The 110,361-nt window shown below is 55.0% G+C and overlaps 3 protein-coding genes and 1 pseudogene across 4 annotated transcripts; 2 read left to right on the top strand and 2 right to left on the bottom strand.

The window, feature by feature from the left end:
- The first annotated feature begins 5,026 nt into the window (after positions 1 to 5,026).
- Positions 5,027 to 15,025, top strand: LOC106981398 (juxtaposed with another zinc finger protein 1-like; annotated as a pseudogene).
- On the top strand, positions 14,658 to 78,513 carry SLC5A10 (solute carrier family 5 member 10). The gene is made up of 16 exons (XM_027047637.2): positions 14,658 to 14,708; positions 16,486 to 16,618; positions 21,513 to 21,584; positions 21,843 to 21,947; positions 22,271 to 22,330; positions 22,905 to 23,009; positions 27,761 to 27,866; positions 28,160 to 28,240; positions 29,737 to 29,942; positions 33,631 to 33,766; positions 66,770 to 66,877; positions 69,183 to 69,333; positions 73,225 to 73,393; positions 73,583 to 73,798; positions 74,182 to 74,239; positions 74,361 to 78,513. Exons 2-16 carry the CDS (start codon positions 16,505 to 16,507, stop codon positions 74,465 to 74,467), a joined length of 1,794 nt encoding a protein of 597 aa, XP_026903438.1. The 5' UTR covers positions 14,658 to 14,708; positions 16,486 to 16,504; the 3' UTR covers positions 74,468 to 78,513.
- Positions 27,528 to 57,929, bottom strand: FAM83G (family with sequence similarity 83 member G). The gene is made up of 6 exons (XM_015079591.3): positions 57,804 to 57,929; positions 56,679 to 57,341; positions 43,750 to 43,917; positions 36,387 to 36,511; positions 34,381 to 35,638; positions 27,528 to 30,524 (listed from the first exon to the last, which is right to left on the bottom strand). Exons 2-6 carry the CDS (start codon positions 57,198 to 57,200, stop codon positions 30,114 to 30,116), a joined length of 2,484 nt encoding a protein of 827 aa, XP_014935077.2. The 5' UTR covers positions 57,201 to 57,341; positions 57,804 to 57,929; the 3' UTR covers positions 27,528 to 30,113.
- Positions 74,138 to 100,108, bottom strand: GRAP (GRB2 related adaptor protein). Of its 2 annotated transcripts, none has more exons than XM_027047639.2 (6): positions 99,921 to 100,108; positions 90,583 to 90,680; positions 86,479 to 86,601; positions 77,937 to 78,072; positions 75,929 to 76,102; positions 74,138 to 75,241 (listed from the first exon to the last, which is right to left on the bottom strand). In XM_027047639.2, exons 1-6 carry the CDS (start codon positions 99,996 to 99,998, stop codon positions 75,158 to 75,160), a joined length of 693 nt encoding a protein of 230 aa, XP_026903440.1. In that variant the 5' UTR covers positions 99,999 to 100,108; the 3' UTR covers positions 74,138 to 75,157. The 2 variants fall into 2 exon arrangements, with proteins under 2 accessions (XP_026903440.1, XP_026903439.1); XM_027047638.2 differs by having other exon boundaries at positions 74,158 to 75,241; positions 77,904 to 78,072; positions 99,921 to 100,106.
- Between the last annotated feature and the right edge of the window lie 10,253 nt (positions 100,109 to 110,361).

Raw genomic sequence — 110,361 nt, 5'->3', positions numbered from 1 at the left:
TCAGGTCATGATCTTGAAGCTTGAGAGTTCGAGCCCTAGCTCAAGCTCTGTGCTGACAGCTGGGAGACTGGAGCCTGCGTCAGATTCTGTGTCTCCCTCTCTCTCTGCCCCTCCCCGGCTCGCGCTCTATCTCTGTCTCAAAAATTAAACTTAAAAAAAAAAACACTCAGAAAATTAGGAATACTAGAAACTACCGCAACATAATAAAAGCCATGGATGAAAACTCCACAGTGATCATCATACTCAATGGTGAAAGACAGAGAGCTTTTCTTCTAAGATTAACGGCAAGGCAAGGATGCCTGCTTTCACCGCTTCTATTCGATGAAGTGCTGGAAGTTCTAACCAGAGCAAATAAATAAAATAGATTGAAATGAAATGAAATGAAATGAAATGAAATGAAATGAAATGAAATATAAAATAAATAAAATAATAAAAAAATAAAAATAAAATGTAAAGTAAAATAAAATGAATAATAAAATAGAATAATAAAATAAAATAATAAAAATAAAATAAAATAATAAAATATTTAAATAAAATAAAAAAATAAAACAAAAAATAAAATAAAATAAAATAAAATAAAATAAAATATAAAATAAAAGACCTCCAAACTGGAAAGGAAGAAATAAAATTATGTTTGCAGCTGATATGATCTTCTATTTAGAAAACCCTGAAGATTACACACAGACACACACACAGACACACACTCTCTCTCTCTCTCTCTCTCTCTCTCTCTCTCACACACACACAATCTGTTAGAACACATAGGAAAATGGGATACAAAGTGGACATGCGATAATCAGTTGTATTTTTAAAAAGTTTTTTTAAATGTTTATTATTGAGAGACAGAGAGACACAGAGTGTGAGCAGGGGACGGGTAGAGAGAGAGGGAGACACAGAATCCGAAGCAGGCTCCAGGCTCTGAGCTGTCAGCACGGAGCCTGACGCAGGGCTCGAACCCACAAACCGTGAGATCATGACCTGACCTGAAGTTGGATGCTTAAGCAACTGAACCACCCAGGCGCCTCTAATCGGTTGCATTTCTAAGCACCGACAATCAACAACTTGAAAGGGAAATATGGAGAAAATGATTCCAGTAACCATAGCATCAAAAAGAATAAAATACTTAGGAATTAGCTTAACCAAGGAGATGATAGATTTGTGTAATAAAAACTACAAACCATTGCTGAAAGAAATTAGAAAAGACATAAATGGGAACATATCCCTGATTCATGGATTAACTATTGTTAAAGGGTCAATATTGTTCAATGCAAACTACAGATTCAGTGCAATCTCTACCCAAACCCCAATGATGTTTTTTGCAGAAGTAGGACAACCCATCCTAAAATTCATATAGAATATCAAGGGACCCCAAATCGCCAAAACAATCTTGAAAAAGAAGAACTAAGCTAGATGACTCTCATTTCCTGATATCAAAGCTTACTACAAAGCTATGGTAGTCAGTGTCGTACTGGCATAAAGGCAAACATAGGCCAATGGAATAGAGTAGAGCCCGGAGTCACACCCCTGCATATATGGTCAAATGACTTTTGGTAAGGGTGCCAGGATCATTCAATGGGGGAAAGATAGTCTTTTTAACAAATGGTGCTGGGACAACTGGATGTCCACATGCAGAGGAATGAACATGGACCCTTACCTCACAGCATATACAACAGTGAACTCAACATTGATTTAAAAACCTGAACTGAGACTATAAAATTTTAAGAAAACAGTGCAGAAGCTTCACATATTGGGCAATGATTTCTTGCAGGATATATTCATTATATTGTATTATGTCCAAATATATATTAACAAATTTATAGGTCCAAAATATAGAGAGAACTACTAAAACTCAATAATAAAAAAATCGAACAACCTAGTTAAAAATGTGCAGGGGCACCTGGGTGGCTCAGTCGGTTGCATGTCCACCTTGGCTCAGGTCATGATCTCACAGCTTGTGAGTTCAAGCCCCGTACCGGGCTCTGTGCTGACAGCTCATGCCTGGAGCCTGCTTTGGATTCTGTGTCTCCCTCTCTTTCTACCCCTCCCTCACTCATTCTCTCTCTCCCTCCCTCTCTCTCTCTCTCTCTCTCTCTCTCTGTCTCTCAAAATTAAACAAACATTAAAAAAAACTTTAAAACAAATGGGCAAAGGAGGGATGCCCGGCTGGCTTAGTTGGTAGAGCATGCGACTCTTGATCTGGGAGTTGTGAGTTCAAGCCCCGCACTGGGTGTAGAGATTACTTTTTAAAACATGAGCAAAGGAGGTGAATAGGCATTTGTCCAAAGAAGACATACAAATGGCCAATAAGCACATGAAAATGTGTTCAACGTCACCAATCGTTCATTACGATGGCTCCCATAAAAAATCCTCAAATATCAGAAAATAAACTATTGGGGAGAATGTGGAGAAATTGAGACACTTTGGCACTGTTGGTGGGAATATAAAATGGTACAGCTGCTGTGGAAAACAATATGGCAGTCCCTCAGGAAAAAAACTAGAATTACCATATAATGCAGCAATTCCACGTCTGGGCACACACCCCAAAAGAATTGAAAACATCTCAAACGGACGTTTGTATAACTATGCTTATAGCAGCATAACTCACAATAGCTAAAATGTGGTAGCATTCCAAGTGTCCGTTGATGGATAAAAAAAAAAAATGTGGCATGTACATACAGTGGAGTATTATTCAGCCTTTATAAGGATGGAAATTCTGGGGGCGCCTGGGTGGCTCAGTCGGTTGAACGTCTGACTTCGGCTCAGGTTATGATCTCACAGTCTGTGAGTTCGAGCCCCGTGTCAGGCTCTGTGCTGACAGCTCAGAGCCTGGCGCCTGTTTCAGATTCTGTGTCTCCCTTTCTCTCTGACCCTCCCCATTCATACTCTCTCTCTCTGTCTCAAAAATAAATAAACGTTAAAAAAAAATTTAAAAAAGGATGGAAATTCTGACATATGCTACAACATATATGATTCCACATAAATGATGTGAGATTGATCAAAATCATAGACTGAATATAGAATGGTGGTTGTTGGAGGCCGGTGAGAGGGGAACATGGGGAGTTATTGTTTAATGAGTACAGAGTTTCAGTGTCACAAAATGAAGAGAGACAGGGAGATGGATGGTGGTGATGGTTGCACAACACTATGAATATGTTAATGCCACTGTTCTGTGCACTTAAAAATTGTTAAGGTATTAAATTTTATGTATATTGTACCATAATAAAAAATGGAAACAAAAAGAAGAAATATGAACACACCTTAGGAGACCAGTAGAATACCATCAAGTTTATGAACATACACATAATGAGAGTCCCAGAAAAAAAAGGAGAAGGAAGGGGCAGAATGTATATTTCAGTAAATACTGGCTGAAAATTCACCCAGTTTGATGAAAGACATGAATCTACACATTCAAGAAGTTCAACAAACCCCAAATAGAATAAACACAAAGAGATCCACAGTGAGACGCATGATAATCAATCTGCCCAAAGACAAAGGGAGACCCCTAAAGCAGCAAGAGAGAAGCAATTTGTCACGGAGGGCTCGCTGAGATTAACAGTTGATTTCTCATCAGAAACCATGAGGGTCAAAAGGTAGTTGGATGATATATTCAAAACACGGAAAGAAACCCCCAGCCATCTACCATTAAACATGTTACCCAGCAAAACAATTCTTTAAAAAAAATTTTTTTAATGTTTATTTTAGAGAGTGAGAGAGACAGAGGGACAAAATGTGAGTTGGGGAGGGGCAGAGAGAGAGGGAGACACAGAATCCGAAGCAGGCTCCAAGCTCTGAGCTGTCAGCACAGAGCTTGATGTAGGGCTTGAACTCATGAACCTCAAGATCATGACCTGAGCAGAAGTCAGATGCTTAACCGACTGAGCCACCCAGGCGCCGCCCCTCTCCCTGGAGCAAAACAATTCTTAAAAAATGAAGGAGAAATTAAAATATTGCTAGATAAACTAAAGCAGATGGGGTTTATTGCTAGTAGATCGGGCTTACAAGATCTGCTAAAGGGAGTCCTTCAGGCTGAAATGACACTATAAAATAACTCAGGTCCACATGAAGACTAAAGATAACTACATAAGTAAATAAAGAAGTCGATATTGTGCTCATTTCAGCAGCACATATACTAAAAAGTCAATATTAATGTATTGTTAATTTTTCACTATTCTACTGTTCTATCTGATTTTAAAGATTCTTACAAGGACACCTGGGTGGCTCAGTCTGTTAAGCATCCGGCTTCAGCTCAGGTCATGATCTTGCAGTTCGTTGGTTCAAGCCTCGCATCGGGCTCTGTGCTGACAGCTCAGAGCCTGGAGCCTGCTTCGGATTCTGTGTCTCCCTCTCTCTCTGCCCCTCTCCTGCTCACACCCTGTCTCTCTCTCTCTCAAAAATAAATAAACATTAAAAAATAAATTAAAAAAAGTTCCTCAAAAAATTAAAAATAGAATTACCGTATGATCCAGTAAATTCCGCTACTGGGTATTTACACAAAGAAAATGAAAACACTAATTCAAAAAGATATATGTACCTCTATGTTTATTGCAGCATTATTTACAACAGCCAAGATATGGAAGCAACCCAAGTATCCATCCATAGATGAATGGATAAAGAAGATATATATACATATAGGTAGGTGTATACACACACACACACACACACACACACACACACACCCATAATGGGATGTTACTCAGCCGTAAAAAAGAATGAAATCTTGCCATTTGCAACAAGAGGGATGGATCTAGAGAGTATTATGTTAAGCGAAATCAGTCAGTCAGAGAAAGACAAATGCCATAGGATTTCACTGGTATGTGGGATTGAAGAAGCAAAACAAACAAAAGAAACAAACAACCAACCAGACTCTTAAATACAGAGAAGAAACTGGTGATTACCAGAATGGGTGGAATAGGTAAGGGGATTAAGAATACGCTTATGATGAGCCCCGAGTAATGCAGAGAATGGCTGCATGATTATACTGTACACCTGAAACTAATGAAACAAAGTATGTTAATTATACTTAAATTTTAAAAATAAATCAGTAAAAATTGCTTGCGGGGGACACTGCCAGTTGGCCGCCAGTTTCGCCCAATGCAGTCCAGATCCAAGTGTTTTAGAACAACAAGAATTACAGCAGCCAACCTATGTTGTTCTCGGTCACACGAATAGATTCACGACGGACGCCACCCGCCGAGAGCCGGAGTCCCCAAAGAAGAAGATTCGACCGAAGCTCTCGCCGACCTTGTCCAGCTCAGTGTCTTGAAGGAATATGTCCACCCCACCATGCCACTGCAGGGGACGCCTCACTGCCCCCGTGACCCCACCCATCACCCCCTCCTCTTCATTGTGCAGCAGCACTCCCAATGGGTAGAGGGCCGCCAGGAGGAGGTGGATTATGAAGAGCGGGACAGCGATGAGCCCGGACCACGGAAAGCTCCGTCACGATGCTCTGAAGCCATCCTCAGCAACATGTGTGAGGACGGAGGAGAAGAGGAGCCTTTCCCCTTCTTGGTTCCTGGATGTAAAAAGGTGAATGGCATAAAGCAGCACGCTAAGGATGCTCACAGAACCCAGATTCGTGTCCGTAAACATTCAAATGTCCTTGTGGTCGGAGTTCCAAGATGGCGAGGGGCCTGCGGCCCCACACGGGTCAATTTCCATCCCCACCACACGGTCAGTTTCCATCCCCCGGGCACTGGCTGAGATTATGGGGAAGACTTACCGATAAACATGCTGGTCGCATCTGTGCCAATAAATCCTCATCAGCAGTTGCTGATTTCGGAAACAGCCACCCTTTTCTCAGGGAACCATTCAGCAGCCCTTTAAAGAATGAAATGCATGCTTTAAGTTTTTTTTTTTTTTCCTGTAACTTTGGAAAGATGTATCTTTGTAGAGTTAATGATTTTGTACATGTGTGCATGTAATCACCATACTAATTTTCATTACTTTGATACAAGGTGCTAAACAGAAAAAGCTCTAGGCTCTTCTGCATGGTTCCCCAAAAACAAAATAAAATTGAGGGCATGTTGCGTGTGGTTTAGCTGTATTGCAATGGTAGCAACTGGGCCGAGGTGGGGTTGGTGCCGAGATTTTTTCCCCCCTAAGGTTGTAATGTGAGTGAAGTTTTTCAACACATCAACTCACATGTGCGAAACCAAAATAACACCTTCGTTATCAAAGTGGTTACCATGCCGTGCACAATGGCATTAGTGTTTGTGAACAGTAAGACTTTAGGTGACAGAAATACAAATAAGAATGTTTAACATAATACGTTGAAAATGTTTTCATTTTTAGGGGCGCCTGGGTGGCTCAGTCAGTTAAGTGTCCTACTTTGGTTCAGGTCATGATGTCCCGGGTTCATGATTTTGAGCCCTACATTGGACTCTGCACTGCAGAGCCTGCTTGGGACTCTCTCTCTCTCCCTCTCTCTCTACCACATGTTCTGTCTCTCTCTCAAAATAAAGAAATAAACTTGAAAAATAAAATTTTATTTTTTGGCCTCTGGCCCCCAATAAATATTATTTATAAATAAGCGTTTTAAAAATATATTACCATAGGGGCGCCTGGTGGCTCAGTCGGTTGAGCGTCCGACTTTGGCTCAGGTCATGATCTCACAGTTTGTGGGTTCGAGCCCCGCATCGGGCCCTGTGCTGACAGCTCAAAGCCAGGAGCCTGCTTTGGATTCTGTGTCCCTCTCTCTCTGCTGCTCCCCCACTCGTGCTCACTCTCTCTCACACAAAAATAAATAAGTGTTAAAAAAAAACAAAAAAACTTCACAACATTTAAATTGGTTTGACCAAAAACTGGGTAAGCAGCCAGGTTGACTCAACATTAACCATCACATTAAGATATTAATTGTAATCCCCAGGGCAACGACTAAGAAAATAGGTTAAAAAAAATAAATAAAAGGAAGGAGAAGGGGATCAAAGTGGTGGACTAGAAAATACCTATGTAACACAAAAGAAGGGAGAAGTGGAGAAATTGTGGTTCAAAAAGGATACGTACGATGTGGAAAACAAATAGTACATTGGCAGAAGTTCTTATCAGTAATTCTATTAATGCAAATGGATTAAACTATCCAATCAAAAGACATAGCTTGGCAGCCTGGATTTTAAAAACCATGATCCAGGGGCGCCTGGGTGGCTCAGTCGATTGAGTGTCCAACTTTGGCTCAGGTCATGATCTCGCGGCCAGTGAGCTTGAGCCACATGTTGAGCTCTGTGCTGACAGCCCAGCGCCTGGAGCCTGCTTTGGATTCTGTGTCTCTGTCTCTCTCTGTCCCTCCCCCACTCGCACGCGCACTCTCTCTCTCTTTCTCTCTCAAAACGAAATAAAGAAACGTAAAAAAACAAAAAAGAAGAAGAAAAGGTCAACAAAATTGACAAACTTCTAGCTGGTTTGACTAAGAAAAAAATAGCAAAGACTCAAATTACCGAAACCAGAAATTAAAGTGGGAATATTACTACTGACTTTACGGAAGCAAGAAGAATAATAAGACAACACTCAGAGAATAAGCACACCAACAAATTGGATAACCTAGCTGTAACGGACAGGTCCCAGAAACACACAAACTACCCAAACTGACTCAAGAAGAAGAAATAGAAAATTTGAATAGAGCCGTAACAAATTAGGAGATTGCATCAGTATCCAAAAAACTCCAACAAAGAGAAGACCAGTAATAATGTCTTCACTAGTGGATTCTACAGAACATTTAAAGGGGAATTAACACCAATTCTACCCAAATTCTTCCAAAAAATTAAAGAGGAGGGTATGGACTGACTTTTTGCGTCCTCCCAAAATTCATATGGTGAAGCCACAATCTTCAAATATGACTGCATTTGGAGATGCGGACTTGTGGCGGTAATTAAGGTTGAATGAGGTCATAATGTTGGGACCCTGATCCAACAGATTAGTGTCCTTATAAGAAAGAGACAGAACCTCTCTCTCCTTCGCTCTTTTTCTCCCTTCTGTGTGAGGATACAGAGAGAAGGTAGCCATCCCCAAGTCAGGAAGATGACTCTTGCCCCGAACAGAACAGCTGACATTTTGATCTGGGACTTCTAGCCTCCAGAACTGTGAGAAAATAATTTCTGTGGTTTAAGCCACCCACTCTACGATATTTTAGCAGGGCAGCCTGAGCGAACTATTTGACAAGGAGGGAACACTTCTTAACTCATCCTATGAGGCCAGGATTACCCTGATGCCATAGCCAGATGAAGATACCACACGAAAAGAGAGCTATAGACCAATATCTCTTATGAATATTAATAGAAAAAAATCCTCAACAGAATATTGGCAAACCAAATCCAGTACGATATCGAAAGGATTATCCACATGGCCAAGTGGTATTTATTCCAGGAATGCAAGGGTAGATCAACGTACAAAAATCAATCAATGTAATATACCATATTAATAGAATAAAGGGGGACATTCCACACACAGTCATCTCAATGAGTGCAGAAAAAAAACATTTGAAAAAACCCAACAGGATTTTTCATGATAAAAATATTCAACAGACTAGGACTACTAGTAAGGGAGATTCTCAACCTGAAAAAGGGTATATATGAAAAACCCACAGCTAAGATTATACTTAGTGGTGAAAGACTGAAGTTTTACCCTAAAGTCAAGAACAAGACAAGATATCCTCTCTCACCACTCTGTTCAACATTGTACTGGAAGTTCTAGGAAGAGAAATTAGGCAAGAAATAAAATAGAAGTCATACAACTTGGAAGGAGTAAATCTAACTCCATTCACAGATGACCTAATGTCATATACAGAAAAAATCCTCAAGAATCCACACACACAAAAAACCTGATTAGCACTAACAAGTTCAGCCTAGCTATAGAATGGAAGACCACCAACCAAAAATTCAGCTGTGTTTCTATACGGTAGACATAGCCCTTCTTATCAAGAGTCTCCCCTGCCTCCCAGCACCCATATGCCTTATACACCCCTTAAATAAGACCCCTGTGGGGCTTACCAAAACCCCACTCTCTTGTTTTGAATTGACCAATCTGGCCCTAGGATAAGAACTCCAAAGCACTCCACCCATGGACCTAGCGACTGATGATGTTGACTGTCTTTTCACGTACATTTTGGCCATTTGTTTATCTATTTGGGTCTTTTGCCCATGTTTAATTTTATTTATTCATTTGTTTGTTTTTACAATGTAAATCCAAGTTAGTTAACATAGAGTGTAATAATAATTTTAGGAATAGAATTTAGCGATTCATCACTTACGTATAACACCCAGCGCTCATCCCAACAAGTGTCCTCCTTGGTACCCATCACCCCTTTAGCCCATCTCCCCCACCCAACACCCCATGCCCATTTTTTAATGGGATTATTTGTGGAGTTTTTTGTTTTGTTTGCTACTAAGTTGTATGAGTTCTTTGTGTATTTTGGATATTAACCTCTTATCAGATGTAGGTTTGCAAATGTTTTTCCCATCCTATAGGTTGTCTTTTCACTTTGTGATTGTTTCTCTTACTGTGAAGAAGCTTTTTAGTTTGACGTAGTCCCGCTTTTTTATTTTTGATTTTGTTGCTTATGCTTTAGGCGTCATATTGAAAAATCATTGCCAAGACCCATGTCAAGAGGCTTTTTTTCCTATGTTTTCTTCTAGGAGTCTTATGGTTTCAGGTCTTACATTTAAGTCTTTAATCCATTTTGAGTTAATTTTTGTTTTTTGGGGTTTTTTTGTTTGTTTTGTTTTTTTTATTATTTTTTTAAGTTTATTTATTTGCTTAGAGACAGAGAGCAAGCTAAGGAGGGGCAGAGAGAGGGAGAGAGAACGAATCCCAAGCAGGCTCCACACTGCCAGCGCGGAGCCTGATGCAGGGCTCGCACTCATGAACCGTGAGGTCCTGACCTGGGCTGAAATCTAGAGTCAGACACTCAACCAACTGAGCCACCCAGGCGCCCCCATTTTGAGTTAATTTTTGTGAGTGGTGAAAAACGGGGGTCTAGTTTCATTCTTTTACATGTGAATTTCCAACTTTCCAGCACCATTTATTGAAGACACTGTCTTTCCTTGCACATTCTTGGCTCACTTGTCAAATATCAGTTGACCATATTTGCTTGGTTTTGTTTCTGGGCTCTTAATTCTGTTCCGTTGACGTATTTGTCTGTTTTTACGCCAATACCATACTGTTTCGATTACTCTAGCTTCATGGTAAGGTTTGAAATCGGGAAGTGTGATGCTTCCCACTTTATTCTTTCTCAGGATCTTTGGCTATTTGGAGTCTTCTGTGCTTCTGTATACATTTTAGGATTGTTATTTCTACTTCTGTAAAAGAAAAAATACCATTGGAATTTTGATAGGGATTCCATGGTATCTAGAGATGGGTTTGGTGGTATATTGATTCTTCTGGGGCGCCTAGGTGGCTCAGTCATTTAAACTTCTGACCCTTGACTTCGGCTCAAGTCATGATCCCAGGATTCATGGGCCTGAGCTCTGCATAGGGCTCTCTACTGTCAGCGATGAGCCCGCTTTAGATCCTCTGTCTCCCTCTCTGTCTGGCCCCGCGCGCCCCCCCCCCCCCGCCCCTGCTTACGTGCATTCTCTCTCTCTCTCAAGAATAAAATTGGGGTGCCTGGGTGGCTCAGTCAGTTGAGCATCCGACCTCGGCTCAGGTCATGGTCTCACAGTCCGTGAGTTCGAGCCCCGCGCCAGGCTCTGTGCTGACAGCTCGGAGCCTGGAGCCTGCTTCAGATTCTGTGTCTCCCTCTCTCTGACCCTCCCCCGTTCATGCTCTGTCTCTCTCTGTCTGAAAAATAAATAAACATTAAAAAAAGAATAAACATTTAAAATTTAAAAAATAATAATATTAATTCTTCCAATCCATAAATATGGGATACCTTTCTATTTATTTGTATCTTCAATTTCTTTCATCAGTGTCTTAATTTTCACACTAGAGCTCTTTCACTTCCTTGGCTGAATTTATTCCTAAGTATTTGATTGTTTTTGATGCTATTGTGCATGGATTGTTTTTAAAATTTCTTTTTCAGATAATTCATTGTTAACATATAGAAGTACTACTGATTTTTGTATGTTAATTTTGTATCCTGCAACTTTACTGAATTTGTTGATTAGATATAACAGTTTTTTGATGGCCTTCAGGATTTTCTGTATATAAAATCATGTCATCTGCAAGTACAATTTTACTTCTCCCTTTCCAATGCTGATGACTTTTATTTTTTTTCTTGCCTGACTGATCTGGCAAGGACTTCTGGTACTATGTTGAATAGGATTGGCGAGAGTGGGCACCCTTGTCTTAAGAGGAAAAGCTTTCAAACTTTCATCCTTGAATATGAACTTATTTATACTGTGAACTTATTCATGCTGTGAACTTATCAATACACGGTCTTTATTATGTTGAGGAAGTTCCTTCTATCTCTAATTTGTTAAGAATTTTTACCATGAATGGACATTGAATTTTGTCACATGCTTTCTCTGCATCTATTGAGATGATCATAGGATTTTTCCTTTCGTTCTATTAATGTGATATATTGCATTGGCTGATTTGCATTATGTTGAACTTTCTTTGCACTCCACGTATAAATTCCATTCGATCATGTAAATGATTCTTTTAATGTGCTCTTAAGTTCTGTTTGCTAGTATTTTATTGAGAATTTTTGCGTCTATATTCATCAAGAATACTGGTCTGTAGTTTTCTTTTCTGGTAGTGTCTTTTTCTGGCTTTGGAATCAGGGTAATGTTGGCCTAATAAAATGAATTTGGGCATGTTTCCTCCTCCTTTTTTGGAAGGGTTTGCGAAGGACCGGTGTTAATCCTTTAACTGTTTGGTAAAATTCAGCCGTAAAGCCTTCTGGTCCTGAGTTTTTCTTTATTTGGAGCTTTTTGATTACTGATTCAATCTCCTTACTAGTAATCAGTCTATTCAGACTTTCTGTCTACCTGATTCAGTCTTGGTAGTTTGTATGTTTCTATGAATTTTTTTTTTCATGTTCTTCTAGGCCGCCCAGTTTTTCGGTGTGTAACTTTTTATAATAGCCTCTTAGGATCCATTGTATTTCTGTGGTATCAGTTGTACTGTCTCATTTTCATTTATAATTCTGTTGATTTGGGTCTTCTCTATTATTTTCCTTGGTTAGTCTAGTTAAAGATTCATCAATTTTGTTTATCTTTTCACATCCAACTCTCAGTTTAATTAATCTTTTCCACTGTTTTTCCATTTTCTATTTCACTGATTTCTCCTCCAACCTTTATTATTTCATTCCTCCTGCCAACTGGTCTCAGTTTGTTCTTCTTTTTCTAGTTCCGTGAGGCATGGTGTTTGGTTGCTTATTTGAGATCTTTCTTACTTATTTTTTTTTTAAGTTTTTATTTGAGTTCCAGTAGTTAACATACTGTGTTTTATTAGTTTCAGGTGTACAATACAGTGACTCAACACTTTCACACATCACTGGGTGCTCATCATTTATTTTTTTAAAGTTTATTTATTTATTTTAAGAGAAAGGGAGAGAGAGAGTGGGGAAGTGGCAGAGAGAGGGAGAGAGAGAATCCTAAGCGGGGTCCACGCTGTCAGCATGGAGCCTGACGCGGGGCTTGATTGCACAAACTGTGAGATCTTGTCCTGAGCCGAAACGAAGAGTTGGACGCTTAACCGACTGAGTCACCCAGGCACCCCACATCATTCTTACTTCTTTTTTTTTTTTAACTTTTTTTTAACGTTTTTATTTATTTTTGAGACAGAGAGAGACAGAGCATGAACGGGGGAGGGGCAGAGAGAGAGGGAGACACAGAATCGGAAGCAGGCTCCAGGCTCTGAGCCATCAGCCCAGAGCCCGACGCGGGGCTCGAACTCACGGACCGTGAGATCGTGACCTGAGCCGAAGTCGGACGCTTAACCGACTGAGCCACCCAGGCGCCCCTCATTCTTACTTCTTAATGCAAGTGTTTGTGGCTATAACGTTCCTTCTTAGAACGGCTTTTCACTGCATCCCATAAGTTTTGGTATGATGTGTTTCCATGTTCATTTGTTTCAAGGTACTTGTTTGTTATTTCCCCTTTAATGTCTTCTTTGATCCACTGTTGTTCAGGAGAGTGTTGTTTAATTTCTACGTATTCATGAATTTTTCAGTATTCTCCTTATTGATTTCTAGTTTCATGCCCTTGTGGTCAGAGAAGATAGTTGGTATGAATTCAGTTTTCTTGAAATTGCTAAGATTTGTTTTGTCTAACATATGTCTGGCCTAGCATATGGTCTACCCTAGAAAATGTTCCATGTGCACTCGAGAAGAATCTGTATTCTATTGTTGTTGAGTATAATGTTCTGTGTATGGTAGGTCCATCTGGTCTATAACGTTGCTCAAATCTGCTGTTTCCTTATTGATTCTCTGGACGATCTATCCATTGTTGGGAGTCAGGCATTAAGGTCCCAAGTATAATTGTGTTCCTATTTGAGGTGAAACTTCTTTATTTTTGAGAGAGAGAAAGTGCAAGCAGGGGAGGGCCAGAGAGAGAGGAGGACAGAGGATCTGAAGTGGGCTCTGTGATGACAGCAGCGAGCCCGAGGCTGGGCTTGAACTCAGGAAGTGCGAGATCATGATCGGAGCTGAAGTTGGCCACTCAGCCAACCGAGCCACCCAGGCAACCCATATTTGAAGAGAAACTTCTTTTTTTTTTTTTTAAGGTTTTTTTTTTGGGGGGGGGGCGGAGAGCACGAGCAGGGGAGGAGCAGAGAGAAAAGGAGACAGAGAATTCCAAGGAGGCTCCACACTGTCAGCATAGAACCCAATGCATGGCTCAAACTCACGAACCACAAGATCATGACCTGAGCCGAGGTCAAGACTCAGCAGCTTAACTGACTGAGCCATCCAGGCATCCCTGAAGAGAAACTTCTTAATGGTTACAGGATTTTACCTTGGTTTAGTACATCTGTACATAATACCAAGACCTCTGAAGCCTTCTAAATCCCATAAGTCTATTTTTTATTATCAAGGTACCATGCCCATAACATAAAATTCAACATTTTCAACATTAAAAATTTTTTTAAAATATTTATTCATGTTTTGAGAGACAGAAACAGAGCACAAGCAGGGGAGAGTCAGAGAGAGAGGGAGTCACAGAATCGGAAGCAGGCTCCAGGCTCTCAGCTGTCAGCATGGAGCCTGATGTGGGGCTTGAACTCCTGAACCGCGAGATCATAACCTGAGCCGAAAGAGTTGGACAGTTAACCGACGGAGACACCCAGGTGCCCCACAACATTTTCAACATTTTAAGGTGTACAATTCAGTGGCCCTTGGAGAGCTTCAAGATGGGAACTGATGACGAGACCAAGGCATGATGCGAGGGTTGGAACTTTTAGCCTTGCGTTAATCATCCATGGCCAGTGATGGAATCCATCGTGCTAGGTGAAGAAACCTACATAAAACCCCCTATAGAACGAATAGGGTTCAGGAAGTTACGGGTTGGTGAGCACACCCACGTACTTGGTCTGTTCTGGACCTCACTTCTATGTACCTCTTCATCTGGCTGTTCATCTGTATCCTTTATAATAAGCTTTATCATCAACTGGTAATTGTAAATGTTTCCCTGAGTTGAAAGGGATCATGGGACCTTCCAACATTTATAGATGGTCAGCCAGAGGTATGGGAGGCCTAAGATTTGCGCCTGGCATCTGAGGTGGGGCACAGTTCTGGCAGACTGAGGGCTCAACCCGTGGGGTCTGCAGTAACTCAGGTAGGTAGTGACAGTTGAGTCAAATTGTAGGACATCCAGTTGGTGTCCAGAGATATGGAGTTGGTCATAGTGGAAAACATGAGCTCAGGGCTTCCTCTTGGGATAGATGCGGCTTGTAGGGTGTGATACGGACGGCTCCTTGGCTAGGCTGGCCCCGTATTCTGTCCTGGGTGAGCTGGGCCAGAAGAGTTTGATCTGCATGTGGTCGTGTTGGGTAGGACGGGGTGGGAATATGGAATGTGATTGGGCTTACGTGTGGAATTTCTCACCTCCTTCACTGCCACCCTCTCCCCGTCCCACCCAGGTGCTCCTCATGACCTCTTTTCCCCAGAACTTTCATCAGAGGGCAGGGGGTTTTATCCCTCGGTGGTTTGTTTCCTTCTGAGACCCAGGCTGAGGAGAGGGGACCAAATACTATTTTTCAACCACTTTATCTTTAGGCGGCTGGCTTACAAAATCTGGACAGTACCCAGTTGGGTCCTTCTGACTCGTATAAAGTGATCTTTTGATTCATGATATGCTTCTCAGCAATGGCTTGGAAAGTCAACACCATCCGAGAGGCTAGTTGGCTGAAGGTGAGGGTAGTTGGGGAGGGGGCAGTCTAAGCCCGCCCGAATTTACTATAAACAGTGACTTAATTGTTCTCCTCTGTCTAGTTTTGCATGTAATCTTTGAACAGTCTACCCCCAGTTACCGAGTAACAGGCAGAGCTGGGTTTTGCGGGTCAGTATGTTCCCGGGGGCTGCTGCTCACTCATTAACACTTCTGGAAGAGCTGCGCGTCCTGGTTAAACTTCAAATGTTTTGCAAAGCCACGGGCCATGTCGGAGACATCCACCAGGCTGTGCATGATGACTTAATTAGTGAGCAAGCATCTAGGACCCTAGATGGAGTCAGAGCCCTCACTGCCACCAATGGGGAGCCTCTGGGGTCAGATCTGGAGCTGAATCCCAGCTCGGTCCCTTACGGGGCTAGATAATGACAGATGGCTCACCCTCCTGGCCTCCATTCCTTGACAGCGATATGATATCACCTAAGCTAAGCATTGTCCTCAGCTCCTGGCAGGCACTTGCTAGATATTGTGACCTTCCGTGGATGTCCCGAGGGGACCACGGGGACCCGAACAGATGGTCAAATGAGGGGCTTGGGATTGTTTCAACTAAGTCTAGATAAAGAAAGCACAGAATTTGGCAACAGGACTTTATTGTTCAGTACTGGGACGTTCTGGGGCTGGGACTGCCTGTCGTGGCTAGAAGTGGACCACGTGACACAGGGGGTCGCCATTCCAAGTCCCTCTCAGGCTACTCGTGGCCTGATGGCCACAGGGTATGGTTGCCTGATGTCCCCGGAGGTGAGGCATCTGTCCCCCACCTGCCATGCTTCCTATACAAATTAAATACAGGTCAAGTCACAAGACTTCACGCCCAGTGTGGGGATTGAACTCACAACCCTGAGATTAAGAGTCACACGCTCTACTGACTGAGCCAGCCAGGCCTCCCCTTTATTTTTCCCAAACCCCCTCTGAGTGCAGGGGGGGCTCCCCTCCTCCAGCCCCCTTCGAGCTCTCCCCCATTCTCACGGTCGGGACTTGCTCCCCACTGCGGGGGGGGGGGGGGGCGGTGGAGGACACCGAGCCGCACTTTGAAGCCGCTCTCAAGCACGCGGCCACATTGTGGGCTGGAGATGCCACCATCGTGCTCGGTTTAATGATCAATTTATTGCCTGCCGGGAAGCCCTTTCTGACCCGGTTCAGCCCTCAGTTAGCTCCTTTTGCTCAGGGCTGGCGCCTGCCTCGGGATGGAGGCAGACAACTCCACCGGCGACTCCCATGCTCCCAGCCCGCAGCTGAGCGTGACCGACCTCATCGTCATCACCGTGTATTTCGCCCTGAACCTGGCTGTGGGCATATGGGTGAGAGGCCTGCGGTGGGCGGCCAGCCAGGGGGGGGACCAGGGGTGGGAACTGGGCTGGCAGGTCCCTGAGGCATCTGTATCGTGTCCCCTGGAGGCCGGGTGTCCCCCGGGGCCCTCCTTCCAGCCCTGGGGTAGATTCATCTGGGACCTTGACCAAGCCCCCTTCTCTTTGGGCAGTGGCTTCTCAGTCTACAAAGTGAGGAGGAGGAGGGCCTCTCTGTAACAGGCAGGCTTCGCGGGAAGTTCACTGAGCGTCTGTGCAGACAAGCTGGGGGCCCGGCACGTCTCATCGCCTTCTTGGCCTCTGTCTCCCCCATGTCAGATGGGCTCATGGTCTGTTCAGAGGAGGGGAGAGGCACACGGAGCCTGGGGATCTTTACTTTTAAAAGCTCTGTGTCCAGGGCGCCCGGGCGGCTCCGTGATTTGAGCGTCCCACTTCAGCTCAGGTCGTGATCTCCCACTTGCTGAGTTCAAGCCCTGCATCCGGCTCGCTGCTGTCATCACAGAGCCTCCTTTGGATCCTCTGTCTCCCCCTGCTCCCCACTCTCATCCTCCCCTGCTTGCACTGTCTCTCAAAAATAAAAATAAAACCTTAAAAAAAAAAAAAAGCTCCCTGTCCACCAGCCTAGCCTAGTTCCTAAGCGAGTTTCTCTCACTTTCTATAGGAAAGAGAAGTGATTCAGGCCATCACAGACTCCAGTGGCAGTGAGGGTCCTGCTAGGCAGGCGCTGTGCTCGGCACCTGGTCCCCACAGCCCCGGGGCAAAGGCCAGCCCCATTTACAGATGAACCCCAGTGCTCTGGGGTCTGGGACTTCCCCAGCGAACCCCAGGTACCGGTACATAGGGGAGGGGTCCCTCCTGTGTGCTCATAATGCTGACCTTGGAGGCCTTTCTGGTGAGGACGTGAACACAGAAACCAGCTGTGGGTTTGCAGAAGTCAGGCTCGTCCTCCTTGTCCCCAGGAGTGCCCGGGCCAGCAGCCCTGAGTGCTGACACATGGTCTTTATCTACTGGGGGAGAATGAGTATCCCTATCTTGTCTTCCCTGGCCGCTGATTTAAGCCAGAGGGCCAGAGGTCAGCAAGACCTAAAGAGGGAAGAGGAGGGGAGAGAGAGGGAAGAGGAGGGAGAGAAGGCCTCCCCAGTCAGTGTGGGTGGGAAGATTTATTTGGAAGTGCACACGTAAGAAAATGTTTTCGGTATCTGAGGCCAGGCCCTTTGCCACCCGGTGACACAGCCCATCAGCCGTGCTGCCCCAGGACTCGCCCCCTCCCAGCTCAGCCTTCCCCTGCAGGCTGGTGCTGTGTGCAGCGGGGCTGTGGGAGTTCCAACCTGCCCCTGCAAGGCCACAGGGCTGTGAGCACAGGCAGAAAAGAACAGCGCCACTCAAGGAGTACACCCTGGAGCCGGATCCCACAGGGGTCAGATGTAGGCATTCATCACCCAAAAGCAGATGGAACAAGCTGGGCTGGGCTGGGCAGGTGCACCTGCAAAGGTGCTGACAGTGGGGTTAGGAGAACCCAGGGGAGGGCCTTTAAGGAGGCGTTACAAGCGACCTTGGGCTGAGCTTTTGCATCTCTTAGGGTATCTGTGAGTAAGGGACCGAAAACCTGTATCAGATGAGCTTGAACAATGAAGGAAATATAATGACGTCCATTCTGAAAAGTCCAGCAACAGTGAAGGCTTCAGGTACGGTAGGATCCAGGGGTTTCCAGAGTATCATCAAGGCTGTCGCTGCACTTCACTTTGATTTTCTCACGCATGTGTGGCATTGTCCTGAGTCCAGTTTCCCTCACAGAGGTGAGATGCCCAGCCTGTCTGGTTAGCCTGGGTTCAAATCCTGACTCCATCACTTACTAGCCACTTTCATCTGTGAAAGCCTTGACTTTCTCATTGGTAATACGAAGATGGTCACAGTACGTACTTCATGGGGCTGCTGCAAAGACTCAACACCTCGGGGCACCTGGGTGGCTCAGTCGGTTAAGCGTTTGTCTCTTGATTTTTGGCTCAGGTCATGATCTCATGGTTCGTGGGTTCGAGCCCCGTGTCAGGCTCTGTGCTGACAGCTTAGAGCCTGGAGCCTGCTTCGGATTCTGCGTCTGTGTTTCCCCCTCTCTCTGCCACTTCCCCGTTCTCTCTCTCTCTCTCTCTCAAAAATAAACATTAAAAAAAATTTTTAGGGGCACTTGGGTGGCTCAGTCAGTTAAGCGTCTGACTTTGGCTCAGGTCCTGATCTCGCGGTCCGTGGGTTCGAGCCCCGCGTCGGGCTCTGTGCTGACAGCTCGGAGCCTGGAGCCTGCTTTGGATTCTGTGTGTGTCTCTCTCTCTCTGACCCTCCCCTGCTCACGATCTGTATCTCTGTCTCTCAAAAATGAATACATGTTAAAAAATAAATTAATTAAATTAAAAACTTAAAAAATTTTGTTTTAATTAAAAAAAAAATTTTTAACGTTTATTTATTTTTGAGACAGAGAAAGAGCATGAACGGGGGAGGGGCAGAGAGAGAGGGAGACACAGAATCGGAAGCAGGCTCCAGGCTCTGAGCCATCAGCCCAGAGCCCGACGCGGGGCTCGAACTCATGGACCGTGAGATCGTGACCTGAGCTGGTCGGATGCTTAACCAACTGAGCCACCCAGGCGCCCCAAAGAACTTTTTAAAAATAAAATTATATATAAAAAAAAGACCAAACACCTCATAAAGGTAAAGCACTTGGGACCAACTCTGCCACAGAGGGGCACTTGGTGAATATTAACTAGGTGAACATGGCTGCCAGCACCCTCAGAGTCCCGGCTTCTTCCTCCCGCCTCCCAGGAGGCCAGGAGCAATCCCAGCTTAAGTCCACAACTGTCCTGAACCAGGTGTGGCAGCTAAGGAATGTGATAGTCTCCATGGCTTAGATGACTCAGGACTCCTGAAACTGGAGACTGGGCCGGGGCCACTCAGGCCAATTGCTAGGAAAAATGAGACCCCTTTAGGAAGGGAAGGGGCAAGAAGGAGGCAATTGGCCACGCCTACCATATCCCTGAAAGATGAAAGGACATGTTTGGAAAAATCCCGGGCTAAGAACAGAGCTGCTGTGGAAGTTGCACAGTGCACAGCCCACAAAGCTGGATGTGGCCATCCTGGCCAAGACCGTGAGAGTCTTCAGATACTACTGTATTCAATATGGCTGGGTCACAGCTCACAGAAAGTGATGGAAGATGGGGTGGGAGAGAGGCAAGCAGGAGCCATATCCAAAGCTTTGAATGTCAGATGCAGACAATTCATCTTGAATCTGGTGGGAGGAGGGGGGCGGCAATTAAAGTCAGGTAGAAAGAGGCCTGTATATTGATCGATACTTTGTGATCCAGTCTTAGGTTAGGATATATATGTTGGGAGAAAGGAATGCAAAATATATACCTAAATATACCTCCAGGGTCCCTCTTTTCAAATTTCTTCTGTCCTCAAGTTCACATCTATTCACTTTCTCCTGTCCAGATAGCACTGAGGGCTTGAAAAACCCATATAATCACTGACCTTTATTGGGCTTACTTACCAGGTACCAGGCACTGTTGTTAGAGTATCACATGTATTAACTCGTTAAACCTCACAGAAGCCCTGCAAGGGAAGGCCCGCATGACAGATGAGGAAACTGAGGCACAGAGGTGAAGTAATTTGCCCAAGGTCATACACAGGAAGCAGAGCGGCCAGGATTTGCTCCCAGGCATTCTGATTTCAGATTTTTAATTATATTATGGAGCACAAAACTCTATACTCCCACCAACACAAAAGGTATGCAAGAATACTTGAGTGATAATTCTTCGAAATGTATCAGAGATTAGAATACTAGAAGTTAGAAATCAAGGCCAAAAGGCTCTCAAAATCCTTAGCTCAAAGTCCTCATCAAGAGGCAAAAATCTCAGCTTCAGGGCACCTGGCTGTCTCAGTCAGTAGAGCATGCAACGCTTGATCTTGGGTTTGTAAGTTCGAACCCCACATTGGGTGTAGAGATTACTTAAAAATAAAAATCTTAAAAAAAAAAAATCTCAGTTTAGTTATGCACTGTGGAATGATCAAAACTTAGACTTTGACCTGTAAGGCTACAGTAACTGCCCTGAGGCAGTTTGGCGGGTCTGGGATAAGAAGTGTGGAGGATCCCGTCTTGGCCCAGCACAGGGCGTCTCAGTCAACGGCGACAGTCAGCCGTGCTCATGGCCCCCAGCTCCCTGGTGTGTCCATCCCTCCCCCAGTGGGGGGCCAGCGGGGAGCCACCGGGGGCTTGGGCCATGGTCCAGAGCAGGCTGGAAGTGAGTGAAGGGAAGGAACGGGACCACGGGGCCCAGGAGCTGGGGTGGAAGGCTGTGGATAAGATTCTGGTTCCCTCTGTCCTTTCTGTTTTATTGATGTAATTTCACATCACATGAAACTCACCATTGAAACCATTTTAAACTGTATAACTCAGAGGTATCTAGTACATTCATTCTGTTTTACAACCATTACCTGTATCTGCTTCCGAAACTTTTTCATCACCCCGAAAGGAAACCCCATACCTATTAGCAATCATTGCCCCTTGCCCTCTCTCCTCGGCCCCTGGAAACCACTAATCTACTTCCTGCCTCCGTGGATCCACCTGTCCGGGACATTTCATATAGACGGAATCATACAATATGTGGCCTTTTGCGTCTGACTCCTTTTACTTAGCAGAATGTTCTCGAGGGCCATCGTGCTGTAGCAGGTGTCAGAACTTCATGCCTTCCGAGGGTTGGGTAATATTCCGTCGTACGGATAGACCACGTTGTGTTAATCAGTCGTTGAGCGTCTGGGTTGTTTCCACCTTTTGGCTGCTGTGAACATTCAGGCACGAGTTTTGTTCGAACACCTGCTGAGCTCCTTTCTGCCTCTGTTCTTGCAGTCTTCATGCCGGGCCAGCAGGAACACGGTGAGAGGCTACTTCCTGGCGGGCCGGGACATGACCTGGTGGCCGGTGAGTGTCCTCTTCCCCTGCCCCGCATCTGATCCCGGATGCAGGTGCTGCCTAGGGGCTCATCCCTGCGGTCACTTTGTGTGTCTTTCTCACCCAAGGTCACCGCCCGGGGTGGGTGGGGGGGCCCAGCGATGGGGCAGGTTGAGGCTGGCAAGGGGCCCCCAAGCTGGGAGCGTCGGGATGGGGTGCCGGGAATTGGCTTTGGCATCTGGTGGGGGCGGCTGCCTCTGCTGATTCTTTTTCCCCTCTGTCCTCCAGATTGGAGCCTCTCTCTTTGCCAGCAGCGAGGGCTCGGGGCTCTTTATTGGACTGGCGGGCTCGGGTGCGGCCGGGGGCCTGGCCGTGGCGGGCTTCGAGTGGAATGTAAGCAGGCAGGGGTGGACGCAGCTGCGGGAGGGTGCAGAGACCTTGAAAGGCGCAGAGACGTTGATAGGGCTCCAGTGGGGTCTGCCCTTGGCCACTCAGGGCAGCCAGTGTCTAGATGGGGGTTGTTCCCGGGGATGGATGGCCTTCAGAATGCCAGAGTGCTGGATAGGGAGCTTAGCCTTGGCCACAGAGGGAGGAAGAGGCAAATTCTTCCCCTCTTCAGGTTCTCTGGCGGGTCAGGTCTCCAGTCCGCTGGGCCCGGATGCAGGGTCTGTGGGAGCTGGGGACTGACATCCTCACTCTGTCCCTGTCCCCCTCAGGCCACGTATGTGCTGCTGGCCCTGGCGTGGGTGTTCGTGCCCATCTACATCTCCTCGGAGGTGAGTCTACTCCCGGGGACTCAGGGTGGCCTCACCTGCGTCGGGGCCTTGCTCCCCTGGCTTGGTGATGCTGATGAACAGGAACCCCGGCTTCATGTGGTAGAGCCAGCCCACCGATCCCAGGGCTGCCAGGGTTTCTTCTTAGGCCAACTAACGTTCCTGTCAACTATGAAGACACGTCCCCGAGGCCCTCAGCCTGGGAGCCGTGTCTGCTGGTTTCCACGGCCCCTGCTCGCCGCATCTGGGGGGTGATGCTCCCTCCACCCAAGCACACACCTGGGCGACACTGTCCCTGACTCTGCCCACTCCTTCAGCCCCACTGGGCAGCCACTGGATCCAGTAGTTTCCATTCCCTGGATCTCTCCCAGTCCTTCCCCATCGAGTCGCGTCAGTAGCTCATCCGGATTTGTCACCACAGCCTTCAGACTTGTGCCTCTGTCCCTAGTCACCGTCCCCGGTTGTGGGATGGTAATGAGTATGTGGGTCTGGCCTTGCCCTTGAGAAGCTCTGGGCCCTGACAGCTGGGTGTGATCTCGGGGGAGTGCTTAGTTCCTGCCCCCCTGTGCCTCCCCAGATCGTCACCATGCCTGAATACATTCAGAAGCGCTACGGAGGCCAGCGGATTTGCATGTACCTGTCTATCCTGTCTCTGCTGCTGTCCGTCTTCACCAAGATATCGGTGAGCTGCCCCCCCACCCCACCCCAAACTCCCAGCATCCCGCCAGCATCGCCTGGAATCATCCCTGTTCTGAGGGCCCCTCAGACACACCTGACATCCTCTCATCTGTCTCTTGTTCAACAGCTAGGGAAACTGAGGCCCAGAGAGGGACAATGATTTGCCCACACAGTTGAGTCTGGGATAGCTTGACGAGGGCTTCCAGAAGGCGGGTTGGGCAGCTGGCATGGTTGGGGGCAGAAAGCAGGCCTTCTGACTTCTGCTTTGCCCTGGGCCCAGATATGAGGGCGTTCGGGGTTCTCGCTATGAGAGGTCACTGGTGGGAGCCTGGGGGTCAGCCTGGATGGCTTCCCTGGGCCAGCGCGGAGGTGAACCAGGACTGACCACTAGGGGGCGCTGAGAGCCTTCATGGTCTCTGGCGGTTCAGCGGCCACAGGGAGCCCATCCCGTGGCCGGTCAACTCCTTCGAGAAGCTGACCCCTGGCGGCGGCCTCCTGGTATTGGGGTGCCTCCCTAGTGGGCACCCCGGGCCTCTTTTCCCTTGGGAGCCTGGACCCGGTCCCCCTGGAAGGGTAAGGGCAGAAAGCGCACCTCAAATGTCGGGGTGGCTTGCGTGGGATTCCAGAAGGAAGGAGGGTTCAGAGGGAAGGTCCTTACGGACAATCTCATCCTGCAACCCCTGTGTGCAGATGAGGCCGTTGAGGCCCAGAGAGTGACAATGACTAGCTCAAGGTCATGGTGAGTCAGGCGGAGACCAAAGAACCCAGGCCTCTGCCTCCCAGCCTCCCAGCCCCCCGGGGGGGCGGGGCCCCGGCCGCTGCTCTGCTGCACCGAGGCAGCCAGGACTTGGCACTTCAAACTCCACACTGTGATGGGAGATGAGTGGACTTACCCTCCTATAAAATGGAAAGCAACCCACTGACGTCAAGGCTGGGGCTCCAACGCCAATGCTGGGCTTCCGGATGAGGCCGAGAGGGAAGCGGGAGGAACGCTAATTGCCCGGCTTGGTTTGGGCAGGACCGGGGACGCCTTGGCTGATGGCTTTGGGCTGAAACTGTTTGAAGTGCATGCGCCCAGCTGGCCCCGAGGCCCTGACCTCACTGGGCGGAGCCCCGTGAATGCCCCGGGTGTCTTGTGCGTTCAGCACCCACCCCAGCTGCAGCCTGTCCTGACAGAGACCGCAGGGCTCGCCTGCTGTCATCCCTCGGGTGGGGATGCTGGTGTGCAGAGAACATTCGATGGCAGGGTGCGGGGATCACCACCCCGACCCTCAGATGGGGTCGGGGGCCACTGAGGCCCATCACTGCGTGGCCCTGGGCTAGTCATTTAACCTCTGGAAAATAGAGAAATGGGGCACAATACCCTAGGCCACTTGGAGCAAAGGCCAACCATGGCCTACAAGATCCTCCAAGAAGGGGCTCCTGCTACCCTGCTAACCTCACCTGTCCCTCTTCTGTCACACACATCATTGCAGCCACACTGGCTTCCTTGCACATCCATGAACACACCAGACGTGGCCCTGCCTCAGGGCCTTTGCCCTTGTGTTCTCTGCCTGGAACCTTCTTCCCCTGGATATCCACATGGCTCACGTCCTCACCTGTGTCAAGTCTTTCAAATTTCACCTTCTCAGTGAGGCCTGCCCCTTCCCCGCTCTCCCTCTTCTCCGAACACGGACTATCTTCTGGCCTGAAGACAGTCTGAATAATTCACTTAGAATGTCTATTGTCTGCCTCCCTCATTTCTTCTCTCTGTTCACGGATGCGCCCCCAGTGCTACATGCCTGGCATAGCTCATAGGACTGAATGAAAAAAATACACGCCAGGGGCCAGCTAAGTTTGTCTGCGGCGGGCTGGAAAGTAAGTAGTTTTGGCTTTGCAGGACACACACGAGCTGCTCAGATTTGCTGCTGGAGGGAGAAACTCCACACCAAGGTGTGTGGACTGGATCTGGTCTGTGGTCTCTGGTGTGCCAACCCCTGACATACATTATGTGTGCCCTGGCTGAGCACTGGATGATAAACACATTCTCTGCTTTCTGGGAGCTTAGTGTTCCAGACAGATAAGCAAACAGACGAATACAATCATAACAGTAAAAACGTCGATGAAAGAAGCAGAGGCGAGGCTGAAATCTACAAGGATGAGAGCAGGCTCCCTTTGGAGAGAGTGGTCTCTGTGGGAAAGGCCAGGCTTGCGGCAGCTGAGGGAAGGGGCGAGGCTGGAGCGCAGGGAGCCGTGGAGCTCGGGGAGGGGTGAGCGCTGAAGGGGACAGAGGGGGCCTGGTGGACGACGCCTGGACCTCTGGGCCTGGCTAGCTGGATTTTATTCCATGCGCGGTGGAAATGCAGAGAACTTGATTTTCCTCTGAACAAGCTGAGTGCAGGAGGAGGCGGGGAGGGGCTTCCCAAGGGATGGGCCAGAGGGTAGACATGGGAGTATTTTGGAAACAGAATCAACAGCAGTGGCCGGTGGGTCAGGTGCCAGGGGGGTGTGGCAAAGGTGAGAAGTTTCTGGAGCCCTGAAGGGACAGTGGTGGCCTCGATGGAGACGGGCCACCCCTGGAGGTCCCGCTCCTCCCTTCCGCCAGCCTCCGCTGAGGGCAGGGCTCTGTAGAGGGATGGAGGAGGCTGGGCCTGCCCCTGTGCCCGTCTCCATATCTGCTTACCCATTTTCCAGATAAGAGCCACCAAGGCCCAGGAGGCGGCATGACCTCCACAAAGCCATGTGATCAGGGACACAGTTTAGGGCTCTTAGCTTCTACGAGGCCGCAGCTCTTCCTGGGCCCCCAGGAAGCTGGGCTCGGGCTGCAGAAGGGGAGGTCCAGTCGGGCTGGGTGCCGTCTAAAGTTCCTGGTCGGGGGGTACTCCCCGGGAGCCTGTAGGCAATCTCATATTCGCTGCAGCACAGGCTGTTGCTGGATGCCGTGCAGGGTCCTAGAGTGAGGACAGCGGCTGAGTCCCACCTCCACACTTTGGCCTGTACTGCTCCTGACATTGTCCAAGTCCTCATGGCTCCTCGCGGCCCACCACCCCAGACGGGAGTCCCTGAGGAGTAGAGGTTAGGGGAGCAGGGCGTCGGAGAAGATAGTTCTGGAAGACGGAGCCTGCGGACTGGGCAGCCCCAAGGCACAGGGACCTGGCCAACTGAGGCCTGGAGGCCATGACGTGCTGGGCCTGGAATGGTGGCCAGTCTGGTGTGGCCAGAGTCACCTGGGCTTAGAGATGAGTGGCCGGGGCCTGAAGGCCAGCCACACAGATCAGGGCTCCACTCTGAGGGCGGCCTGGGTGCGGAGAGGGGTCTTGGGTGGCAGGAGGATGAGCAGGCGGGAGGAAGGGGCTGCTGCTTTCTAGAGACCCCTTGCTCCCCATTCACCCGGCAACTCCAATCTCTGATACCTGTTGGAGCCTGACCTCGGGGAAGTCCGTCCCCTCCCCAGGCTTCTGTGTCTCCTCCGGTCTGATGGGGGAGGGGGCTTGAAGAGTCCCTCCTGCTCTGATATTCACAACCCTGGGCTTCTCTCCTTGAGCTGGAGGTAGACACACGTACGAATGCGCGCGCGCACACACACACACACACACACACTCACACACCACCAAAGCCAGGGACCAGAGTGACGGGCTGCTGATCTCCTCAAAGCACCTTGTCAGAGTCCACACTGGCTGGTCTCTCCAAGGGAGGGTAAAGGAGGGGCCTGGAGGGAGAGGGACAGGGACAGGGAACACAGGCTCTGGAGTGACACCCGGGCTCGGCCGGGGCTCTGTGTCCTGAGGGCTTGGAGCCTGGGGGAACCGGGGGTCCACAAGACCGACTGGGCCGTGCTGGTCAGCTGGATGTCGGGCCAGGCACTGCAGTCGTTCAAAGGGGCCCCGTGCCCCCTGGTCCCACGCAGCCTCGCTCAGCCTTCTCGGGAGCCTGTTGGCCCCAAAGGTTGTATTTCAGGTCACCTCCCCCGAACTGAGCAAGCCCAGAATGACACATTTGGAAACCTGGCAGGGTGGAGCCCCCTTGAGCTCACAGGACAGTCCTGCTCTCCTTCCCTGGGCTCCCAGTACAGTATGGGGGTGGGGGTAGAACCAGGGGTGTGAGGCTCACCCCAGGACTAGGACTCCAGCCCCATAGGCTGCCCCAGGGTCTGGGATGGCAGCAGCTATATCCAGTGCAGCCTCTGGGGACCAGCCTTGGCCCGAGACACGGTCCTGGCTTCAGTTCCAACCCCACCGGAGGGCAGTGAGCAAGACTGCCCCCCTGCCCCCCCCCCGCCCCGGCCTGCCCCCAGAGCACGTCTGGTCTTTTTTCAGGGCCGCCTGTCTAATGGGGAGCAGAGAACAGGGGGCACACCCAAACGGATATGGGCCTGGAGCCCTAGGCTGCAGATCTGTTTCTTCAGGCCCGTAAGGCTTCTCGGGCCTCCTTCAGGAAGCCCTCCTGGACTCCTCCTTGTCATGGACCCCTGGGAACCAAGGACACAGGGCTCCTCCTTTACATCTCCAGGCAGGGGCCAGACTCAATAACAACACTGCTCCTTGGTGGACATCGGCCACTCGGGACTTTTATTAAATCAGCAGCATCCCCTGCACAACCGCTCGTCCACGGCCACGACCCCCTCCCGCCCTCCCAGCAGCGCTGGTGGGCGTGTGCGTGGGGCGTCTCTCCCTCCGTGTCCACGGGGCACTGAGGCCGCACGTCGAGTAAGCGGTGCCCTGAGTCCTGCTTCGGGTCACCTCGGGCCTCCGCACAACTTCCTCTCCCCTCCCGCAGATCGACCTGTACGCAGGGGCGCTCTTTGTGCACATCTGTCTGGGCTGGAACTTCTACCTCTCCACCACCCTCATGCTCGCCATCACGGCCCTGTACACCATCGCAGGTACGGCGCCCTCGCGGGGGTCGGGCGGGGGCCCGCGGAGCGAGGACCTGGCCGCCAGCCCGGGTGTCCACGTGGCCGGGCAGAGGTGTGCGGGGGCCTGAGAGGCGGGCGGGAGCCGGGGGGCCACCTCCCCGCACAGCCTGGCCGGTGGAGATTTGAATCGGGCTCCGCCGGCCCAGCTGAGCGGTCCACAGCCCACCCACCTGTGAGAGGGCAGGCGACACGTACGTGGAACCGCTGTCCCTCCTCCCTCGGGGCACAGCTTTCTCCAGCTCCCTTTTTTCTACCCACAGGGGGTTTGGCTGCTGTGATCTACACGGACGCCCTGCAAACGCTCATCATGGTGGTGGGGGCCGTCATCCTGACCGTCAAAGGTGAGGGGTAGCCCCCCGCAGCCAGCGCTTTTGGGGGTCCGCCCTGTTAGGACCCAGGTGCCAGCACCGGGTGGGGAGGAGGGGGTGGTGGACTCACAAGGTCGAGCCATGAGGCGGTAAACCCGTCAGCCTGCCCTGGGTGACAGAGGCTGTGTGTTCCTTTCCCACCTGTCGCCCCACTGCCACTTGTCACCAGCTCCGGGCCGGCTCCGGTCTGGTGTGGAGGGGACTCAAGAATGCAGGGCCACGGCACCTGCCCTGGCTCAGGACTAGATGGTGACCTAGGGCCGAGGGCAGGTGTGCACACAATCAGGACTCCACGAACACTGCCAGGGCACTGATGGGCTCCAACTGTTGAAAATCATGTGCATAATCCCAAGAAGTGCTGCTATGGGTTGCTGGCCGATGGCAGGGGAGGAGAGAAGAGGGTTTAGACAGCTCGGTGATACTGGTCAGGGAACCCGGAGGAAGCTCAGAGGGCTCCCTCAATAAATAGGTAGTGAACTCCCCATCCTGGGAAGTATGCAATCAGAGCCAGGAGGATCCCACAGAGGGTGAACAGAGGCCTTTAAAGCCTCCTCCAGACTCAGACTGTAGGATCCTCTAGCCTGGTAATTTCCGATCTGTGTATAGTGTTTGTACGTTTGCTCTGAGTACCCGGCCCGGCCTGGGCGCCAGGCGGCAATGAGGCTGGGGGCCCAGAGTCCGGCAGCAGGCTTCCTGCTTGGGAAAGGCAGGGGAGAGGGGCTTGCAAGTAAGACTAGGGATTTTCCTGTATCCAGACTTTGTGTACCTGCTTGCTTTCAGACCAGGGGGGAGACCCCACTGCAGGAGAGGGACCCAGGCAGCCGGGCCCAGCCTGGACGGGAGGGGTGGTTACAGACACAGCAAAAGCCGCAGATGGGCCAGGGTTTGGCCACACAGGGCCCTGACTCTGAGGTAGACAGGAACAGTGAGGGAGTGAATGTGCTCTGGCCTCGAGAGGAGAGACTTCTGGCTCGAGCCCCGGCCGGTGGGCCATGTGGCTTTGGTCATGCCCTTGTCCCTTCTGGGACTTGTTTCTGTTCTCAGTGCTACGTGCCAGCCATCCTCAGCTCTGCCAAAATCACATCCTTTAGGAGCCCCAGGTCAGGACTTTAACACTTTTAGACTCCCCGGGAAGGTCCTCCAATGCCAAGAGAAAATACTTTTGCTTCCTTGATTCGACAGTCTGAAGCTTGGCAGAGAACCCCTGCCCGAGGCCAACAGGCGTCCAGGGGCCAAGAGGACACTGTGGTGTCCACGTGCAAAATGCTCATTTAATAGTATTATTTTTAAATACAAATAAAATAGTCATTTGAATTCCCCTGTTCTGGAAAAGCCTCTACCCTCCACGCCTCTCCAGACACCGGGAAAGGTGGATGGGAAAAAGTCAAGTTTGGTGCATCGGGAAGTGGGGGCCCGGAGTCAGGGCCATCGGCCACCAGCCCGTCCCCGTCCCACCCCGACCCCTCCAGCCTTTGACCAGATCGGCGGCTTTGAGCAGCTGGCGGCAGCCTACGCCCAGGCCGTCCCATCCAGGACCATCGCAAACACGACCTGCCACCTGCCCCGTGCAGACGCCATGCACATGTTCCGAGACCCCCACACAGGGGACCTCCCGTGGACTGGGATGACCTTCGGTCTGACCATCATGGCCACCTGGTACTGGTGCACTGACCAGGTGAGTGTCGCTGTCGCCACCCGCCCTACCTTCCTGCCTTCCGGGGTGGGCTCTGGAGAGTCTGGGCGGCCATCTGCCGATCCCTGGCGCGGCCCCAGGAACACCTGCCCGGTGAGTCTGAGCTGGGGCACAGGCCATGGACTGCACGGCTCCAGGCCCAGGGACAGGGTGCTAGGGTTCCTTGTGGTGCCGGGGGGCCTGGGCCCTCTGTTTAGAATCAGATGAGGCCCACTGGCCGCTGCCCGTCCTGGCCTTCAGGTGCTTTGACTGGGACAGTTTGGAGTAGGGGATTCCAAAAGGACTTGGATGCTCTTCAGCGACCCTGCCATCGGCCTGGGGGCTGGCATTTCGGGCCCGCCTTGGAGTCCCGGGATCTGCCAGCGTGCGGGGCACGGGGCCAGCCTTGGCCTGCCAGGGGTACGTGCTTGTTACGGCTGGGCTCGCTTTCCTGGTAGAGCTCTGGGTGCCATCGGCAGCCGCAGCGCGGTACCGCGGGGGTCCCGAGGTCCTCACGGGCCGCAGGAAGCCATCTTTATCCCTGGTCCCCGAGGCAGGGACTCTATAATGGGGGATCTGTTGGCCCTAGGAGAGAAAGAGCAGAGACAGTGAGGAGACCCCCCCAAGGGCCAGGGGCAGGCGGCAGCCGGCTCACCTGGGTTTATGCCTCTTGGCCTTGCCACTCACCAGCGGGCGGTCCTAGACAAGTTCGTCTCACTACTTTGTGCCTCAGTTTCCCCTCGTGTCACACAGCGATGGGTCCCACCTTTCACGGTTACGGTAAGGCGAGTTCCTACCGTTCCTGCCCCAGCCTTCTCCACCTGTCCACTGAGGGTGGTGCAGTGCTGGTGACTGCAGGGGCTGGGTCTTCTTCTGGAGTCTGAATCTTGTCCTCCCTGGGCTGTGAACGCATCAGGTCACCTCCGCCAGCCACCTACCCCTCTGGGCAGAGGCGGGCAATGCCGGGAAGGCCGTGGGCAGTTCCAGGCAGCAAAAGGTCTTGTGCCAGCAAAGCCTCAGACACCCATCTTACCCAAGGACCCCACCGCGCGAGTGAGGCAGCAAGGCCCAAGGGCCGACCCGGCCAGCCACCATGGGATGAATGAGGAGAGCCCTCCCTGCAAGACATGCCCCTCCACCCCCCTCGGGCATCTCTCCTTTCCTTGCCACTCAGCGTGGGCCTGGCTGACACTGCCGTCTCTGGGCGGGACACAGGGCAGGAGATTTTCCCACGAAGGCCAAGTGAGTCAGCACGCTGCCTGGCCTCGAGGTCAGGGCCGAATGGGCCTTACTGCCTGGAGAGGAGGGTCACACAGGGAGGCCGAGGCCGAACACCGCTGACATTGGGGCTTCACGGCCCGGCTGCGGCCTCACTTCCCTGGCGTCCTCCCGCTCAGGCCTCGGACCAAAACCCCTCAATATAGGCACCTGCACCCTGGGTCCCGCTGGGTCTGCCTGGGGCACAACCAGGACCGGGACCAGAACCCCTGCGACATAGGTAGCTTTGCACCGGATCCCCCGTGCCTGGTGCTACTCTGCTGTGACCCTCACCAGCAAGCAGGGGCTTTGCCTGACTCCACCTAGCCACTGGGCCAGGCCAGCCCCCCAGGATGCCCACTCTAGTCAGCACCAGAAGGCAGCTCTGTGTGCTGGGGCCACAGGGCTTTTCATGGTCTTTAGACTTTTCACTACCTCCTGGCTCATCCCCCACGTGTCACTGACACTCGAACTCAGAAACAAACTGACCCAATAAGACAGGAGGTGAAAGGCCCAATGGGCAGAGAGCTCTACAGAGCCCCTCTCTGACCTCAGTGTCCCTGTCTGAAACGCAGGGAGGCACTTGGGCCAGGGGGCCTCCTGGGGTCCTGCCTGCTATGGCGATGCACCTTCTGTCACCTGCTACTCCTGCTGTCTCACGTGGAGTGTCCCTTTCAGGCGACAGCAGCAGCTACGTTAATCAGAACAGCGAGCGCCATTTTTCCCGGTGTGAGTGCGCGGCACCCATAACCTGGTTTCACCCACGGGAAGGTTCTCTCGCCTTCACCTCACGGCCCAGACAGACAGACAACCAGGCCAGTTCAGGACTTTCCCAGAGTGGCGCCACGGTCCAAAGGCCCCCGGGCCAGCACTGAGCCGTGGCTGACCCCGAGGCTGCACCCCAAGGGAAGCCTAAACTTGGGGAACTCGTGACCAGCCAGGCATGAGCTGGGCCACCTGCATGGTGCCTCGCTCGGTCCTTGCAGCAACCCTGTGTTAGTAGCCCACTTTAGAGATGAAGGCACAGGGGATCAGGGAGGTTAAGTGGCCGAGCACGGGGAGTGGGTCACAGCTGCCGGCCCAGCCTGGGCTGAGAGGTCGCAGGGACACAGCAGCCCACTGACACTGCAGGGAAGGGCCCGGCCCTGCCGCTCGCCTCAGCTTCTCCAGCTGCAGAATGGGGTGACAGCAGCTGCCCCCCACCCCTGCCTCCCAGGGCTGCCCGCCACGAGCACAGAGGAGCGCAGCCCTGGGCTCTTGCACCCACAGGACGTCAGAGAATTGCGTCGAACCCCCTCATCGTCCAGACAGGGAAACTGAGGCCCCAAGTGAGGCCACGACTTGTCCCAAGTCAGAGGTAGCCGGTGCCAAAGCAGGATTGAGGTCAGCTTGTCCTTCAACCTCAGGGTTGCCCCTCCAGACCCTGTAACGGATGCTCTATCACGTCTCAGAGGAAAATAAATGCTGGGAGCTCTCTGTTCAACCAGCATGTCTGGAAAATAGATTAAAATCACACATTCTTACTTCTGAACTGCAGCTGGTGACTTAAACTGCAGAGCACCAAATGAAAAATACTTCGATTTAGAAGGTGTAGCTCGTACAACTCTGTGAACAAACACACTAAAACTGTGTATTAGTTTTGTACAGTTTATGTGGCTGAACTCTATGTGAATTATACTTCCGTAAAGCTGTTTATTTATTTATTATTACTTTTTTAATGTTTATTTATTTTTGAGACAGAGAGAGACAGAGGATGAACAGGGGAGAGTCAGAGAGAGGGAGTCACAGAATCTGAAACAGGCTCCAGGCTCTGAGCTGTCAGCACAGAGCCTGATGCGGGGCTCGAACTCACGGACCGTGAGATCACGGCCTGAGCCAAAGTTGGATGCTTAACCAACTGAGCCACTCAGTAAAGCTGTGAAAGAAAGGAAGAAAGGAAAGAAAGGAAAGAGAGAAAGAGAGAAAGAAAGAAAGAAAGAAAGAAAGAAAGAAAGAAAGAAAGAAAGAAAGAAAGAAGGAGGGAGGGAGGGAGGGAGGGAGGGAGGGAGGAAGGAAAGAAAGAAGAAAGAAAGAAAGAAAGAAAGAAAGAAAGAAAGAAAGAAAGAAAGAAAGAAAGAAAGAAAAGAAAGAAAGAAAGAGAAAGAAAGAAAGACAGGGAAAGAAAGAAACTCATAATGTCAGAGCTGGGAGGGAGCTCAGATGCCATCGGTTCCAATTATCTGTCCCTCCTCCCATGCTGCCGATCTGCAAACTGAGGCCCAGTTAGGATTTGCCTGGGGCTACATGGGGAGCCACGCTCAGGCAGCTTCTAGCACCCCTCTGCTACTTGACCGCAAGCTTTCCCAAATCCCTGGGTTTAAAGCTCCAGGCCAGTGATACAGAACAGTGGCACCCCCGAGCGGGGCTGAGACTCACCCCCTCCTCGTGCCCCCAGGTCATCGTGCAGCGGTCGCTGTCCGCCCGGGACCTGAACCACGCCAAGGCGGGCTCCATCCTGGCCAGCTACCTCAAGATGCTGCCCATGGGCCTGATCATCATGCCAGGCATGATCAGCCGTGCGCTGTTTCCAGGTAGGACAGACACCGGGGGCTGGGCCGGGGCTGCAGGGGGTCCAGGGTTCTGGGTCCCTGACCTGCAGTGCTCACCGGGAGGAGAGGCAAAGGACGAATGTGAGGTGTTTCCTAGCCTAGGGGAGAGGGGAGGAGAGTGCTCCCCAGGGCCATAATCAAAGGGATTGACATGGAGGTGGCTTGGCATAAGGTCCAGACAAGGACCACTTACTGCCGTGCGACCTCAGGGCTAGAAAGAACCATCTCGGTGTGGTCAGCAAACAAGGGAGGGGGTCAACCGCTACGGCAGGGCAGAGTTGACTCGCTGTAACACCAGTGTCTGAGATCTCTGGGTATGTTAGGTGCGTTTCCTTTCGGCTCCCAGTGGCTGGCTTAGGTTGACTTTGTGGGGCACTGAGGCTGTGGGTGCCCAGCGTGGGTTGGGACCAGCCACGCGTGTGGCCCTGGGTGGTTGCCACCTACCCCCTCCCTCTGCTCATCAGTTTCCCCATCTGCACATAGCGTGCAAAGCTGTCCGATCTGGGGATGCGGCACCCCAGCAGGTGACCACACTGGGTGCTTGGGGCTGGGGGAGGGGCTCCCAGGACCCCTCATGTGTGGGGACCCCGACCCACCTGGGTCTCCTTGTCCGTGGAGTGCGGAGCCTGCATCCTCCTTGGAGTACCCGCCTCTTCTCTCTCCCGACCTGGGGCCCACGGCGAGCCACCCAGGGGTCCACCAAAGGTCCCGCGGGTCATGTGGGGGGCACTCAGCTGTCGTCGGGGGGGCTGGGCTGGCCCGTTGGCTACCTGCTCCGAGTGGCGCCTCTGCAGAGGGGCTGAGCGCCCCCTCACCTCAAAGTACTCGTCCGACACAGAAGAGGAGGCCGCCGAGGGCCGCCGGGGGCCAGGGCCAAGGCCAGAGCTGCCTGAGAGGCTGTCCTGGTCACTGAGGGTCACATAGTCATCATCATCTTCCTCCTCTTCCCCATCTAGCCCATTGGGGATCACCGCTCCGTGGCCGTCGGGGTCATCCTGGGTCACAGACACCTGCCGCTGGAGTGAGGCATGGCCTGGGCCCGGTGTCCTGGGTGGCTCATGGTCTGTCCCATTCTGGGGCGTCTCCTCCCCTGGGGCCTCCAGGGCCCAGTCCACACCGTCGCCGCCGTGCTGGGCAAGCAGCTCTGCCACAGGGACTGTCCGGGGCTTGGGCACGGGAGGCTGTGGCTCAGGGTCCCCCTGGGGAAGGCCGTTCTTAGCGCTCTCAGCTGGGACCCTGTCCTCGGGGGCACCGGGCCCGGGGGTGGGGCCACAGTCCTGGCTTTGCCTCCACAGCTGGGTGCCAGCTTGGGAAGTGTCTCGGATCTTGATGCGGTTCATCTGGCTGGGCTGGGGGTTCCAGATGTTGGGGTCAATGATATTGATGTAGCCCAGGATGTCACTGCCGGGCTCCGGGTCCGGCTCCACCCACGTGGGCAGGTACTCGAACATGTTGGCCCGCTCCAGGTTGAGCAGCCCAGGGTGGATAGGCGGGGGCGCCTCGGCGAGGTCTCCCGGCCGCTCGGCCAGCGCCGCGCCCCGCAGCCCCGGGGGCTTCTTCCCCTCCTGCTTCTCAGAGGAGGTCTTGGCGATCTCGTCGGCACTCTTGGCCTTGACCAGCGCATACTTGGGGTTGACGAGCTTCTTGGCTACCGTGCCCGAGGGCACCAGTGGTACCACGGAGGGCAGCACGATGGGCTCCGGCTCCGGCTCCTTCTCCATGGGGATGCCCTTGAGGCTGACACCGTGGGACATGAGGTACAGCTCCTGGAACTGCCGGTCAAACATCTCCACCACCTGGCCAGACAGCACGGAGATCACGTTGCGGTCTGTCCTCGCGGCCGACCACGTGAAGCTGCAACACAGGGGGAGGGGGCAGCCCGGTCAGGCACGTGGGGGCCTGCCCCCCTCCCTCCAGCCTGGCCACCCCCCCCCCCCCCACCGTGCACCCACAGGCCGGTGCTCATCAGACTGTGGCCACGGGGCCCTGGATGGAACCAAGAAGTGAGCAGGGGCAGGGAACGGCACAAGCCTCGGGGTCAGACCTGAGTCTGGGACAAGTCGCTTACACCGAGGCCGCTCCCACCTGTGTAAAACAGCACAGCGTGGGGCTCCTCTTGGGGGTTAGGGCCCCCCGGAAGGCCGCTCACAGAATGCCCGGAACATCCCTGCTGTCATCCCGTGCACATGGCAGGTGCTATCACCCGTGACTTTGCTGCCAAGCCCAGCGTGGCTGTGGGCAGCCCCCGCCCTGTGCCCCCTGCTCGGTGGGGCTTGCAGAGCTGGGCCACAGCCATCCTCATCCTGGCCCATCCTCGAAGGCGGCTCTAGGAGTGACCGCCCTGTGCGCCTGGCCCACACCCATCTCTAGGCTGGTGACACCTTAGGCTGGAACAACAGTCTTAAAGACAAAAGCCCTCCCCAGCCCGTTTCCGGAGACAGGCGGGCGGCGTGAGGGCGTGCCCCAGCCCCGCTCACACCTCAGCAGTTTTGGGACCAGTGAACCGGAATAACCAGGGTGTCATAAGGCAGGATTAAGGGCAGAAACCATCTGGGAACCGGAGCCACCTCTGTCCCCAGCCCCCAGAAAGCTGGAGAGTCACCTGTAGGAGCCGCAGATGGCCCGGTCTCCATCCACGAACATGAACTTCTGGGCCAGGGCACCCTTGAACTTGGTGGCCGACCGTGTGAAGAACTCTGTTCCCCCGCTGCTCCGCACCCTGAGATTCTGTGTTGGGGGGACAGGAGGCAGAATTACATGTGATCAGAGCACTGACCGCACTGGCGGGGTGTGCGGGGGAGAGGGGCTCAGATGGGGAAGGATGGAGCAGTGAGGCCTGGAGAAAGGGGGTGCTGCACGTGGGGACCACAGGGTCTAGACCAAGGTGGCGAGTGCAGCGATATGAAGGTAGAAAGTGGGGGGGGGGGGGGTGACAGTGACAAAGGGCATGGGGCAGGGTGGTCTGGGTGTGACCCGAAGGCTGTCCACAGGGCAGCCCTGGGCAGGAGAAGACCTGCGTGGCCAGGCCAGCTTGGGAAAAGCCGGTGCAGGTGGCGGAAGGCTACTGCAGGGTCTTGAGCAGGAGGGGCGTGCAGACACAATTTAGAAAAGTCCCCTGGCGGCTGTGCAGCTGGGGATGGGGGGGCCTGCTCTCGGGGGACCTGGGGATTGCACTCGGGCGAGTCTGTGGCCTTCCCAGGGTGAGTGAGCGGCCCTGTGGCTCCAAGCAAGCTAGAAGGGCCCCGAGAGACCACGGGAAGGGAAGTGAAGACCCAGAGGGAGCAGACCCGGGGCCACCACTGCCTCCCGTCAGAGCGAGGTCGCTCCTGCCTTTCTCTGGACTCTCTGACCACCTGAGCCCTCCCTGGTGCGCAGTCTGTGGGGCCCTGTGGCACTCTCTTTCCACCAGGAGAGTTGGGGCACAGCAGGCCCCAGGAAGGGAAAAGCGAGTGCGGCTAAGGCCCAGGAGTGGAGGGGACAGTTGAGGGGACCCCAAAGTAGAGCCTCAGGATGGGAAGGACACTTGTGCTCATCTGGTGCAGGTAATTCCCCAGAGTGTGTTAGAAACCCAGGCTCCCGGGTGCCCCCAGAGATGTGCCTCCGGAGGACTGGGGTCAGGCTAGGAATTTCATTGTTTTATCTATTTATTTTGAGAGACAGAGAGAGAGAGAGCACAAGTGGGGACGGGGCAGAGAGAGACAGGGAGAGAGAGAATCCCAAGCGGGCTCTGTACCACCAGTGCAGAGCTCGACGCGGGGCTCAAACTCATGAACCTCGAGATCACGCCCTGAGCCGAAGTCGGATGCTTTACCGACTGAGCCACCCAGGCACCCCGGGAATTTCATTTTTAACACAAGCCCCAGTGAATCTGACACCTGTCCGGGGCAGGAACCCCCTTGACAGCATCCTGACCAGTCTGCCTACGGGTCGCTGTGACAGGAGTCACTCCCTCCAGGGGGCATCATATCTCTGTGGCTTCCCCGTCACCCTTGCCCACTCACTGGCCCCCGCTTACTAACTGCCCACTCGTACACTCATTCCTCAACCCTGACAAGCCCCCAGCCACACACACAGAAAGGACTGTGACCAGGACGCCCCGCTGGAGGTGAGGGAGGAGGCAGATGAGTTAGAGCCCCCAGTGTGGGGGGCCAGCGGAAAGCCTGCCATCGAAAGAGGGTGAGAGGATGAGTGGGGCAGGCAGGAAGAGGGTGCAGCATTCCAGACGTGGGAACACAAAGGCCTGGTAACAAAAGCAGCCTAAGACCCGAGAGGACATCGAGGGAGGAGGGTGGGTGATGGAGCCTGTAGAACAGGCTCAGCCAGATGCCCATGCAAGACCCCACACCTGCTTAAGGGCCTGGCTCAGCCCTGTGGGCAGTAGGGAGCCATGGAAGGATTCAGAGCAGGAGTGACCGGGTTGGAGCTGCCCCTCAAGAACAGTTCTGGCACCCAACGGTGGGGCAGCGGGGGAGGGCGCATGAAGCAGTGAATGAGAAGCAGGAAGTGGAGGACAGGGAGGGACGGCTTGAGTCAGGGCAGGGGCAGTGGAGAGAAGGGAGCGGGAGCCTGCCCTCCGCTCGGGCCCCTGGCCCAAGGGCGCTCCTGTGTCTGTTCCCTCTGTGATAGGTCTCAGACCCCTCTCTGCTGGGCAGCCCGAGGGCAGTACCCAGAGCTTATGGGGAGGGCATGGATGTCCACCTGGCTGTGGGCTGAATAATCGCTGGGTGTTGGGCCCAGCCCAGTAGGCAGATAAGCCTTTACTCCCAGGGCCGGCTCCCCTGCCCCCCAGGCTGCCTGTCTGTACACAGCCAGCTCAGCAGGAAGCTGGCCATGACCCAGGACAATTAGTGCTCGTGACTTTGTACCCAACATGGAGCATGCTCAGGGACCAGAAGTTGTAACAAAGATCCTGGAGGCGCTTCGAGGCCTTTTACAGTCACCTGTGCCCGACCACAGCCTGGTTCTGTGGCTTCTGTGGGCTCCCGGCCCAGAGCTCTGCATGCTGGGGCCACAGGCCTCTCCTCAGCCCGGAAGAACAGCCTCAATTCCCCCCTCACCAGTGTCTGCCCCTGCCCACCTCAAAGCGTGGCCCCGTGAAGGGCCCAGGAGGTCACCACCTACATCTCAGAGTGACTCAACTCCGGGAGAGAGGCAGCCTTGGCTGTGCCAGATTTGCTGTGGGACTCTAAGTGGGTCTCTGGCCCTCTCTGGGCCTTAGTTTCCCTGTCTGCATGCTGCATGGATGGCCTCGACTCTAAGGCCCATCCAATCCTGGAGCTGTTTGTTCCCGGGTGGGTCCCGCCCCATGGGGCCTGGCCCAGATGAGGTAACGTCTCAGGAGTCAGGGCTCGGGTGAGCGCAGGGAGAGGATCCCACAAAGCTGCATTGTCTCCGAGCCCCGGGGCACCCCAGCAGAGCACAGAGCAGGCAGGGTGGAGGGCACCCAGGCTCGCTCAAGAGGAGTGGCCGGGGCAAGCCCGTGGACCCTCTGGAACCTCAACTTGCTCGTGTGTCAAAGGGGCAGTGATGGGTCCCCGAGCGGACATCGGGGGGACGGCTGGGCAGTGTTTCACCCGCTCCAAGAGCAGCTCTTGCCCCAGCCACGTATGGGGCACGGTGTGGGGGACACTAGGCTGGGGCAAACCTGTAGTGCCCTGCCTGTATCCCCCACGGGGCCTCTTAAGCTCACAAAGATGCCACTTGACCCTGTACTGAGCTGGCCATGGCCCACACGTGGGACAGTGGTAGGCAAAGGGGACCAGCCCAGTGCCACCCCCCCCCCCCCCGGAACTCTGGTCAAACATGGCTCCAGTCCTGGCACCAAACGGATGCCAGCTGGGCCTCCCTACACCTCAGTTTTCTCACCTGTGAAATGGGCCTACCTGCTCTTATGCTTCAGGGCTGCTGCGAAGACTGAAGGAAGCCACGGTGCACGTGGCTGAGGGCCAGCAAGGTGCCCGGCACTCAGTGGGGGCTCCATAATTTGAGGTGCCAAAGTAGGATGTGACACCACATGCAGTGTGCCCGGGATACGATCCGTTCTGCTCAAGGGGCAAGAGGGGACTGACAGAGAGGACCAGAAAATACCTAGAGTGTCATAGGTCAGGCCCAGAGAGGCCAGGACTGTCGGCCGCGTGTGACAGTCAGGTGGGCTCAGGGAGGGGGAGTGACCGACCCATGGTCTCCCAGTAGGTGGAGTCCAGCCCCCAGCTGGACCATAGTGGCTCTCTGCAGGGACCTGCTAACATCTCCTGGGCCCGAGGAGAAGTGGGGAGGCCCAGAGACACCTCCTGACCAGGTCTGGCCGGTGACAGTGAGATCGGGCCAACCGTGCAGACTGCAGGGGACAGAGCCCCATGCCCCCATGCTGGGATGAACAGCAAGAAACTGGGATGAACAGCACCCTCAGGGGTAGGGGATGGGGCAGGGCTGAGCCAGCCCAGCTCCAGGACCCTGATGTCTGAGGGGCCCCTGGCTCTTCCCCTACGGTGGGTTGCTCACTGCTGGTATTCCGGGCTAGGCGATTCCCTGTTGTGGGGACTGTCCTGTGCACGCTTAACAGTGTCCCTGGCTGCTACCCGCCAGGTTCCAATAGTACCCTCCCAGTCACAACCGTTAAAAAAGTCTCCAAACATTGCCAAATATCCCAAGCCAGGCAAACCCCGCTTGGTTGAGAAGCATTGCCCCACACCCCGAGTCCGTTACAGACCCAGGCCAGGATCAGAGACGGCAGGACGGGAGGGGAGGGGCACCAGAAGGGGGCCAAGGCTGGCCTGGCCAGCGTGGAACCCAAGCCACAGGCTGAATCCTGTATCCTCACCAAGTGCCTTCCCACGGCCACGGTGGCTGGAGTTTTCTTGTTCATCAGAAATAGGTCCGGCCTTAGCCCAAGTAGCTGCTGGTTTTTCCAGTTTGGCCGCACAGAGCCGACTAGCTTTTCAGATCAGTCAGGCATCTCACAGCTCTGGTCCTGTCTCAGCTGTGAGGCTGGAGGCCCAGCCTGGCTCCCCCTGCCTCTGGGGCATCCCTCAGCCCTCGGTCTCACCCCAAATGTGACTGGGTCACCTGGCGTGGCTCATTCCCACACTCCCTGCTTGAGAGTCAGGGGCCAGCTGAGCCAGCAGGCTGGGGTACTTGGGGATGGCCGGGACCCTCACACCCGGGAAGGTGCTGGTGCATGTCTTTGCACTTGACCTCAAAAGCAAGAGAGGGGTTGGCCCACGCAATACACCGGCTGTTTGCAGAATGTGTTGTGTGAGCTCGAGGCTCAGGAGGCAGGAGGCAGGAGGCTGGGGTGCAGGGAGGTGGGCTGCCTGGAGGTGAGGGCGTGAGGGCAGTCCCCAGCCAGAACACAGCTTGAAGGGGAAGGGAAAGGGAAAACGAGGCCCAGAAAGATTCAGTATCTCTGCCCAAGGTTACAGTGCAGGTGGCAGAGATGGGCGCAGGCCTGGCTCCTGGCGTTGCCCAGACTGGTGCCCGACACCCCCACAGTCACAAGGATGACCCCACCAGGGTCAGACCTGTATCCTGGGCCTGTAGGAGCTGAGGGCAGGTCGCTGCAGAGCTGGGCAGGGGTGGCGGGCAGCCGAGGGCGGGCCCAGGGATTACCGGCAAAGGAAGTGCTCCTGAGACAGGTCCGGGCCCAGCTGGCCCGCGGGCAGGGAGGTAGGCCGAGCAGGCAGGCCCTCGACAAGGTGACACTTGGCCAGGGCTGGGCGCACAGGAGCCTCTGGCCACCTGCCCAGGCTGTGGAGCGGGCGGGCTCAACGGCAAGAATGAGGAGGTCAGGGTCACACGTTCTTTCCCAGGAAGGTACCTGACCCTCCGTGGCGCCCAGCTCCTGGGCGCATCACTCTGCAGAGCCTGCTAACATTCCCCAGAGCAGGGAGGTGGTGAGCAGGGCAGAATGTGCCAAGGACCCCTGGGGTGAGCTGCCCCTCCCATGCTTCGGGCTATGGCCTCATTTCAAGCTCAAGTGTTGGGGGGTTGGCCTCACACACACCCTCCCCCGCCTGGGGCCTGGGGTTTATAATTTCTTGTTATTGCCAACAGCCGCGTAACTCCCCTTAGCGCACAGAGCGCTTTTACAGCCATTGTCTCCTCTCATTTCATCCTCAAACAACCCTATGAGACATCATTACAGCCACGAGGCACCGGAGGCTCAGACAGGTGGAGCCACGTGTCCGAGGCCCATGCTGGCTTGGCACAGTGAGCCGTGCAGCCTTCTGGGTCACGTTCTCAGCCCAGTCCTGCCTCCCCCCCCCACCTCCTGGGAGCTCCGAACGCTCCGAGCAGACTTGCATCTGAGCCTCTGCTGCTGAGGAAAGGCACTAGACAGGGGGCTGGGCCTCGGAGCGGCCAATCCTGGGTTCAGATCCCGCCTGGCATGGACAAGCTTCTTCATCCTGCCCCAGGAGCATGCAGGCGCTGAGCAATGGGATGGGCGTCAGGTGCGCACTGGGCACGCGGCAAGGGTGCAGTGGGGATGGGCCCGGAGGTTCTCTGATCTGCTGCCCACAGGGCAGAGGCTTCTGCGGTCACCTTTCAAAAGACGCCTCTTACACGCTCTGGACCTCTCCAGCATGAGCTGTCTGCCCCGGGAGTCGACGCTCGGTGCTAATTACACGGCGGGCAGCGCGGTGGTGGGTGAGCGCGGGGCTTGGGGTCAGCCCGCCGGAGAGACCACATAAAAATGGCCCCACAGCCACAGACTCTCCGCCTGGAGAACTCACAGCCACTTGGAAGGCCTCAGCGGGGATGGGTGGGCACAACTGACAGATACTGACAAATTCCAGCCACAGGAGCCCAGCCCCTCACTGACCAGCCCCGCGTCGTCCCTTCTCCAGGGACTTTGCGCAGATCACAGGCCTGAAGCCCAGGGGATTCTGACCCGTCAGAAGCTGGGGCTCAGCCAGGGAGCTCCGGTGCTGGCCCCCACACCCCATATGTTTAACTTAACGGACAGCAAGTTAAACACCTGCACAGGTGCCTCCATTTCCCCATCCGTAAAACGGGAACAACTGCCCTATCCCATCGGGTCATCGTGCAGAGTAAATAAAATAACCATGTGAAGTGTCTAGGATGGGGCCGACCCAAGTGACATACTATGAAAGTGTCAGCTGTTGTCATGCGTACTGATCTGTACTCTCTGGGGAACGTGCTGCCCACAGTAGGTGCCAAATGACAGCTGGGTGGAAGGAGGGCTCCTCCTGCCCGCAAGCGAGGGATCAAGTGCAGGGTATCTGAGCGGAAGAGCCCAGCCCCCTGGCCCATCTGCCTCTCTTTGGGACCAGTGAAATCCTAGAGCCCAGAGACAGGAAGCGATGTGCTCAAGGACACACAGCAAAGCAGTGTGAAGAACCCAGGTTCACCCCGATCCCTCCACCTCTGCTCCATGGTGACCTTCTCTAGAAAACCCTTTCTACTCTGCTCTCCCTCCTCAAGTTTATTTCAGCTCTGCAGCCATCAAGGAAGCCTTGCCTGACCTCAACCCGAGGAAGCTGCCTCTGTCAGAGCCAGATCCACCGGTGGGTGGGTGTCGCACAGAGAAAGATTCTGGCTTAAGCCCCCAAAAATAACTTCCTGGGAGTCAGAGCTCTCCAGATAGGATGTAAGAAGCTGCTGGAGGCCAGGTGGTGAGCGCCCTGTCACTGGAAGTGTGCAAGCAAAGACAGGTAACCAGCGTGGCATGGGCTGCTTTGAAATAACATGTGATGTGGCACCTTGCGTGGGTTCCAGTGTCTGATCAACCCTTGATCAACATTTATCTTATCTCTGACTGTTGGAAGTAGCGTCCTGTCCCTCTGGGCATTCGGCCAGAGGTCAGGCGACCACTTGGCAGGAGGCTCTCGGATCACTGAACTCTCTGTGCCAGGCACAGGACTCCATCCCTAGAAGGCAGGTGCTCCAAGTGTTTGTTGACCAACTGAATGACCGCTTGGTCATTCATGACCAGCCAAGCTCACCTTGAGGTGCCCCAGGTGCATGCGGGCCCGCTCACACATGTGCAGGAAGTACTTGACATTGCTCTCGTCCACGATGATGTACACGGCCACCTTCCTCTTGAAGCCGGCCTCCAGCAGGTCCTTGAAGATGTCCACGTCAGTGAACATGTCCATGACCACGGCGATCACCTGCGAGCAGGAAGAGACCAGGGCTGTTGGGCAGCGCGGCGGTGGGGACAGGTGCCTCGGCAGGACACTCAGCCCTCCCACACCCACCACCCTGTCTGGGCGCCCCGCTCGCCCTGCCCCCCACGGCCTCGGGGCTGGGACTGGACTGTCTGGAGCAGCGGCAAATAGAGGAGAAGCACATTCAACGTGCCCGCTGTTTCCGTAACACAAGACTGCAGAGAACAAAGCCTGTGTATCCTGGCCGGTGAGGCAGGTGCAGGGAAGACAGAACACCTTGGAGTCGGGGTCTGCAGCCTGAGGTTTGGAGCGTGTCAGGGCCAGTCCCCAGAGCAGCCTTCCTTGTGGGTGTCAGGGCTCAGCACGGGGGCGCCCTGTTTTGGTCCCTTCCTGGGCTGCATTCCCGAGCCAGAACAGCAGCCCACACCATCGCCCTCCGCCTGCCACCCTGGGACGCCGAGATGAACCCGATGTATCAACAGCCAGGAAGGCAGCATCCGGCACAGCTGTTCTTGAGGTCACCCGTGCAGCTCGGGGCTGCTGTGGACTTTGGCAGGCTTTCTGCTGCCACCTCTCCTACCTGGCTGGACAGAGTCCAAACCAGCACGTGTGACATCTGTCCTCACAATGGCTGACCTCAAGCCTCCTGGACCGGGCTCAGGGCGAGACCCCAAGACGTCAGAGTGCATCTACCCCAAGCCCTAGCCCGACGTGGGCAGTGACATGCTCCAGGCCGGACAGGCAGGGGCACTGGCCGGAGTCAAAGCACAAAGAAGGAAGAAGCAACAGGGAAAGGACAGGGTGGTTGGGATGAGCTCCCCTGCGTGGTCAGCAGACGCTCGGGCCTGGTGGGGCTCGGTGACCATCTTTGGCCTTCTCTCTCGTCCCCCGTCCGTCCCTGTCCCAGCAGGCACTAAGGGGGAGCCCATGAGAATCAGGGCCTGATGCTGACAACCAACACAGACATGTAGCCCCTCCAATCCTTCAAGGCTGGCACCACTGCCCTGTCCAGGGTCTGAGAACCTTCTGGAATAGCCTTACACAGAGAGGCCAGGGACTCAGCCATACAATGAACTGGGAACAGTTAGGCTAGAACCTACCCAGGCCCGCTAGGGAGCCAAGTACACCCCCACCCCCACCCCCACCATGAGAGTGGCCTGCCCGGCTCCCCTCACTGGGATCCGCAGGCACAGGGTGAAGGAGAGGCAGCCTGGGACCTGCTGGGGAGGAGTCTGCACACTCCGGTGAGCTCACCCAGCTGGTCCCTGCAGGCCCATTTGGGCTCCTCCCTGCCCTGCCCTGCCCCGGACTCGATCTGTGTGACCCTGAGCAAGACGCCTAGCTTCTCTGGGCCCAGCTTTCTCTTTGGCACAACGGGTGCAGTGGAGCTGTGGGACCAGCCAGGGCGCCACGGTGGCTGAGGCCCAGGATTCACTCCGTTCTCTGGGGGACAGCCGCTCGCTGGCTCTGAGTCTCTGAGGGGCTGTTTCGGGTCGGGCAGAGGGAGTTTGTACGGACTACGCAGGGGCTATAGGGTAAGCAGGGAGGAGCCAGTCGAGGCAGACGTTGGTTCCAGTTGAGAAGGCGCTTTCTGACCCGAAGTTAGGCAAAGGGTATTGATAGAGAGTGAGTTCCCCGTCCCAGGCGATGTTTAAGGAAAGGCCAGAGATTGCTTGGCGAGGAGGTGGAAGAGAGGGCAGATGAGACACGAGGGCAGCCGGGTGGGCTCCCAACAGCCTTGGATTTCACCGGTGGAGCATGATGAGACCCTGAGGTGGCTGGGGTGGTGGCAGGGACTTCCTCGCCTGGGATCCCACAGCCCTAGAGCCAGCCCTGGGATCCCCTTGGATAAAGCCGCCCCTGGAAAGGGCGGAGCCAACCCAGTTCTCCTCCGAGGCAGCCATCACCCCTCGTTTCCTTGTCTCCCCCACCAGATCGGTCAGGCCCGGTTCCAGGCCCTGCCTGCTGGGGCAGATGGGGACCTGCCCTGGGCCTGGGCTGGGGGACATGCCCCAGCAGGACCCACTCCACGTGTGTCCTTCCCCAGTCGCCCTCTAGCAGGTAGGGCACTTGATCCAGGGATCATCTGCTGTTGGGCTGGACCTGTTGGGGCCAGCCCCCCATGGTGCATCCCTTCCACAGGGTCCCCGGGCTGAGCGCCAGCTCTCCCCAAACACTGGGTTCAGTGCCAGGGGGCGGTCAAAGGAGGGCTTGTGACAGGTGCCAGCTGACGCCGGGAGCAGGGAGGGGTGCTTGGTGCCCCCTAGGCACTGGGATGATGCTGGGGGAGGGGGCTTGGTGCTCCCCACGGAGGCCCCCACAGCTTGTCCAGTCAGAACCAGAGGCTTCCTGGAGGCCCTTGACTTCTGCATGCTGATCCCCATTCTGTGCATGGAAGAGCAGAGGCCAGAGACTCGAGACCAGAACCCGGGTCTCTCGCCCCACCCAGCATGCCTTCTGCTTAAGAAAGTGAGAGCGGTCCCCGGCCCTCGCGCCGTGGGATGGTATAATGAGCCCCAATAACGGCTACCTCGTTCAATTCTCAAACATGCTGTGAGGCAGTGGTTGTTACTCCCGTTTTACAGATGAGGAAACCGAGGCACGGAGGGATTCACTCCCTTGCCTGATTATCTGTTTGGGTGGCTCAGCCTGCCCATAACACGGTGACCTCATCAAGGGCAGAGCTCCCCGTTCAGATCCCTCGTGGAGGGAGCCTGGCTTAAGGCGGGCCTCAGGGAGCTTCTGTCAACAGAGAATGTGACCAAGTGGCTTGGGCCGCAGCAATGAGGGAAGCCAGGGACAAGCCACAGCTCCTCCCGGGCCCCGGGTTTCCGTATCTGCCACATGGGGGTGTCGGCCTGGCTCACTGCTGTGGTCTATCCAGCCCACAGTGTGGCTTGAGCGCAAAGCTGCTGGCCCCACCCAGAGGGCAACACCAGCCACCTCCTGCAGTCCCAGCTGAGACACGTTCTGCAGAGGTCCTGGGCAAGGCCAGGGCCAAAGCTGGGGAGAAGATGGAGGGGGAGGCTGGAAGCTGGAGGTGACCCTGTGCCCTGCCCAGGTGCCCTGCCTGGCTTGTCTGGGCCAGCTGGAGCATCTCACCACTGCCCTGCCTCCCTCTGCACCAGCGGCATGGGACTCCCCGCCTCCCTGGGTCGACACCCAGCCTGCAACTCCTGGCACCCCCAGAGCTGTTTCTCAGATTCCCTGTGGCCACAGGAACCACTCTTGGAGCAGAAGTGTGCTCACGGGACCGGTGGGTAGAGTAGGTCTGTGGAAGCGCCGGGAGACGGAGGGCAGGAGTGAGACGGCTAGGGGGTTCTGCACGCAACTGGAAAACCCGGAAAACTGCGGACCGTGGGCCCAGGCTCCGCAGCAGCATCTCTTCCCAGGGGCCCCTGACCCAGCTGACCCCTCCCTAAAACCCCGGGCCTGGAGCCACACACACTATTCTCCTTGCTGGGCCACCTTCCTTTTCTCTTCCACACGGACGACTCCTATCCATGGTCAAACCCCAACTTAAATACCGCTCCCAGCTCCTCTCTGCCATTTGAACGCGAATCGCTTGTGCACTTCTGGAAGTGCCACAGCAACCTGCTGAGTGGCAACCCATCTTCTGAAGGCCTGGACTCTGAGACCCAAGTCAGCGGTTCCCAGAGCTCCCTGTAACACCTGCCCCGCCCTCCTCGGCCACGGAGATGCGTGGAGAAGGCTCAGAGAGAGCCAGCCGTGGTCTGTCCCTTCAAAGTGCTCAGAGCAGACAGAGGAGACAGAAGCAGCCCGCCCACCCTGGAGCCCAGACGCAGTCACAGCAAGGGTGCACAAGGACCCCAAGTCCCTCGCTGGGTCTTGGGAAATATAGGGGGGTCTGTCAATTTAAGGCAGAGGGTGGCGGCATGGGGCATGGGAAGACGCATGGCCTTGGGCAAGAACCTTAGTGTCCTGGTGGGGGTGTGTGTGTGTGTGTGTGTGTGTGTGTGTGTGTGTGTGAATTAATGCGGGAACGGGGCAAGCTCAGAGCCTCCGCTGTCACTTTCCTGCCTCCTTGGCACACAAACCTGAGTCCTGACCCACCAGACCCACAGCGCACTCCGGGGTGGACAGGCCAGGCATCACCACTCGCCATCCCTCCCTCCCTCCGAGCCAGCTGGAAGGCTGGTGCATGGCGGCAGCTCGCGGGAACAACACAGAGAATGCTGCAGACTGTTCTAAAGTTTGGAACGACGACTCTCTACACCCTGGATTTGACTTCCACTTCAAGCCACGGCAGAGGAACAGAGCCCACACTGACCCTCCCGCCTTAACAATAAACAACAACACGACAAAAACCAGGCACAATCTGTGAAACCGTGGCCAACAGGACTGCAGCAAGCAAAGTGACCCTTGAGAGAAGGGACATGAATGAGGTCAGCCCCAGGACCACCTCAGCTACCTCTGGGATGCAGCAGAGCGGAGGGGGAGACCCTGGTGGGGTCCGGCAGTCTCCAGGAGTTGAGGAGACAAGTCATGCCCGGAGCACGGCAGCTAGAATTTTCAGGATGGAGTACTGGAGGAGAGGGGGCTGCAGAGAGTGAACACCAGACGCTACAGGGCCTCCCCTCGAGCCCTCAGCTGGTGGCCAAGTATCACATGCACAGAGGAAACCACGCAGGTTGGGACAAAACTGCTAGAAAAGAGCAGCTGGGACAGTCACCGGTGCTCACACAGAACCAGGAATCTTTTACGTCCCCACCTCAGCTAGACCACACACCCCTCTAAAACTCAGGGCCTGCAGGAGAGTCCTCAGGAGGATAGTACGTGAGCAGTGGGCAAATAAGGCCTAGACCAGAGGCCAACTAACTTTTTCTGTAAAGGCCACATGGTAAATACTTCAGGCTTTGCAGGCCATATGGCTCTGACCCACTCAACTCTGCTATTACAGCGTGAAAACAAACACAGACGGCACACTAGCAAATGTACGCATCTGTGTTTCATTATTTACAAGCAGGCAGCAGGCTAGAGGTGGTCCTTAGTCCAACTCCTACCCTGGATTAAGTCTTCTCTAGTCCCACTTAATAAAGCGTAAAAAACACCAAACCAAGGGTGACTGGGTGGCTCAGTTGGTAGAGCATCCGACTCTTGATTTCAGCTCAGGTCCTAATCCCAGGGTTGTGGGATCAAGTCCGGCATCAAGCTCCATGGTGAGCGTGGAGCCTGCTTAAGATTCTCTTTCTCTCTCCCTCTGCCCCTCTCCCCTGCTCCCCTCCACCAACTGAATCTCAAGATGTAAAACGATTCAACATTTAAGATGAAAAATACACCGGATGAGATTAATAACAGATTAGACACCATAGAAGAAAAGATGAATGACCTTGAAGACACACAATAGGAACTATCCCAAATGACACATGGTAAGGAACTGAACAACCAGGATCGGCTCAGAGCATCAGCAGACTGGGAGTCCACCTAGAAGGTCCAGGAGGCATGTTACTGGAGTCTCAAAAGTGCTGAGGTGGAGAGGGGTGGGGAGGATAGAAGAATGTTTGAAAAATAGTGTCTATGGCATTTCAACATTTGATGAAAACTTACATCCAGAGTCGGGGCAGCTCAGTGAATTCCAGGCAGAAAAGACGTGAAGAAAACCTCACCGAGGCACATCATAATCACATCACTTAAAGTCCATGATGAAGAGAAAATGTGTAAAGCAGGCAGCGGGGGAAAAGACCATTACATGGTGAGGAACAAAGAAATGGAGGCTTCTCCACAGAATCATCGCAAGCCAGGGAACACCGGAGCAACATCTCTAAGGCACTAAATGCAAAAAACTCTTAACCTAGAATTCTCTACCCGGTGAAAAGAGCTTTCAAAACCAAAATTTTGAGACCCTTCAGACCTACAAAGACTGGGAGGATTCATCTCTGGCAGACCTCCCCTGTAGTTATCACCACCCCCTTGTACACATGGAGGGGTTAAGGCTCCCTGTTGGAGCCACAGGCTCCTCCTCCCTCACTGGCAGGGCAATTACTTTGCTACCCCCCCCCCCCCACACATACCCCACCCCTCCCTTGGTGGTAGCAGGATTAAGGCAACACTGTCTGAAAGGCCTAGAAGGTTCTCCAGGCATTGAGGAGGACACCTGGAAGCCGCTGGCCCCACTGTGAGGGACTCTCCCCCTGACTTCTGGCATTCTCCAAACCAGTTTCCCCATCCTCTGGCTCCAAAGGCCTGTCGCCGAGGGCACAGCCTGGTCCTGTGGCCTGGCGGGGGAGTCTGTGTATGTAATAACACGTGCTGACCCAAGCCAGGGTCGGGATAACCAGGCCAGGTTTCTGACACTCATACAGGCGTCCCTTTTCCAGGGACTAAGTGGGGGCAGTGATGACCATTCCAATTGTCCAGAGAGAGGAGTCCCCATCCCAGAGCCACGCAGTCAGCTGGTGGCAGAGACCTCCTGTTTAGGGCTCTTCCCCTGGTGGGGGATCCTGTGTACATTCTAGCTGTGACTCCACCCACCGCCCCCCAGAGCCCACTCTGGGTTCTGAAACAAACTCCTGACCATCAGCACTGCCCTGGGGCATTTGGCACTCCTTCCCTGGGTGGCCCGTAGCCCAAGACTTCCATTCTCCAAGCCTTGGTTTCTCTTCTCGATAACACGGGGCGGGGGGGGGGGGGGGGGGGGGGGAGGGGGGGGATGGAATGGATAACCCGAGGTCCCGAGGTCTCTCCCCTCTGACATTCATCAGCCCTGGTACCTTCCCCACCCTCTGGATTATTAAAACAGAAGCCTCATTAAGGCCAATTAAAGGAGGCTGGGGCCTCCTGAGTGCCAAATGACTGCAACGGACGGGGTCGAGGCACATACTATACTGGTCACACCCAGAGCCCTCTGTCCAGGGGCCCGGCCCAGCCCCATCCAGCCGCGTGGGCCCTGCCCTGAGTCTCCAGCCCTCCCCAGATAGACATCGGCCTCCTCACCAAGGCTCAGGAATGCTGCAGAGAAAAGGGCAGAGCATGGGGGAGGGCCAGGTGACCAGGGCTGCGCCCTGTGGATAAGACAGACCCCTCCCCCTTCCCGTTGGCCCCAAGGGGCCCCAGAGTCCCACAGTCACAAAGTCCAGCCAACCAGACCACCACGCAGTCATCAGCGCGTGGTACAAGCTGAGGATCTTCAAACTGGAAAATCTCGGACTCGTAAATTCAAAAGCCTGTAAAATCTCAGCTTCTCTGGGATCCAAGGGTGACAGATGCTGAGGTGTCCTTGAGCATCCTAATCCGCCAGGAAGACTGGCCTGGAAAGGACTTCCTTGCCTGAGGCCTCCGGGCCACCTGATGCCCACTCCCCTCTACTGGATCCCACCAAGCCCCTGCTTGAACTCCTCCAGGACAGGGAGCTCACCACTTCTCAACCCAGACTATTCCCTGAGAGAGGCTATCAGGCGAGAGGGAAGGAGGAAGACCCAAGAGAACTGGTATTTATGACATGCCAGCTCCATGCCAGACATTACACTGAGGGCCTGACATAACCTCTTTTCCCATTTGAGTCCCAGCATGCTTGGAGACAGGTGCTGTCAGAGGGGCAAAGCAACTATCTTGGGACAGCATGGCGAGACAGCAGCAGAGGCCTGGGTGTGGGTCTGAGTGGTATGCAAGCCCATCTGCCCCCCACCCCCCCGTGGCATTTACCCTGGGAAGATCCCTAAGCCTGGAGATCATTCGGGAGCCACGAAGGAGGCTAAAGCAGCCCATGCAGACCAGCGCCTGCCAGGACGCAGGGCGTGGTCCCAGTGTGGAGGGGCGGCCCTGCCCCGCACCAAGCATCTCGGATCACTCAATAGCTTGTGGGTGGCTCACTGTTACTGCCGCGAGACACGTGGCCAGTCCCCATTTTGCAGATGAAGAAACAGAGGCTCACGGTCACATAGCAAGGGGGTGGCCGAGCTGGAGAGGAGAGCCGGGGGCCCGTGAGAGGACCGGCCCCTCTCTGCTGGCCCAGGGCGAGGACGGTTGGCCTCAAGGTGAGCCTGCCGAGCCGGGGGACCGGGGCTCTGTGGAGCCCCACGCAGGCCCTGGCCCGCTCTGAGCGCCCTAACCTCAGCGTCCTCCTCTGCGACGCGAATAACGTCGGCAGGGGTCGCGGGAGGGAGCGCCGCCCCTGCCCCAGTGCTCCAAGAGGCTGGCCGGTGCCCTCCTTCCTGGCAGGGCTCCTCCTGGCTCTCCTCAAACTCTCAATTAAGATGCAAACGTCGGGCAGGAAGCCTTGGGAGACACGGAGCTGACACCTGGAATGCTGTTATCAGATGTTCCCCACCTGGCAGGTGAGGGCCCTGGGCCTGGGCTGGGAATTGCTGGAGCAGGCAGGAGACAACTCCCCGGATTCGCGGCACGAGCCTGGGCCAGCCGTGCTCCTTCTGGGCTCCTCCGGCGAGTGCCCGCGAACAGCTGACCGGGCCGTCCCTGGGGCCTCTGGACGCACCGAGGCTGTCGGGCCCTCCCTCCTGCTCCAAAGGGACCCGCCGTGGCCTCAGCTGCCGGTAGCCCCGGTCTCCCCAGTCCTGTGTTGGTCATACTTGTGCCCCCACCCCCATCCCCGCTGGGGAGAGCACCGTGTCTGGGAGCCTGCTGGGGACAAGGAGCCTCGTGAAAGTGCTTTTACTGTCCTGAGTCAAGCTGGGGGCCAGCAGCAAGGCGCCAAAGCTCCCATCAGAGGCAGGGCTCAGAGACATCGGCCGTGATGCATTTTCTCCCGGGGAAAAGAGGCTCAGAGCCCACAGACCTGGGTGCTGGGTCCAGCTCCTCCCGCTGTTAGCTCTGTGAGCAAGATACCTGCCCTCTCTGAGCTCCACCAAGCCTCAGTTTCCTCCTCTGCACTAAGAAGACAACACCTACTTTATGGAGTTGCCGGGAGGATTACAATGGGGGTAAAGTGCCCGCTCAGCACCTGGCAGAGAGCTGGCATTTAATAAACGCCTCATTAAGCTGCTTTTATTCTCCTGGAGCCAAGCCGTGAGCCAAGACTTCGGCGTGTGAAGGCAGGGGGTTGACAGAAAAGATGTGGGGTTAATCAGGCATCGTGAGGCCGCCGTCTCCTCCTGCTGTGTAGCCCTAGGCAAGAAACTTAACCTCTCTGGGTCTCCGTTCCCAAGCCCTGGCCTGGCAGGCACGAGAAGTGGGTTCTAGTCTGACCTTCGAAACTCATTCTCCCTCGGGCTCCATCCGTCTTCTCACCTGTCTGTGATTCCCCCCTGCCCCTGGGATCTTCCCTGGGCTGTCTGGGTCTGGTGAAGCGATCCTTTGGGGGGGCCCATGTCATGGAGGGGGGCACTCCCTCCTCAGCCCCCTCCCAGACCCAGCCCAGCCTCACCCCTCTCTCCGAGGCTGCAACAGAGAGAGACTGGGGCTCATCCCTCCTGGGCATGATACTACAGGCCTGGCCTCTGGTATGCAGTTGGAACCCCAAAGCAGGTTTTTCCCCAGGGAAATCACTGGTCCCCAGGGGCTGGGGGGGGGGGGGAGCGGCAGGCAGATGGCCTTCCATCTCAGAGACTTGGAGCCCAATGGGGCTAGAAGACGGCTCAGAGCACAGGCTGCCTGCTCAGGGCCACACAGCCGGTAGAGTTAGACCCAAGACCCTCCGGTCTCTCGTCCCAGAGAAGTCCAGAATCGCAGGGCAACAGGGTGTCAGAGCTGAAGGGACCCCTGACAATCTTCAGTGTTACCCATTTTACAGATGAAATGACTGAGGCTCGTCTAGGGTCACACAGTGGCGGAGGCAGAGCAGGGACCCGATCCCAGCACTCTTGGCTCCTGGTACCAGTTCTGTTCTAGTCTTTGGGGAAAGAGGGGGGGTTCAGAAGTCTTGACGGAGACACAGCCGCTCCCTGACGGCCAAGCCGGGGCGGGTTGAGCGTGTGCTGTGTCACTTCCCTGCCCCAGGGTCTGCCCGCCGTGAGGAGGTGGCGGGCCGGGCCGCCCTGAGTCAGCACCAGCCGCCCCGGCCCAGGTGCCCCGGCGGGCAGGGGGCGGGCAGTGTTTGGGCCCAGCGGCTGGACGGCGGGCTCCCCGTCCCAGGCCTGGGGAGGGGGAGTGTTCTCCGTGCATTGCTGCTGGGGGGGCGAGGAGAGGATGCGGGGGCGCAGGGGAAGAGGTGATTCATGGGGAGAGATAAGGCAGGGAGAGGTCCCCGTGGCGGCGGGCGGGCCAGGCAAAGCACCTCGTCAGCCCCCGTCAGCATCCGTCAGCGGCACAGCCCAGCGCTGGGGCCTGGGAAGCAGCCGGGGCAGGGCAGATGGGAGGATCGCAGGCAGCTTGGCTGAGCCGCCCCTCCCTGCCCGGCCTGTCGCTGTGCTCTGTCAGGCCAGGATGGGCAGGGGACCCGTCCTAGAGTCTGAGGACAACACAGGCCTGGTCCCCACCCCTCCACGCAAGAACTAGCTAGGTGACGCTGGCAGGGACTCAGCTGTCAGGCCTCAGTTTCTACATCTGAAAAATGGGCAGATAACACTACCTGAAATTATAAAGTGCCTCGCACTCAGAAAACAGTGGCTGTTATTATTGCCCGCCCACCCACACACCATGCTGGCCACGGGCCCCCTGGACGGAGTTGACAGGGAAGCGGCCAGGATGGAAAGCAGGGGCGTTGGCTCACCCTGGTGCCGCGGGGTGTGAACAAATCCCTGTCCTCCGTGCCTCAGTGCTCTCATCTGACAGATGAGCCTCTACTGCCTCAGACCCTCCTCCTGGGTCTGGGAGGCTCCCTGCCGGCTGACAGCATGGGGCAGTCTCAGCAGGGGGGCCCCATTCTGAGGGGAACAGGGGGGCAACGCCAGCCGATCAGGGGGCCGCACCAACTGCAGTTACCACACAGACTGGGGTTCAAACCCGAGACAGACGTCCCCCCCCGGCCACGTCCTCTTAAGCGACGCCAGTAACCTGGTGCGGCCTTTGTGGGGAGCAAACAAAGTTTCGGGGGCCCATGGAACTGCATGGGGTGGCTGAGGCTTAGCCCCAGACATAGACACGTGGGGAGGGTGCACCGGTGCCCAGCCTGGCCCCAGGCGCCCCTATCTGGCCCCCATCACTGGGCCAGGCCATCAGTCCTTCTGTCTGGGGGAGATTAGACTGGCCGGCTGTTCCCATGCCAAGCAGAGATCTGGTGTCTGCCTCCTTCCTCCTCCTGGTGGGGAGGCGAGGAGCAGAGGAGGGGGAAGCCTGGCACAGCAGGTCAAGCCCCACCCAGGGCCTCCGTTCTCCCAGTTTTAAAAAAGGGGTCATGGGATCCCAACAGGCCCTCCCAGGGGACTGGGTTGCAGGCCCTCGGGTCAGGCACCGCGTCAGCAGCACCCTCCTGAGCCATGGCAGGTGCAAGGCGGGTTATTCAGCCCAAGAACTATGAAGGCCCCTTCCCCCTCCCCCTTTCCCTCCTCTTCCTGAAACTCCTCCTCACCCCCGTCACCCGATTCCATCTTTACAACCGCCAAAGACGCAGCTTTGGTCCTAACCACCTCCAGCTGACACACCAGAAGAAACCCGAAGCCCCAAAGCTGCCTGGGATCAGGCCGAGAGCCAGGCTCCGAGACACGGGCTATCTGACTCTGCCAGCCCCCTCAGGGGACAGGGACTCCACCTTTCTAGAAACCTAACCCGTGGCCACCTTGTCAGCTCCTGACCCACTTCTGGGTTCCCTGCCCAAGAGCTCCCCCACGCCCTGTCAGCCAGGATGGTCCCCAAAGCCAGCGTTCTGGGCTTGTGCGATTTGCTGCCCCGCTCTGGGCCCGGGGAAGGGTTAGACTCTGCTAGAAAGACCTCCGCGGACACACACATTGCTCATCACTCGCTGCTCTCTACTGAGCTCGGACCTGGCTTCAGAACCTTTCTCAACACTGTTCGCCACGCAGGCTTTACCAATCATGTCAGGATGTGCTTGGAAACCGAGAACTCCTCTCGGTGAGAAGGCGCACCAGTTCCCGGCCTGGCCCTTCCGAGGATGTGTGTCAGTGCATCGGCTGAGAACGACTACCCGCACCAGGGTACAGCACGGCTCGGCAGGGGTCGAGAACAGGCAATGCCTGAGGTCCCTTCACTGGCAAAATTCACAGGCGGACAACCCTGAGCTGAATTCACTCCGCTTCCACCCAGGGCCCACCCCCATCCCCTACATCCCAGCCTGGAAAGATTCTGCCATTGCAAAGCTCACACAGAGGCTCAGAGAGGGCGAGCAAGGCACTCTCCGTCGCCCAGCACAGCCAGGAAAAAGGCACCTTTGAACTCGGACCTCCAGGCCAGCCTCAGATGGACTCAGGCTGTGTTTTAGTCTCCAGGCCTTCTCCACCACTCCAGACTCTCTCCACTACCCAGGAAAAAGCAACACCAGAGGGTTCACGGCGTGTGTGAGAGCGTCCTGCTTCTCAGGGGTGAATCAGAGCCATCCCGAGGGACGGTAAGTGAGAGAAAACCCGGAGATTTCTCCCCGCCCCACCCCATCACAGCACCTTCTTCTGGGGAACGTGCTTGCAGCGTCTGGGGAGATCAGAGCCCTCCCCCAACAATGCACAAAGGCCCTTTGAGATGGGGTAACCCACCATCTCCTGCCAGAGAACCCGGGTACCCTATCCCTGTGCAAAGAAACTCAGGAACCCCATGAGGGCAGGGGAGGAGGCAGCCAGGGAGGAAGCAAAGAGACCCACAAGAGAGAGACAGTGTTGCGGTCTCCGTATATGCTGGGGGCCGGACGCAGGCCCACTGAGCCAGCTTCCCTTCCGGGGACTCCCGCCCAGCAGCTGCCTCACCTTCTGGGCCTGGCTGATCATCTTTCGCACCACCTCTTTGATGTGGGCCTGCCCATCGATGGGGGGCTGCATGTAGACGCTGGCCCGGGTCACACCGCGGTAGGCAATGGTGTCGGGCCAGCCCAGGTCCAGCTGCGGGATAGATCGGTCGGACTTCTGGGGCCAGTACTCCAGAGAGGGCGGTGGCTCGGCCTCGGTGGGGGTCCCGCCTGCCCTGCTGGCCTCCTCGCTGTCACCAACCCCATTGTCCTCGGGCCCCCGGGGCCACTTGGCACCCCTCGGGTCCTCCGAGCCCGGGTCGTACACCTCGATGGTCTCCAGGATGCGCTTGAGCTCCAGCTCCGAGAGGAAGTCACGGATGTTCTCGCGCTTCAGCACCTCGTAGAAGGCCTCGCGGCCGTGGGCCACCAGGGCCTCCAGGGCCAGCCGCTGCTCCTCGCTGTAGAAGAACTCGGGCTTGGACTCGCTGGAGCGCCAGTTGACGTGGTTGTCGTCCAGACACTGCACCTGAGAGAAGGCCATGGTGCCACTGCCCCGACGCTTCTGCTGGGTGGGCGGGCGACACAGCACTCAGCAAGGTCGGGATCCTAATTCCCGCGCGACTGCGGCCCCACGCACTCTTGGGGCTTCACCGGCGTCTCAGCAAGTCTGCCCATAGGGAACCTGCGAGGGAGTCCAAGAGAAGGCGGAGGTCAGGTCAGAGTGCAGGCGGGGACTAGGGAGGGGCGACAGGGCGGGGGTGGGGCGGCAGTGGGAGAGACGGCGGGGCGCGACCCACGCCAGGGCGCGCTGCGCCTCTATCAGTGGGGGCCGGGGGGGGGGGGGCACCCACATCCCAGAGGAATTCTGGAGCTGCCCAAAGTCCTGGGCAACTTCTGGGAGGAACTAGAGCCAGCAGGGACCTTCCCAGAAGTTTCCAAGAGTGGGAGGCAGGAGACAACTCGGATGGCCTCTGGCCCAGCTCAGCGGCGCCCAGCATTCCGACGGCTTCCGGGAAGGGAGCGGGGTCTTAAAATCTGCGGGCGCCACGACCGGCAACCCAAGAGGCCTGCCCGGAGGAGGCTCGGGGAAGCGCGGCTGGCAGACGGCGCGTTGGAGGTCCGGGATCCGGGGGGACTCGCTTACCGGGCGGACGCGGGCGCGGGGACAGAGCCGGCAAGGAGAGCCCTGCGGGGAGAACGAAGCGCACAGGCAGGCGGCGGGCTGGTGACTAATGCCGCCCCGCCCACCCCACCTGCGGTCACGTGCCGCTCTGGGGGGCGGGGCCGGAAGCTGATTCACCCACCCCCCATCCCCCCCACCAATCCCTGAGAGACACCGACTTCGGGTGGTTGCGCTCCCCGTTTCCTCCGCTGCCTCCAGCCCCAGGTGGCCGAGTTCTGGAAAGCTCAGGGACCGAAGTCCAAGAACTCTTGGAACTATGCAGCCCAGAGAGGGAAAGTGTTCTTACTGAGAACACACAGCAAATCAACAACTTTGCACCGCTCCAGCGCACCGCTCCTCCCCCTGCCCCCGGGGTGGGAGGACCTGTTGTACCCTTGGTCCAACCCTACCAGTGCCTTGTTTCCCGGGTGGGACGGGAAGTCCGTGCAGATACGCAGCTGTCCAGTTGTGGAAGTAGAGTTAGGGTACTGGGCTGGGAGCCCCCAACGGAGGGATAGGGCACAGTCTGACCCACACTCAGGAAGGAGCCTTTACAGAGCCACGTGTGGACAGAGCAGATAGATAGCCAGTTCTTAGTCCCTGAGCCCTGCTCCCTGCTGGGAGGGGTACCTACCCAGGACTGGTCCTGCATGATGAGCAGCGCCCACCCGAACTCTGGCGTGGGGAGGGCCAGAGAGGGCTGCTGGTGGGCTGGAGTCAGGCCCAACTATCTGCTCTGTGTCCTGGGGCTTGGGACCCTGGTTGGGGGGTGGGGGTGTGGGAACCAAATCTAACAGCAGGCTGCAAGGGCAGGGACAACAGAGCCTATTAAACCTGGATCTGGACAGGGCTGTGGCATGCTTGGGTGGGGATGGGGGCCCTGAGGACACTGGTCTGTGTTGCTGAGGGCTGGCTGGTGGCATCTCTAGGCCTCCCCCGTTCCAGAACCACCCACCATCTATCCACCTGGGTCTGTCGCCCGGAGCAGTGTCTGCTCTCTCCAGGCCCAGCACCCCTGTGGTCCCCATCACTGACCCCTCAAGCCTCATGTCCTGTACTCCCTGCCATGAAACTCGCCCCCCCCACCCCCCAGCCACAGGGGCTTCACACTGTGTCTGGATGGCCCCAGAAGCCAGGCCCCTGCCTCTCCCTGAGCAGAGCCCCACAGGTGTCCCTAGCTCCTCCCAGGTAGGCGCACATATACCCACATCCTCCCTACCAGACTCAGACAGAAGGGAGAGGCAGACAGTCCCAGTGAGCAAGCACTGCGTTGGGAGTCCTGAAGCCTGATTTATGTCACTGCCACTGAGGGCCCAGATCAAGAGTCTCTCTGGGCATCGGCCTCTCTTTGTGTTCTTATGACTGCACAGGGGCCTGGAGGCTCATGAAGGGAGTCCTGGCTCTCCGGGCTGAAAGGCAGCCCTCCAACCTCTACAGTTACCTGTCCATAGTTACAGATGCGCAGGAAGTTGTTAAGACAAAAAGACAAAACACAAACCAACCAACCACCAACAGAGAGGTTGCGTGCAGCCTTCACCCTGTTTCTGCCAGTGGTATCATCTTGTAGAACTATCGTACAATAATGCGGTAGCCAGAAAATTGACATTGGTGCATTCCAGAACTTGTTCAGATTTCACCAGTTTACATATGTTCATTTGTGTGTGTGTGTGTGTGTGTGTGTGCATGCTCATGCACATGTGCAACCTTACCACCTGTGTAGATTTGGGTGGCCACCCCTGCAATTGGGATGCAGAACCCTTCTGTCATCACCAAGACCTCCCTCTTGCCAGCCATACCCACATCTCCATCCCTAACCCCTGTCAGCCACTTGTCTGTTCTCCATGTCTACAATTTTGTTATTTCAAGAACGTTATATAAATGGAAAACACAGTATTTAACCTTTAGGGATTAGCTTTTTCTTCCACCCAGCATAATTCTCTGGTGAATCATCCAGATCATCGTGTATATCCGTAGCTTGTTCATTTCTGTGGCTGACAAGTATCCCATGGCCTGGATGCACCGGAGCTCGCTTAACAGTTTCTCCTGTTGAAGGACACTGGGTTGTTTCCAGTTTTTGGTTATTACGAATAAAGCTGCTATGAACATTCATATACTATTATACATATTCATTTGTGTAGGTACTGCATTATGTCTATTTTCCTGCCAACAACATCTGCGTGATCTAATTTATCCACATCCGTGACGGCATTTTATGTTGTCACAATTTTTTTATTTTTTCCATGCTTGTAGGTGTGTAATAATCTCTTATTATGGTGTTAATTTGCGTTTTCCTAATGACTAATGATATGCAACATATTTTCATATGCTTATTTGCCACTGTATGTTCTCTTGGGTGAAATGTCTGTTCATGTGTTTTGCCCATTTTCTCATTGGATTGTTTGATTTTTGAGAGCTTTTTATATATTCCAAATACAAGGTCTTTGTCAGGTATATAGTCCACATATATTTTCCGCTGGTCTGTAACTTTTTCTGTTTTTTCTTCTTTTTTAAGGTATAGAATAGAACATTATTAACTATAATCACTACGCTGTACGTTAGATCCTCAGAATTTATTCATCTTATAATTGGAAGTTTGTACCCTCTGACTAACATCTCACCTCTTCCTCCCACCCCACCCCACCCTCAGCCCCTGGTAACCATCATTCTACTCTCTTTTTCTATGAGTTTGACTTTTTTAGATTCCACTTGTAAGTGAGATCGGACAGTATTTGACTTTCTCTGTCTGACTTACTTCACTTAGCGTAATGCCCTCAAAGTCCACCAATGTTGTCACAAATGGTAGGATTTTCTTTCTCAGGGCTGAATAGTATTCTATTATATATATGTATATATACGTGTGCGTGTGTGTGTGTGTGTGTACATATATATATACCACATCTTTACCCATTCATGTGCTGATGGACCCTTTAGTTTGTTTCCATGTCTTGGCTACTATAACTATGCTTCAATGAACATGGAGTGCAGATATCTCTTCAACATAGTGACTTCATTTCCTTAAGATACATGCCCGGGGTGCCTGGGTGGCTCAGTCAGTTAAGCATCTGACTCTTGATTTAGGCTCAGGTCATGATTTCACACTTTGTGAGATCAAGCCCCGAGTCAATGGAGTCTGCTTGGGATTCCCTCTCCCTCTCTCTGCTCCTCCCCCACTTGCTTGCACTCCTGTGTGTGCTCTCTCTCTCTCTCTCTCAAAAAAAAAAAAAAAAGATAGATATACTCAAATGTGGCATTGCTGGATCATATGGTAATTCCATTTTTATTTTTTTAGGATTTTATTTTTAAGTAATCTCTACACCAAATATGAGGCTCAAACTCACAATCCAGAGACCAAGAGTCCCATGCTCTACAGACTGAGCTAGCCGGACACTCTTCTATTCTTAATTCCTTGAGAAACCTCCATACTGTTTTCTTGTTTTCCTTAGTTGCTGCATTGACTTATGTTCCTATTGGTAGTACACACACACACACACACACACACACACACACACACACACAATGGGTTCCCTTTTCTCTACATCTTTGCCAACACGTTATCTCTTGTCTTTTTGATGAGAGCCATTCTAATAGGTGTGAGGTGATATTTCATTGTGGTTTTGATTTGCATATCCCTGATGACTAGTGATGTTGAGCATTTTTTTTCAGGTACCCATTGACCATTTGTATGTCTCTTTGGAAAAATGTCTACTCAGATCTTCTGCCCATTTTTTATTATTATTTAAAAAAAATTTGTTTTCAAAAAATTTTTAATATTCATTTTTGATAGAGACAGAGCATGAGCAGGGGCGGGGAAGAATCTGAAGCAGGCTCCAGGCTCTGTGCTGTCAGCACAGAGCCCGATGTGGGGCTCAAACCCACGAACTGAGAGATCATGACCTGAGCTGAAGTCAGACACTTAACTGACTGAGGCACCCCTGCCCATTTTTTAATTGGATTGTGTTGTTATTGGTTTTTGTTTTGTTTGCTATTGAGTTGTATGAGTTCTTTATATATTTTGGCTATTACCCCTTATCAGATATATGGTTTGCAAATATTTCTTCCCAATCCATAGGTTGCCTTTTCATTTTGTTGATGGTTTCCTTTGCTGTGCAGAGGCTTTTAAATCTGATATTGTCTCATTTGGGGGCGTTGTTTTGTTTTGTCTTTTTGAAGATCTTTGCTTTCGGTGTCAAATAAAAAAAAAGTCATTGCCATGATCAATGTCAAAGAGCTTACTCCCCACCCCCCCTCCATGTTTTCTTCTAGGAATTTTACATTCAAATCCTTAGTCCATTTTGAGTTGGTTTTGTGTATGTTATGAGATAGCAGTCCAGTTTAATTCATGTGCATGTAGCTGTCCCATTTTTCCAACACTATTTATTGAAGAGGCTATCCTTTCCCCATTGTGTATTCTTGGCTCCTTTGTCATAAATTGATTGAATATATATAGAGACCATACATACACACATATAGTCTCTATTGTGTTATATTGATCTATGTGTCTGTTTTTGTGCAAATACTATACTGTTTTGATTACTATAGGTTTGTAATTTGGTTTGAAATCAGAAAGTGTGATGTCTCCAGTTTTTCTCTTCTTTCTTAAGATTACTTTGGCCATTTGGGGTCTTCTGTGGTTGTATAGGAATTTTTTGGATTATTTTTTTCTATTTATGTGAAAAATGCTGTTGGAATTTTGATAGGGACTACATTGAACCTGTCGATGGCTTTTGGTGATAGGAGCATTTTAACAACATGAATTGTTCCAATCCATGAACATGGTATACCTTTCTATTTATTTGCATCATCTTCAATTTCTTTCATCAGTGTCTTATAATTTTCATCCCATGAGTCTTTAATCTCCTTGGTTACATTTGTTCCCAGGTATTTTATTATTTTTGATGCCATCATAAATGGGACTGTTTTCTTAATTACTCTGATGGTTCATTGCTAGTGTCTAGAAACACGACTGATCTTCATATATTGACTGCATATCCTGCAACTTCACTGATTTGTTCTGTAGCTTTCCTTTTTTATCCTTTTCACAGGTGTCTTACACAGAACTTTTAATTGTGGTGAAGTCTACTTTATCCATTTTTTCTTTTATGGATATTGCTTTTGATGTCAAGTCTAAGAACTCTTTGCCTAGCCGTAGGTCCTGAAGATTTTCTCCTATTTCCCCCCTGAAAAAGCTTGATAGTTTTTACATCGTACATTTAAGTCTGTGAACTATTTTGAATTAATTTTTGTATCAGGTGTAACATTTAGGTTGAGGTTGAATTTTGGCCTCTGGATGTCCCCCAAAAGGACTTTACAGAGGAGGAAACAGCCTCAGAGACCTTAAATAATCACCCAGGATCACACACTAGGGCACTGGGATAGCTGGACTTAAACCCAGGTCTGTGTGCTTTGCTCCTACTCCTTACTGCAACATCCACATCTGGACTGTCTCCCAGGGATGGGCCAGGCCTCGATAGGGAGTGGGGAGCACCTTGATTGGCCCTCAGGGTGTTGTGTCCAGTGGCCTCATTGGGAAGAGTCATTCAGTCCATCAACAAACACTGGCAGAAGCTGTCACAGGTCACCGAGTTATCGGTACATGAGGATATTGCCCAAAGCCTGCAGACATCCACAAGTTGAGAGTATGAATTCATATGAATTCCCTGAGTTTACGAAGGAAAGAAGGGTATTCCAGAGAGAGGGAACAGAAAACACAGAGGCCCAGAGGTGTGGCTGAAAGTGGCTAGGTGGGTAGAGGGCCACGAATGGCACAATTAGAGGCTTGTGATCCCTCCTGCAGGGGATGGAGAGCCACGGAAGTATATGGGCAGGGAGGGTGGTGGGCAGATTAGTGGTTTTAGATGTTTCCTCTGCGGCTTGCAGGGTGGGTGGGTTAGAGGGGACAAGACAGTACAGTAAGGAGGTGGAGTTCACCTGGGCACCAAGCCCAGTGGCTGGACGTGGCATTGGCCACAGGGAGGGAGAACATGGGGGACAAGGAGAGGGACAACTCCCAGGCTTCTGGTGTCGGCCCTGGCTGACGGAGGTGCCAATGCAAAAGTAGAGCCTAGTTGGGGAGCTCCCAGGCCCACAGAGGCTGGTTCTCTCGCAAACTCAGAAGCCCCGTTCTCATTTCCCTGGCCCTCACTGTCCTGAGGCTGCTCACTCCTGAATGTGGCATATTCAGGGGACTTTAAGTGGAGACACCTCTGCGGCTGTCATAAAGGAGAGGTTCTTCTTGCTGTTCAGCACAAACTCCGGCAAGCGAGCCAGTGGTGCCCAGAGGCGGTGGCCCAAGCCCAGAGCCTGGAATGGGCTGAATAAACTCGACCAGAATCTCCTGACTCCGGCTTTCTGAGCCATTATGTGGCTGTGACTCTCCCTAGAGGGCTGGGTCCTCCAAGCACCACAGCCAGCCAGTGCAGGCCCAGAACCTGTCAGGAGGGACCCATCACCTGCCCTCTGTGTGCTGGACCCCAGTGCTCCCTGGAGTCCTGCCGTGGGGCCCTGGGCTTTGTCCTGGGCCCGACTATGGGTCCCAGGCAAGTCATGCCCTTTCTGGCTCTCATCTGCTCACCCGCTGGGCTGCGGGTGGGAAAATAGGGCAGCTGGATCAAACAGTGCCTGACCTTCATCATGGCTCTTTCTGGCATCCTTTCTCCGTCTCCTCCTTTCCTCCTAGGCCTTTCCTCCTTCCTCCCTACCACTTACTTGGTTACTCACTCATTCATTCGCAAATGTTCACAGGATCTTTCCTCTGGGCGAGCCCTGAACTGACTGAAAGCTAGGACTGGGAGATGATTCAGACCCAGTGTCCGCCCTTGGGGAGCTCCCAGTCTAATGGGGGAGGTAAAATATACAAACAATTGTGATTCAGTCCTTGGCCACAGGAGCCTTTGAGAGGAAGCTGCTTTGCCCTGGTTGTGGGGGGAGGATTTGGAAAGGGGGGTGTCAGAGGAAGCCTCAGAGGACAAGCAATGGGCCATGGAGCAGGAGGTAAACAAGGGTAGGGCAGAGCCCTGGGAGGAGGGGACCTCGTCTGCAGAGGCATGGAGGTGGCAAAGGGCTGGGTGTGTAGGAGAAAACGCAAGCAGGTCAGGGTGGCTGATGCATGCATGCTGGATGGGACCAGTTGTCAAGGACCTTAGATGCTGTGGGAAGGATTTTGTTTCCAGGAAGCCAAGGGCTCCAGGGGTGTGGGTGGAGGGGGCTCCTGAGTGAAACTGTAATTTCGCAAGGATGGGACAGATGGAAGGGAGGCAGTGGAGAGCTGGGGTCCAATTTGTATGAGAGGAGATAGAGCAGAGCAGGGGGCCAAGTGAGGCCAGTAGGGCCGTGGGAGGAGAAGACTGTGGGGCTGGGGGACTGGATGGGGGGAGAGGAGAGAAGGCAGTGAGCTCTTACTGGGCCAGGGAGAGGGAAGAGGACATATCTGATTGGACACTCTGAGTGGGAGGTGCCAGGGATGACAGGCAGCAGGTGTCCCTGACGCCCGTTGCTCAAGAGAGGGTCTGGGCTACTAGAGACCGGGATGCTAGGTCATTGGGGGTGGGGTGATGCTGCTCCAGCCTCGCTGGCCTCGAGGAAGGGGATCTGAGACCCCCCCCCCCCGAAGTGGGTTGGGCATCTATAGAGGAATTTTCAGAAGGAGCATCAGAGGGGACAGTACTTAACTCAGAAGTGCCTGGTCTGCAAAGGAAGCAACGCGTCCCAAGAATGCCGGTGCCTGCCGCCATATTGAAATTTAAGCCCCCAAACTGCCCCCCTCCCCTCAGAGCGGCTCTCACTCCTGTCCCCTTGGAGCTTCTGTTTCTGAACTTCCCCCGCAATCACCATCTTCTCGTCTACTCTGCTCTCTGCAGGCCCCTGCTGAAAATCCCAAGGGACGGGGGCCACAAGGTGTTTAGAGAATGTTCCATGGGAGGAGCACGTGACCGCGGGGTTGACCGCCATTACCCACACTGTGCTGGGGAGCCCCGGCTGCCGCGGGGGCAGTGGAGGAACAGGGTCACATGGGAGCCAGGCACCGTGGTTCCTGCCTCCAAACAGGGTTCTGCAGAGACAGCTTGCTAGGGCGGCCTGGGCGTAGGGTTCAGTCCAGGACACCCATTAATCCCGCGTTCACTCAACAAGAGAGTAGTTCGTGTGCGCTGCTCCGGCCTTGGGGAGGTGGCCTCGGTGAGACCAAGCCCCCTCCTCACCAGCTCACCAGCCCCTTGGAAAAGCAAAAACAAGCAGTCCCCAGTGGTCCGGAGTAAAGAGATGAGGAAAATCTTCCCCCGCCTGGGAAGGCCTGGGGAGAGGGGCTGGTGGAGAAGGCCTCAGGTGGCAAGGTGGGAAGGGGACAAGCCCAGAGGAGCCTGGAAGAGCCCGGCATCACGACGATTGGAGGGGTTTTGTTGACTGCTGAACTGCCGGGTAGTTCTGACCAGGACATGATCTGACTCCCCTGTGTTTTAGGGGTCTTCCCTTAACACCCAGACATAGCTCCAGGTCAGGGTCAGGAGGAAAGGCCCCAGCCTGAAGCTCTGAGCCCAGGGGTGGGGGAAGGTGCCCCTCTAGCCTGCATTTGCCCCTCTGGGGAGAAGAGCTGGGGGCCGGAGGGGGGGTGAGGGAGACTAGCGCCCCAGATGGGTACAGATGGAGGACTGCTAACATGGGCAGGGCCACACTGCAGGCGACCCCCTGGCCTGGCTGGGGAGGGGGAGAAGGCGCTGTGACAGAGGACAACAGAAAAAAAAAAAAAAAAAATCAAGGCATTAGGGACCAGAATAGAGGCCAGCCCCCTCCTCGTGACCCAGACTGGAAAACAGACCTGGGGGCGAGTAGCTGGTGGTCAGAGGTGGTGACGGACAGAGCAGGTCAGGCCCAGGGTCTCGGCCACACCAGGGCTCAGGTGTGTCGGGAGGATGGGGTGGGGCAGGTGGAACATACTGGGCGTCCCTTCCCTGCAGATGACGTGGGCTGCGTGGTGCCGTCTGAGTGCCTTCGGGCCTGTGGGGCCGAGATCGGCTGCTCCAACATCGCCTACCCCAAGCTGGTCATGGAACTGATGCCCGTAGGTGAGATTCTGGGTGGGGTCTGGGCGGCCTGTGGGGTGGGACCAGTGAGGGCCAGGGGCCCTGGGGGCTGCGGAGGCCACTCTGGATCCAGTGTGACGCCCACGCAGGACGTTCCCCTCCTAGGGGAAAAGAGGAAATAGTATAACAGAGCACACGCTCACGGCACCCCCCCAGGGGCCAGGCATTGTTCCGAGGACTCTCCACGTGACCAATTTGCATCTTCTTCTCAGGAACCCTAAGTGCTGTTATTATCATCCCCACTTTAAAGGTGGGGAAACTGAGACCCAGAGAGCTTAAGAGACCTGCCCAAGGTCACATGGCAGCTGGGCTGCAGAGCTGGGCTCTGAACCGGGATAATCTGCCTCGAGAACTCGTCCTCTTAACCTGTGCCGTTGGAGCCCTTGAGTAAGGTCGCCGTTGTCTCTTCTTTCAGGCCTGCTGGGTGCCAGACCCTTTTACGGACCGCTTCCCAGTTATGGCTATGAGGTAGTTATTAGCTCCATTTTACAGATAGGGAAAGTGAGGCACAAAGAGGGGAAAGCGACGTCTCCATGGCTAGAGTGGCTGAGATGCCCCAGTCCGTCTGCCGGGGCTCCAAGCCCACTGCTCACTCCGCTAGGATCCGGGGCTCAAGCCCCCCATGAGTTCCTGCCTCCCCCAGCTGGTAGCAGTGAGCCTTCTGAGACCCTCGGCGGCCTGGTTTCTTCACCACCAGATTCTCCAACCCTAAGTGTCTCCCTCCCTCCCTGTGGCTTCCTCTGTGGAAGCTGGATTCCTGGCCCCACCCTCCCTCCCTCCCAGGGTGCCGAGGCCCAGGGATGTGGGTGCACGGACCTGGGATCAAAACTCTGCTCTGCCACTTGCTGGCTGAGATATTTGGGGCGTGTCACTTTCAGTGTCCTCCTTTGTAAATTGGAGATCGTGACGCCTACCCACCCCTCAGCGTGGTTGCTGGGATTAAACCTAAGAATGTAGGGACGGTGCCTGGCCCAAGGCTTGGCCTCGCTGTGGGTTCCCACCTCTGGGCCTCACCTTCCTCTTCTGTTCTGGGGGCTGGGAGGAACTCGCTAAGCCCCCAGCCATGGTTGGACCATAGCCTCTCTCTAGGCCTTCGGCTCCCTGTCTGAGAAATGGGTAGAGAATAAACCCCGAGTGAATCCATCTCCCCGAGCAAGAGACACAGGATGGAGAAATGTTTGGGGGAAAACCATGGCCTAACTCGCTTTTCTTTGGGGGCCAGCCCAGTCAGCCTGATAAGTGAACAGAGAAGGCCACGGGAGGCTTGCAAGTCACACAGCAGGTCAGGCACGGAAGCAAGGCCAGGCCAAAATGGCACCCAGGAGGCTGAGTCCACAGGGGAGGGGGCCTGTGTCAAGTGTATCCTAGGGCAGGGGTTGGAAGAGAGACAGAGAATCTGCGGAGGTGGAGGAGGGGCTTAGACACTTGAAGAAAAAGTACGAGAAGCCTTGGAGATAGAACCAGACCAAGTCCCAGAGAGGGGAGGCGACCAGCCTTACGCCACACAGCACTGAGTTACAAAGTGAGCATCCTTCTGTCTCTCAGGGCTCCCCACCCTCAGCTCCGCTCAAGCCCATGACTCCCAGAAGGCTTTGCAAAGAAGGGCCTTGCCCACCTCGGTGGGGACGCCCCCTTGTTTTCCCCCGGAACTGCATTTCCTTTTCTACAAAGCCAACAAGAAAGGGGACCCCCTAGTGCCTGCTGGGGCCTGCCACCCACAAGAAATGGCAGGAAACCCCAGACACTGGGCCACTGCGCCCTGACCGAGTTGTGACCTCCAGGCAGAGGGTCCCGCCCCAGGCCTTCCTCTCCCCACCCCACCCCAGAGTTTTGCCTCTGGCTGCAGTGAGTCCCTGGGCACCTCTCCTCCCGCTAGGACCTTCCACTTCCTCATCTGTCAGACGGGTTAATAATGCTTCCGTCACTTGAAGTCCTAGGTGTGAAAGTGCTTTTTCACCTGCAAGGCTTTGTGGAAACAAGGTGCTGATAACTGCACCCTCAAGAGCAGACGCAATCACAGGAAGCCACAAATCCAGAAGTTTCGACCCCCCCCCCCCCGCCGCCCTGCCATTGGCCCTTGGCCTCCCAGCCTCTTGTGTTTGGGTCTCTGTCCCTGGAAACCTCCAGCCTCCCTCCCCCTGGGGCTCTGCTCTCGAGGACTTGTGCATGGCCGATGCTGACCAGGGGGGCCTCAGGGGACCTCAGGGGCCTCAGGGGTCCTCAGTAGGACACGGGCAGCAGGGGCTCCCAAGCAGAGTCACAGCGGCCCTGTCTTCCCGACCCCCAGGTCTGCGGGGGCTGATGATTGCAGTGATGATGGCCGCACTCATGTCGTCGCTGACTTCCATCTTCAACAGCAGCAGCACACTTGTCACCATGGACATCTGGAGGCGGCTGAGGCCCCTCGCTGGCGAGCGGGAGCTGCTGCTCATTGGCCGGTACGGTTGGGGGTGGGCAGTGGGAGGGGTCGTGCCAGGCACCGGGGACAGGCTGGGACCCAGGCTTCCCCAGCCACACGACGGCCCGTGGGGCCCCACCAACGGGGGGCTTTGAGGGGTGAGTAGGAGTTTGCCAGTTGCGGAGGAACTTCCCAGGAAGGAGAGGATACAAGGAGCCAGAGTGTCCTGTCCATCCCACATCCCACATTGCTCTGGCCACCCGTTCATGGTCACGGCCTTCATCTTAGATGTATCTTGGACTCTGAGCTGAATCTCTGAGGGCATTTCTGCTGGGTAGAGTCCCCCTTCCCCAGTCACCCTGTGGATCTGTCTGTCTTCCTAAAATCTGAGCCCTTAAGCCCTCCTGATGGTTTCCAGCTGCCCCGCAGAGGGCCCAGAGCCAGTTCTCGGGATGGCCACACTCAGGCCACAGCTGTCCCTGGCCCCACTGAGTTTCTTCCCGTTTCCTCCTAGCCCTGCTAGTCCCCTCCTTATCACCTTGAGGAGCCTCCCTGATCTTTCTAGACTTTGCCCAAGTGTCCCCCCTCCTCCACGCAGCCCTCCCTGATAGGCCTGACTGAGGAGTGAGCCCCTCTCCCCTCTAAGCCTCCCACAGGGGACCATGGTCTGATTCCTCCCTCAGGACATGTGGCCCCTATAGGTCCACCTGTCTCCCTGATGCCCCCCACCCCCCACAAAGACAGGCAGGGGCCATGTCTGGCCCAGCCCTCCATCCCTGTACTCGGCGGAGAGTCCTTTGGGGGTGAACTCAGCAACGGGTAATGAGAGGTTGGTGCCTAGTGTGTGAACGTGCCCGCCCGCTTGGGCCCTCTCCCAGCTCCCACCCTCCCGTGCCCCTCCGAGGCTTGCTCCCCCAACTCCACCCGCTGGGTCGAGGGGCCCAGCCTCTGGTGCGCGTCTTGACCGACAGCGCACCCTGCGGCCCCCTGCCCTTGGCTCTCATCCTCAGGGCGGGGTCTCTGCTGCAACTCCAGGCAGGTGGCCCAGTGACGTAAGTCAGCCCCACTGCTGTCAGAAGGGCTCTGTCGGGACACGCCATTCAGCAGGCGAGTGTGAGCTCATCTACAGGCTCCCAGCCTCCTCCAAAACAAGGAGCCTCTCCCTCCGGCCTTGCACGAAGCTTCTGTGTCAGCAGGTCCTGGCCCCTTGACCTCCTCTCCCCCCCTGCGTTGTTCCCCCGCCCCTCCTCAGTGGCCCCGTGGCCCCGAAAACCTGCCCCTATCTGGCAGACTCCTCCAAAACCCTTCCGGGCTCGGCATCCCGGGACCAAGTGCCCTCCAGCTGCCCAGAGTGTGACCGGGTCCCTGGGTCTGGGACACGGGTAGCCTCAGTGCCCGCTCAGTGGCCCCCATGTCTCGTGCCCCCGACTTCCTGGCCTCCTCAGAAGCAGGCTTCTCTCCTCTTCCCACCTGAAGCCAAAGTCCTAACTGCCCCCCGCCATTCCAACTCACCCCCCCCCCCCCCCCCCGCCATGGTGCCCTTGACCCTCCTTCCCACCTCTTCTACCATGTCAAGCCCCAGCCAACCCAGGCTCCACCAACCTGCCTGGGGGCATAAGGCTGTGTGACACAGGGCAGGTTGCTCACCCTCTCTGGGTCCCAGTTCCCTCAGCTGCCAGTTTGGTGCAGTAGAAAGGGTCTCATGCTAGGTGTTGGGCCAGGGTTCAGCTCGAAAAGGCCTCCCTCGTGCAGCACGGGGACACCCCCCAACACCTCCAGCCTCTTCCTGCTTAAAACAACACCGTTTAAGCTGCGTTTCCTAGATGGTTTGGGGTCCTGGGTCTCTGGAGCCTCAATCCAAGGAGGTGTGGGACTCACAGAGAGGGGTAACAGAGCATGTCCAGAAGCCTGGGGAGGAGGCCATCGTGGGGCAGGGACAGGCAGGGGCATGCCAGTGACCCTGACAGTCTCATCAGGTTGGGGTGGCACCAGAGGAGCCATCACAGGCCTGGGGCAAGTGACAGTCCCACGTCTGGGGCCCTGATCTTTGCCAGGGCCTTTTGCTCCTGCTCCCCGCTCCTGTCTGCCATTCTCTGTTATCCAGTCCACAAGGAGTGCCCGACGCCCCCCTATTATCCTGCATCAAGCTGAACAATATGGGGGATCCAGAGAGATCTCAAAGCCCTTGAGGGCCACCCCCCCACCACCGCAGCTGTAGCCCAGGAATGATGGAGAGGGTCAGTCATCCCGACAGCAGTGTGTGTGCAGGAAGGGGTGGGGTTGGAAGGCTTCCTGGAGGAGGAAGGCCTTGAGCTGAGCCTTGGAGGAGGTCAGCCAGGGGAGGAATTGGAGAAGGACATTCCAGGCAGAAGGAACAGCCTCTGGGCCTGGGGTCTCTCTGGCAGCCTGATGGTGACTGAGTTGGAAGGGGAAGCCCTGGAGAGCAGGGGGAAGGCCAGGGCCGCAGTCCAGGCCGGCCCGGAGAGGCCAGGCCCCGCGCACAGGCGCTGAGCCCAGTGTGGGCTGCAGAAGACTGTGTGGGGAGGGCGGGGTGGGCTGGGTGTCCGTGGAGCCCGCCTATGCCTTTGAAGAGGGCAGCGCCCGCCTGCCTGCCAGGCTAAGGGTTAATTAGCCTTAATCAAGGTGGTACCTCCTTCCTCCACCCTCTCCCTCAGGCCTGGAAGGGAAGAAAGGGAGGCAGGCGGACAGGCACACAGGAAGGACCCGCCCCAGCTGCAGACGTGGCCTCTCTCGCCCTTGCTGTCCCGTCTAGGGTTCCAGGGGGGTCTCACCCACCACCCTCCTTGGGGGTGAGGTGTGCCCAAGTGACCCAAGACACAGGGGCAAGGGGCACTCAGCCAAGGAGGAGCAGATAGGACACCCGACCCCAGCTCTGCCTCCTTAGCTGGGCCCCACACCTCTTCAAGGCTGGAGGGCGACCCTCCTCTGCCTAGAAGCCCTCTGGGATCGATACTTCCTCTGGGCTCCCTGAGCCCAGCCCTTAGGACAGAGTAACAGACTCATCTACTTTCTTTGCCCTGCTGTCCGTGCTGGGGAGGGACAGGGCCCACTCGTCACCCAGTCTGGGCTTCTCGCACGGTGCCCTGCACTCCGATGGGCTTCTGAACGGGCGACTGCTGAATGAGTGAGCGAAGCACGTCCCCGCGGGGGAGGCCTTGCACCGAGAGGGGAGGCAGGCAGGGGCCGGAAGGAGGGGTCCACACAGGGGAGGGAGGCAGAGGGGCTCATTCCGACCAGAGGTCTCAGGCCTCAGAGCTGAGGAGTCCGGGCCCCGACCCAAGCCTTGCACTCTTAGGACAGAGGTCACCCTGTGATGGGTGCAGGTCTGCAGCCTCAGGCTCTTGTGGTGAGGAGGGTTTCAGCCAGAGGCCACCAGCACTAAAGAAGCTGGGGGGGGGGGGTTAGTCTGGCTGGAATGTGAGGGCGCAAGCCTCTCAGGAAGCCGGCAAGTGTTTATTGAGCACCTATTGTATGCCAGGGGGATGCAGCAGTGGGCTCCATGGATGAGGCTCCCACCTCCCCTGGTGCTTCCAGCCAGGCCGGGGAGACAGACAGGGAGCATGTAACCCCCCCCCCCCCAACATACCTCTGTATGTCCCCGGGATGAGTGCCTTGAAGACAAAGAGGAGAGCCTGGGAGGCCATGGGGGGGGGGGGGTTGCTCCCTGAGGGCTGACGCAGTGGAGACCCCAGGGACAGGTGGAGTCGGGGCGGACCTGCAGGCGGCAGGAAGCCATGGAAGGGTGGGGGCAGGGCAGGGCCGGCCACATCCCCAGAGGAGCGGACCAGAGGCCAGGGAGGAGGCTGGGGTGGCAGGGGACGGCTGGAGAGCGCATCTTAGTGGCTGCGGGAGATGCGGGAGAATTGAGGGAGGGTCTTCCGGGACGAGCACGCCCACTGCCTGCCCACAGGCTGGTCATCGTGGTGCTCGTGGGCGTCAGCGTGGCCTGGATCCCCATCCTGCAGGACTCCAACAGTGGGCAGCTCTTTATCTACATGCAGTCGGTGACCAGCTCCCTGGCCCCCCCCGTGACCGCAGTCTTTGTTCTGGGCATCTTCTGGCGGCGTGCCAATGAGCAGGTGGGTGGGGGATGGGCAGCGCCAGGGCAGACAGGACGGGGGCGGGGGGGGGGGGTAGGGGGGAGGTCGGGGCTCAGTCCCCTCCCCGCGGACGGGCTGCGTCTGGCTCACATCTTCCCCTGCCGCCCATGTGCGTGCTGGGGGAACCTGGGCCCTCACCGTCCACCTGCCCTGCCTCCCCTTCCCCAGGGGGCCTTCTGGGGCCTGATGGTGGGGCTGGCCCTGGGTGCCACTCGGCTGGTCCTGGAATTCCTGCACCCCGCCCCCCGCTGCGGTGACCCGGACACGCGGCCAGCCATCGTCAGCAGCCTTCACTACTTACATTTTGCCATCGCCCTCTTTGTGCTCAGCGGGGTCGCTGTGGTGGCTGGGAGCCTGCTGACGTCACCCCCCCAGGGAATCCAGGTGAGCCTGCCCCGGCCCCTGACTCTGACCCCTGACCCTCTGCGACTCAAGAATTTTCCAGCTCTTGGGGCGCCTGGGTGGTGCAGTCGGTTAAGCATCCGACTGTTGATTTCAGCTCAGGGCGTGATCTCGTGGGTTATGAGTTCAAGCCCCACGTCGGGCTGACAGCGCTTGGGGTTCTCTCTCTCCCTCTCTCTCTGCCCCGCCCCTGCTCTCTCTCTCTCAAAATAAATAATCAACTTTAAAAAAATAAACAGAATTTCCTAGCTCTTGACCCCCGTCCCCTTTTGAACACAGCTGCCCACTTTCCGTCACCGACCCCTGACCCTGTCTGGGCCCGCCCCTGTCCTGCCACACCCCCACGTCCCGATCGTTCTCCGCAGATTGAGAACCTTACCTGGTGGACCTTGGCTCAGGATGTGCTCGTGGGAGCCAAAGCAGGTACGTGTGTGACCCTAGGCTCTGAGTCTCTCTCCCACCCCAAGGCACCCTGGACGTAGGAGTACGAAGTGTGGCCCTGTGGTCCTCATCTGTCTCCCTCTCCTCCTCCTACCTCCTCCAGGCGATGGCCGGACACGCCAGAAACACGCTTTCTGGGCCCGTGTGTGTGGCTTCAACGCTATCCTGCTCATGTGTGTCAACATTTTCTTCTACGCCTACTTCGCCTGACGCTGGCCCCGTGGCCAAGAAGGCCGGAGCGCTCGGAATCCTCAGGTCTACCTTGCTTTCACTGAGGACACCGAGGCCCAGAGACCCAGGGACTCCCCTCGCGACTGCGTAGCCGGTCCGGTGCCCACACACCAGTTGAGCCGGCAAAGGAGGAGTCCTAAAAAGGTCGGGGGCGACGGACAGAAAGAAGGTGGTATTTCAAAACCAGCACAAAGCAAAGAAAATGAGGTTTCCGATCAACATCCTTATACTCATTTTCCTGTTTTTATTTTGAATACACGGGCCCAGGTCAGGAGCAGCTTGGGGCTTGAAGGGTCTCCAGACGGCCCTGGGCAGAGGGGAGCCCCCCTCCCTGGACTCCTGCCTCCCATCCCAGCTGCTCCTGGCTGCCACGAGGCCGTCCCCTCCCTCCCTCCCCGCTCCCTGCCCCTTCCACCATCAGCCTGGCATTTGAAGCACTTTCGGAGCCCCGTTTCATGCTTCCTGCTCCCCAAAGTGCCCAGGCCCTGGGCAGGGGCTAGTCAGTACTGGCTTCTGGTGGCACATTCCAAGTGGACGCCCCGCCTGTGCTCAGGCCAGTGTCCCATCCCAGATGCTGTTGGACCTCAAAGTCCGGCGGTGGCCCTGGCCTCCCGCCTGGCCTGTAGCTTCCCTGAGCTCCGGGAACCCCAGTCCGGGCAGAAGTTGGGCCTACACAGAGAAGGCCAGAGCAGCCAGGTCCCCCAAGTGGCTGTGCCCGGGGCCTGCCCTCGGAGCTTGTCCATCGTGTCGGGCCTATGGGAGAGGGACAGCTGCCTGTTTCTTTCATCCCTGCACTCCCCTCCCGCAGGCCCTCCCCAAAGTGTCTGTGGTGGGGTGAGGGTGTTGGACACCCAAGTGGGGCCCGAAGTCGTCAGGGGGCTGCTGAGAAGTCAGTCTCCACCTGGAGTCCGTCCATCGGTCCAGGTCAATGTGCGTGCCTGTCCCTCACCGCTAAGCCACTTTCCCGGTAGCCAGAACACCTCAAGAGGCCATCTGAGGGTGGGCAGGGAGGCCCAGAAGATGGTCAGCCCCAGGTGAACCCGTCCGCCATGCTTCCTCGGGTAGAGCCCCCAAATACAAGAGCCCTGAGACCGCGGCCATTGATGGTTGGAGTGAGTGGGGCTTCTGTCCCCCTGCCCCGTGACACCATGGAGCTGGCAGCCAACAGGAAGAGGCCAGCAGGAAGCTCTGGGAGCTCCCCCTGCCTGGTGAGCACTGAACATCGCAGCGGTCCTCGGGCACTGAGGCCCCGTCTCCGTTTGTATGAAGCAGCGGGAGCCCGGGCCTGGCAGTGAGGAGGTCCACGTTCCAGTGAGGCTGAGCCCCGTGGGACCCTGGGACGGGGCGTCCACGTCCTCTCTCTGGACCTCAGTGTCTGGTGGGCGGATGGCCAGCTGGCTCTGCCCCCGCCCTGGGCCCCCACCCCGGTCACAGTTGTACCGGCTGGACGTAGCTCCGTGGGAAGAAGCCCACGCGTCCGCAGAACCGGCCCCGCCACCAGTGGGGGTCCAGGCGCTCCAGGACCTCGATGATGTCACCGCGGTGGAAGCTGAGCTGTGAGGGGTCCTGGGCCGAGAAGTCAAACTGGGCCTGGGCAAAGCAGGCCCGGGGGCCCTGCGAGGGGAGGAGGTGGTTAGTGGGGGTTTTCAGGAGGCCCCAACAAGAGAAGTGATTTGCTGTGGGTGGGAGGGCAGAGTTGAGCTTGGACTCTGTTCTCACTCCAAGTCTACGCCACCCTCTCCACAGACCAACACCGCTGTCCTGGCCACAGGAACGGGCCTTATAAGCTGTAAAGTGGTGCATAGCTAGGAACAGAGTTTATGGCTGTGCCCTTGACCGAGCTTGGAGGGAGAGGATGTCACTCAGGGCCGCTCCCAGCTCTCAGGCCTGGGTTCCTGTCCTATCTATACCCCGAGGTGACCTCGGGTAAGTCCCCACCCTCGTGGGACTTAGTTTCCCCCCCCTGCAAATGGCGGGCGGACAAGAGCTCTCTGCAGGCACGTCAGCCTGTCGCCGTGACGATTATACCTGGTGTCCCGGCCCTACCGGTCCCACTGGCATCTCTGTTCTGAGCCTGCGGAATCTTATCCGGGATGGGTGATAGGATCAGTGGACAGGCTGTAATTAGCGGCTCTCTGCCCAGGAAGTAGGAGGCGGCATGGGTCCTAGGGGACTGAGCCAGCTCTGGAGTTCTCCCACAGGGTGGGTGACCCCAGGGCCCAGGCCAGAGCGAGGCAGTGGGGGCGGGGGGGGCAGTGTGGGGAGCCCTCAGCCAGCTCCACACTGGCTCCCTCACATTCTCCAAGGGCAGACCTGGCCCACGGCGGTGAAGGAGAGAGGTTGCAGGAGGTCTGGGACAGAGGCCTGGGGGGAGGGGGGAGGGGAGGGAAGGTGGCTCAGAAGGAGAGCTCGCCACCGACCCAGCCCCAGGATCAGACTGAGGAGGCCCGGCAGCTTCCTGGCGGCCCAGAGTGCACGAATGGGGGTCTCCCGAGGCACCGTTTGACCCTCCTGGCACATGAGAGGGGAAACTGAGGCCCAGTTGAGGAACGGACGAAGGTCACGCGTGGTGGGGGTCTAGGGACAGGCAGGACTGGAGCTTCTCTGTAGCAGTCCGTCAGCCTCCCCCCCAGGCTATGCTCCCTGGTTCCCCTGCAGAGCCCAGGCTCAACTGGGCCGTCCCAGGGTCCTGACCTCTAGCCCCAGGCCTTGCCGAACCCCCCTCCCAGAGGAAACCACACCGGGGCTAATAACCCTGTTGGCTGCTATCATCATTCTAATGAGAGCGAGGGCTGGTCCTAGGGGCCCCTTGATGAAAGGGCTGGCTAGCAAATTGCTGTTCTTGCGAGGACCAGTGGCGGCTGGATACCCACCCCCCACTACACACACACACACACACACACACACACCCTGAGCCCAGCCAGGCCCTCACCCACGAGCGCTCACACTGCCTCCACCCCACCCAAGACCAGCTCCTCGGGGCCAGAAACCCGGACTGAGCCTACCCGGTGGGTGGTCTTGGGTGCGCCTCAGTTTCCTCACCCGGGCAATGGCCAGATGAGGACCCCAGCATACTAAGCCCAGCTCAGCGCGCACGGCACCCAGTAGGCTCGGCAGGTGTCTGTACCTTCATTCATGCAAATTCACACCGAGTGCCTACTGTGACCCACGCCCTGCGCCAGGAGCTGAGAACAAGCCAGACACTGGTGGCCCCGCGTCACGTCCGTTCTCTTCCTTCCTTTCCTTTCCCTCTCCGTCCCCACCCTTGCGTGTCTCACTGCAGTGCCACCAGAGTCGGACTCTAGAGCCTGGGCTGGATGCGGGGCTGCCGGTGGGGGTGGGGGGTGGCCAGACCCGGCAGGTGTCCCGGCCCCCCGCGGAGGCTCACGTCGGGGGGGGCAGGGGGGGCCCCTACCTTGAGCAGGGGCTCCTCATCCCGCAGGAAAACCTGCCGCTGCTTGGCGATGGTGGTGGTGCGGTAGAAGTCGACCAGCTCGTTCAGGGAGTTGAACTTCTCTTCCCACAGGTAGTACTTGCCCGAGGCCTCGCGCAGCACCTTGAAGTGCTGTACCTGGTCGCCGTAGCTAGCGGAGAGGGGCAGCTTCAGCGGGGCCCCGGGGCCTCCCTTCTGCCTCCCCCTGGAAGCTCGCCCCTCTCAGCCCTGGTTGAGACCCGCAGTCGGGGGAGAAGGTGCAGGGCGGGAGGGCAGGTCGACGTGAGACCTTAGGCAGGTCACTGAACTTCTCTAAACCTCAGCTTCTGGATAATGGTAGCACCTTCTGGAAAAGGGTTCAGAAAATGCAGCCTGTGGCTAATTGGCAGCATTGAACGGGTTCCTCTCGGGGGAGGGGGTTGCCTGGGTGGCTCAGTCGGTTGAGCGTCCGACTCTTGATTTCGGCTCAGGTCCTGGGCTCGCGGTTTGTGGGCTCAAGCCCCGACTCGTGCTCTGTGCTGACAGTGCAGAGCCTGCTTGGGATTCTCTGCCCTTCTTCCCCACTTGTTCTCTCTCTCTCTCTCTCTGTCTCTGTCTCTCTCAAAACAAATAAACTTTAAAAATCAATCAATCAATAAACGGCCTTCTCTTCTCACACCTCTTCAATATGCCCCTCAGACATGACAGTCTCCCCTAGCCCCTTCCCGGTCCTCATGGTCCCACGAAGAGTGAGTCCTCAGACCATGCTGACTCAGACCAAAGCCTGCAGGTGGGAGAGGAGCTCAGGTGTGTCGGATGCTTCATGTCTCTATCTGCCCCCTACCTCAAGAACCTTCTATGGCTCCCCATTGCCCTCGGGAGAAAATCTTAACACCTCGGACTCGAGATCTGGCTCTGATTACCTGCCCAGCCTCACCTCCTTCGTACACTTCATATACTCTCTTCCCGCACGCAGCATGTCCCATACGCCGGGACAGGCCATGATGGACTGGGACCAGAGGTGGGGCCAGCGTTAGGACAATGGGCAGCACAAACCATTGCAGTTACCCTTCCTTCTGCAAGGGTGGCCGGCCCCACCACGTGGTCCAGGAGGTGCAAACCGAGCCCTTTGTACGGCGGGGAAACTGAGGCCCCGAGTGCAAACCGTGACCCCCCCCCCCCCCAGGGTCACACGCGGCAACAGACACCGGAGCTGGGGCCACATCCAAGCTCCCACGTGTCAAGCGTCATTCTAGCATGCTCCCCTGCTGGTTCTCGTTGTATGACCATAGCAGTAATCGTAATTCTAATTGTGATACGGGGAACGTCCCAGACCTTGTCAGCCCCAGTCCAGGACTGCTACTGCACCACGTTGTTCCTTGGGCTGTGATCCCCAGGAGGCCTTCCCTCTCATCCTCTGGGCCTGGCCAAAAGACCACGGCCACGCTTCCTTGCTCCGGTCAGCTCACCTGGGCCTCTGGGCCTCGGCCTCCTCACCTGCCCAATGGGGGGCGCTGATGCACTCCCCGGAGGGGGGTTGCAGGAGGTGGGGACTCTGCTGGTGACTTCGGGGAGAACACAGGAGAACCCCGGCTCCCCAGCAAAAAGAAGCCAGCTTAGGAACCTGCCCGTGGAAGGGCTTCCTGCCCCGGTGGCTGGTGGAGCTGAGAGCCCAGAAGGCCTGGGACCTGTGGTTCCTCCAGTGTCAGTCCTGGGGCGGGTGTGCTGCTCGGTTGAAGGTTTAAGATTAAAGACTGAAGATAATTGTTTAAGGTGAATCTGTTCTGTTCGTGGGGGGGGGGGGGGGGGGGGTGGTGGGCAAAGTGGGATGCCTCCCACCCTGCCCATGTTAAGGGGTCCAAACCACACAGAATCTCTCTCTCCACTCCAACATACCTCCCCTCCAAGCCTTTGCATACACAGTTTTCTCCAAATTCTTCTCGAGTCAAGCTCCTACTCATGCCTCAAAGCCCAGGTAAAATGGCCCAAACTCAGTCAGAGTCAGAGGTCTCCCTGGGTTCCTCAGCCCCTTGTACGGCCCGTCTTCTGACCCACTGCACATAATGGCTTGCATACTACACACGGAAAAGGCAGGGAGGCCGGAGTGGGCCCTGAGGGCTAGCCCAGCTGGGAGAGGCTAGACCCAGGGACTAGAGCGTCAAGGCCCAAGGCTTAAATGCTCATCAGGTGCTTTGTTCTTGAAACCCTCTACTGTCCGGTCCGCTCTGAGCTGTGATTCCAGCCCTCCAGGTGTCCTGACCCTGAAATAGACCCGACACCCTCTCTAAGACACATCCAGATCTCAGGGCAGCTTAGCTCCAAGGTGAGCCAGTTCTGGGACCCGGTGGAGCAGTGATGCCCAAACCCGAGACAAAGCCGCTCATCAGCAAGCATTGTTCCCAGGTGACTAAGCCGCGCATGCTGTCGGCCGGCCGACATGCATGCCCGTGTTCCTGGGATGGAACTAGGGCGGGCAGGCGGACGGTGCCTCCTGCCCTGTCTGGTCTGCCACAGCCTCCCAGAGGCCACACACTCCCCTTGAGGCAGCCTCTAAGCCCTATGACTCCCTAGTGTCCGGTCCCTGCGAGATCAGGTTTTCCCCGGTCCCTAGACTTTGGCAGGGGTGTTCGGGGAGGAGTGTCTCTCCCAGCAGCGGAGTAAGGCAACCCGAAGCCGGGCAAGTGAGAAACCAGGAGACGGACCCCAAGGACTCCATGTCTGGGCCACCTGGTGCAGAGGCAGGAGGAGGAACCTGGGGTAAGGACGGCCCCTCCCCTTTGGGTAAGGGGACAGACAAGGGGGTAGTAGCTGTGAAAATGATCTCCAGGGGGCGCCCAGGTGGCTCAGTCAGTGAAGCGTCCAACTTTCGGACTTCAGCTCAGGTCCTGATCTCACGGTTCATGGGTTCGAGCCCCACGTCGGGCTCTGTGCTGACAGCTCAGAGCCTGGAGCCTGCTTCACATTCTATGTCTCTCCCTCTCTCTCTGCCCCTTCCCCGCTTGTGATCCGTCTCTCTCTCTCTCAAATTAAAATAAACATTAAACATTAGAAAAAGAAGAAAGAAAAAGAAAATGACCTCAACCCCAACGGACCACAACTTTGAACTTTTTGGTGCTTGGAGGTTACCTTCAGTTACCAGGAAAGTTATCAGGAACAAAGCATTCCCTGATCACACAGGACGATCGGCCGGCAGAGAAGAGGAGATGAGACAGGAAAGGGACAAGGGACCCAGGAATTCTAGAGCCTTCCAATCTGAGAACTGGGAGAATTCTCAAATCTGGGATGCTTGCGTGTTCCAGCCCCTCACCTGTGTGTGGTGCATAGTATAGGTCCTCAGTAAACGACGGGCCTTGTCCCTTCTCCCACCTGGTCCAACCTTCCTGTTCTGTAGTGAGGAGAGCGGGACCCAGAAAGGAGAGAGGCCTGCCCACAGCCAGGGGCGGCCATGGAAGCCAGGCGTGGCCCCTCCTGATCAGTGATCACGCTTGTCTGAGGCTGAGCAGGGCCACTTCCATCGGGTGGCCCCAAGGACTCAGCATCTGGGGCAGTCTCCCTCTCTCTAGCCAGCTTATCTTCCAGCCTCGTGGGACCCTTGCCAGTGATCTCCCCAGGAACACCTTCCCTTTCCTCTGTGGTCTTGGCCTTAGCCATCCTTCAAGGCCCGGGTGGAGCCTTGAGGTGTTTGAGAACCCTTTAGACCCTCTGTGGACTCTCCCTCCCCCCGGCCCAGGGGAGCTGCAGGGCACATAGGGGGATCCATGTCTGACTCCAGATGACCCCCGAACTGGGCAGGGGGGATGGCTTGAGTGCAGACAGCCGTGCCCTGTGAGCCCTGCTGAGCTGGAGGCGGGAAGGGCGGCCAGGAAGGGGTCTCGACCCGGGCGAGGCCAGAGGAGGGGCCACGTGGAGCTGGTCCACAACAGTGGGCAGTGCCCACGGTGTTTGTGTGAGTGTCCTGGGGCTTGCGTGTGCCTGGTGTCCCTGTCTCTCATGTCTAGGGGTGTGTGTGGGGGGGGAGGTCTCTCTCCCTCTCTCTCTCTCTCTCTCTCTACTCCGTGAGTGCGAGTATATGTGTGAGTCCCTTTCTTTGCAGCCGTGGGTGTGTTTGTCTCTGTGTGTGACCCCCACACCCGCCCACTGTGGGCGGGGTGGGGGGAAAGAGGGGCAGGGCCTGGCCTCTGGGCTGTAACAAAAGCCTCAAGGACCAACTGAGTCCTGGTGCTAGCAACAGCCTGTCCTGCCCGGCTGGTTTTTCTGGCCTGGTGGCAGCAGCAAAGGGACAGTGGCAGCAGCAAAGGGACAGGATACACAAGGCTGGGGTAAGGTCAGGAGCCCCAGGACTGCCCCAGCTGGGGCCTGTGGGCCCTCCAGGGCAGAGGTGTGGGTGCTCACCCCCACCGGGTGATCTCCATTGGGCATGGCCCTTCTCTAGCCTCAGAAAAGGGCTGGGGTGGAATACACGTGCCGCAGCAGACATGAAATCGAACCAAAGGGACCTTGGCAGGGACCTGTGGGTCTTTGGGACTCAGAACAGGTGGGTCTGTCAGGGCGCAGAGGGCCAATGGGCACTTGCTCTGCTCTTCCTTGCTGTGTGACCTTGGGTAAGTTACTGCACTTCTCTGAGCCCCCGTTTCCTGCCAACGGGGTTTCTGGGGATCACTTCTTCTCTGTCTTTGCCCGCAAAGTATTGCACCCTCCACCTTCTGCCACCATTTCTTTCCTGCTTCACTTTCCCTAGAGCCTTTATCATCTTCCACGATTTTAGGTAATTTGTATAACTGTTTCCCGTCTGTCACCCCAGTAGAAATGGGTGCCCGAAGGACAGGGAGCTTTGTCCCATTTTGTTCATGGCCGAATCCCAAGCACCTGGGACAAGGCCTGGCACACAGTAGGTACTCGGTGACCAGAGCAAACATACGTGCATTGACTCCAGGGCGCTTCCGGCCTGAACGGAAGCAAAATGCCTTGCTTGGGAGCAACCTGCCGTTTGTGGTGGAGAAATCCACCGCAGGCTGGCTGGGAGTGTGGGACAAAAGCGACACAGCCCAGGCACTGCGCCCCAGCCTTGGTCCCTGGCTTGCTGGCTGCCAGCTCAGACATGCCCCTGGAAGTGGTGGCAGATAGCCCTTTGTAAATTCATAAAGGGCAGTCAGCCGTGGCCGTTCTCACTCCGAGAGGCAGCCCAGGCCCATAAACCCCACCTCTGACAGCTTTATGGGGCTTGGCGTGAGCATGCGGGAGATGCCACGTGGAATGGGGTCAGAGTCCCCGAGAGCCAAGCCGATGCAGGCGGAAATGCTCTCACACCTGAACCTGCACCGCTGTCACTTTGCTGGATGGCCATCGAGTCACTGGACTTCACAACCTGGGGGTTGCTGTCTCTATGATGTAGATGAGGCCATTACAGCCAAGAGAAAGCCAGGACCTGCCCGGGGGCACGGGGTGGGGTGGGGGGAACAGGAAGCGAAGTCAGGACGAGAACTGGGTTCCCTGCCACTCTGTCACTGCCCCTTCTCTAGTAGCCCTGGGTTCATGGGACGGGCGCTGGGAAGCAGTGTGGCCCTTAGAAGGTAATATAATCACTAGTATAACTTGCATTTTTGGAGCACTTACTGAGGCTCAGAGGGTAATTTGCCCAGGGTTATACAGCTAGTATCAGAGCTGAGATTCTGGCTCAAAAGCCCACACTCCCAGCCATATACGCCCTCTGAGTCTCAGTTTCCAACTCTAATCCCTGCCCTATGATCCTCCAAGGGCCACTGAAAGGCCCCCGTGAGAGACAATGGACCAGGAATGGGAGGAGGACCTGGGAGGCGTGGCTCAGCTGGGATGAAACTGGGGGGTGGAGGACGCCACCTGGTGACGCTGTGCACAAACCACAGCTAGCTGAGCCCTGGAAGCTCCTTCTGGTTCTGACCTGGGGGGGGGGGGGGGGGGGGGACTCGGCCAGGATGCCCTGGGGGACGTGCGGAAGGGCATGTGCTAGGATTTCTCTGAAAGATGCTCCCAGGCCTTTTCCCAGGACATGGGTGCTGGCTCCCCTGCTCAACAACTACCTCCTAGTACTGCCTGTCTCCCCTCCTGGTCGGACTTGTTGCTATCCAAACCCACCCCTGCCCCACCCCAACTCCGGGTCCAACAGGCTAGTCCCTGTGCCTGACATGCCTCTCCTCTCTTTGTACACCAAACTCCTACTCGGGCTTCAGGACCCAGCTCAGATATCACCTCCTTCACCATGTGGAAAGTGTCCCCTGTCTCTGAATTGCCCATATTTATTCATTCATCGTGGAGACCCCTGGGCCAGGCCGTGTCTATATTCCCACCACACTCCTTGGTTTGACTCCTCTCTCTGTCCCACTCTGTGGTTTTCTCTCTCTCTCTCTCTCTCTCTCTCTCTCTCTCCCCCTCCCTCTCTCTTCTCTTTTCTCTCTCTCTCTCTCTCTCTCTCTCTCACACACACACACACACACACACACACACACAGCAGCATCTGAACCTGCACCAGCCGGGCTGCATTTACAAAGAATCGCCAGAAGAGGGCAGTGCATGGAGGTGTGATTTGATCTCAGAGGCGGGCGAGGCAGGGTGGGGGTTGGCAGGGCCACCACCTCCCCTCAGCTCCAGCTGCAGAAGCTGTCCGGCTGAGTCCCCAGCGCCATTCCCAGCTGACCAGGCCCTCGGACAGCCAGCACACGGAAAATTTCCATTTCCTGCTTTTGCACGGATCCTGGGGAGTGGAGGCTGAGCTGTGGAAGTGGGAAGTGACCCAGGGGGCACTCCAGATGCCCACGACCATCCTGGGGCGGGGGGCGGGGTGGTGGATCAGAGCTAAGAACTCACAGCATCCCCCCCGACCCCATACACATGCACACTGGCAGTGCTCCCATTAAAAAAAATTTTTTTAAAGACTTATTTATTTTGGGGAGACAGAGAGATGGCGTGCAAGCAGGAGAGGGGCAGAGAGAGAGAGAGAGATAACAGAATTTGAAGCAGGCTCCAGGCTCTGAGCTGTCAGCACGGAGCCCAACGTGGGGCTCAAACCCACAGACTGCGAGATCGTGACCTGAGCTGAAGTCGGACGCCCAACCGACTGAGCCACCCAGGCGCCTCAACAATGCTCCCATTTTTAAGATGGGGAAATAGAGGCTCAAAGAGGGCCAGAGCCATTCCCATCCCCTGGGATAACCGGTCTGTTCCCTGGAGGTCAAGGGCGGAAGGGAAGTAAAAGGAACTGGCCGGCTGCTTGCATAGCTTGGAGGGGATCAGGTAAGTGCCGAGAACTCTCGTGATGTTGGGTCATTTTTACACACATGCCCCAGCAGCCTCCCTGTCCGTGTCTTTCTTTCCCTGCTTCTTTGGGATTCCCCGGACCCCAGCGCCCTGTCACACTCCCCCCCCCCCCGGCCCCCACATTAAACAACAAAGTGGCCCCGTGTTCATTTATCCTTTGGACAATCAAGCCATTGGCCATGAACCAACCCAGTCCCGGGAGAACGGCCTCCTAGGGGCCACACTGCCAAGCTCCAGGGTCCACTGCTTGTTCCCTCCCTCCCGCTGGCAACCTTGCCACCCCAATACAGTGGTCAGTGACAGGAAAAGCCGGCACCGTGGGCGCCTCCCGCGGAGACCCTGACAGTCGGCATTTTGCTGGCGGCCCTGACTTCGCGGATCCACACCTCTCCCCTCCCCGGTCGCTTTTCATGTCCTCAGCCCCCTCCAGAGTCCCAGATACCGCCACCTCCGGCCTGGCTCCTCACTGGCCTCCAAGTGCTCCGCTTACTCCCAACCATCCCTCCTCCTCATAGCAGCCGGAGGGATCTGCCAAAAAATGGCCCTAGTTGTTTCTACCTTCCAGCCTGGATTCCTCCATGGCCCTAGTTGTGGCCTTTGGGATTGGGTTCTGCGCTCCCCAGAGACGGCCACGTCACGCCCGAGGAGCTGCTGGTCACAAAGCCAGACCCTCCCATCACGGCGACCCTGCTTCAATGTCAGGCACTATTCCAATCGCTCTGAAGATACTGACTCAAAAAATATATATATATTGACGCATATATTCCTTGCAATTACTCATTTCACATCAGAGGAAGCAGGCACAGAGAAGTTAAGTGACTTGCCCAAGGTCACACAGCCAGGAAAGGGCAGAACTAGAACTTGAACCCAAGCAGCCTGGCCCCACAGTCCCTCATCTCAATCACGGCACCATATGGTGGCACCCTGTCCACAGCACATCCTGGACACCTGCCCTGGGTGTCTCGGTGCTTCTCTCACCCCCAGTGGCTTCCATTACATCAAATCCTGGCATCCTTCTTCCTCCGCTCATGATGAGTCTCTGATGGCTCCCTACTGCCCAGAGAATAATGTCCAGAGACCCTTCGTGCCGGCACTTGAGGCCTTGCAGGCAGCCCCGACCCCCTTTCCAAGCATATTCCCACCACTCTGGACCACACGCCGGGGTGCGTGTCATTCCCGGACGCCCCCGGCCCCAGACAGTCACCTGCTTCCAGGTTCTGGCTGTTCCTCCCTCAGGGAGACTACTCTCTCCACCCTTCTCTGCGCTCCCCCATGGGTCAGAACTCACTTCACGGAGACAGAGAACTCCCCTGGGGAGCTCTCACTCTCCCGGATCAGGAAGGCTCCCAGGTGGTTCCGCTTCATCAGAATCTCTTCGGCCAGTTGCCGGGAAATCCTGCCCGAGTACCACCTGCAGAGAGAGGGGGCGAGTGAGGGCAGTGGGGAGGCCAGGCCACCCCTTCCCCGTGTGCCGGGCGTCCAACATCGCGGATCCTCACGGCGGTCCCGAGACACAGGAGATGTGATTGCACCCATTTCACAGATGAGGAGCCCGAGGCTCAGAATCACACAGCAACGAACCCAAGGGTACACGCCATGGCAGGCAGGAGTGGGGACCCGATCCCGGCGTTCTGGCTCCTGAGCCCAAGCCAGGCAAACATATTATGAGATGAGAAATTATGAAATGAGAAAAATCAAAATTTAGGGCGCCTCGACCTGGCCAACCCCAGCTGAGCTCCTCTGTTTTAGATGAGAGATTCTGAAAAGTGAAAAAAAAAAAAAAAAAAAAAGAAGGAGAAGAAGAAAAAATGGAGGGCAGAAGCACTAGCAGTTTCCCTGCACCCATTTCACAGATGCACAGACTGAGGCCGTCTGGACTTTTGCTCACAGGTCCAAGTCCCTTTTCTAGCTGACCAAATAGAACTGGGTAATGCAGAAGTGGTTGGTAAATGCTTAGAGTCGTGCAAGACCCCCACTGCCCCTCTGCCCCCAGTACCTGGAGGCAAAAGGCTGGGGCTCAGCTTCTCTGCCAGGCCTGCCCATCTCGCTGTGTGGCCCATGCAGCCCCGGCCTCTGTGGGCCTTGCCCACCCTTGTAGAAACCAGGTGGTTTCTGGCTGGGCCCTTTCTTGTTCAGCTGGAGAAACTGAGGCCCAGAGCAGCCAGAGTCTGATGGTGGCACCACGGCCAACCCCGGGTGGGGTCCAGAGATTCCGTCCCTCGTCAAGCTTCCCTTCCCTCTTTCAGCAAATGTTTCCTGAGTCTGAGTTTGGCACCGGGGGCGGATGTGAGGTGGGACTTTTCCTGTTGTGTCAGGATGTTGACGAGCCCTCGAAGCCCAGAGCCAGGGCGATAGGTGGAGCGGCAGCTGCCGGTGGTGTCCCACCGCGTCCCCACCGTCCCCACCGTCCCCTCACGGGGCTGGGCCAAATGCGAACACCGGGGTTCGGCCCCGGGGCTTTTTTCTGGCGACTAACACAGGCCTGTGTGCAGGGTGGACCGAGCCCCCGGAACATTCTCTGAGACGAGCAGGTGGACAAACACTCACCTCCCTGCCCCGATGGAACACTCTGGGGTGCCTGTGCCGCGTCCTCTCCCTCCGGTGCCCCTCCTGTCTGTCGCCGCCGTCCGCGGCCGTGTGGACAACTGGCTCCTTCCCTGCCCGCCTCCCGCTCCAAAATAAAGTTCTCGTCCTCCCACTGCGTCTCAGGTGCTGCTTCTGTGGAGCCCACACCCAGAAGCGAGGCTTAGCCTACTGCTGTCCCCAGACTGGTGGGGACCCCGAGCCCATCTCACGGTGGATTTCCTGGGAGGGGAGGCAGAGAAGACGGCTGCTGAGTGTGGGGGCTCAAGACCACCATCTGGAAAGCTCGGCCCGGGTCCCCGGAGTTCGGGAGGCTGAGCTGGGAGGCCGCGGCCCCCAGCAGGACACAGGTGCAGGTGCCGTGTCCCAGTGGGGCCCTGAGTGGGTGTTTCCTGAGGGCTTGGGTGTCTCCAAAGAACCCACAAAACCCCATAGGAGGCGTCAGTGTGTGGGCGGCCGTCACCCTCAAAGGCTTCGGCAACCACACCCTCTGAGGAGGCCAGCCCTGCCCCCCGTCAGGAGAAGGCAGGGCTGGTCCTCAGGTGGCTTGAAGGATGGGGTGCGGGACAAGCATTTCCCGAGACCTCCAGAATCCAGCTGTCTCCACTGTCTGCCCTGGAGAGATTGCAGGCGCCTCGGCTGCTGTGAAATGGCTCACGCCCCTCCCCGCACAGCACTCGCTTAGGCCTGTCTGCTGCCCTCCCTGGCAAACTTCTACTGTAACTTCCAGGCCCAGCAGACCATGCCCTTCCTCTGGGAAGCCCTCCCTGATGGCTGCCGCGGGCACACGGCCAGGTGGGTGCCTCTGGGGCCCCTGGTCGGTATCATGGTTCCCCCAGGGGCTCCCCGGGCAGGCAGGGGAGACAGTGGGGGTGCTCAGGGAAGGAGTGGGGCTGGTGTAGGATGAGGCCTTCTGGGACCCCAGCCCGCCCCAGCCCTCCCCCTCCCCTTCCCCCCACACCCGGGGGCCCGACGGGCTGAGTCAGATGCCGAGTTTCCCCACCGCTATTTTGGGGCCAGGGAGGGTGCTGAGGATAGCCAAGAACACATCTGGGCATGGCCTGGCGGGTGGGTTGGGGGCCTCACCCCTGTCCCTGCTCTGTCCCAGATGTAAGTGGCTAGAACTGACGCCCGGGACCCCAAGGGCCTCAGACACGGGGACCCTCCATGGCTTCCAACAGGTGCGGTCTTGTCTCAGCCACCAGCGTCGCCCAGATAGGCCTGGCCCTGCACCGAAATCTTGGGTCAGCAAATGCGAGCTTCTCTTCAGGGCTCCTCAGCAGCTTTGTGCCTTCTGGGCTTCCGGCCTTCACCAGGCCATTTCCTCCCCCTGGCGGTCTCTCTCTGACCCACCGGCCCACGGTGGTCACTCCTGCCTGTGTCCTCCATTGGCTTATGGATTCCCTGGGGCACCTGGCATCTCTCTCTCTCTCTCTCCCCCTCGTGCTCTCCTTTTATTGACCGAAAGACTATAAGGCCAGAGGGACAGATATCTGCCCACAGGGCCACCGCAGGGCCTGGATGTCATAGCTGCAGCCCAGGATGTCGGCTAGAGGCAGCGGCCTCTGCGTGGGGAGGCTGGGGATGCCTGGAACCCAGGCAGGGTAGCTGGGGATGTGGGTGGGACGGGGCCTTGCCCGCACAGGAAGCCGGAGGTGGTAGCAGCTTGGAAATAACTCGAAGGCAGATAAAGAGGAAATACCCTCCAGTTCCCACCCTGACCCTGCACTGCCCTCCCCTGCTAACTCACCGTCACACACACCTCATGGCTTCCAGTCTGTCCCCTCCAGCCTGCATGGCCCTGTCACACGCCTCCACCTGTGACAGGGTCCCTCCCCTGCTCAGCCATCACCACGCTCCCCACCACCGTGAGCCTGGCATCTGAGACCCTCTTCCTCATTGTCCTCTCTGTCCCCTCTTCCAGGAATGCCTTCCTCTTCTGCTGCTTAGCTAACTCCTACACACCCTTCTAAACCTCATTCATTGTCACCTCTTCTGAGGAGCCTTCCCCAGTTACCTCAATGCTGACGGGCTTCCCATCGCGTGCTTTCTTTATGACCTGTCGCTCCCACAGGATGGGGCTGCTCCGACCCCAGCATCTCATCATGTGTTTCTGGCATCACCCAGCTAGGCCCCCTGGGGCTGCGGCTAGTGTTTGATGAGTGACTGAGTGAGGGGCCTACCTCCACCCTCATCTCAGGCATGTCCAGTCAGTTTTTCATAGGTTCTTGGCCACTTGGGCCTGTTCTGGGGCCGGGGTCGGCCCCGGCCCTTCTCAGGGCAGCGGCGTGGGAGGAGGCCACCTGCTGAGGGCGTGCCGGGAGCTTCCCTGGGCCAGCAGGTCCCAGGTCCCAGCATGCCTGGCCCCACGCATGACACCCACTCTTAAAGAGGGCTCGAGAATCCTCTGCAGATTGAAGCCTCGGCCCTTCTTATATTACAGGTAAGGAAACTGAGGCATAGAGACAGCAGGACCTGCCAGAGACCCCACCGCAGCCAGTGGCCCAGCTGGCTGAGAGCCCAGGGCCCTGTCCCCTTCAGCACTCTCCTGGGCATTCTCTGGTGTTCCAGGCCCTCAGGGGCGTGGCCTGGGCTGGCCCTGACCCTGCCACCACTTTGGTCCTCGCATCTCTGTCCTCTGCCCCTGCTCAGCATAGACACTGATGACTAGAAGCCAGGGGCGTGCTTAAGGGGTGCCCTTCGGGCAGCTCGGCTCGGCCTGGGCCAGGCCAGGTGAGGACACTTGACTGCAGGGGCTGGGGCCGCCTTGAGGGTAGGGCCGGGGCAGGGGGCGGGGGCAGCCACTCACGGGTGGGGCTTGACGCGGATGTAGTTCTTGGGAATAAAGCCCTCAGCACCTCGCAGCTCAGCCTTGTACCAGTTCTGATCATCTTCCATGTTCAGGATCTGCAGGCGGGAGGGACAACGGTCACTTGCTTACCGAAGAGGCACGGCTGCCACCAGCTGAGGTCTTGCCGCTCAAGGACCCCAGGTGGGCATCACCCATGCCAGCCCAGGACCCACTTCACAGGGGAGGGTTGGGGACCTGCCCCAGTTCACGAGGGCCGTGTCTGATTTCAGGGCCCGGGACAGCCTGTCCCCAAGAGGGTCACAGACTCCCCAGGTTGGACAGCTGGGGACCCAGTGAGGTTTTGGTCAGTGCACTGAACTTTAGGGGGGCCAGAGCTGGACTCCCAGGCAGATCTGGGGTGCCTCAGTTCCTGAGCTGTGCCCCTGAACATGGGGTTTCTGCAGCATTTGCATGCCGTGCACCGAGCCATGGGGTAAAGGTCGGAGGGACCCTGGAAGGTCGGGGAGCCCCAGTCTGAGCTCAGCGCCTACTGGTGGTCACCTGGGGTCACTTACACTTAAACAACCCTTATAATCTGAGTTCAGGGGTGACAATGCAGGGTGGTGGGGATTCAGGCACCAGAGAGCAAAATAAAGGAGGTCTTTGGGCTAAGATGTAGCCGAGGCCTGGCCTGCCCAGGTCACATGGGCTCCTCGTCCATGGCGTGAGATCTCTGCAGCCCCACAGGTGGGTCGAGAGGAACTGAAACAGCCCTAGTCGGGCTGGTAGTTGCAGTGGATGAGCAACCAAGCGGCCGTAGGGAGGAACAGTATGTACAGAATGAATCTTGGGGCCCCTTCCTCCTTTCCCCGGGGCAAGCCTTCCGTGGGACAGCTCATCACCAAAGGCCATTTCACAGATGGGGACACCGAGGCCCAGAGGTGGGAGGCGAGCAAGGCCACCCAGCAGCGGGGAGGCAGAGCCCATACGGCAAGCCAGGACTCTGGGGCCTGGGATTCCTGGCTCAGCTGGTCTGGGGGGACCCTGGCCCACTGGTGTTTACCTCCACTCTACCTCCCACTTGTGTCTGGACCCAGGGCCAAGGGGGCATCTGCACATCAGCTCAATCCTAGTGGGTATTTGTTGACAGGGGAAAAAAAATCAGATATAGAAGAGCATGCTACTATGGGGGCATTGCAGGTGCAAGGAGCCGAGGGGCAGGCAGACGCAAGGGCATCAGCTTAGTTCCATTTTGCCAGGAAGAGCTGGGATTTGCTGCCTTGGGCCCAGGCCGTGCAGGCAGGCACCCCCTTGTCTGTCTGCCAGGCCCCGTTGACTCCTTCCTTCCTGAGTCTGTAGCCTGGGCAAGGTCAGCAGCCCCGGGGACAGACGGAAAGCAGGTGGCTGACTCAGGAAAGCTTTTGCTGAAAACAAAACAAAAATAATTCCCCAACTTAATGGGAGAATTAAAGCCTGTGGGCTGTCTTCCATGGCCACAGATTCAAGGAAGATGCCCTGGAGCCTGGGGCTGGGCTACTCCGTCTGCTTCCGACTCTCTCTCTAGTCTTGGCATCAGTTTTCTCATCTGTGATGTTCTCGTTAGCTACATTAGCTGAATTCTTTTTTTTTTTTAAGTTAATTTATTTATTTTGAGAGAGAGAGAGAGAGAGTGCGTGCGAGGGAGGGGCAGAGAGAGAGAGACGGAGAGAGAGAATCCCAAGCCAGGGACAGCACAGAGCCTGATGCGGGACTCAGACTCACGAACCACGGGATCATGACCCGAGCCGAAATCAAGAATTGGACCCTTAAGCGACCGAGCCACCCAGGTGCCCCAGATTGGCTGAATTCTTACCGTTAAAATTGTTCAAAAGCTACAGACCCTCCGGGCCATGAAAACCGACACCAAGGAGACAGATCAGCTCCTCCCTGGTGAAATTCACACCTTGGCTTGCCCCCGGCCTTTACCCCCATGGGTGCCCTCCACCCAGGACACTGTCCTACCCCAAGGCCCCCAGCCAGGGAATTCACTCATCAGTTATTTCCTGAGCACCTGCTGTGTGCCAGATACCGTGCAAAGTCCTAGAGAGACAGCAGGGAACAAGCTTACATTGTGGGCAGAGGCACACAATAAAGAAGGAAGGAAACAACTGAACAGGTACCTTAAACTAGTGGCAGGTGCTCCGAAATCGAGGATGTCTGGTTGAGGGCAGGCAGATTGTCAACAGGGGACAGATGGGGTGGTCCAGAAAACCCTCCCTGAAGAGGTGATATGCGAACTGAGACCCCGGTTACAGGAAGGAACCGGAGGTGAGAAAATGCGGGGAACGGTGTCCAAGTCAGAGGGAACAGCCAGTGCAGGGGGCCCTGAGGTGGTAGCAAGCCCTGCTCTCGGAACCGAGAGGAGTCCAGAGGGTCTGGAGTTGACTCAGGAGGGCAGAACTGTGAAGAGAAGTGGGGAAGGCCAGCCAGGCAAGAGCACGTAGGGCTTGTATGCCACGGGAAGCTGTTCAGATTTTCCTTTAAAAGCCAAGAGAAGGGGCGCCCAGGTGGCTCAGTCCGTTAAGCATCCAACTCTTGATTTCGGCTCAGGTCATGACCTCACCGTCTGTGGGATCGAGCCCCACGTCGGGCTCTGTGCTGACAGTGCGGAGCCTGCTTGGGATTCTCTCTCTCTCTCTCTCTCTCTCTGCCCCTCTCCTGCTCGTGCTCTCACTCTTTCTCTCAAAATAAATAAATTTAAACTTAAAAAAAAAAATAAATAAAAGCCAAGAGAAGCCAGGGAGGGGCAGCAGGGGAGGCTCAGGCTCTGAGTTACGGCCACCGTGTGGAGACTGGGGAGGCTAGGAGCAGAGGCAGGTGGGGCAGTGAGGAGCTTGTGCACCTGCCCAGGGTCGGGGGAGGCCTGGAGGAGGAGGGCAGTCGGGGAGGGGGTGTGGAGAGGCGGTCAGATTCTGGATAGGTTTTGGCAGAGTCGCTGACAGGACTCAACGACCGGCCGGGTACGAGACAGTTGGGGAGCAGCCAGGACGACTCGAGGGGGTTGGGCCGAGTGCTGGCAAGCTGCCATGGGAATGGCTGTCGGGGAGCAGGTTAGAGGGCTCAGGGTTGACGGCATTGGGTCCGAGGTGCCATCGACCTTGTCTCTGGAGATGCCGAGGAGGCTGTGGGCTCCCCGAGTCTGGGTCTCGGGGTCCGGGTCATCCGTGGAGAGATGGGGGTGAAGCCACCACCCGGCCCCCCTCCTTCAGCTGGGAACAGTGGGGTCCTGTGCACCCGGACGTGCCCAGCCTACCGGGGAGGATGCTTTGTTCCAGGAAGTGATGTCTGGGGCCGTGTGCCCAGTGTGGGTCTATGTGCCACCCAGGTCTCTTCCAAGACCAGAGCTCAGAAGTTCTCACCTCGGGCTCCCAGAGGCTGGGATCTGCCTGCGGGCACTTCTGGGACAGGGCCCGGCCCTCAGGGGCGCTCAGGAAGCACCGGTTGGAAGGAGGAACGGGATGGCTCCAGGAGCTGCGCCCCGCCCCACCCCACCCCACCCCAGCCAGGTGAAGGAGGGCCACCTGACCACACAGCGCCGCCCTGGCCTGGGAGAAGGGGGCACACAAGGTGACATCGTGCTCACGATTTTACAGTTGCACAGAGGGAGGGCTCTGCAAGAGTGAGGGGGGTGAGGCACCTCGGGAGCAAAACTTAAGGGGGCCCCAAGAAACGCGGGAATCGGGGTAAAGAATGTTTTAAGACAGTATGTTAAAAAAAATAAAAGCCAGACAGAAACTCTGAGTATGTTCGTTAGTTAATAACGTAGCCACATCAGCCCATTAAGGTAAAAATTGCATGGTGGTTGTAGGTTTCTGCAACTTCAAGATTTGTTGTCGCAGAGCCTCACGGGGGGCTTGAACTCCTGAACTGTGAGAGCATGGCCTGAGCCCAAACCGAGAGTCAGACGCTTAACTGACGGAGCCACTCAGGCACCTAAGGTCAAGGTGGCTGCCAGAGCATTTCCTCCTTTCCCAGAAGTGCCCTCCGTGTCATACCCCGTGGGCTGCCCTTTATCACCATCCGTGGGCTCTGGGCCACCCCCACCTTCTCCACCCTGGTGGCCTCTGGGACCTCACCCTCCACCTCCACCATCTGGAAAGATGATCTGAGCATCTTTGCAAGTCAGAAGCAACCTCCATCCACCTCCAGCCTTTATGAGACCCAGGACGTGACGCAGCTCCCGTGGGGACATCAGTCGTGTCTCTACCAGGGATGCAGAGAAAGACAAGGTAGACACACGAATGCAGCCACACAATTAAGTGCTCATCCAAGGCCACAGATATATTGTACAAGACAAAATGCATAGAGAACAGACGATCCCATTGCAATAACTCAAAATCACTTGGACATAGAGGACAGTCAGTCTGAAATTTGAAATGGACAGCGAACCATTACAAACCAGCTGTGGTTATTATATATTTAGAGATGGTGTCTAATCTGCCCCCTGCCCACCCTGTCCCCTCCACTTTGTCCTTTCTGGTGTCCCCTAATATACTTTGTCACAGTTGTGGGGGAAGAAATGGCACGGTGCTAATAATGTAAGATGTTACAGATAGGGAGGGATGGGTCCAGATGCCACTGTACTGTCTCCTTGATTTCTGTGTAAATCTGAAGCTGTTCTGGGGGGTCCTGGGTGGCTCAGCCGGTTAAGCACCAACTTCAGCTCAGGTCATGATCTCCCGGTTCGTGAGTTCGAGCCCTGCATCCGGTTCTGTGCTGTCAGCACAAAGCCAGCTTCAGATCCTCTCTCTGCCTCTCCCGGTCCCCGCCTCTCTCTCTCAAAAATAAACATTAAAAAAAAAAAAAAAAGAAAGAAAAGAAAACTTCTAAGGAGCGCCTGGGTGGCTCAGTCGGTTAAGCGTCCCACTTTGGCTCAAGTCATGATCTCACAGTTTGTGAGTTCGAGTGCTGTGTGGGGCTCTGTGCTGACAGCTCAGAGCCTGGAGCCTGTTTCACATTGTGTCTCCCTCTCTCTCTGCTCCCTCACCGGCTCTGTCTCTGGCTCCCTCTGTCTCTCAAAAATGAATAAATGTTAAGAAATTTCTTTAAAAAGAAAAAATTTCTGGGGGTGCCTGGGTGGCTCAGTCGGTTAGGAGTCTGACTGTTGGTTTCAGCTCAGGTCATGATCTCACGGTTTGTGGGTTCGAGCCCCGCACCGGGCTCCGTGCTAATGGTGTGGAGCCTGGAGCCTGCTTCAGATTCCATGTCTCCCTCTCTCTCTGCCCTTCCCCGGCTAGCGCTCTGTCTCTCAAAAATAAATTAACGTTAAAAAGTAAAAAAAAAAAAAAAAACAACAAAAAACCTTCTGAAAAATAAAGTCTGTTTAAAAGCTAACGCAAAAATAAATAAAAAGCCAACAAAATAAAGCTAATACAAAAAAAAAAAATCCATCCAAATCCGAAATAAAGGCAGGATGTGACCTTGCACCTGCACGACCGTGAACGTGCTATCCCACCGCCTCAGCTGGCCCTCGAAGGAATGCTTGCTCGTTGCAGAACATGTGAGATGTGCAGAAAAAGTAGAGGAAAATGTGAATAGCTCCTGGCCCACCACCCCAGACCGACAACTGCTAGCTTATCAGGTCATTTCTTTCCAGTCTTTTTTTTTTTTTTTCTAGGCACAAATCCAGTGCCCAGAAAACTGTCCATTTTCCCCTCCACAAAATGAACATCCACTGATTATCTGTGTAGAGGTGACCCTCTGTCTGTGTGGATAGGGTTGCATCCTGCGTTTCGCCACTGGATGCTGAATCAGGAGCTTTTTTATGGCATGAGACACCCTCCCCAAAGAGCATTTTCAGGACTGTGTAATATTTGGCACTAAGCCGGTAACACAGGTTAATTTCACACTGCAGACGCTTTTGCCAACGTGCCCCACCTCTCACCTGCTCTCTTTTTCCCTATACACCTTCTCCATCTGACAAACTGTGTTTTGCTTATTTATCTGGTTTGTGGCCCATGTCTACCACCAGAATACCAGCTGCGTGAGCAGCGACTGCACCCGTTTTCTCCTTGCTGAGTCTCCAGGGCAGAGAATGGGACCAGGGACACACTGAGTGCTCCCTGAGTCCTTTATGAGAGAACACACATACATCTCTGATTACATCTCGGGTTCCCAGAGGCAGAATTTCTGGCTCACACACATGGATACTGTTACGGCTTTTTATATGTTTCCCAAGTTCCCATCAAGATGATCGTCACTTTACCTGTCCACCTCCCACATGTAAAAGTGCATGTTTTCTCGCATCCTCAACAAACTTGGAGATTCTTTTTAAAATAAAAGTTCACTGGTCTGGCAAATGGGGAACGATTACTGGGTTTAAGGCGCATGTCTTTTGTTATTGGTGAAATTGGGCACTTGCTTGCTTACGTTGCTTCTTCGGCAATTTTCCCATTCATATCCTTTGCCCATTTTTCTATTAGGCTGTTTGTGATTTTTTTTTTCTTGTTGATTTATAAGAGCTCTACATATTAAGGACGTGAATGTCTTGTCTTTTTTTTTTTTTTTTTTTAGGTTAAGCCACCTTCATTTCTTACTTAGTGGACTGCCAAGAGCCCCTTTCTGCTTCCATTCCTGTCCCCTCTGTTATCTTTTCAAAATGTAAACTCGATCCAGTCTTTGTCCCTACTGAAAACTCTTCCGTGAGTATGCCTCAAATTTGGAATGAAATACAAATCCTTCACAGGTCCTAATTCCTGCTTACCTCCCAACATCACCCTTACCCTGTGATTCTCTTCCCTCATTGCACTTCAGCCACAGACCTTTCTTTCAACTCTTCAAACACACTGACACGGTCCTGCCTCAGGGCCTTTGCACCAGCTGTTCCCTCCCACCTGCTGCTCTCTTCCCCGGGCTCTTTGCATGGCTGGTTCCAACTCATCCTTCAGGTCTCAGCTAAGGTGTTACCTCTTTTTTTTTTTTTTTTTTTTTTTTGTAAGTTCTATGCCCAATGTGGGGCTCCAACTCATGACCTGAGATCAAGAATCTCATGTTCTGTTGACTGAGCCAGCCAGGCACCCCTGGATGTTACCTCTTTTGAGAGACTGTCCTGACGACCCCACCTAAAGCTGTCCCATTGTCCCCTCCCACCCACTGGCCCTCTGCATTTCATCTCCCTGGGTTGATTTCTTCAATCCATTTATCACCTCCTGGTATCACTCACTCTCTGGAATGTCAGCTCCAGGAGGGCAGGGACTTTGCCTTGTTCCATTGCTATACCCTTAGCACTTAGGACAATGCCTGGCACAGAGTATGTGCTCCATAGCTTGACAAGTGTTTGTGGAAGGAAGGAAGGAAGGAAGGAAGGAAGGAAGGAAGGGGAGAAAAGGCCACTCTTCCCATTGCCTGGCATTCCTCCATCGTTCTTTGAGCTTGAAAGGTCCCCTCGTCAGTCTCTGTGGACATGAGGGATGCCCAAGTTTCAGCTAACGCTTTAATCCTTCCTTCCTTCTTCCCTGCAACATTCCCCATGTCTTACCAAGAGGCTACTGCATGCCAGGCACTGTTTCACGTCCTGGTGCCCTGGTGTGGTCCCTGTCCTCATGAGCTCACTCGCTCCTGCCTTAGCCAGCACTTCTGGTAAAAGAAACACACCAGGAGTTGGCTGACGCTTTAGCAGAAGTTAGCGGGGAAACTTGACTAACATGGGGGTGGGGGTCGCGGGCACAGGAATCTGGGAGGAAAGTGGAGATTTCACAGCCTTTGCTGTGGTCGCTTGGGGGACGCCCACTGATCCCCATCCACCGCTGGCTGGTCCACTCTGAGCCTCAGCTGGAACCCAACACCCACCTCATTCCTATTTCCTCTCTGTCCTGCTCCCCTCCAAGCCCTACGTCTGGGTCTACAGACCCCAAACTGCTCTCAGATTGGTAAGATCTCTCAACTAGACATGATTCTCACCAAAGGTCTCATACCCTGGCTATAGGTGGTGCTGGTGCTAAGCCTGCCCCCGTCCCCACATGGCCACGTGTCCCCGGGGCCCCCAGCCGGCACCTCAGGTGGACCTGAGCGCAGGCATCCCAGCATAGAGAGGAAGGGAGCCCCCTAAGGGGACACTGTTCCTCTTGGGGAGCGTCATGAGCTCCCCAAACCCCAGACCCACGGGGACAGAATGAAGGTTCCAGAGGCAAAGGACGTAGGTGCACCCCACATTTGGCCCCATGCCGAGAAAGTCGTGTCACCTCCCTGTACCTCAGTTTAGTCACCTGTGAAAGGGGCCACTGATTCTCCCCACCTCGGCAGCTTAACTGGGACGTTAGTGTGCGTTGCTGAGCTCGGGACCTGGCTCTGGTGGGGTGTCAGCAAATGGTCGTTCCTGTCCCCTCCTCTTGTGCTTGAAGCTTGGGGCCAAGAGCGGGGCCCAGCAGGGTGGAGAGACACCCCGTCTAATGGCCGCTGCTCCAGTGTGGAGACTGAGGCCCAGGGAGGGGGCAGTGACTTCCTTAGCATACGTCAGCGGCACTCCAGTGCCTAAATCTTGGCATGGCCGCTTCTGAATCTGGCCCCTGACCTCTGCTTGGATATGCAGACTTATAAGCAGGGACGTTGCCGGAGACAGCGCCCACAAACCCGTCGGCCCGGACCACCCTAGAAGGCTGTGATGTGCATCAAAAAGGGGAACCTGGGTTGGCTCAGTCGGTTGTCTGTCTGCCTCCTGATTTTGGCTCAAGTCATGATCCCAGGGTTGTGGAATGGAGCCTGCTTAAGATTTTCTCTCTCTCTCTCTCTCTCTCTCTCCCTCTGCCCCTCTCCCCTGCTCGCACACGTGCTCTCTCGCTGTCTCTCTAAAATAAAAAATAAACAATAAAAACTAAAAAAAGAAAAGGGGGGGGCAGACAAGGAGACACAAGCTGTGGTAGGATTCTCCTTTCCCTTTTCTCCACACTGCTGGGAAGCTCATTCTTATACTTCGGGCACATTTCTTTCAGCCCCAGGAGGTTAGTATGTCCACGTGATTCTTTCCTAAGAGCTTTTCTGTCCTTCCCTCCCTCCCTCCCTCCTTTCAACTGTCTTTTCAAATTCTTCGCCCGGAAAACTGGGTGTTGAACCAACCCCTGCCAGGCACTATGGTAACGTCTCCTTGAACCCTCACAACAGCCTCCAAAGGACGGGTCCTAGTTAATTATCCCCCCATTTCCTAGATAAGGAAACTGAGGCTCAGAGGAAGCAAGTGGCTTGTCCAGAATCACAATAACTGGAGAAGCTGGGCCCGTCCTCCTCTAGAAGCTGGACTCTGTTTGGGGGGCTGTCCTGGGCCCTCATTCTTAACCCCCCCCCATTCCATGTGTGACCAATTCGGCGCATCCCAGCCACCCTACCTTGAGCGTGTCCCCCTTGTTGAAGGCCAGCTCATCACTCTCCGTGGCCTGGAAGCTGTACAGGGCCACGGACTCCATCCCGCTGTCCCCAGGCCCCGGCAGCTGGGCTCAGAGCAGGGTCAGAGCTTCCTGCTTCCTCTGCAGTCGAGGACCCGTCTTCCTTTGTTTTGAGAGCGCGTTTTTCTTTTGAGGCTTCCCCTGAGGGAGGAGAAACAGGAAGCAGACATGTCACAGAACACAGAGAGCGCGTGAGTGGCCCAGCCTCTACCTCAGACCCCAAAGGCCAGGTAGGGCTCTTGGGGAGTCCCCGGGGAGCCCCGGGAGTGGATCCTCTCTTTGGCCCAAGTCACAGACGAGATACGGAGGTTTCCAGAGAAGTGACCCCAAAGCCACCCTGGCAGCTCGGGCATCGCATCTCATGGTCTCAATCACCCCCACCAACTTGCCGATCTACCCTGCACATTTTGTAAAGCCCAGTGCCCCTCAGGACTCCCCAGTGCCTGCCACATCAACCCCAAGCTCCTTGCCTGACATTCAAGGCCCTTCCAAGCCACGACCCCCATCCCCCACCACACTCTTCTCCAGACCTACCCTTTGTTATCTCCTTTCCCCGTAAACAAACACTGGGCCCCTGCCCTAGTAGGGGGGTACACACCCCTCTTTCATTCCCCAGGCCTTTTGCACATGCATGTCCCTTTGCAGGGTCCTCTCTTCCACTTTGTCTTCCCGGGAGACTCCTACACGTACGTCAAAACCCAATCCGGAAGGTGCCTCTTCCGGTTCAAATGCCGGGCCGTGAGATTGAGATCCTAAGGTCAAAAAGAACTGCAAATAAGTCTTGACCTTCGCTTAGTAGGTGTGTTATGGGCTGTGGCACCAGTGCAGCAATTCTGGAACAACTGAGTGAGTATTGTGGGAAGGAGCATAAATGGATAAATACGATGGTATTGTTTAGTACCCAGGTTCTCTCCAGGAAAGACAGGAGACACAAACCCAGAAGAGGAAAGTGAGGAAGGGCCCCGGGGTGCGGGATGGGAGCTGGACGGATCAGCGTGAAGCCAGACTGTTTTTTCCTGTAAAACAGTTTTTCCTCCTTTGTTTATATCCATGTAGTTACGCCACGCGTAGGTGTTCTAGTCAATGGATGACAATCCGTTACTACAAGGAATTATTTGAAATGCTCAGAGTATCCCAGATTTGACCAGTGGGACCCCTTTCCAGCTGCCTCCTTGTCCTCTTGCCTCGCAGGACTCCCCAGAATGATGACAAGTCCCCATCATTCTCTGAGCACTTCCTTTCTACCAGTATGTTTCAGGCTCGTCTAAGACTTCTCCTGCCCCAGCCCTGGAATCAGCTGCCTCGGGAGGCAGAGGGTGGTGTTTAACCAGGATTGAGCTGGTATTCGTTATGCTTACTCTTCTGGAGTTGTTATTGCTTCTAGAACTAGTACACAGGCAGAGCTAGGGGGGAAAAATGCGTATAACCACACACACACTCATTCAATGTAAATATATTCATCTATGAACATATATATGTACATATATGTATATACACACATATATGTATATATATGTATATGTGTATATATATGTATATATGTATATATGTGTATACACACGTGTATATATGTGTATCATACACATATATGTGTATATATAAGCATATATGTGTGTGTGTACATATATGTATATACAAATATATATGTGTGTATATATAAACATATATGTGTATATATACACATATATATAGAGAGAGAGAGAAAGAAGTTCATTATATATGAGTCTTTAGAAATATAATTCCTAGGGGCACCTGGGTGGCTCAGTCAGTTGAGCGTCTGACTCTTGATTTTGGCTCGGGTCATGGTCATGAGGTTTGTGAGTTTGAGCCCCGTGTCAGGCTCCCTGCAGACAGCGCAGAAAGATTCTCTCTCTCTTCTCTCTTCTCTGCCCCTTCCCCCCCACTCTCAAAATGAATCAAACATAAAAATTAAAAAAAAAATTTTTTTTAACGTTTATTTATTTTTGGGACAGAGAGAGACAGAGCATGAGCAGGGGAGGGGCAGAGAGAGAGGGAGACACAGAATCGGAAACAGGCTCCAGGCTCTGAGTCATCAGCCCAGAGCCCGATGCGGGGCTCGAACCCACGGACCACGAGATCGTGACCTGAGCTGAAGTCGGACGCCCAACCGACTGCGCCACCCAGGCGCCCCAAAACATAAAAATTTAAAAAAAAAGAAATATAATGCCTAGTGGACCGAACATGTCCATATTTCTACATTTCTATGAGTGTCTATAGAGTTGCGGATAATAGATTAAAAACCATGAACTCAACCAGATATGAATTGGTGAACGCAGGTGAAGGGTATACGGGTGTCATTATGCCCTTCTTACGGCTTTCTGGAAGGTTTGAAATTTTACTATGTAGAAAGTTGATAGGATATATGTGAATCTACATTCATCTCAAAATAAAAGGTTTCGTTTAAAAAAAAAAAAAAAAAGAAAGTTGTGGATCCAGAAGAGGAACATGGCAGAAGCCGTTGCCTACCCCGGAGCCCTAGCCGGCCAGGCCTTGGCTAGCGCCCCAGGGCCCCTCCCTGTCCTCCGCCTGCCCCAGACCCTGGTGTGACAGGATGTCATAAGGTTCCTCTTTCCGGCTCAGTTTCAGCTGAGGCTTCAAAGCCTCAGAATGGTGCAGTCACGGGGTTGGGATCCACCCCCACCCCAAATCTGAGGTGCCTAGAGGCAGAGGTGGGAGGGGACTCCTTATGAAGCAGACCATGTGTCCCCTGGGGCTCGGGGGGGCCAGGTGGCTGGTTTAGTTTATGCTTTTCAAAGGGCTTATTCTGTGCCAGGTCACGCACAAAAAAGGCTAGTATAGCTCTCCTAAGGGCCTATGGCTAGCAAGTGGCAGGGCTGGGGTTCAAGCCCAGGCAAACCTGAACCAGGCCCGGGCCATAACCCCTGTGCCATGTGACCTCAGCCTGGAGCCTGGGCCACATACACGGCGAGTCAAGGGCGTCGTGCCGGGGGTGGGCGGCAAATCTTAGCAGCATAAATGCACCAAATTCCCAGAGACCAAACAGGACCCCCCGAAAGGGACTTGACTGAGACGGCCCTTGGGAGCTTTGGGCACCCCAGCTGAGGGTGGATGGCAGGGCCTGGGAGGAAGGGACGTCAGATCTGCAGGTTGGGACGAGCATCAGGCACACCAGGGGGACTGCAGCTGGGGTTCCCACGGAGGTCCCTCAAAAGATGCCCACAGGAGGCAAAAGTCAGCATTGGTCACTGACAGGTCACAGCAGAACCAGCCACGAAAGACTCTCAGTCCTTAGACCCTGATCCCATGTGGCGAGCTGATTAATGGCCCAAAGACATCCGGGTCTTAATCCCAGGACCCTGCGAATGTTCCCTCATCTGACAAAGGGACTTCACAGATGTGACTGAGTAAGGATCTTGAGCCGGGGAGAGGATCCTGGATGATCGGGGTGTGGGGGGTGGGGGGGACTCTCAGGGTAACCTCAAGAGCCCTATGAGAGGGAGGCGGAGGAGGGGCTGATGGAGAAGAAGCAGGAATGTGACCAAAGTCGGATGCTACCGAGGCTCCTGGCTTTGGAGACGGAGGGAGGGGTCATTAGCCAAGGGACGCTTGGGACCACAGCTCTGGAAGCTGAGAGCAGCCATGTGTGGATTCTCCCCTGGAGGCTCCAGAAGGAGCCAGCCTACCCTTGCCTTGACGTCAGCCCAGCGAGACTGGTTTTGGACTTCTGGCCTCCAAAACTATACAGAATAACTGTGTGTTGTTAAAGCCACTAGAGCTTGTGATAACTTGGTACAGAAGCCGTAGGAGACAAATACACCCATCACCCTCGGGGCTGATCCAGCAGGGACGAGAGACAGAAACGGCAGCTTGAGGGGCACCTGGGTGGTTCAGTCAATTAAGCATCCGACTTTGGCTCAGGTCATGGGCTCAGGTCATGATCTCGTGGTTCCTGAGTTCGAGCCCCACGTCGGGCTCTGTGCTGACAGCTGGAGCCTGGAGCCTGCTTCGGATTCTGTGCCTCCCTCTCTCTCGGCCCCTCCCTGCTTACGCTCTCTCTCTCTTTCAAAAAGAAATAAAAATTTTTTAAATAATTAAAAAAAAAAGAGAAAGAAATGGCAGCTTGCGACCTAGAGAGGAAGACAGAGAAATTGATCACGACCCCCCCCCCCCCCCCCGTTCCAGGTCTAGATCTGGGGCAGGGGGTCGGGGAAGTGCAGTTTCAGTGAAAGTCGGAGTCCTGTAATTATAGACTGGACTATACCATTAACACCCCAAGGAGGGAGGATGGGGACCTTCTTATTTTCAGATATTGACTGAGACATCTGAAGGGTCTCCCTGAGTTTTCATCCTGGGCAGGGAGGGTAAGCACTTGTCAGGGAAAGTTCAACAAGACAGTGGCGAGAAAGGATCACGTTGTTTTCTGGGGCTCGTTCACTTAAGAACTGTTTCTTGAGCCTCTACTCTGTGCCGAGCTCCACGTAAGGTTTTGTGCATTTTCTCCCATGAGATGGAGAAAAAAGTCAAAACAAAACAGATCTCTGCCTTCAGACATAGACATCCGGCACAAGGGGGTGCCACAGACCTGCCTTCCCATAAAGCCGGTGAAAACCAGTAAACAGAACCGAAAAAATACTGAACGCTTCTGGAAATGGTCCCAAGGGTGAACAGAAAATGAAAAGCCGTGCAAGAACATTTAGGAAGATTTGGTAAGATAGGTGAGGGTCTGTGGTATTGGAACCAAGAACACTCCCTCCCTCCACCCTCCTTCCGGCTGAATGAGGTGCAGACTCGATTCTGGACCACTTCAGCCAACAGCACAGGCTCCCCCTCCCCCAGACCAAGAGAACCGAGACCCCCTTCCCCCACCAACAACACAGGGACCCTCTCTCCCCAGACCAACAACACAGGGGTCTCTTTCCCCCAGACCAACAACACAAGACCCCTCCCTGTGGTGACAAGCCGGTGGAAGCCGGCTGCAAGGGTGGTGAAAGAATTCACCCAAGGTAGAGGTGCCTGGGTGGCTCAGTAGGTTAAGCGTCCGACTTCAGCTCACGGCACAATCTCCCGGTGCATGAGTTCGAGCCCCGCGTCGGGCTCTGTGCTGACGGCTCGGAGCCTGGAGCCTGCTTCAGGTTCTGTGTCTCCTCCTCTCTCTGCCCCTTCCCTGCTCATGCTCTGTCTCTGTCACTCAATAATAAATAGACAGTAAAAAAAAAATTAAAAAACAAAAAGAATTCACCCAAGGTAGAACAAAGGAAATGGTGGTTTATTGAATACACCGCAAGAGAGCAGCGGGCAGGACAGTGAAGGAGAGACTGGATACACACCAAAAGGTTACGATGACAAAGGAAAAAGGTGAACCCCAAAAGGGGTGATGATTATATTGTGAGAGCAGGACGTCAAGGGGGGGAACAGCTCCAGGAAAGTTATGATGTCTGACCCAGTAAATTCGGAGGGGTCACCCTGAAGGAAAAGGTCGAGAATGAAGTCTTGCAATTGGGAAGGAGAGATCCTGAGCGTTTGGGGAGGAAAGTAGGGAGTTTTTCTAAGATAATATAATCGAATGCTTGAATGGGAGAGAATGGGGACCGGGTATGGGCCAGATTCATGGGTCTCTAGGCCTCAGGGTGTGTACCCCCTGAGTCTCATTGGAACAGTGCTTAGATCTCCAATGGCTCACAGCTGGACTTGGCGGGAGGTCTCCTCATGTGGGGCAGGAGTCGTCTTGGTTCTGGAAAGATGGCTTCTGGGGAAGCTGTGAAGCTTCACTGTTGGAGTGGTGGGGAGAACTTGATAGGACCCAGTTCAGACAGGTTCACATGGCTTTTTGTTCTGCGAAAGAGTCTTGAGGTACACCCAATCCCCGGATGTAAGTTTTGGATGTTGCTTCCTGAGAAAGAGGGGCCAGGTTTTGGACTGTACTGGTTTGGGTGGTCATTAATGGTGGAGATAGTTTGCCCTCGGGGTATAATATAATGTGTGAGACGGTGGCTTTCAGGGCCTAATATAAGATTTGTGTGGAGGAAAGATCTCCCATAAAGAACCTCGAAGGTCCTGAGATGGGTTGTGGGATTTTGGGGTGATACATGACCTTAATCTTGGCTAAAAAAACAAACAAACCAATTTTGTTTCTATCTGAGACAAATCAGACACTGGAAAGGAAATGTGGACCCTAAGGGTCCCTGCATCCCTGTTCACTCCCTCACTGATGGGCATGACATTTTGTGGAGAAACAGAAGTCAGGTCCTTAGGCTCATAATTAGTGCCAGACGGGTTTGGGATGTAAGAGAGGGGGCCTTGGGAGGGTGGTGGCAGGGGCCCCTAGGGCACTAATAGGATCCAGGGGAGCCTCTGGACCTTCCGGGGGAGGGGAAAAATGACCAGGTGGAATAAAAGAAGGGTAATCTAGAATGTCCACGGGGTTAGATGGGCCATGAGACCCAGAAAGGCACCTTCTACAGTTTTTCTGGGGGCCGGGATTGGGGACAAGTCTTGCACATCTGAGACTTCTGACCATTCGGAGGAGTTCTGGCAAAAGAGGTCAAGCGGGAAAACAGTATGATAAGAACGAGCTCTGTGAGGGGCCTTACCTCTTGATCTGGGCCAGTTTTTCCCGAGGCCAGGAAACATTACATAAAGAGAGGAGACATTTTCTCCTCAGGCCTTGAGGTCAAATTCCTTCCAGTTTTTAAGAACACAGCCCAAGGGGGAGTCCGAAGGAATAGAAAGGGTTTGTGCCATGGTGGAAAAGGCCGGTCACCAATTCCCAAAGGGGCCTCCCACCTAGGAGAGGGTCACGGCAAACAACAATAGCAGTCCCTACGGGGTCACTGTGGGTGCCAGCTTTCCATTGCGCCCAAGCCTGTTGCCTAAAAGTGTCCCCTACACCCTTCCCACTCAAACCAACAACACACCGCCCCTCTTCCCCCAGACCAGTAACACAGGGCCCCTCTCGCCCTAGCTCCTACTAAGAGGGCCTTCTTCCTGGGAGGCGCAGGACGTCAGCATTTCTCGAGTTGCTCCAGCCACCTAAGCGCATGACCACAGCTGAGAGGTGGCCGCCCCCTTCTGCCCAGCCTCCGTGCCTGGAACAGGGCCAGTGCTTTGAGCACAGTGTACTGGGAACCCTGGGGCCCTCCTACTCTGGCCTGGGCTCACAAGGCGGTGATGGCACACCGGGAGGGGCAAGCGGAGAGGACCTCGGGCTGATCCCTCCCTAGCTCCTCACCAGGGCTCAGCTCCTAAAGCAGGAGTGTTATTCAGAGAGAAGCTTGCCTGGTCCCCACCCCCGCCTCCAGAACCCTGGCTCAGAGGTTTGCCTGGGGCTAGAAACTGGCCATCAAACAGCTCCTACTCTCTTCCCGAAGGAACTGACCTCATTTATAGCAGAGAGCGAAGAAGTTCAGACCTAAAGGTGTTCTCAAGGATAGTGGAGGTTCTGGGGCGCCCGGGTGGCTCAGTCGGTTAAGCGTCCGACTTCGGCTTGGGTCATGATCTCACAGTGTGTGAGTCTGAGCCCCGCATTGGGGCAGCTCAGAGCCTGGAGCCTGTTTTGGATTCTGTCTCCTTCTCTCTCTCTCTGCCCTCCCTCCCTTGCTCACACGTTCTCTCTCTCTCTCAAAAATAAATATTTAAAAAAATCTTTTTAATTATGAACTATACAGTATTCCTTCAAAGGAGACAGTTGATGGGATTCTTACTGTTCTAGGGTTCTTTCATAGAACAATGTATGCCCCAGGGTATTGTTGAAAACAATAGAAAAATCAGTTGGACATTAGGGCAGCTTAACAGCTGGGTGTGGTCAGGAATGTGAGACCTCCCCAAACCACTGACATCCTAGGGTGGCTAGGAGCATTCCCTGAATTCCCTGTGCCTCCCTGAAAAGAATATCAGAGCCTTAACCCTGTGAGGAGGAAAGAGACTTCACCAAAATTATCCGGTTGTCAGTGAGCAAATAAGAAAATAAAACAATAATGAAACAAAACAAAACAACAAAAAACCAAGAAAGCATGACCATACACAGGAAAACAAACAAACAAACAAACAAACAAACAAACCAGGCAACACAAACTGCCTGAGAGAGACCAGATGTTAGATTGACCAGAAAGACTTTAAAGTAGTCCTTTTAAACATGTTTACGGAACTAAAGGAAACCATGATCAAGGAAGTAAAAGGAAGGCATGATGTCACGTCTCATCAAATAGAATAATCATAAAGAGACTGAAATTGTGAAAAGAACCAAAGGGAAGTTACAGAGGTGGAAAGTACAATAACTAAAACGAAAAATTCACTAGAAGTTCCTTTTTGTTTTCTTCTCAAATTTTTATTTAAATTCTAGTTAGTTAACATACAGTGTGATACGGCTTTCAGTAGAATGCAGTGATTCATCACTTAGCACAACACCCAGTGCTCATCCCAACAAGTGCCTCCCTTAGGACCCACCCCCCATCGAGCCCCTTCCCCCACCCACCTCCCTCCATCAACCCTCAGTTTGTTCTCTATTGTTAAGAGTCTCTTATGGTTTATTTCCCTCTCTTTTTCCTCCCTCCCCTATGTTCATCTGCTTTGTTTCTTAAGTTCCACACATGAGTGAAATCATACGATGTTTGTCTTTCTCTGACTTATTTCACTTAGCATAAGACTGAAATGTAGAGAATGAATTTAAAATTTTGTATGTCTTGCCTATTGTTCGATGTGAGCACCGTTAAATTTTTCTAGACTTAGTTTGCTATACCCTAAGATTATGGAAATACTTACTAACCAGCATTTTCTCGCTTCTGTAATCTTGCTTGCTTAACACATTCCTCCCCTTCCCCCTTCCCCCTTCCCCCTTTTTCTCCCACCACAAGTAACGGACAAAGCCTTCCCGCCAAAGGACAGACAAAGGACGCCCAATCAGAGAACAACAAATGTCCTTACTTTAAAATCAACTAATCAGGCCCCTCATAATCTGAAACCTCCCCTATGCTATTTGTCTCTGTCTATAAAAACGCTGTATCAACCCTGATCGGGGGCCTCTTAGCGTCACTGGCAACGAGTGCACGGAGGTCCAGGTTCGAACCTGCAAAAAACGACCCTTGCCGCTTGGCTTTGACTTACGACTCTGGTGGTCTCTTGTGGGGGGTTTCGCGACCTCGGGCATTACAATACATTCTAGTTCCATCCACAACGTTGCAAATGGCAAGATTTCATTCTTTTTGATGGCTGGGTAATATTCCAGTGCGTGTGTGCGTGCGTGCGTGTGTGTGTGTGTGTTATATACACACACATAACATCTTCTTTATCCATTTATCACTCGATGGACATTTGGGCTCTTTCCATACTTTGGCTATTGTTGATAGGCTGCCATAAACATTGGGGGTACATGTACTCCTTAGAATTTGTATTTTTGTGTCCTTTGGGTAAATACCCAGTAGTGCAATTGCTGGATTTTAGGGTAGTCCTCTTTTTAACTTTTTGAAGAACCTCCATACTGTTTTTTTTTTCCAAAGTGACTGCACGAGTTTGCACCCCACCAACAGTTCAAGAGGGTTCTCCTTTCTCTGCACCCTTGCCAAAAAAATTCGCATTCAAAGAAACAATGGCAGAAATCTTCCCAAATATATCGAAAAACAGTAACCTATACATCCAGGAAGCTCAACAAACTCCAAGCAAAATACATACAAATAAAACCACAAATAGACATTATACGGCACAATGCTAAAAGTCAAAGGCCAGGGAGAAAATCTTGAAAGCAGCAAGAAAAATCCAAGTTCTTACAAGAGAACCTAACAGATATGAGCACCTAACTTCTCTGCAAAAACCAGAGTACAAAAGGCAGTGAGATAACATCCTCGAAGCGGGCAAAGAAACAGCTGTCGACCAAGAATCCTGTCTCTAGCAAAGCTATCTTTTCAAAAATGAGGGTGAAATAAAGATCTTCCCAGGAAACAGAGGTGAGAGAACGTGTTATTGGCAGACCCACCCTAGAAGAAATACTAAAGGAAGAGAGGTCAACGTGGCGGAGAAGTAGGGGGGCCCAAAGTTCCCTCATCTCTCAAACACAGCAGTATTGAGGCCAGAAGATTTGAAATTCCAGGAATCCGGGCTACAGAGTGACAGAGGCATCTCCAGGGGCCCCCGGGGACAGCTTGGCGGGCCATAGGTGCGTGATTGCAAATTGGGAGAGATAAAATGGGGGGCATAGGGAGGGAGGGGAGGGATCCCCTTCTGTGGAGAGACAAAAGGAAGAGAAAGAGAGGCTGTGGAATTGTGGGATTGTGTTTGGCCACGAGAAAAACCTCTGTGGACCCCAGACAGGGAAATGGAAAAAACGGAAGGAGATCCCGTTTCTAACTTGCAAACAGCCTTGGGAGTGACGATCCAGGATTGCAGGAGTTCCTCCGGACTGGGGCCTGCCACC

This window comes from Acinonyx jubatus, chromosome E1 (assembly GCF_027475565.1).
Source record: "Acinonyx jubatus isolate Ajub_Pintada_27869175 chromosome E1, VMU_Ajub_asm_v1.0, whole genome shotgun sequence".
In the NCBI taxonomy this organism is placed as follows: domain Eukaryota; kingdom Metazoa; phylum Chordata; class Mammalia; order Carnivora; family Felidae; genus Acinonyx; species Acinonyx jubatus.
The sequence above is the reverse complement of the archived record's forward strand: the minus strand, read 5'-3'. Positions and strand labels throughout refer to the sequence as shown.

Excerpts from the sequence above, each read along its gene's own strand:
- FAM83G (XM_015079591.3), bottom strand. The coding sequence starts at position 57,200 with ATGGCCTTCTCTCAGGTGCAGTGTCTGGACGACAACCACGTCAACTGG. Across the intron at positions 36,512-43,749 it reads TGCACCTGGGGCACCTCAAG|AATCTCAGGGTGCGGAGCAG; the intron begins GTGAGCTTGGCT and ends CCCCCAACACAG. Across the intron at positions 35,639-36,386 it reads GCCATCTGCGGCTCCTACAG|CTTCACGTGGTCGGCCGCGA; the intron begins GTGACTCTCCAG and ends CCTGTGTTGCAG.
- SLC5A10 (XM_027047637.2), top strand. The coding sequence starts at position 16,505 with ATGGAGGCAGACAACTCCACCGGCGACTCCCATGCTCCCAGCCCGCAG. Across the intron at positions 28,241-29,736 it reads CGTCATCCTGACCGTCAAAG|CCTTTGACCAGATCGGCGGC; the intron begins GTGAGGGGTAGC and ends CGACCCCTCCAG. Across the intron at positions 74,240-74,360 it reads GCTCGTGGGAGCCAAAGCAG|GCGATGGCCGGACACGCCAG; the intron begins GTACGTGTGTGA and ends TACCTCCTCCAG.
- GRAP (XM_027047638.2), bottom strand. The coding sequence starts at position 99,998 with ATGGAGTCCGTGGCCCTGTACAGCTTCCAGGCCACGGAGAGTGATGAG. Across the intron at positions 90,681-99,920 it reads ACAAGGGGGACACGCTCAAG|ATCCTGAACATGGAAGATGA; the intron begins GTAGGGTGGCTG and ends TCCCGCCTGCAG. Across the intron at positions 76,103-77,903 it reads ATGAGGAGCCCCTGCTCAAG|GGCCCCCGGGCCTGCTTTGC; the intron begins GTAGGGGCCCCC and ends CTCCCCTCGCAG.